Below are 144,179 nucleotides of genomic sequence, written 5' to 3'. Positions count from 1 at the left end.
ATATTGGTTATAAGCCATAATATTAATGAAAAGGATTATTTCTAAACACTTTCCAATTATGTCTTAGAGAAATGCCTCTTTCTTATCAAATGTACGATTATGTGGGATATTATGTCTTTTAGCACTTGGACCGCTGTGGATTTGTGAAACAGATTTGCCTTCTGATTTCAGACTGGCATATGTGGACAAACATGCGTGACCAGGTGTGTAACTTATCTTATGAGTTGTTCAGACAAAGTCACAAGACAGCACCAGACGTTGTCATCAGTGCGCTGAAAATACTTCTACACTGTATATTTTTAGGCATTTCATCCCTGGAAACATGACAGTAAAGAATTAGAGTGGGAATACTGTGTAATAGAGGGTGGGGCATAACATGAAGCACAGGTCCTCATAGTGGATATACTGGGACTGTTTAACCCTGAGCCACTCTGTGTTTTGTCTGATTACTCATAGATGGGAAAAATGTGACCCATCCATGAGAAATGTGACCTGAACCTGACAAGTACTGACAACGGGTGGAGTGCAGGACATTTGTTGGTTTAAATCTTCAGGTGTCAGCTGGATTCAGATTTGGGGTAATTAAAGTGTTGCATGTGACAGTGTGACAGCCACATTTGCAGCCATGCAGTTACAAAGTGTATAATCTCCTGCACCAGCATTTATCAACAGCACTTAATTTTTTTTTTTTTGTACACACATTGCATGCAAACACATAAAAAGCAATGCACAGTCTTTTATTTCACAGAACGTGTTAATGTTTGGCATTTGTTTAAGATGCATTAGCTCTATTTGCAGTGCGCACATTGAATCACTCTTTGTATATTCAATACTGCTAAATTACTTTATAATTGCATTCATTTCCCAAGATGGGTCTTGGAATTCAGCACTCCTAAATACAGGAAGTCCAAATTAAAATGTACCAAATGTTGCCAAATCATGGAAGAAGGACTTGTTTTAAATGCACTGTATAATCATTTGACATTTGGTAAGATATTTAGTTAGAATGGATTTATAGTTTTGGTAACTTAACCTAATTATTGTTATTTTTTCCTTTTTGTTAGTTAATTTGTTAGTTTGTTTGTCCTGTATGTCTATGTTGATCTGACTGGTCAGTATTTAAATTCCCCTTTAAGCTCTGTTCAGTTTAGTTTATGCTGTTAGTTTGCTGTGTTACTTTTGGTGTTAACTTATGATCAAGCCTCATGTGATTTACCTCTTTTATGAACACAGAACTTAATGTATACTTTTTAGTAAATTGCAAATACAAACATTGTTTACCTGTAATCCCCATGCCTTGTTGGTCAATGGGAAACTGGAGAGTCCGAGTGTAATCACTGCAGTGCATTAGCCTGGCATTTTAATGGACAGAAATGGAAGAAATAAACTCAACTTTTTATCAGTGGACGCTCTTAAATCCTGAGTGTATACTGAAAGCATTGCTTGCGAGAGTTGATAAACCTAACTAACCATGTAGACACTACAATGCTAATCTGACGAACTGTACAGCACAAATCTTTTCATCAGAGACACAGTCAAACTGTTGTACTGCTATAACCTGATATTTGGAAAAGGGTTACATACCAACACTTTTTTACACTTTTGAGAGCTGAAGCTAGCTTCTTTTTTTAAAGTAATATCTTTTAACAATGCCAAGTTTTCACTGAAGTCATTTCTTGTTTGCTGTGACCTAAAATGTAGGTCCCTCATCCTTTATTAGAGAACAAACCACTGATCCCCATCATGCGACAATTAAAACTGAATAATAACTGCAATTAGGAGCCGGTTGACAATTCTGGCCTCCTGGAGCGTCGCGTCAGCAGCTCATGAGTCATTGCCCCAAACCATAATCTTCCACAACACTTCATGATTTGCCTTTCTTTGTATTTGCCAGTGAGTAAGAGCTTAGTCAGAAAGATGAACAAAAAGGGTTTATCGTGGTATTAGTCAGTATCCTTTAGTGGGAAATAATTAGACATTTTTGGCAGACTCTTGCGTTAACTTTCTATACAGAAAAAATGTGTAATCTCCCATTTAGGTTGTTTTTTTTGATAAACGAGTTTTGTTTTTGTTTTTCTTTTACTTAGTTTAGGAAGTTACAGTAAAGCACTGCCATCAATCAGTTTGTGTAGAAAGTATTTGTGTGCCTAGGTCCATTTTTCTGATGCTTACACTTCCCTTGTAAAGTGACAGGCTTATTAAGAATAAGTTTATCCTACATCTCCCAATAAGCCATTTGTAAGGCTTGAGGTGGATTTTATCAAGGGCCTGTAATAAGAGGCATGTAGCCTAGGTCCACTGTGGCTTTGTCTTCATTTACCTGCCTGTACATGTGTTGTATTCAGGATTAATTTGCTGCTTTGATGTATTAAAAAGAGCCAGAGGATTTCCAGTGGCATGCTCCCCAAGGTGGACGCCTTTAAAAGGAGCTTTTTCTTCATTCCAGCACTTAGGTTTATTACAGATCCCCGGACTGTCCAATTTTAAAGAAATATGCCTCCAAAATAGCAGGATAATTGTTTTTACTTTTTCCTGCAAAGCAAAATCAAACAAGGCAACCCAGTTATTTTATGAAACCTGAACAGTGGTGGTGCATGACAGAGAGGTTAGAGTTTTGCGGGGTTTTTTGTTTTTTAGTTGACCGATGGAAGCTGTTTTTAGAAGAGAACATAATCACACTTTACTGCTCCATCTCCACAAACATCATTGTCTAACATTGCATGCAAGCCTGTCAAATATTGTGGTTTGCGAAGCCCTATCATGAAAATTATATTTGCAATTATTGTCTGTCATTGCAATAACAGATGCTAGGATGACTAAACAAGCAGCAATCCAAACATTCACTTATCTGTGTACATCTCTCGCAAAAAAGTTTACACAATTTCAAAACAAAAACAAGAGCAGTAACATCCATAAACCCAAATGTGATGACACATCAAACCATACACCAAACAGAACTATTCTGTCATACACTTCCTGTTGTTTTATTTGTCCAGTTTCTGTGTTTATAAGAAGCAGACACAAAGACGAGAGGAGCTGTAGAGTTTCAGACAATATGTGGACACATCGGAACCGAAAGTAAGCATCCATAAGTTTGTCTGTTCTTTGTACCTCTTTTCCCCCTCCAGAACTGTGTAATATTAAGCGACAAATCCATTAACAAGAAATCCATGCTTTCAAAGCACCATCTGTCTTCATATTAGTCTTGCACCTTATATTCTCACCCTCCCCAATAAAGGTGAAACAGTCCAATTTGCTAATGCAGTTCTTTTTCCTTCCTCCAGGAGCTGAAAATTGTGCATGACTTCTTTTAATGCTTCTGTGTGAACATACTGTATGTTCACTTAAACACATATTGTATACACTTTGATATGCAGCTCCTACCAATACTGACTTAGCCTTAAAAGGAAAACAAATCTCCCTGAGCAGGTTACATCTTGTAATATGTTATAATTTACTTTAATGATAGCATGTTTCTTCACCCTGCTGTGCTAACAAGTTGCACTGAGCCGTGGGTTTCACATGTGGGTGCAGTGAGCAATAGTGCTGATGATAGTGGAACAACAGTTTTTGGTCTTTTTCCCCATCTTGTTTTCTGACACTAAATGCACATCACATGTACAGGGCGTTCCAGTCAACTATAGTTAAAGGACAATTTCTGTGTAGTTGACTGATCTGTAATAAACTCTTTGCTTTAATTCCAGGAGTATGAGCTAAGATGGCTAAGATGTCTATATGCTAAAAAAAATAAAAAAAATAGGATAGTACACACAAAAAATTTAAAGACATTTTATTTTCTATTAAGAAGACCAAAGGCACTACCATTTGTTATATTATAATTTTAGTTTTACTTTAGCGTGTTTATTTTGAAGTATCTTAAAGTTCTCATTACCATGCTTGAATATTGGGCAATCGGTAGTAAGCAGCGTACTCCGTGTCAGGCTGTAGCAATGAAATGCCAAAGAATTGAAGGAGTCAAAAGAAACACATGAAGCCTAAACAAAAATGTAGCGATAGCTGCTAACAGATGCTCTCAGACATGTGAAGGTAAGTTAGCTTAAAATAGAAGCAGAGCTCAAGAAGTAAGAGAAAGTAGCTTGATTCATGTTGTGTTTATAGTGTAAACATAGTGCAGTTCATGATTGTTACATTTTTCTGTGAACATGAAACTGCAACTAGCAAATGTTAGCTTGCAGGCTTCGCTTACTTACTCCATAGCTAAATTAGCCAGAGCTGTTAGCATTGTGACATATCTGCTTTGCCTTACTTTGCTGACAGTGTTCATTGTTGTTGTTAAATTCTATAAAAGTGGCTCCACTTGAGATTTTTGTATCTTAATAATGTGATTTCATGTCTGTGGATGGCTGTGCGTTTGTCCTTTTCATCTTAGTACGGGTATGCTGAAGAAGGTAGAAATATTTTAATATTTAGTAACCAGATATTTGCAACAGACATAAACATGTCACACTGTCCTTTTAGTTATAAGTTTCACCTAGATGTGGTTCACCTAGAACACACTGATTATCTTATTGTATATTTTTATTCTATTTTATTCTACTGTATATAGTATATTATTTTATTCTATTCTGTACAGCTGTGTACTGTATTTATTCTTATTGTATTCTAATTTTTGCGTCATAACTTTTGCACTGTCCACTTCCTGCTGTGACAAAACAAATTTCCCACGTGTGGGACTAATAAAGGTTATCTTATCTTATCTTATCTTATAATGTTCAGCCGTATACAGTCTTTCATCTGTTTTTGTCACATTATCACAATTTGTCTAACTTTAAAAAAAAATAAATAAATCTAATGATTACTTGAAAGAGCAGTTTGACAGACATCCTTATTACTTTTATCTGAGTGGATTTTTACCTGAGTATTATTTCACCTTGTACCTTTATCTGAGAGGTAAGGTGTAAAGGTAAGTTAAATAGTAAGTCTTATAAGCATAGAGTGCTATTTTTCCCCTGAATCTTGGCACTCTATACTTCTATTATAAACCACTGATGATGCTGTTAATAATAATCCCCACAAGTGAAATGGAAACTTTGATCAAAAACCAAAATATAAGTTTGTATAAACGTTCCACCTGGTCACCTATAACTTTTATAGATTTTGTTTTAACAACTGTTTAGTTCGTCTGCCGCAGCAGTCAGTGTCAAACCTCCTAGCATGATCTCACCGAACAGATGTTATGTGTTGACATGCGTGTCCACGTGCCTTGCGTTATGCTTTACGCACAACTGAATGCACAAGCGCATTGCTATGGTAACTTCATTCATCTGCAAATCTCACTGGAAACGTATTTGCCTCCACCCTTCACCCACCACCACCACCACCGCCACCAATACCATCCCAATCAAACCTAATTATACCATATTGCTTTTCTTGTTCAACAATAAGGAAGGTTGCTGGGGGTGTGTGAGAGGGAGAGATTTAATGTAATTATTGAGACACTTCTTTCTGTGCTCGCCGTGGCAAGAGTGAGATGCGCCGTGATGGACGCTGCTTGTCAAAATGCCTATTGATGAAGCGCAAAAACCCAATTTGCAGTCATAAGGCAACTACCTTCCAATTATGTTAGTGCCAGAGCATTCCTCAAGCCCAGCAACTCCAATCCTTCTCTCTTTTCTGAGTGGCTAGACCATTGCCCTTGGCAGACAGGTACCAAATGGGCTGCTCTCTGCATGCTGCCTTTAATGTTTTATTGATTTGCTTAGCATACGCCCCGATTCAACTCACATACTCCAACACTATTGCCCTTTGTACTCACAGCCTGACCTGCCCCACATGAAAATTACGTTATTGAAATATGTTAAATGTGTCACCCCCCTCTTGGTGAGAAAATATCTCACCTATTGATGGATCTTTCAGGGGCTAGCAGATTGGTAATATTAGATCCCCACCTCCTTAATGACTTCTATTACTACGATTCCATCACCCTCTCAACCAATCAATCATATGAACTAGGTAGCATATCAAAGCCATGAATAAAATCAAAAGGGGTTTAGAAGATATATTTTCCAATTTTTATGTTAGATACAGCAAGAAGTATGAATAGCTGTGGAGATGGCGCGCTCAGGAGTTAATCTGCTGAAAGAAAGAATAAAACATTTGAAGTGGGAATTGTGAAATCACTTACCAAAGAAAAATGTCAGCTTGCACAACAGCAAAACACGCTACCACAATAAGTATTCAATCGTTCCATCCTACTTAATAAGAGAGCTTAAAATAATCGTTCATATGACCACTGGGCATCCAGTTACCTTGATCTAAAGATTGTATCAGTGAGCATCACAGATGTTTCTTTCAAGATCCCATTTTAAGTAGGAAAAATTATTAAATCTAACTTTTCTTTTGACCTGTGAGTCAAAAGGCATACAATAAGGCTACGACTTTACACCCGATAGCAGAAGATGCTTGCATGCATGGGAAAGTGTGCATGTCTGTGTGCCTGTATGCATCCAGGCTCACTCAGTAATGATGAATATGTGTCTGCCATGTCCTCAGACTCCCCAAGCAGAGGAAGGGACCCTCAGACAGAATACACAACAGGGACAGAGACAGCTTATTCCCAGACAATGTCAATAGCTCAAGGGTAAAATCATTTGTCACAGCAGCGAAATCCCTCTAAATGTATACATTTATTATTGTCGTGCTTTAATTGATCGCAGGGCGCCAAGAGAAATACCAAGGGTCTGTAATACTCGCCTATCTCATTTACAAATCACACTTTGCAAGGCTTCAAGGACATGTGCGGCTCCTCTAAGACAAAGAGGGAAGAAGTATGTGGTTCTAACCCCAGCTATAGTCAGGTTACACGTTAATTTGGCTGTACCTTACAAAGCGGAGCACACGGGCAGAAGGTTATGAAAATATTTGTAGTCCTTCATACTTGTGCAAATTTTTGTCCATTTTTGTAAACAGTTAAATTAAAATTAACCCAGTCTTCTTCCTGTTACTTTCCTGTGAAGAGATTTTACTTCATACCAAAGATGCAAAGTTGCTGAGTAGAGAAAATTCACATTTAAATGGTGAAATTGGTTCTGGGTTAAGTAGTTTTAAGAATTACTTGAATTACTCTCTAAGTTAGAATGAATTTAAAAAAATACTTAAATTACAAAAAACAGTGTTTTTCCCGAAATGTGTAGAGAAAAAACAGACAACAGAAGCGCCTGCAGCTCAGGAGGTAGGTGGTTTGAAAAGCTGGTGGTTTGATTTCTGACTGCTCCAGTCTATGTAGGCTCCAGTCTAAGTATCCTCGGACAAGATACTGAAACCCCAACTGCACCCAGTCCAATAGGCTGATGAAAAGAGAATTTCCCAATGCTATAAAATTGCACTTAATTCCTTTCAATATGTGTAAGACATCTATATTGATGTATTTTTATTGGGGTGCGGGGGGGGGGAATTGTGATTGCCCAATCACTAATCAGCTGGTGTGTTGTTACTTCTCATCCCAGGTTCCCACAGTTATTAGGGCGACTTCCTGGCAAGCATAAGGGCCCATTGTAAGACTCTTCCATCAATCCTTCCAGCGCTGCAGGGGTTAACAGTGCTAATTTTATATGATCAATTATCACCACTGTGCTGTTTCTATATTTGTCCATGTAGTCAGATGCATATGGATTTATATGCACACGTGCACATATCATGTACTCTGTTTCCCCCCTGGGACCACCCAGGTACAAGAAATAATTACTTCAACAACTCTGGGTTACATCAACATCCTCAACCTGTGTGTTTCATACTGTAACCCCCAGCAAATATTATGTCATCCACTTTTCTGCATGTCCTGATTTATGACTGGGGACTCTATCCTCGCAACAGCAGCTCAGCAGCAAACGTGGCCGTGTGTTTGGAGTCATTTCAGCTCACAGCTTTTCAGCTTCTTTCACTCCTCTTGCGGTCGAAGAAATTATTGTCATATCTAAACATGGGTGCAATTATCTCTCCCATTTGGCTGCGTTGGTAATGTCAGCATAAAGCAATAATGTGTCTGACATTCAATGCGTATAACAACATCTGTTCATGAGCCATGTAGCATCCCCTCTGATATTCCTATTGTGATCATTTTCAATTGATTCTTTATGAGTCATTTCAGAGCTAATGACTTGTAAGCAGCATGTTGAAGAGAGGACCTTTGGGAGAAGGTACGCAGACTGACACGAGATAAGTCTCATCCATAGCGAGACCAAGGGGGCAAAGGCAGAACAAAGTGATCAACAATCTGCTGAAATTTGTGTATAAAAGACCGCAATCACACAGCTCTCGTCCGTGATTATATTCTAAAGTGCCAATTATGTCGCATCAGAAAACTACAGCGAGAGGTTGACACTCTACAATAAAGCAAATAATTTCCAGTTGAAGGAACAGAAAAAACGTTAATATGAGGGGTGGAAGATAGGGTGAGGAGGATCTCAGTTAAAGGAAGTAGCTAATAAGGTTTAATGGTGCGTGTCAGGAAGCCACAGTATGCAAGGGAAACACAGCTGGCTTCATTTTGTAAACTATTTGATATACACATCTATCCCGCTCACAATTATCAGCTGCTCTCAGGCCACTAGGGACAGTTTAGCAACTCCAATCAGGAACATTTTCTCACTGCTGTTCAACTGTAAAGAAAATCATCGCTGCACTAATATAAGGTGCATCGCTGCTGTACCAGTGGCCTGTTTGGGCTGCACTCAGTGGTCCTATAGATATAATGTCCAAAACCAGTAAGAAAACATAGTCAAAGATTACTAGATGAGCGAAATTATGGATGTGCAAAAAAAGGGGCCAACGTGAAAAACAGGATTATGGGAAGGACTGTTTTTAGGCAGATGAGGTTAGATGGAATTTCACAGTCCAGATGTTTGACATCACCACAAATGAAGTCGTACAACAAGCAGCTAATGCATTTTAATAACCATTAGAAAAACAAATCAGTGGCCTTTACGTGAGTACGAGTATTAACACTCTGTGGCAAATTAAAAATCCTGCAGTGAATACGTTACCTAATTAAAAGTATGAGGTTAATACAATGTTTGGCAGTCATATTCTAACATTTAAGAAGTTACAGTCGTGACGCTGTCAGTTACAAATAGTGCAGTGAAAAGTATAATATTTGACCACGAAATGTAAAGTGGCATGGAAATACAGTACAGCACTGATGTTAACATACGTAGTTACAGTCCACCACTGCCAATAAGTAACTGATTGTCAGTGCTCACTTTAGCCAGTCAGGCAGACAGACTCCTAACAAAATTTGTTTAACAACAGATAAATGCAGTCTAGGCTCCTTGACAAACAGAGAAAAGTATTGGTGTTTGTTGGCTGTACTGCTAGAATGAGCAGCAAAGCTCATCAAAGAGATTTCAAATGCAAGCCAAGCGTGACCACAAGAAATCCCCTCCCTGAGCTTCAAATCTTACACTGGGTTGGAAAAAAATGATTACAAAAAAACCAAAGTTACAAAGTAAAGTGCAACTTTAATAAACTCCTGTTTTTAACTTTCAGGGAAAAAAACATAAGCATTATTGTTGATATTCTTCAGAAGTATTTTCCATATACACACATTCTGTAAATAAACACAACGGAAATTAACCACTTAGCTTTAAATTCAACTAAATCGAACGTTAACGTCATTACAGCTAAATTACACAATTACAGCTAAATGGAAAATGTGAAGATGATAAAAAAATACATTTCATTATAGTTCAAAAGTAGAACGTGATACTCCTGTCATGCAAAATTACAAAATAGCAATGTGTGAACGCCTAAAACGTCTTTAAACACTTTTTTTGGTTGTTGCTTTTCTTTATGACTGTCTGGACATGTGCTTCAAACTCATAACTGCTTTGTCTCCAAACTCCAGAATCTTTGAGGTTTTAGTTGTTCCTTCGCTGCTTCCTCACAAGGGTCAAAATAATTGTCAATGTCACTATCAGATTTAGTAACTGAATCACTGGAGGATAAACCACTAGAGGGGACACAGCTATATTCTCTGGCTGGGAGGATTTACACTGTACTGCAAGCAAGGATAAGCCCATCATTAAATCATTATGATTGCAACCCTTGACTGCTAGGGTTCGTTTCCTCCCCCCCCCCCCTTTTTTATGTAACCCACCACAGCATGTGAAAAGAGTATACTGAACTTTAAAAATTGGATGTTGTCTAACAAGCCTCTTTCATTTGATGGGTTTAATTTAAACTATTATCTTGTGGTTTCCTGATCCTATTATAAATATTTGAAGGGAAGTATTTATCATTGAGATACTGTATATCAGCACAAATGGATTTCCTGTGCAAGCAAAGGTCAGTGATTTAGATGCATAAACATGGAAATGGGAAACCTTCAGTGCCTTGACCTGTGAATCAAAGCAGTAATAACAAAGTGGTGATGTGGCAATATTAGTGGTAAACCCCCCCCATCTTGTTAGATATACTTGCCCGTATGTTGTACAAATACGCTCTCAGCTGTACTCTTGACAGCAGCTGAGAGTATACAGGTATACACTCAGGTGCTGTTCTTGGAGATTTGTGAAAAGGCACATCATACTTCAGTCAAGCCCTTGCATGTTGCCTTGCCTTTTTTTCTTTCTTTCCTTTTCTGCCAGCTCTCTACCCCACCAGCTCTGGGGAGGCCTAAACAGGCGTTGTGGTCTGGAGCTGTTCAATGGTAACACCAAGTGTTTATCGCCCCGTGCAATGTGCAGGTGACAGTAATTATCAGCAGATGACAGTGGCAGTCCCCAATGTGGACCAGATGGTGATACAAGGGTCACGCAAGTATAGCCACAGGGGTGAGGGCGGGCAAGAAAAAAGGATAGAAAAGGCCAAGATAAAGGTGGAAGAATGCAAAAGCAAAGGCACATTAGGCAACATGCTCCCTGTGTGTCAGGATAATACCACGAAATGGAAGCCTGATTTTGAAGCAGCTTGAAAGCAAAAGAACCTACAGGTGACTTTTGGATCAGTGTGATGTTACATTATAAAATAGCCAGCTTCCTGTTGAGGACATTTGCCCTGCATGCCACGTTAGCTTTCAAAGCCTGTGCATGCAGTGTGTAAACTTTATTCTTTGGGTAAACGCTGGCATATACAAACATATATCAAAGCCCAGTGCAGCCATAATCATAGACACTTAGGCAGATGTGTGATCAAAACTACACAAAGCAGCGGTTGCTGTTTGAAGTCGGTGAGGGGTGCATGTAAAATGGAAGGAACAACAACAACAGATGCTGATAATATACTACTGCAGGTAGCTGGATGCGGACTGACCCTGCTTTTTGTGTGGAGATTGTCTGTTTGCTCTTGGCTGCGGGTTGACACTTAATCTTCATAAATATAAACTTGAATGTTTGGTACATATTTGTTGGGTCGGTGAACAACACTGTATTTTACTAAGCTAAAAGGTGCTGAAGCATGTTAAAGAATATTTGCACCCATACAGAGAAATAAAAAAAATCATATTTCTTTTAGTGGAGATGCATCGATTGACTGGCCAGGGATTGGATTTTCCAGCATTCTTGACCCTGAGTGGTGACCGGTGACTTATGTAGGTGAGTCTTATTGTCCTATTACATTAATTACATTACTATTACGGTTCTTTAATGTCCAGTTACAAGCCAGTTCACTTTATGCATGTACCCTAACATACAGGCAAACAGACACGCTACCTTGTTACTATCAATGGAATGCTTCACTATAAGTAAAAACAAAAAGTTTGTCAAAGTAAAACTATAGGCGGGACTACCACAAAGAAATGTGCATAACGACAAACCCAGTCAGACACTTGGGTCACACCTCCGTCCAGCTGGATGCTTTAAAGAAGCTAACAAATACAAAATGGCTAAAGCTAGCCATAGCCACAAGCTAGCCACCTAAATATGAGCAAAGGATCAAAGCAGATACGAAGAAAGTTACAGAGATTGCTGAAAAAGAGAAAATGTTTGATGTTAACTGTTTAATTTCTAACCATAATAGAAAATGATGTAAGCACTTCACATTTGCTTTGTTCTATAAATCTGCAAATGCTTGTGTTTGGTAAGCTAACATACATTAGGTAAAGGTTGGATTGCAGCAACTCATTTTCAGTTATATATTTGATTTCATTCCAGTAGTAGAGCACTTTATTTTAAGTTGTATCAATAAGGGAAAACGTACTGCACTTTGTGAGAAATTGTGACGTATCAGAATTCATTTTATTATGTAAAATTTTGCATTAAATACAATTATTACTCAACATGATTATTGTTAGAAAGAAAAATCAGAATTCAGTTTTATCATGATTCCAACACTCAAGATGAGTCATCTGATATAAGATGATGTAATATCAAATATCACAACACCAGTACTATAGTTGTGCTTGTTGGTGTCCTTCCCCACATAAGTTAGATAAACAACTAGCAACCATGTAAATTAGAGCACCTGTTGATAGAGTGGAAGTTGTCACGTGTCTTAAGTGAAAAATGGTTATTCAACCAAGGCAATCAGGGCATTTTCCAAGCCCTAACCGAATGCCTAAACCCAACCAAACAGTGAAGCAAAGTGAAAGCCTTGTATGATGACTTGATAAAATAATAAAAAAATAACAATTTTGTTAGAGGGCTTGTTCACATATCATGTTCTACTTTTCAAGAGTGTCAGTTTACCAAGGATAGGAGACAGAGCAACACTCTGACCAAGTCTCACTTTGAACTAACCACACTGCTCACACCTTAACTTTGTGTCACACAGTGAAACTGATCAGATGGTACAACCTAGGCACTAATGACCAAGATATAATCTAGTGCCCGTTCTATACCATGAGTCTAACCTAGGACACAATAGAGCTATTGTTATAACACTGAAGTGTTAATATTATTATACTGCCTAAAATTTTATCATTGCAAATGTCCAACACCTGCATGTCTGCCATCACTGTGCATGAGAACTGTACACCAAATAAAAAATGTGATACTGTCCCTGTTCTTTCCAAGAGATTAGGTGTCTCGTTAAATGCCACTCGAAAACCGCCATTAGTTCATTTCCCTCTTGGTTAATTAACATCTACTCCTGACCTTTCCAATGGATAGGTGCAACTTTATCTTGAAAGTCAAGGTTACAAAACTATATATCAAAGCAGATTGATTACTGATCACCAGTCTGAAGGGGAGAGACTTTGGCTAACTGCTCAGGCTCCAGTGACCCAGCCGGGGGTCAGATGTATATGACATAACTAATCAGGAAGATACAAGACGGAAATAACTATACTTGTTGCGTTGTATGTCCATTTGAAAATGCAGTTTTTAAAAACCAAAAGACAAAATATTCTAAATCAAACTGCTAAAAATGTCTGTGTTAGTCTCAATCTGAATTATATGCAGTTTTATTCACAGTATACAGAGGTATAATCATTAAAAACAAAATAGGCACATCATGAGGCAACACTGGTTGCACCCTAGGGTACTCTTGGTCCTGTAGAATGGACTTCTACTTTTGTGCCATTATACAACCATTACGATGTAGAAGGACACTCATCAGACTTAATGAACACCAGCACATTACATTACATATCCATTTCCATGCTGAACGCTGACCAACATTTGGTTGCTCAAAGACGCACTCTACTGATTTTAGACACAGAGATCAGATTACTTGTTATGACAAGTGCCAGTGACATAATGCCTGCTGTAGCACTCCAAGAGCCTTTTTTCTCAAGTCTGCGAGGTTACCTCGGATTAGACGTGAAGCTTCATAGTTTTCGATAAAATCAGTGACATAGATAGGTGTTCTAAGACAACATTAGTTATCCACGCCCCACATTAGTTTTGTGATCACAGATTTGGAGCAACTCCTTTAAATGTAAACAGTAAGGGAGGCCTCGCAGACATTTTATTAACATTCTGACAATATTTCAAGTAGTTCTTTTCACAAAGTGGAAAAAAGTCAGAGCATGGATGACTCTCATGCTTGTAATTATAGTGTCATTCATTTAATGGGAATATGGTCAGCTAAAACATCCAATCAAATTGGAATAATAGAAAGTGTAGCATGGGAGAGCCATGGCCCATTCTGGGGATTAAGTTACAATATCTTTGCTTTCACTGGACAAGTTTTTGTTTACTTATTTCCAGCCATCATTTCTAGGAATTTCTAGAGTAACCCATTATTGTTGTTTCGGAAACTTACTTACTTTAAAAAGGACTCACTTATGTTGATTTAAATCTATCTATCTATCTATCTATCTATCTATCTATCTATCTATCTATCTATCTATCTATCTATCTATCTATCTATCTATCTATCTATCTATCTATCTATCTATCTATCTATCTATATACATATATTATATATATCTACATCTATATTTTACCTCAGTAACAGGTTTTCTACCAGATGCCATGGTTCTCAGCAGTGTCGGAAATTTGCCCGTTCTATTTATTGTTTTGCCATGTTTCCCCCTTTAAAATTATGTTAATTATATTTCATTTCACTGCTATAACAGTCAGCAAAACAGCTTCCTACATCTTTCTCTGTCCTGGACTAGCCCTCCCCACCGCACCCTCGACATGAGAATAACCAGTGATGTATGAAGCATGCCGTGTCTCCATCATCCACACAAGTCGTCCTTAAACCAAGACTCTGATCCCTATTCATTACGTCAAAGTGTGGAAGAGACATTTCTATTACCACACCAGATGTCCAAATCAACCATGTTGTTTCAGCGCTTACTGTGCTCAGCCTCCCTCGTCCCACCGTTTATTTACGTAGGGGAGCTCTGGCCGCCGGGGGGGAGTCCTGGCTAATTGTGAGCAGCTGTAATATCACAGGGCCATCATTAAGAGGGCAACGGCTTTGCACATGCATTCATAATCCACACTGAAATGCAATAGCAGCAGCGTTCGCCGACCGCTACTGAATTACCAGATTGTTCATGTGGTCCAATTTTTACGCTGTGTTTACGAAGACTAAACCACTGGACATGATTAGCACCCACAACCGTGTGATATTTCTCTGGAGAGTCAGTCGTGGGCAGGTTAGAGGCCCGATCTGCAACATACGAGGGATGTGCGAGCCATTTGTGTGCGGAGTGGAGAAGGGTTTGCAGCACTCAAACTGTGTAGAGACTGAATGTAATCGCTCGGTAGTGTTGATGGAGGTTTCAACAGGTGGATCTAAAAACAAACTTAATTATTATTTAATCTTCTTCCAAAATCCTGAAATCATGCTTGCTCAATCCTAAAATGTCCATGTCGTAGAAAAGTAGAAATGTGATTCTGCTGCTGTTGGTGGTGTACTGTGCAGGATCAAGAAGAGACTAGAATAACCCGAAATCCCCCACCTAGACTCACTCCCTGGAATTCCAGCTGTTTATAGAGCAAACCTGAAAATAGAATGATGAAATATAGACAGAAAGTGTCACAATAACCTTCAATTAATTTACTAATGCTGTTTACACGAACATTGGCAGAGTGCTTTTGGGTGCCCTTTTTTGTCATATCTCCTTGTTGATGTTTGAATTTGTCAGTGCATGTCAGGACTCCAAAATGTTTTCATAATCTGGTTTTATTATAAGCAACACTGGCCAATGTTGAAAAATGAAGTCAAAAAGACAACAACGCGGCCACCGTGGCCATCCGCTCGGCAGATCGGACCGAAGTGGACCACACACAGTGCTTCAGTAAAGCTTTGCATAAAAGAGTTATTAGAATGCAAGAAAACTGCAAACAAGTCCCGTCCCACCACTCTGTGCACTCTCTGTGCACGTTTTGATTTTTCTAAACAACGGCGTCATTGCAATAGCATGATTGCAAATGCTTCTTCTGAATTTTTTTTTTTTTTTTTACTTTTTGGTATTGCATGTAGACAAAAACAAACTTTGGCTATTGGAACATCAGAAGATTCACATCCTGTATTTCAAAGTGTGTTTTGTGAGTGCTGTCTGTTTGCTGCGTCTATGTGTATGCATGAGACACAGAGGGAAAGAGACAGTGAAGCAGGGACATAAAGGGGTTCAAATTCATACGATAAATATTTACAGACAGCTATTTAAATTTGTTTGATACCTGGTAAATATTATATCAGTACAGTTAATTCACTCTGATATTTTACTTTTAAATACATGTGAAAATCTGGGATGTTTTTTTGTGTCCATATTTCGAGCAATGCCAAATCACCCCTGAGTCGGTGCGATACTGAAGAATCAACTCACCAGTGACATTTAAGATATCAGCCTGTTTTCTGTTCAAGCGACCAGACATACAGGGTTATTTCAAGTGGGCCCTTCTCTATTTTCACGAGAGAGCGTATGCAGATTATCGTCTCTATCAGCATCCTGATCTCAAATCAGCCCTTTCATTACCCGAGCTTAGCTAAGAAGAGACAGCATCAATATTAGATGTCAATGATGGGAAGAGGTGGCAGGCAACTCATAAGGTTATAGGCACGTTGTTCACGACAGGGCCAAGATCCCCGCAACATGAGAACGTATGAGTCATGGTGGATGACCTGTCATGGCAATACAGGGACCATAGATACTTCAATCACCAACAGTGTTTTATACTCCGGATGTGTGTTCATTTCCCTTAATAATACGTTCAACCATGTCTCCTAACAACATAATGAGGCAACATTTATATTGAAGGTATTTGATAATATTCACTGGCACACAAAACATTTATAATCAAGTTCTTGGCAAAATATCTCCAAGACAGTACACAGAACACAACAGTAACAGTTTGTTTGTATCTCATGTACCTATCATTCATTTAACTAAGTGTAAATCAAGTTATGTTCAGTTTACCTGTGTCTTTTAAAACTTTCTTCAGTAAGAAATCATCGAGGTTTTCCTCATATTTGCAATCATTTACCTTCTTTTATTTCCACTGAGCATCAGAGTGTTTTTTGTTCCTCCTATAGCCATCTACAGAATACATCATACAGGCATGTTTATGACTTTGACATCAATTTGTCCCCCTTCTTACTCTCATTTCATGAGAGTTGTTACGCTTCAGTCCGTGTGCTCGGAATGCAACTGCAAAGTGTTCCAGCTGGGCTCTCCAGAGGCAAAGCAAGGTCACGACAGGAGTTGCAGGGGCAGTGGGACAGGGCTATGTGTGTGTTTGTGTGTGCGCGAGTCGGGGCTGGGGGAGGTAGACGGTGAGAGGGATGCCTCAGGACCCTGACGGCTCCGGTTGCCTGAGCCATGACCGCCGGGGTGGGGGAGGCCAGCCGCAGATCGATTGTCGCGGAGCTGGATTCCTGCAATAGGGGGGCGATTGGATGCAGCGCGCTGGGACTGAATGACATAAACCCAGACGTCTAAGTGTCCCATTAGCAAGACAGCCGCCCATGTCATGGTCCCTCCCGCCCTCATGCTGCTGGCATCATATGGAAAACAGCTCAGGTGTTCCCCTCAATTGCTTGAGGACAACTGCAACACAGAGGACAGCGGTTGACACGGGTCTCTGCATGGGGCACTTCTGATCCTCCATATGTAACCATAGCAATTATATCTTTATGGCTTAAAACGAAAAAAAAAAAATCAGCAGAGGAAGCGGCAAACCACAGTGCATGTGTGTGTGTGTGTGTGTTTACATACATGTGTATCTTTGTATTTGTGTGTTTGCATATGTTCAAATCTAAATGGAGCAGGAGGAACCTGGGTCACAAGTGTACTTTCTCCACATTCAGCTCACAAGATGACACACTGTGGTCAGATTGTTGTGGACAATTCCTAAACACATAAGAAATGATGACAAAACAAGGAGGCCACACACAGAGATGCTGCTGCGACACACCGCCTGCCGGGCCCAAACACAGAGGCACAGCCAAGCTTAATGAGGCTCTGGTGAAGGAACAGCCCGCATGTCTTTCACTCTCGACAAATGAGCATATTTAGATGTCCTCAAAATGAGCTTCAGCTCTGGGATCGCCTACCCACAGTGTCCATCAAACTCTTTGGCAGACACTGATTATAACATAGTCACCAATATTGCGTCAAGTAAGGGATTTGTAAGTAGTAATATTCTCTGTCATAAACATAAAAAGCTGTGTAGTTTCATGAAAATAGAAGGATTTTAGCTGAGGAGCCCATGAAAAAATAAGTTGCATGAAATGACCCTGGGCAGACCAAGTAGGTGCTAAAATATAATCCTTTCTTGTGTGTAAATTTTCACAGAATTGTTAGAAAATTATTTTGCTACTTTGATCACTTTTACAATTAATTTCATCTAGTTTTAAAACGCTTTACTTACAAGTACACATTATGAGTTCATCCCCCACACACAAACAGACACACACACACACCCTCAAATAGGAGACCACACATTCAAAGTGTGGTCTAAAGTTCAACTTGTGCTGAATATTGAAAAATACTTCCAAACACAGTGAGATTTATAAATGGGTGCTATCTGATTTCACTGTAAACTAAGATAAGCTAAATGACTCAAATCTACATTTTGACGCAGGGCTCTTTTACAAGACGGAGGCCCAGCGTGATTTAGGTGATACTGTTGTTATGGGTATGTGTCACTGCTGCTCTTTGTGTACTGGTTTACAGGTTCATGATGATGCAAAGGTCTGCCTTAAGTTTTTTTTTTTATCATATGAGGGTGAATGTGAGGTTTTATGTAGACCATTCACATGCTTCTGTTTCCTTTGACTACAATAATATTAACTTTGTTGGGAATAATTCCACAGACAAAAATGCTGACAAGCCAAACATTATGCTAGGGATACAGTGCATCTGGAAAGTATACACAGCGCGTCACTTGTTCCCCTTTTTGTCATGTTACTTCTTTGTTCTAAAATGGATTCAATTCATTTTCCACCACAATACCCCAAAAATGGCAAAGTTAAAAAAGGTTGTTTAAAATGTTTTGTAAATGCATGAAAAATTTAAATACAAGAACACAATATTGTATACTGCAGCTCATGTGGAGTTGAGTGTGGACCCAAATGCAAATGACACGGAAACACAGGAACGAGTTAACATAAAATGATTTAGGCTGAACATGAGAGTACAAAAAGAAATACCAAAATGCAACAGTTAACCTAAACTGGGAAACATGGAACTAGCGAGCCATAAGGACAGATGAGAAGAGACTCTGACAAAGGACAAGGAGAGACTGTGACAATATACACTAAGGGGTGATTAGGGAACTGGAAACGCATGGGAACACAGCAGGAACAGACATAATGAGACAAAAACTAAACACAATGCACACGAGACAAGGCCTAACAAAGTAAAACAGGAAGTAGCATGGACACAACATATAGAGGGAAAGAGACAAACGGGGGAACGTTAAGGAACAGAAGACTACAACTGGCGGAACATGACAACGAGACTGACTTAGTAAGAAAGATAATAAAACAAAGAAAGGACTGAGGGACAAGAGGAAAACAGAAGAGTAAACTAAACAACCTGAAGTAATCAGAATTACCCAAGAGGCAAATAATAAGAGAAAATTCACAAACACAAGGAAATTATTATCCCAACAGTGATAAGTAAACAAGGATTCAAAAGTCCAAAAACAAAACACTGGGTGAAAGACAAAGAATGATGACAAACATGTACAAACACACAGTCTTTGCTCAATAGTTTGTTGAAGCACCTCTAGCAGCAATTACAGCCTCAAGTCTGTGCTCTGGCACAAGGATATTCACAGAGTGGTCCTGAAGCCACTCTCTTGGCTGTGTGCTTAGGATTGTTGGCTTGTTGGATGACGAACCTCCAGTTTGAAATCCAGAGCACTCAGGAGCAAGTTATCATCCAGAATGTCTCTGGGCATTCATCTTCATTCATTCATTCATTCATTCATCTTTCCCTCTACTCTGACTAGTCTTCCAGTTACTGCGCCCAAAAAACATCCCCAAAGCATGATGATGCCACCACCATGCTTTACTGTAGAGATAGTATTGGCCAGGTGATGAGCGCTTCCTGATTTCTGACCATGGAGTTGAAACTTTGTTCCATCAGATTTTATTTCTCATGCTCTGAAAGATCTTCACGTGACTTTTGGTAAACTCCAGGTGCCCTTTACTGAGGAGTGGCTTTCCTCTGGCCACTCTACCATACATACCTGATTAGTGGAGTGCTGGAGAAATGGTTGTCTTTCTGGAAGATTGTCATCTCTCTACAGAGCAACGCTGGAGCTCTGTCACATTGACCATCCAGTTCTCAGTGAGGTCACCTCCTTGACTGATGCCCTTCTACGCCAATCGCTTAGTGACTAGGTGGCCAGCTCTAGGAAGAGTCCTGGTGGTTCCAAAGTCTTCCATGTATGGGAGCTCACTGAGCTCATTGGGACATTCAGTGCTCTAGAATTTTTTGCTATACCCTTTCCCAGATCTGTACTTTAATACAATCCTGTCTTTGAGGTCTTTGACTTTATGCCTTGCCTTGAAATCTGACATGTATCATCAAATATGGAACCTTATATATATATACAGCTGTCTGCCTTTCTAAATCACATCCAATCAAATTAATTTACCACAAGTGGACTTTAATCAAGTCGTAGAAACAACTGCTTTATGATCAGTGGAAACAGGATATACCTGAGCTCAGTTGTGAGTCTCATTGCAAAAGCTGTGAATACCAATGTACATGTTATATATTAGTTTGTTTTTTATTTAATCAATTTGCAAGAATTTCAGACTTTTTTCACTTTATCATTGTGGAATATTGTGAGTATTTTGATGAGAAAAATTTATCTAGGTAATCCATTTTGGAATACAGCTGTAAAACGTTGAACAAGTGAACCACTCTGTGAATACTTTCCAGATGCACTGTATTTCAAATTTCTATCGATTGCTTGTTTTGAACAATTTCAAGGCACAGCTACTGAACGATAAATAGAGGAATGCGGTGAACTCTTTAAACTTCACTCGACACCACTTTAAAACCCCTGGGAAAACCAGTGCGTTACCATGGCTACACATTGGTGTTGACTTTAAGCTCTCTAGTGATCGAATTCTCTCCCCCACAGAGGCAGTGTCAGCCTTCAGGTGGAAACAAATTGTAACAGGTTGACAATACCGTCTAATATCAGGATACTTGGGGACAGGACCAGGTTTACTTTTCAGAAAGTGTTCCGTGCTGCTTGGTACTCGTGATTAATACAGTAACTGGTGTGACTACATTAATGTGGGAACATGAGAATGCCAGTAAAAAATAATGGAAGCATGCAGCCACAGGCGTATTTGATTTCTTTTGTTAACAGAGATGTGACTTACACAAATGATGGAGTGGAGAATGAATCAGTACAGGAAATGCTCTCTTGCTAAGCCCTGCGTGTGGCCAAGAGAGACGACCATAAACAAAGTTCCTCTTTGTTTCTCCCCTCCACTCGCTCACTCTCTACTGCTCTCTCTCTCTCTCTCTTTCAAACACACGGACACTTACATGCACATCTGACATCTGTCCGGTCTTAGAAGTTCCCCCACGTATCCTAACCATTTTATATCACTAAAATTTATAATAAATTGCATTAAAATAACTTGGGCAAAAAGTCCCCAAAAAGCCACTTATATCAAGCAGTCACATTGAAGGGAACCACGTGCCTGCATAGATATGTGGGACATTTGAGAAAGCAAAGTGAAAATAAATACTGTCTGTATCTGAATTATGTAAATAATAAATACACCAAGGAGCATGAACTCCAAAATCTCTGAGCAACTGCAAACACCAAAATAGTCTGAGAGAGCTCTGATCTTGGGAGCAGATGTTCAGGAAGTTACTCTTTTAGCCTTTTGGAAATTACCTATTACTATACAGACAAATCGTTTTTGCAAAGCTGCATACAGTAGGCCCGACTGTATGAAGGCAGATGAGCATCAAATGCATTTTAAAGTAAAATAAGAGACGTGCAAAGCAGCAATTCTGAAAGTAAAGCTGCAATAATTTGCTTGAAGAAAAATAATTTTAATAAAAGTGAATGTAATCGTAAGATCACAACGAATAGTACTAAGTATATACTGAGGTTATGCTGTCATCCCATTATGAAACTGGGTTATAGGTAAAGTCATGTTTGAGCATCAGTTTAATTTCAGTCTTGTAAAGGTGGCTGTCAGATAAATGCATCAGAATATATATTAGTTAGTGAGGTGGTTATGATATACAGCTCTACAGTATTTTTAGAAAACTTTAATAGACTGATATTTTGCATATATATTTACTTATTTGAAATTAGGACGTCTTGTTTGGCCCTACCATTTGCTTTCTTTCTAGTTTAATTTTGCATCTCAAGGAACTGCAGTGATCTTATCATTTTTTCTGCCCTTAATTGACTGATAAAAGGCTATGGAGCGTTGAGTCAGTGCAGGTATTCCTAAAAATCAAGGGCACAAGGAGAGAAAAAACAGTAAGTTGAGAGCCAAATAGATAATATTGACTTGATCCTCTTCCTCTAACACTGGCATAATGCATTCTCACCCTCACTCACTGTAATTGCAATACAATGATGTCAGCATGACAGGTGAGACTGAACGCGAGACAGCGTTGAATAAGCTGCCACCACAGTATCAAGAGCACAAAACGTATCTGAGACACTCTATGGGGTGTCAATTTAATCATGCTTAAACCAGGTATCACCTTCCTCCATGAATCTGCCATTGACAAAGAATCCAGCATACTGCGTTGCACTGAGCAGAACTAGGGCCTCAAGCTTGATAAGGTATCTGTGACTGACACTCCCACGTACACACAACACTTCCCAGCAAGCAATTGACAGATTGTGACATGGTGGATGCAGCCAAGCTCTATGTCAGCAAAATCATCCCATGAAAATACCAGAATAATTCTTCCCAAAAAGTTGATTCTGTTACGTCCAGGTCAAGAGTATCAAGTTTTTGGATTTTCCTTACTTAGATGGTTGAGCATGCATAATTACAAGAATAATTCATGTTAAAACCGCTCTAAATTGTTAATCAGATGCAACTAAACAAATGAATTAATTAATAAAAACAACCAATACAGCTTTTAAATAATTCAGTGATGAGTGTAAAGTCACCAATGTGACTCATAAAAGTAATCTTAGCTATGCTTTGCACTCCGCTGGCTCTATAATACCTGTAAAGTCACCTGAGTCATAGTCATAGCACCACCAAGTTACCTTCGACCCATCCCTAGCCCCCATAGACAGTAGTCCAGGCAAACAAGAAATAATTCATACAGCTTCCCACACAAGAGTGGGTGTCCTGTATCTGCCTGTTCGCTCCACTGCCTGTCTGTTATCACCTGCAATTGAAGTAATCCACAGGACTATTATACTCCAGCTTATTGTACAGGGGAATATAGCTGCTGCACTACCTCCAGTGTCACCACCTCCCAAGTCACAGCTGAATCATACCTGTGGAAAGCTGACACCTACATGACCAATACACTGTTGGCATGCATTGGCTCCAGGCTATTGCACATGTATTGTGTGCTTTATGCATATACAGATATATTTATAAGTATTAAAGTACCCATCGCATAGCAGTGTGATTATTATTATTATTTCAGAGTCAGTCCTCTATTATTTCACATGTGCAAATAGGCACATGAAAAAGGAATATACTATTAATAATTATAATTGTGATTAATTATGACATAAATATTATATGTATTATTATTATTTATTATATTTACAATTATTATCAAACCTGGAAGTATTTTGGTATAAGGTGTCAAAAAACAACAACATACAGAACTTTTGTCCTCGCAAAACTTTGGTGTTGTAGAGAGCCGTAAAAATGGTGAAAAATGACAAACTAAAGTCTTCCCATGAGTTATGCTTCGTGAACCACAGTTTTAACATTTGAGATTCAATACAGCACAAATTTACACCGTTTTTATTGCACTAGTACTTTTGCCCATCCTACAGTATTATTTTGTCTGTGATTTTAGTCCATCCTTAGGTGGTTGCTAGGCAACACGATGTTAGATTATATTATGCATGACAAAAGTTTGGTGGATATAATTTACATGTTATTGCTGGGACGTTAAAATATTTTTTATAACGTGTTACAGGTGAATAAACACAACAAATGGGTCATTTGCTAGGCAACATGATAACGTCACAATATCTGATATAGATAGGAAACTTCAGGTGATGTATCAGAGTAAAAACAAACAAACATTTATAAGATATTATATAGCCCATAAACTACAGACCTGACTGTAAAAAATATATTGTTTTCTTATGATCTCGATAAGTTTTGTAGCTTTATGTAAAGTGTTAAAAATCACAAGGTTTTCATTTGAAATATAACCAGTACAGACAACAAGGTCCTAGAATATGTAGCACAGCTACATGTGACTTTGATTGACTATTTAAAGTATGAAAATGTACAGATGTTTCAATTCTATGTGTAAACAGTAGTCTAGTTAGGATGCATTTCTCTGTTAGATGAACTAGAACTAGATAACTATTTTCCCAATAGTTTCCTATATCTTTAAAAATCCCTTTAGCCTGGACGCACAAAAAAATGACATGTTCTCACTCTCCAATAAAACAGCATTTAAGGGGTTTAATTATTCAACACACTAAGTTGCAAACTCACACATATCCATGCTCACACAGCCTCTCATGTTGCCACAGGGCCAGAAATGCATTGTACTGGGAATTGTCAACATTCCCATGATGAGCCTGTAGGCCCTGTGGTCCGGGGAGGTGTCGAGATGAGGTGGGGCCAGAATTGATTGTAAATGCTGAATTATTCAACCGAGCCCTTCGCCATTTGAGGGAGTTTCTTCGGTTACGTTCAGAAGAGCTTTCATAGCAAAACAGGAGAATATTATCTTCCCCAGGCCTCCGTGGAGGCCCTGAACGCCGCTCATTAATGAGACAAAGCATTTAGAGCCCAGACACTGACACAAATTTACAAACGCACACAGGGAGAAATTCTGACACACGCATGCTAACATGCATGCCGAAAGTGCTGCTGACACTGATATCTCACGGCTGTACTTCTATATTGGCCAACTTCCAAAGTATGCAAACCCACTGCATAGGATTATAAAGAAGAGGGGGAAATAAATGAGCGTGAAACTGCTAAATTATCCAATTTTTTGAGCTGTTTATGAGCATTACAAGTCTCTCTACACTAATCCCTTGAAATACATAAAAAGCTCATCAAAGTGTCGCTACTTTGATATGCTCCATTCATTCAAGTGTAACTGAGAAGCCTCTTGCTCACTTGAACAGCAGATAAATTTTCAAAGAACAAAAAAAAAAGAAGAAAAAAAAGGAAAAGCAGAGATGCCAGCTAATCCTTGGCCTTAAGCTGTTAAAATATCCTCAAAAGCATTGCTGTAATGTCTGTATTTACATATTTACAAGACTCCCGCCATCTCTTTTAATACAAAGACGTGAAACAGAGATATCACAAACCCAATCTGTCGGTTCAAGGACAGCTTTTGTGGTTTTTATTTGAATACCATTATAATCTGCACTCAGTGACGGGAGTGTTTTATTACAAGTAAAATGAAGAGGGGCTCAATAAAAGTAATTAAATGTAAATGTTTCTGCTTTACACTGTTGTAGGACCTGACTCCAGTTACAGAAAATCCCGATGACCTCATGGCCCATAATAAATCTATCTGATCACATTCAATAGTGAAACTTGCGAAGCATTCACGGGCGCTGTAATGTACTCGGCGAACAAAATGAGAGGGCTTTGGGTGCCAGAGATATGACTGCAGAACAGGAAACTCTAGCTTGGCTTTGCTTGCCTTTGGCCTGGGCTGTCATTAAACGACTCGCTGAAATTTTAATTCTCTGATCACATTAAGTGCTTGGGGAAGACAACAAACTCTGCGACACAGATCTTGGTGGTGTCATCTGTTCGCAAAGTGGAATATAAAGGTCCTTTGGTATAAGGGCAGTCATTCTGGGTTTTTTTCTTTTCTTTTTTTAGTGCTGGTGTACTATGAAGGTTTTGGTTACACCTTTGCATAAGATGACAGCTTATTTCACCACCCAGACATCCTCACTGTCCTTGCCATCTTTCAGCAGCATGAAATCAAACAGACGACAGGTTGCACACACACACACACACACACACACACACACACACACACACACACACACACACACACACACACACACACACACACACACCCTTTTAGACACACGTTATATATAATAAATGTAAGTAATCTGTAGACTAATTCAAAGACATCTTCATGTTTGCATTGTAATTATAGGCTCTATTGTGCCACGTCATAAAACTTTGATGCTAACTCAGCTCTCCTGATGCAGCAATTTGTGATTGTAATAAACATATAAGCACAAAAAATATGAAGATCTTTCCCAAATGTAAGATTTATGAAGCACTTCAGTGATTTCTTTTTTGTTTGTTTGTTTGTTTTTGCTTAGTGTTTTAGTTTTACAACCCTCAACCGTCTCACCTTTCCCATCAAATCAGCTTGCAGCTGCTTCAGGTACCAACAAGTGCTTTTAAACCCACTTCAGTGAACTAGAAAAAACTGGATCCACACTCACCAGGTGGCTAGAAACCAGAAGCTGTTAGTGAGCGGCAGTGTTGTTGTAACTGGCTTTTATTTGCTTACATATTTGGCATACAACTTTAGGAAATTATGTTAAGAGGTGTTGTTTTTTTTAATAGCTTGTCCGAGTGTCCCCAAAAAGTCAAACACATTAGTTCACATTGTTGTTATTCTTTGCGATACACTGAATTACTGGTCAGGCCACACTTTCCTTTTGCCATCTGCACTGACCTCATCAGTAATTACAGGTCAAGCATTATTGAAACTGGCTTTGTGTGTTTTAAAAAAGGTCAATTTATCTGTCCATATTTTCTACGTTTTATCATTCAAGGTCTTTCAGTAGCTCTCCATCCTCATTCCAGCAAACTAGTTTAATAAATAGGGAAGATAACTTGTCATTGTCCCCATATTCTCCTCACAACAAATGATGTTTGGCAACTGCTGCCAATTCAAACATAAACAAAGCAGAGACCTCTGCACCCTCTGGCAACCTGATGAAAGCGAGACCCACTGAGGTCTCAAGGTTTTTGGATACATCGCTTGTAGGGGGAGTTTTTTTTTCTTGACCTAATTGATACTAGTTTTATCCTGTTTCAGCCCACTGGGAAGCCAAAGGTGATGTTTCCATAAGAAGATCATGTAAATAAAGCCTACACAAGGAGAGGACCCCTACCAGCAGAGCATCATGGGAAGGGGCTACAAGCAGAGCCCACACAAGATGCTGATCGTGCCACTAAAAGGTTAAATATGGACATTGTGTTTCTGCTTGACTTCCCCCTGACCATCTTACTATTTGTTAATTATGGAAAGCATGGTGCTCTAATCTCTTCTGACAAGCAATCAAATGAGTTTGATATTACAGTATAAATGTTCTATATGCAATATTTTTGAATTTTCTTTGGTTACTCTTGTATAGTGAGATAAAGATGATTACGTATCTTCAAAGCAGATGGAGAAAGGCAGTCAGATGCAGGAATGGCATCGAGAATCCAATCAGTTTCCAATAAAAGACCTATTTCTGAAATAATCCAATTGTGATCTGAAGCTGTGTAATGGACAAAACAAAACTGCATCAGAGACACATGTGCAGTATTCCTGGGGTTACACACAACAGTGATTTAGGCTATAGGTTGTGTTCACCAAATTGAGTTTGCCAGTAGGTAACGTATTACAAATTAATAGATAAATAAATAAAAACAGGCTGATGGGAGTGTGAAATCGGTGAAATACAAATGATATCCATTCATCCTTTCCAGCTGTCGTGATTCCTTAGAGAAGTCAACATCACGAGCAAACTAACTGAGAAAAACAGCCTTTCTGTCCAATCATCAATGCTTGTATTTAGAAGAAGAGATAATAATAAGAAAAAGCATCTTCCAAGATTATAACACTCTATAAATATGTGACTATGCGCAATTTAAAACAAACGTTCTATTTTCAAAGTTGGAAAAGAAAATTTCAAAGTACACTTATGACTCTTGTGGTTGTTTTTTTGTAAAAGGTGACAGAAATCTGAAGCTAAAGCTTGCAGTGCTTTTGACCTCTCAGTGGTATTATCTGATTACATTGCTGGCAGCCGAACAATACTACACCACAGAGGAGCCAGGACAGAAGCTAGACATACTGTACACACATTCACTAAGTTCAGCTGGCGAATGCCTCTCAGCTCAGTGGAAAACAGTATGGGTGGTAGAATACAAACTGGAAAACCCTGTGTGCAGAAACTGGTATAGAAGTACTGTATGAAGAAACAATATGTGCTCTTAATTTATAATTACTTTCAAGGAGTGCAGTACATGACACTCTAAATACATTTGCATGTTTACTTTGCTAGTTATTTCATCAGTTCTTGGCAAGTCTGGCAGGTCTCATTGATTTGGAATGCAATGGCCCTCAGCACCTGGCTTCTGTTGTTTGAACTGTGACAAAATAGATTTGTTCATATATGAGGACATAATTAGCTTTTTTTTTTTTCACAATTAATTTATTTCCTTCCAGGTCAAGTTTACTTTCAAGTTTATTCATTTATGTAGCACTTTTAAAAACAACAGTTGTTGACCAAAGTACTTTACAATAACACAGTCAAAGCAGAGGACATACCAATTCAAATAGAATATAGATTAAGAGAAAATAGAATCATGGAAAGAACAATCGAAACAGACTCATCTCGATTTAAAAGCTGAGTCAGAGCTGAGTCATCTTCAAATGGGACTCGGTTAATGAGCAACATAGAAAACTGAGCTTTAATCTCTTAGGCTGTAGTCGTTTGACTTCTACCACATTATTGCCTCCTGATGTAGACCGTGTTGGTCTTTCAAAGTGAAAGCATTACAATTTGTGTCCATATAACTAAGCAAAAATATAAAGTTTTGTAACCGTTTCATGACCTGCTGTCAGATGCTTACTGCTTCTTTTGTATGGCTGTACTAACCAATAGTACAAAAATGAATGTCCATGAACTGAGACATGGACATTCAACTACATAAAAGCGGTGGCTTTGGTTAACTTGACAAATATATAAACTACTATCAGATGTTTTCTGAAATAACAAATTTCTGATGACTAAACGATGCACTCATAAATTTGATATGTGGGATTAGCTCAGCTTTTTTTCTAATTTATTTGCACACTGGACTGTACACACACGTAACTTTGTAGAAACAACTGAGTAATAGTTTTGAACTTTTTAACATGCAGTTACATTTGTGCAGTCACATGACTGATTCTCTTTTCAGTCATTAATAATTTAAATATACCTTATAGGACAAAAAAAAATGTATTTCCCTCCATGTATTTCACTTTTTTTCCCAAATCCCCCTTCATTCAAACATATAGTTTGGCTGGAATATTTGGTCACTTGAAAATAAGTAAATTTACATGCAAAACGCATATTCTTCTTCAGTCTTAACAACTCTGTATTACATTATTCTTAGAGATTTTAGCACAGTCCCTGAACTGTGCTTGTTCAGTATTACCAAAGCAACATATGATATTTAATGAACAATAAAAAACTGTTTTTGGAAATATAATTACTCATGTCTCCTAGATTATTTTTGATTTATAGTTGTTGTTGAGTGTCAACCTCAGTATGATATGTGCCTGCATCACCTGTCATAACTGTAATAATGACATGCCCCTGAAAAGAATACTGCTTTTGTCTCTCCTTTTCATCTTGCGAATAAGCTAATTATCTCTGTTGGCAGCTGAATAACATTGCTGAGTTCAATCGGACCACAGCGAGATGTTAGATTTGTCAGAACTCCGCTGGGTGGGGGATAGCCTTCTCTTGTGGCATTGGAGAACAAACATAAATCTTCTTCAACAATCTATTTTCCATCATACTTATTCACAGGGGACATCTCAAAGTGGTCTTTACCCTTTCTGTCAATTGCTGCCCTCATCCATCAATTTCATAGAGAATTATACCTCAGATCGATGTAGTTCATGACCGCTGAGCATTTGTCGAGGGGTAGTGGGGGCGGCTGGGGCGGGGGGTGGCCGTGTGCAGAGGGCCGGGCGTTTGCGCTGCAGCTTGCTCTCAGAGCTCTGATGGCTACTTCATGTCGGACGCACGCTCATGCCCAGATAATTCACATGGCGGAGTGCGAACAAAACAGTGTTTAAGCGCCTATTTTTCTCACAATTGAGAATTAGAAGTGATGCAAAGAGACTAAGCAAACGCAGAAACACTCTCAAATAAATGGAAATGACTGACTGAATGAATAGAGCCATTCTAGCAAAAATGTTTTAATTTTCGTCACAAGGAATTATGTGCAGGAGTTTATTTTTAATTAGATTAAAAACACTTTGGCTGCCATTATTCCATTATGTGCAAATTAAAACTCTATGTGAAATGGATGCATTCGCACTACAGCTCATACACCAGCAAACAGAAGCCACATCAAACAAGGCTTTTAGTTTGGCAAATGGCTTTTTTTTTTCTTAATATGAAACAACAGATCAGAAAAAAATACAAATTCAAGCTTTAAAAAAAACACCCCAGCTTTGGAGTGGAGACTAACCCCTGAAACTTTAGTCGTGTCCATGTTATCTGCTATTGTCACAAGCTATTATTCAAAAAAGCAGTTAAATTTAGGGAGAAGGACACACTAATAATAGGTGTGAGGGACAAGGCCCCGTCTAGCCATTATGGAATATTTAGCAATACCATTACACACCCTCTGACAAAGATATTGAGGCTGGATAATGGAGCTATGAAGAGCTGTAGCACAATGCATAATTGCTCCTTCTGAAACATTGATGAATGAAATTAGAGGGTGGGTGGGATCAAATTCATAAATCAAATTACACTACCTTTGCTTCTGCATGCTTAAACAGTTGAGGACTCTTCAGAACTCACTTTCAAATTTCAGGGGGGGGGGCTAAAGTAAATCAAGTAGATGTAATTATGTCCATCTTCTCACTCCGGCATTGTCTTCAATTAATTTTTTACAAAGGCAACCATTAGCTACAAACTAATACCAGTTAAGCCTGAACAAAGCTGAATTATTAAATCTGTCAGCCTATATCCTGTTACGGCCTACTTATGAATAGTTGATTTAATTGACAAGGCTTATCGTACAGTGAGGCCTTCTGTGGCAGCTTGGGTTTTGAGATGCAGCGATATGTATAGTCCTGCGGTACAAAAGACCTGCTCACATCAGGTTCATTTAATGCGGGTCGCTGATTTGCTTAAATGAGGGATCTTATGACTGTCATAACTGCTTTATGGAACAGTAGAATATCAGCCATCATGGGGGCATACTCTGCTGCTGACCACGATTGAATGCCGAAAAGAAGAAATTAATCAAAATTCTTATGTGGAAAATATAAAATCAAAGAGAACACAAATGTAGCAGAGCTGGAATATCAAAAACATTTAACTTCAGTTGTTTATGCAGTTTTGGCAGATACAAACTACAAGCTTAGCTAAACGCAATAAAGTAAATAAGTTCACACAAATATGTAGCTCTATTTTAATTCCTTACATTCCTTTCCATTATGCAAATTCCTCTCTCTCTTACACACACACGCACACACACACGCACACACACACTTAAGACATTAAGTCCTCAACCTGGACCAGGCTTGTGAAGGATATTGGCATGTACACGAGATTGATGAAAATTACTTCCAGAGCATTTATTTCTTCTAATACCACTGAAAGAAGAGTGTGCACTCAGGAGATATTTGATCTGAATTAGGGAAACTGATGAAGCAATTGATTAATTGGAATTTAAGCCATCAGTCACTGGAGCCATCAGCAGCATCATTTACATTCCAAACAATCAGCTGATGGCCCAATAGGACACTAAGTATTAATACACAGCAGTCAATGTGATACTGCCACGCTGCCACCGGCCCTTATTGACAAGCACAATGACACTTTTAATCCCCACTTGATCAAGTTGCATACATTTTGGGATTTTCGCTCCAATTCAATATATTGTATAAATTTTTAATCTGGTAGGAGGAGAAGGGGTTTTAGGCAATCTTATCCATTCTCTGTGGCCAAAACCACTGAGACAGGGGAAGAGAGGAAGCATCTGTCTTCCTTTTACTTGATGTCAGATATTTTGCATCATTAACTGTTTTGACTTGCTTATGAAATGCAGCCAGGCCACATGAAGCACAAGTACAGCTTCAGACATTCTGACTTGAACTGAGCTGAAATGCACTAAAGCGACAATATTTAGTCAGTTTGTACATGGCAGTTAAATTCTTTTTCACTACAATACATACAATATATCTGTAATGGCAGAAACTGGACATTTGAACCACATACTGTGTCTTTAGCTACGTGAAATCACTACCATTTTCCATCACCTCTCTAACGGTTCACCTAAACAATTTTACTGTTTTGTGTGTTTCTATTTCAAATATTATCTGTTACTTTTGGTCACAACTCCAACTGGTTAGTATGGCTGGCTATTTATGCTATTGCTAATCTCAAGAGTTTCACTTCCTGGTTAAATAAATGCTGTACCCCTGAGAGGTCAAACGCACTGCAAAACACCAGCAAATAGGAAAATACTCCAAAAGCAGGTGAAACAATAAGGTGACGGAGCAGCTGCAAAAGTGACAAGCTAACAGTAAACAGCTATAACAAGCATGTATCTACAGTATTATGTGGACCATGTGATTTAAAGCGCACACCTGCATCTTTCTCTGCCTTATAACACTGATGAATCCTCCGCTTCCTTTAAGCGTGCAATCCTTTGCATGTTTTTGTTTCTGTCACTTCCGCAGCTGTTCTGTCAGATTAGCATCTCATTAAAATGCTTCCGTTGTGTTTTGTGATATTTGTGTTTTATTCAGTTTCCCTTGTGTTTTGCATTCCTTTGCAGCATTTTCCTATTTGCTGGCGTTTTCTTAAGTTGCATTGCAATTGACCTCTCAGGGCGACCATAAAGAAAGGATTAAAAGAAATAAATCAATCAATAAACACCTACAATCTACCAACAGCTGAAGCAGTTTTGTTGTTTATTTCCAAAATATGAACTTTTACCACAGAAAGAGTAAGATTAACACTTCTATTGTTAGATCAGCACTGACCTATCATTATTTCCAGGCAAGCCTACAGGTAGTGGTTATTTTTAATAGCCACCAGGACAGGCTCATAATGTTCCCAATATAATATATTACATTACTGTAAATACACATGAAGTGCTTCACAGGGTGGGCCTGCAACAACATATTTGACAGTAAAACAACAAAGTCATGTAACAGGAAATTCTTTGCATAAAAATAGAGAGTCTGAAAGGAAGCCAAAAAAAATGAAACATTAGTACCACAATACATGGAGATCTGCCGTGAGTCATGCTATGAGCCACGATGCTGCGGCTCATAAAAGGACGTGCATAACCTTTAGCTTAGTTTCCTCAGACTACAAATAGTTTTTGTTCTCATGCTTTGGCACAAATTCACAGACGCAAACATGAATTACATGCCGGGCTATATGATTCACAGAAGGCACTGATTGTTCTTTCAAAGTGCCCATTACAGAGGCCTATCATTGCAACATCAAGCCCTCCTTCCCATTGACAGTGCTGACGTTTTCCCACTTGGCCTGAGCCCCCTACTGACAGCAACACCAGCAATGCTCCCTCCCTCCCTCCCTCCCTCCCTCCCTCACTTCTTTCTCCTTCCCTCTCTCCTTCCCTCTCTCTGCTGCTTCCACATCGTTAGATTTTGCTGAAGAAGTTAGTCATTAGTTGAAACAGCAGAGTGTTGTAATGAAATCTACCGGCCACATCAATAGTGTTTACTGTTGCCAGTTTGCTTTGCTCCATGCTTTTTTTTTAAATTAATGTATTTGTTTGCTGTGCAGCAGTACAGCATCACTGTAATGACATCTACCCCCGTGGACGTGTGGAGCTGAGCGCGCTGCAATATCTGGCTGCACGTGGATCACATGTAGGTAATATTTAATAAGGTACTTATCATCTACCCTTTTGGTTAATCATTTATCATCACTTCATCAGATCTCACTGATAGATTGTTTTCAATAAAAGCACCTCTCTGTGGTTGGTTAGCCACATGGCTGACTGACTAGCTGAAACACTCTTCTCTGACTGGATACTCTTTTTTTTTTCTCCCCCTAACCTAAAGCGCTAATTAAGTAGCCAGGGTGCTAAGTTACAGGGAAACAGCCAGCGGGAACCACAGTAGACAGACTGCACTGCTACAGCAGCGGCAGCAGCAGGCCCACTCACTGCAATCGTTTCCTCAGACGGGTGTCAAAACACCCCCAGTCTGCCTCCCGTCAAGTCCCCTGCGCAGAAATAGGAAGTGAGCTTCTGAAAGGAGAGATTAAAGTTTTCTGGAAGCACTGCTGGCAGCTGCACATGCCCTAAAGATAAACTTTATCCGACCACATGTGCAAAACTTTGCCGGAGCCATTTGTCATCTTCCAAAGTAATACATTTCCAAGTGGCTTGGATTTTAGACAAGAACATGAGACTGGCCACCGCAAAGTGGTCTGCTAGTGGTCCACTGTTTTGATGCGGAGGGGAGAAATCTAAATTCTACCACATGTTTTCAAGAAATGAAATTGCCCTCGTGCACCTTGTTATGCTTTTCTGATTTTTAAGCTTTCTATCCCATCATTTCATTTTTAAATCGTAAACACGTCTTTTAATAAGAATCTTGTCAATAAGAGTGCTCCACGATGGATTTATGAAACACGTTTTCACTCAGTAAACACCACAGGCACATAAGTTGGTATGTGTTATAGCAAGTAGCTATTTAATGTTTCTCAATGTAAAAAAAAAAAAGAGTAAAAAGACTTTAACTGCCATTTTGGTCAGTGTATGTAGTTGTATTAGTGAAGCTGAAATAACTGCCTTAATAAATATTAAGGCAATGAAAATAATGACTGTAAGAGAGCATCAGTATTCAGCATGTCCATAACAACTTTAATGAAAATGTAAAAAAAATATACTGATGACAATTTTTTAATTTTTTTAAGTAAATAAAAAGTAAACTTTACATAACAATCTATCTAGAACTGATAGCTTGATTTGAGAACATAAATTGGGCCTGTTGTACCACTGCATAGCAGAGATCTATGGTTGTTCTCCGAAATGACAACTGCCATCTGAAAATGCTTAGGAGACAGAGAAATAAAAAACTCACAAAAGTTCACTAATTCACTAATGAAATGCAGACTTACAGTTTGAAGTTTGCAAAAGAAATAGCTTATTTTATTGAACTATAATAAAGTTTTATTTTCAAGTATTTTCTGTACACGAATGACAGATGCTGGTCCTGATTTTGGTTCCAGTAAATCTGCATTAGCAGAGAAATAAGCCTTGTTGATCCACCAGCTGTGGAAATCTGTCCAGTTTTAAAAGAGTGGCAGTGCCTACATTAGAGGCTGGATGGGTGACACTAGCATCACTCACAAGTTTTCAGCCAGGACATCGTGACAGTGTCCTCTTTAGAAGCTTTGTGTTTGTATATTCACTTGATTCTTTTTTTCATTTCAATTATTTTCCTTTTTCGCTCCCTTTTTATTTTTACTTGCCAGATGGGCTTGGGCACCAAAAACTACTTGGTTAAGAGAAAGAAAAATTGTGGCTTGGGATAAAATGTACTGCTGCAAACATTAAACCCGCATGTTAAAAAATGATGCCTACAGCACCCTACTGTGTTTACTTATACACCAAGAGGTCCTTAAGAAGTGCCCATATGTGTTGAGTTGGAGGTTTTACTAATTTCATAAACTGGTACTCTACAGCATTAATGCCAAAGGACAGTCTGTCAGATTTCTTGCGTCAAATACTGACAGTGTGGCAGCTTTTGACGCAAAAACAGGCCGGTTCAGACTGAAAACTAAATTCTAGCTCAGAAAAACTGATGTAGTCGCCAGAAACTAAGAATCTGTTTGTAGGTGTTGCTTAAAAAAAAAAAAAAAATCTTCATCCGACCTACTCTTGTGAGGCCTTGTGTGTGTGGCTTTATATAAGTAAAATTTAAAGATATGTATCAAAATGAGCAAATGCAATGATTTGCTGTTTTCACCCACTAAACCTTCCCTGGCACACACACACAAATGAACGTACATATACACATCCTTCCAGTCTAAGCCCTTGTGCCAGCTAGCCATCTGGTCAGAACATGATCATCATATGCAATCTGCCCACCCAGGCTGGCACTGATTCACCAGACCAACACTCCAATTACCCTCATCATGCCAACAGTACAGCAGAAAACCAAACAGCACACACATGCCACAATGGGACCCACCTGTGCAGGGGTGGAGCGGTTGCCAGATAGACTTGTAAAGGAAGGTCAGTGTCAGAGAAATCGAAACGCTAAACTCTACAATTATATAGTGTAATATATTATATGGTACATGGCGCAATTAGCATTTGTATTGTGAAACTGAAAACTCAAATTATACTGTATGTCTTAAAGATGGATTCACCTTGCTTTAAATCATTTGTCTGTATCATCACAATGAATTAGGGCTGTAAGGTCATGACCTTTGAGCGATCAATAGCAAAACATAGCCTGTGCCCACCCATGATGCATATGTGGTTGCTGATGCAAACATAAATGAAGAGAAAGCTCATTCATGCATCCAAGCATAAGAAGCTGAGGAAGCTTTTAGTGCGAAATTGAGAGCAGAAGTTTCTAAACGATGGATTTTGCCTCATCGGTGAAGCCTGACCATTACCTCTGTGGCCGACATCAGCTGATAAGCCCAGTGGCTCAACAGTGATCCATCTCTCGGAGCGTCTCCCTTTTCTTAATTTTAATTTTCCCATTTCTAACCAATGCTAATTCACCCCCTCTGCTGTATGATCCATAGACCAGGGGCCTCAGCAGTGCAGAGTGCCAGGAAGGGTCACTGTCAATTATATCCATTTAATACCCACTTATGTCTCCAACGACGTCTTCTTCCCGAGGTCATGCAGACTTCACCCTGCACTTTATCCAATAATCTCACAGAATATAGGCTTGGATATTCCAAAAGATCAATGTCATTAACAAGGAGCCACAGCACGCATTTGATTATGGATGTAATTAGTACAGGCTTGAGGGGGCTTGCTCCCATGCACAAAGAGGCAAAATCCATTTAGTATCAAAATTGCCTTAAAAATGGACACCACTCTGAGATCATTTTTGCAACTGATGACCACTATGATGCAATTAGTATCACTAATGACAGGGAATTAGGGCTCATATACATAATACTGAAATCTAACTTTGACAGATAGAAAAGAGTATTAAGAGTGGCTGGGCGCAAGTCGTGTTCCTAGTTGCAGTGAGAGGCTTCAGTTTACAATCACTAGTCTCTGCCGGTAATGCTGAATTGGGTGCTTGTTTATTCAGTGCCATTTTACATGTGGGGAAAAAAAGGGCAGTCCTGTTGTGCAAGTGTCTCAGACCTGTGAAAGGTGACACTGTGGATGCTGCATTAAGAGGATGAGCTTTTAATAATTCTGTCACAGGGCCGGGAAATATCAGACCTGGATCACTTTACAGCCCTGCTGAAGAGAACATGTAGCCTTTTCTCCATTGAGAGGCAGGCTTCATTAAAACTCTGTGCCCTGCTGACTTTATCTCTGCACATCAGATCACTCTCCACTCCTTTTCTTTTTTTCTTTCTTTTTTTTTTGGCTCCAGCACGATCTCAGTCAGCTTTTTGACATCACAGACACACCTAGAGGTGTTGCTGTCCATCGGTAATGCACTGGTGTCAAGCAACTAGGTCAGCTGCAAACAAACCATCACTTATTGGTACCATGTCATTTATAAAACATCCTTATTCTGTTTTTGAATTAACTGCAATACACGGGTTTCCCTTTAAAATACATGTCAAGTTTACTATTTGAGTTCCTTTCAGTAACAATAATGGCTGCAGCTTTCTGCTAATGTAGGTAAAGCAGCAACACATACCTCTTTACTGAGAGCAGTCTTGGCCTTCGGTGGAAACCTGTTGCAAGGGATGTGAAAGGGAACAGACAAAATGACAGCACTGAGGAGAGTTACCGTGGCATGTATAGGATTGCATTGCCCTGAAACTCAAGCCTGTGTGGTAACAGGGTCAGCCACTTAAGATGGCAAGATAACCATGATGATGGACAGTTTAATTTTTTATATAATATCATCAACGGGTCATACTTCTCAGAGGCAGAGAGGGGAGCGAGAGGAGAGACAGAGTTTGCGCTCTTATGTGTCAAACAGTCTATAAAATGGAAAATAAATATACTCGCGGAACGATGTATTTTCTTTTTCTAGTTGAATTTAATGTCAGTCGCTAGGTAACTAACGATCTCTCCAGCACGCCGGGTATAAATGATGTAGTAACACACTGTAAAATGTTAATTATAGGCATTAACAACCGATAACATGTGTAAATGCCATGCACACGTGTGCTTTGTATGTTAACAAAACCTCCCATACTTCATCAAACATTTCATGATGCTCAATTATAGGTCTGTATATTTCTTTCTGGATTAGAGGACCTCTTCAAACAATGGTAAAAGCAGGAGGAAGACAGCTGTATAATGTCTAGCTGAATTTTCTTTATAGCCGACTACCGAACCACCGTAAACGCACACATGCTAAAACCCTTCTCTGTTTTCCATCAAGTTACTGTGTAGTGGTTATGTTAAATGTAGGTGGTAAGCTCATATATCTAATTATACAATAGCCAAACATTTTTTGTTAATGAAATGGAAGGAGTGTAATTGAAAACTTCAGCATAATTATTGCTTGGCAAGTGGCTGGCTTCGGAAAATTGCACGTGTAGGAAGAGGTCTCAGCAGGGGTACTTATGAATCAAGCCATTTCAAAAATCCTTACAGAAGGCCACATGCACACTCGCATGCACACAGCCTCACACTTTATTATCATTATTATAACTGTAAAAATTGCAGCCAAAAACAGCAACGTTACTTACAGAGTACAAGAAAGAAAGAGACTATACAAACATTCATGCTTTCTGTTCTTTATAATATGTTAGTTGCACCTTACTTCCTTAAAAAGACAAAGCAAATTCTCACAATTATATTTAAATGGTCCTTAAAACTGTAACTATTGCGGGTTAAAGAGTGTAAGGATGTGAGCAGCTCAGGACATCACCTCATAGGTCCAGAGGAGCCAAGACATATATAGCCAGGTCTGGATGGTTTGGCAGTCGTGCTAACAATGTTTGTCACAACTGCCCTCTTTCCAGCTCAACCTCAAATGAGAGAAGTCAGAGAAATATGGGATTACCATGAGTTATTTATGATGCTGAAACCCAAGAGCCCTCTTTATGAAATCATCTCCGTTGATTGGGCTGCTCTGTCGGAGGGCAGCATCTGATATGATTTCAAATGGTTTAACATCAAAGTGGCTTGTGTAAAGTATGAGTAGTTTTGCACACGTTCAATCAAAATACAGATCTTTATCGGCATCACGCTGATTGACACGAGCGGACTGTTGTGAAACAGATACCGCGGCTGTCATAGTCATTATGGATTTTTCTGTCTAAAGATACAGCTAGTGGGGAAAAAAAGCATGCGGCCTCCAAACTAAAACGCTCGTCAGCCAGCCAACATGCGCTGGACTCAGAAACCTCAAACTTTTGTGAAGTCGTATCCTAGATCAAGGTCTAACTGCTGCAGTTTAATTTCAAGAAGGTATTTTAAATTTACATGTTATAGTAAAGTTAAAATTTGACATTATATATATATATATATATATATATATATATATATATGTGTGTGTGTGTGTGTGTGTGTGTGTGTGTGTGTGTGTGTTAGAAGTAACCCATATGGAAAAGAAATAGTAAAAACTTATATGTGATTACTCATGAAAGTGGCCACTTTCTCATTACTTTCATACATTGTTTTAGTAAGTATCCAAAACATACAAGTTTCATTATATAATTTTTCAAGGGATCTTATATCTGTTTTCACTCTTATATGCTTTTCATACAAGTTTCACACAAGACAGATACAAACTTTATAAGATTTATATTTATCTTTTCCATATGGGAACAGGCTATAGATGAGGAGAGTGGAAGTCTGTCCTTAAGTTGTGCCTACTCAATGAAGGGGATAGAAAACCAAGAAGAGAAACACACAATGATACAATCAATGGCAGTCCATAGTTAATGAACTTTGTGACCTTTAGGAAAATGTACACTGCTCAACCAGATTCTGAGTATTTAATAATTCAGTTAGAGAGTAAGAGAGCCAAACAGAGGAGCATCTCTCACCCCATATAGTCAAGAATATCACTTTGTCCTGAGACAAAGCTTGACGTTTTATTGCTCTGACCAAGAAAACAAAAAGAAAAAAAAATCATTATGGAGACATTTGTGGTGGTTTTAATAAAAAGGCAGAATGAATGGACTAATGGGATAATCTATGCTAAAAACTAAACCCCCAAATGAGAGTCTATGACATTTGAAGCCATTAGTGTGGAGATTGTGGTCAGCGGCATGAATTTACATGTATGGGCATTAAAGAAAGTATGTGCTAGAAGTGGAGAGTGAGGAGGAGGAGATACAAGAGTAGCTTGATCTGCCATTGAGATCTTCTGAATGGGAGATCATAGGTGCATTATTGATGAGTCTCAGTTTGAGTTTCAGCTCCAGAGGAAATGATAAGATGTAATGCAATGGTCTACTGTGATCATGGACGCCATTGTCCTGCAGACTCCATTGCAGGCTGCTAAGTTTCCATCCTGCTGCCAAAGCATATCTCGTTTTACTCAACACAGCCTAGCTTTATTTATATAGCTTTTATCATGCACATGCGCTGCTCAAAGTGCTCCACGGGGGAAAAAAAGAAGATATTCATGCATGTAATTTTGCAAAACATACCTCTTTTAAATTACTTTTAAAGTACTTACTTAGGCCGCTATATCTTTTACTACCTGGGTCTCGGCTGTGTGGATCTTTCACAAAAAGAGAAGAGTTGTCTCTTCACTTAATTTGAGATACAGTAAACTAAAGGGGAACGTAAAGGATTAAAATTGCTATTTAGTCTACTAATCCTCTTCTCCAGGAGTTAAAAGTTTCTAAATAACTCTGGTCAATGGTTTACATTCAACACATAGGCTAACTTTTAGAATTAAATTGTCAGAACTACATGATTTTTGGAGACAATGAACTCATGTTAATTTGACATCAAATTTTCATTTAGTTTTAGTCACAGTCTTTTGACTAAAAAGTCATTTAGTTATCATTTAGGCATCTAAATTCTTTTATTTTAAGTTGACTAACTATCAAAAGGTTTTACTAGACTAAATCTATAGGTTGACTAAAATATAAAGTGTATAAGTTTGATGTGATTTTATTGATGAGAGTTGCTCCACATGGTTTACTAAGAGTCTTATTTTAGTTGACATCAAATGTGAAATGTGTCCATATGTCTGCTCCACTCTTCCTCCCAAGCGTTGACATTTTGTTGTGTTTTCATGAGTAACACGGAGCTAGTTGTACCGTTTCCTGGTGCAGATCAAAAGTGTGTGTCTAATGTTACAGCACAAGGAGATTACTTCTAATTGGATAATCTGTTGGAAAATCAAGTTTCATCATACTTTTTGTCCGTGGGTGTTAGTTTTTATTTAGTTATTGTCATGTTTTTGTCAGAAAAAAATGTTGTTGACAAAAACTATGATAAAAAAATTATTGGTCAACTAATTTAACACTGCATTGAACACCATCTGTAAACACGGTAACACATAAGTACTTATTTAAAATAATCTTGGATGCAAGCAAAAAGCTATGAAAATATTATAGCCTGAACCTGATTTATTGAAAACATGAAGGGCATCTATGTAACACAGATTTTTTTTAATGATAACACATGGTTAGCACTGTCACCTCACACCAAGTATGTCCTGAGTTCGTATCCACTGGCCACCTGGGGTCTTTCTGTGTGGTGTTTGCAAGTTTTCCCATGCATGCATGGAAAAACATGCAACCTATGCATGCAAGGGCTTTCACCAAGTGTTTTGGCTTCCTCCCACAATCCAAAGACAGGTATGCTGGCCACTTGCAGATTGCTACAGTTTGCATAGTAAACACTGACTTGCCTGCAAACACCCTCCAACTACTCTGGTTTTTCACTTACAAGTTTTGCATCTTCCATTAAAGAGTACAACCTGCTAGCAACCAAAATAATCTCACCAATGTTACCGAGCCACTGTCAGCAATCTCCTGGAATACTACCAATAATAATACCAACTGGTTGCCGCACACATTTTTTCCTTCAACACCTGTGGCTGTGTGATGGAGAACTAAAATAGTGTGAATGTGAGGGTGAATAGGTATCTGTTTCTATTCTTTAGCCCTTTGATAGACCTACAACCTGTGAGAGCTGAGACTGTGTTCAACCTCCCATTGACCTTGAAATGGATAAGTGTGAGAAAAGTGTGAGAAAATAGATGGACGGATTGCTATAAAAATAGAAAATGAACTATGTTTTTGAGCAGAGCTTAGGTTTTTCTTATACTTCTTAGTGCACCATCGATTTCTTTTGCAACTGTCCTTACAATAACGCTAGATTACATTTTTTTCAAATTCCACTACAACTTACTGCTATGGTTTCATAAGGTTGGAAAGTTCTTCAAATTTAAAAGCATTCTGGATTCTAAAGTGGTACCAATTTGGTCAAGTGACTAACTAACTATGGAGTGTAAATGCAATGGAAATTTAAAACAAATACCAAAGACAAAAACAAGGGGAAGAAATCTGACCCCTCAGCTAACTTGATTATTATTGCAGTGCTTACAGTGTTTTCTGTGCCTGCACATATAATCAATACCACTAGGCAATTTTAAGCGTGATCAGTTTGGATGGATTATTGCTTGGCAGGAAGGCTTTAACATTGATCCTCTCATCATGTCAATCACCAACAGAGACAACTCTGAAATCTTCAAGTTCCATACATCAGCAAGAACTGTTCACGATCAGGACACATCAAAAACATTCTGAGTCATGACAGTTTTAAAGGATCTGCTGAGGCCGGGGTTTTTATTACCCATATTGTAAGGTTTTTTTAGGGACTTGTGCAGTTTCTATGCTCTGCATCTATTTGTTTTCAGTATAGATCCGCTATCACTCTTTTAGGAGACAATTTCCAGCAACGGTGTGAAAAGACAGACTATGCAGCAATGTACTACCAAGAGAAAATACAGTTAAATTGTAATAATAATAATAATAATAAATTTTATTTATGAGCGCCTTTCAAGTCACCCAAGGACACTTTACAATAGGATAAAACACTTAGTAAAACAATGGCAGAATAAGAACAATAAAATAAAGCACAAGATAAAATGAACAAACAGTGGATTCACAGTGAATATGCAGATTTGAACAGATGAGTTTTGAGTTGGGATTTAAACTGGGGGAGAGAACCAATATTTCTTATTTCAGGGGGCAGAGAGTTCCACAGCCTGGGAGCAGAGCAGCTGAAAGCTCTGCTTCCCATGGTGGTGAGGCGGAAGGAAGGTACAGTAAGCTGGACAGAAGAAGAAGAACGAAGTGAACGGGCAGAACAAGTGGTGGTTAACAGGTCAGAAAGGTAAGAAGGAGCGAGGTTATGAATGGCCTTGAAGGTGAGCAGAAGAAGTTTGAAAATTATCCGGAATTTCACATATGTAAATGGTCGAGAAACCTGTAAAGAGAATGTTCTGTAATTCTGTGAAGTCAGAATTTGTTTATTGTATTCTTAAAGGGTTAGCAGTGTCATGAGCTGTTAAACTAACATGCATGTCCCCCTTTTGGTAGTGAGAGTAATTACACAAAGGATGTTGACTGGTACTTAGTATAGCCTTGCAATGAAAACAAGTGCTATCATTTATTTATTTTTATCTCTATTCTCAATATGTCCCAGAAACATGTTTTGGCTACATTGTTGTTGCTGTTGCTTCCTTAGTCTGAGCAGATTTAGCTTTCGGTTGCTCTCTTTAGCTCTAGCCAACCAACTGAGCCTGGTTGACCTAGAACACATCACTACAGGTGGGCCGGCCTGGAAATGTTGGAACAGACATCAGATTTATAACAGAGATTTACCCAGCGCTGATAGTTGTAAGGGCTAGAATGTGATTGTTGTTTGATTTCAGTTGGAATCAAACAAGTGCCCTCTCTGCTATATTTGTCCAACTGCTGGAGCTAGTTCCTTCATTCATTCCTGCTGCTACGGGGGCTGAAATCCCATCTAATGAACAGCAGATAGCAGAGACTGGCTCAAATCAGTGTTGGGAAACTGGGACTGGCTGGTGAAACGCAGAGTGAGTTGTAATATCCTACTTTTCTCCCAGCTGGAGCAGGCTTGAAGCATGTAACTGATCGTGTCCGCATGCATATTTTACACTACAGCTCAGGTGTAGTGTTTCAGCACTTGCAAAGAACTGAACAGATTTGATAAATATAGACTACAAGACCCATAAGAAAATAAACATATATGGACCAAGCTTGCTACTGTTTTTGCTTCATCATTTAAGGAAACAGTATGATCGCATTACACTGTACTTGCTAGTTATTCTTTCAATGGATCATACTTTTACCATTCATAACCCTAATGCTACATGTCCTGCAGGTATCACAGGTCGCCCTATAAAAGCCCTTATTTCCACAAATTTACTTTTTCTTACTTTCTGTTTGATTCCCTTTTACATCTTTAGTGGGTTTTTTGCAGGTAAAACGCTGAAACACTCAGTACTACACTTTTGCAAGTGGGATTGTCAGCTGTGTATATACTGCATAACAGGCAATAAACATAAGATGTCAACTCTATATACACACTACATCAAAATCTTACCCAACATTTTCTGTCTTAAAAAGCAATAATTCATAAGTCAAACATTACATCAGAGTATGTATATGCCTCATTTGGCTTCACAAAAGAATGAGAGATTAGGTCGGAGGAGTGGATCACGATGCACATACTAACAACACTACTGTGGCGGGGTGTGGCTTGTGGCTCAGCTGCGGGGGAGGTGAGAAGCAGTGGGTTCAGGATGTGGTGTCAGGGGAGGCTGACCCACTCAGCTGTTCTCCATCACCTGGTCATGCCTTCCCTGTTTCAGCAGGATGAGCGGGAGAGCGGTGTTCTGTAAGGGGACAAGGCAACTGGAAAGCTGCACAAGAAAAGAAAATATTGTAAATGGAAGCATCCACATGCCTACAGCGCTGTGGGTCCTTCATACCACAACTACAATTACTGGCAACTCTACAGGCCCCATACACCAATCACACAGTTAAACCAGCCGATTAAAACCGAAATAAGTCAATATTTATCATTGCATAACTCAATTGCAAAACTCCATTTTCTCATAATGGCCTCTGATAATGAGGAAGCTCTTCTTTGTCATGTGACTGAAATGGAGCCGAATCATTGGATTGTTACAGTAAGTCATGACAGTTTATTGGCATGGAATTCCATAATGGCACAAATCAATAGGAACCCTGGAGGCTTTCCCCTCAGCCGGATTTGACACATTTGAATAAGTGCCGCTGAGGGGGCGCAGGCTTGTATTGAGAGGATTCAATCGCTCAGCAAACAGTGTCATGTTAACCAGAGTGATCTTCATCTTCCAAGGAATAATCCCCAGATGAGGCAAACTGCGGCAGCAGGTACAAAAACAAAAACCATCAAAACTTTCCTGCTGGAGGACAAAGCTGGTCATCAAAAGCCATGAAAATCGTTTGAACAAATAATGCTTATGCGTTCTGAGAATAAAAGATACAATCAGGCCCGTGCCCTTCTCACCCCTCCTCCTCCTTTGAGATCTCTGTGTTGGGAATAATATAAGGCTTGAGGGAGCGGGTTGTGAGATAAAAGGCCACATCACGATGATGATCTCTATCGATCGGCAACCTTGGGCACACAGAGGAGGTCCGGCATTTGTCACGTCGAAGCTGAACCCAATAGCTGATCCACACCGCTCTCTGATGAATTGGCCCTGTTCACCAAGTTTGTTTAATTGATGACGTGTTCACTTTCAGGTGCACCACCACTATGTTCCACGCACTCATTGATTTTCCAAAAAACACCCCCACCGTTCCTCGTACTTCTTTTCCTTGTTTTCTGTAGGCACCTTACTGCACACTATAATCGCACCTTGGCTAGCCCTCAGTAGCATTACAAGGGGGATATCCTTTAGCCTGCATTTCACCGCTCACGTAGTTTTTAAGAAATGGATATGTAAAAGTGAAGGCGAGTTTGCCCACTCTGGAGGCGTTTTGCAAAATTACACCCACACAAAAATCCACAAAACCGTTTTTTTTTTTTTTGTTTTTTTTTGTTTGTTTTTTTTTGTTAACACACTTGACCGTGAATGTCGAGCCTATTAGTGCAATAATTCCCATTAAAAGTCATTTTTTAAAACTGAAATTAATTGTGATGTTTCTCACTTTTCTGAAACTTTCTGTTGCACTCTGTGGTAGGTGGTGCTAAATGGAGGGTATAATAACCACTGACTACAGTCAGTAGAGTGCATTAAAAATAATTCTGATGTTAATTTAGGACTACAAGCATCTATGTTGGTGAAATAGCCAATTCTTCATTGCAGCAAACTGTTAATGCCCACCAGGCTAAAGTGCACCATGCTTCATCAGCTCTTAACAATCCATACAGGAAAGAATTTGAGGTAACCACACAGTCCTATTCCAGGGGATCTGGGCTGCGTAACTTTGTCATCTTGAGAGCCTGCATGAAAACTAACACTTGCTGGAGCAGCCAAGCAACCAGTCAAGCGCTAGGTAGGCAGCTTTTGGCCATCACAGGGAAATTCCAGCCTAATGGGGGTTTCTGAGTTTCCAGTGTGTCCCTCTGCCATCCACAGAAAACACTGATTACCTGAGGTGTGCTATCACACACACACACACTCACACAGGCACGCACACACACACACACACAGCTTTCACACTCTCTTAACTTTGGAGTTTTTACTTCAGGTGGATGCACATGCTTTAGACGAGCAAAAACAGGAGAAGTGTGGGCGTGAATTTGACACTGAAATGAGCACAAAGCTAAATTTGTGGCATCATTATAGGACTTGGAATTTAAGCAAATATAAAGGATAGGAGATGAAGCACCTCAGCAGGTCACCGACCGACTCTCGAGCTGAGATATGGAAGTTTTAAAAAACCCCCACAAAAGACACAGCATCAACACAGGCAGAGAAATTGTGCAAAAAGGCACACTTTTGGATTTAAAGCACCTATCTCAGATCCCAGAGCCTTGAGAATGGGATTGGATTACTGTCGGCTAGATTTACTCCTGTGGCTCTTCGCCACTACATCATCGTAGGGCCCCCTGCCTCTGGATCAATGGGGATATTTACTGCGCCTGTTTCAGGGAGACTTTCACAGTAGGCAGGGCATTAAACAAACAGCCGACAGCCCCGTCCCAATGATGGCCTGTCTGTTCACACTGTGCCATGCCCAAATGTCACACATTTTCACTTCAAACAGGTAGCACACAAACATGAGTCAAGTGTAGATGAAACAAAAGGGGGCAGGCAATTTGCTCTGTGTGCTGAACAAAGAGGGGAAAGTGCCACATTTCACAAAAAGAAAACAAACTAAAGAAACAGAAAGGCAAGTCATGTTTACTTAGATAATTAGCCTTGTAACCCGCTCTAAGATTATACTTGTTAAAAATCTCTTAAATGGACACACCTCAAATAATGCCTTGTCTGCATTCCCCTGGTTTCTCATAAATGTTCTCTTTTTAACAGTAAAATAAAATTGCACTTCACATGTTGAGCATTCCATTGTATTGTATTGCTTAATGGAAAAAAAAAAAGGACAGAACTGCAACAAAATATCTAATTCTCAGAGGGGGTGGGAAAGCAACCCTACAGTGTGGTAATTTATAACCTCATATAACCCTCTAACTGCCCTCCTTTACAGCGCATCACTGTGAGCAGCAGCAGCCTGTTGAGCTATACACTTGAGAAGAAGAATCCCCGTTCAGGGCCTGAAACAAGCGTCTTTACATGCATCTATTCTGGTTCTTTGCAAAACGCGAGCGCATGATTGCAGGCACGAGCGGAATGTCATTCGTTTTCCTTCAAATATGGGCGAAATGAGCGCGTTCACAGAGGGAAACAGTCAGTATGAAATTTCTTCATTACTCCACAATTCCACTGACTAAGCCTGTGCGATCAGCTGACAGTGAAATGTCAAACAATGGGCTCGCAAACGGCAGTACGCATTACTGAAACGAAGAGAGAGAGCCCCCGAGGTCAGCCTCGGCTCACGTCCGTCAACGTGAAAAGTAATATGCGTGTAAAAGTCAAGGAGGAAAAAATAACAGAAAAATAAACATCTATGGCTCAGCGGTGAAAGCTCACCAGATGAGTTGTCACTTAGATGCATTGGATAACGTGTTGGCTCCCTTACTGATTTCGCTAAAGAACCAAAATAATACATTTCTCCGCATATCTATTATTAAATATTAACTGTTTTGAGTTTCCAGGCATAATAATTATATCTATGAGATCTATGGTTGTAACTTAAATGTATTTGCTGCTCATTTGATAGAAACTTTTCATGTAGCCTTTTAGTCTAAATGAATGTGTCCACACAGCAAATTGTAAAGTTACATCTTTAGATTTGCTGATTTTGAGTGACTTCATTTGTTTTTTGTTTTGTTTTTTTCCCTTAGAGAATGATTTATTGTCCAGCTCTCCAAACCGATATGAGAGTGCCTTTAAAGCTATGGTTATCTTACTTTATATAGGGAGGAATTCAAGATCAAGGTTATAGTCACATCTGCCAGCCAAGTTGCCAAAGATAAGCATTAAGAAAAAAGTCTTTTGTTCCAAGTGATTAAAGTTAGCCTTAACTTTCATCTTGCACCTGATGCGGCTTAATGTTGTTCACAGCAGGAATATTTTCTTTTCTCCCCCATCGCTAAGAATATTTGGTGTAATTCAGTCTTGTCTTTTTTATGTTGGAGAAAGTGAGAACACAGGTTTTTATGTGGGAGTGTGAAGCTGTGTGAAGCGTATGTGTGTGTGTGTTCGCACACATGTGGACCATGTGTCAAATGTCCTGCAGCAAGAAGGCTGCCATCGTTTTACGGCTCTCACACAAACACACACGCACGCACACACACACATAATAAGTTCGCTGATTCCCTCTCAGATGCAGCGCTGTCTCCTGGCAGACTGCAGCAGGAAGAGAAGAGGCTTTTAGGTATAAAGTGAACATTGTTTTACACATTAACACGTGATTCTTTCATTTAAATTACACAACAGTTATGGTTTGTTTATTTCTGTTATGTTATTATGTTATGGTTCATCATGGGTTTTGCATGTGCTTAGCTAAAGTCTTGACCCGCAGTCACAAATTATTTGTAGTGTTCTGATATAACAATTCAAACTGAGATGATCTAAAATATACAAATACAAGGACATTTGCTTAACTGTGTGTGCGTGTGTGTGCGTGTGTGTGTGTGTGTGTGCGTGTGTGTGTGTGTGTGTGTGTGTACGTGTGCATGTTTACCTTCAAATGACAAAGGAAAACAAGGATTGCAGCTTTAACAACCTTCTCTTTGCATTACAGACAATGAGATCATTTTAAAATTGTGTGCATTATTACAAATTGCTGCATCTTTTTTCCTTTTTTTATTTATAAATAATTATAAATGTGCCTTTTTCTGCACGTGCAGAATAGTGGATCTCCAGCAGCCGCATGCGTGTGTGTGGACAGAAGAGCACACACATACACACACATAAGTAAAATAAGTAAAAATATGCAGACAATTCAGTAATATTTTTTCTTGTAAATTGAAAAGCTCATTGCTAAGTAAAAACATAAACAAAATATTAATGAATGAATTTTTTTCTTGAAGAGCCTCTTTGAAGAAAATGCTTCCCAGACCATTATAAAGCATCTGGAAATGATTCCTTGTTTCCACCCATTTTTTATGACCCAAAAGAGGAAACATATCTTTGCTGAAAATCATTTTAGGCTCATCCAAAAAGCACCAGTTTGTTTTGGCAGATAAGATAATAAGCAATTTCTTACTAACATATCTGCTATATGTGTGGTGGAATTTCAAAAGCAAAGTTGTTGTTTTTGCAGATGTTTAAATAGCAATGGATTTAAAAGCTGTTTTCCACACTCACATGGTGGCTCACACTGCAAGACCAAATTTCAATGGTAATAATTAGGATGACTAAAAAACAAAAAAAAAAACAAAGAGAAGGAGAAAGCGTATTAAAGATAAGGAGACCACTGCAACACACACACCTGTTTTCGTTTTATTTTATTTAAGAAGGTTGATTGAGTGATGAGTTTGTACTCTGACGAGTAGCACAGATGCAATGACAGAGAACTGACTCTGCCAATTGTAGGAGTGGTATGCTGAAAACAATGAAAACAGCACGTGATAGATAGCTCAGTCAAAAGGTTAACGGTAACTCACAGACAAAACGTCTTGTTTTTAAAAAGTGCATTCACAAACATGACAAATACTCTCAACTCATGATGTCTATTTTTTTAAGTGATACAAAATATGCATACCTGTTTCAGATTTGTCTTTATTTCTATACATAGATATTTATTCAAAAGGGTCACTTTTTTTTCTTTTTTACAAAGGTTAAAAGCAGGGTTGTGGTCATAGCAGCTTCGGATATCTCTAGCTTCTTCACTGTGTTATGAGATAATCATAGTCTCAACCGATATCCAAATAAAACCTACTGTTTTTCTCTGTTGTTCAACTCAAATGACATATTGTCTTCATTGAAAGAGATTTTCATGAGTGAAGCCTGCAGTTTAGAAAAAAAGATCAATAAAATGCTTGGGCCATTAAATATATTTTTGTATACCCGCTTTTTTTTGTCAATATCATAAATACTAAAGACACACGACAATAATATAAGACAATGCTGGGAGACTAAATGTAAAGATTAAAATAGTTCAAACATTATTTTTTTCAAGTTTTCTAGATCATGAAAAAAAAAAATCAGGCGAACACAGAACGTTATACTTCAGTCTTTTCTTCAGTCTATCCATGGCCCTTTATATTTAAAATAGCAACCATAAACGAGGTTGGCAGACATTGTTCAGACTGACTTTGAGCTAAAACTCTGTCCTTTTTGTGTTTTAGTCCTGTCCAGATAAGATGCTTGCTAATCATAACTGAGGCAGGATCCTGGTTTTCAAAGGAATTCATAAAAGCAGTCAAACGTACTGATAAAAACCAATAAGTACCATGCAAATCTTGCAAGACGACATATTCTCAAACAAGAGACAAAGTATTCTTCGTATAGGCGAAATATCAAGTGAGCAGGGAATGGGTGAAAGGCAAAAACCTCTAATCAATACTAAATACTATGTTTCCAAAAACAAACAAAAAATATTTAATCTGTACATAATATAGTACGCATGAGTTCAGACTGGATCAGCAGTTTCTTTCCTCATAAACAGCCTTGTAGTCTTTGCCTACCTGGAATTATACAGAAAAGTCTCTTTAATTGATCCCAATTTCTTTGTTCTCCTCCATAAATCTGGAGAAGGGACGGTTAGCTGTGACATCCAGACCAGTCTTTTCCATACCCGTCATGGGAGGGCTGCTGCCTGTGTGAACGCGGTCCATCCCTCCAGGCATTGCTCCCAATGAAGTGATTCCTGCGCCACCAAGGCTGACGGGCAGCTGGGGGATGCCTCCATTCTGGATCACAGAGATTTCATTGTTCTTCATGGCCAGGCCATTGGTGATGGCGGCTGCGTACTGGTTCCAAAAGCCCGGGTCAACGTTCATGGCCCGAGCAGCAAGATCTTTCTGAAACATCTCGCTGAACTTCATGGCGTCCCCACCCAGCAGGGCCATGGGATTCTCCACAGACAGTCGTCGACCCCTTCGGGCTGGGGCATTGTTCCACATGTGCGTTCCCATGTGAACCTAAAATTATCGACAAAATGACAAACAAATGAAAAAAATAATGATTCTGTAATTGTAAATGGAAAATACTTGAAATAGAAATTGTGTGGGATGTGCTGGAAAGGAAAACTAAATGTAAAAACATATAAGGCCACATTTTTGGAAGGCTCTCTGTTTTGTGCTTCTTTTTTCTTTTTTTTAATTGATACATAATTTTAAGCAAATAAAATGTATTAATGTAGTACTTTTCAAGAGCAAAAAACTGTTTGTTGGCAAAATCTGTAAATATTACAGAGCTTTGAACCTATGTAAAACTCAACTGATGCAATGTACTTTAAGCTGGGTCATACCTTGAGATTGCCCTTTGTGGTGAAAGCCCTTCCACAAATAGAGCAGGCGAAAGGTTTCTCCCCAGTGTGTGTACGCTCATGGATTTGCAGAGCACTGGCTGAGGAAAAGTTTTTCCCACACGACTGGCAGTTGTGCTGCTTAGGAGTGCGTCGTGGAGGCGGGGGAGCCAACATGGGGTTGATGCTAGGGCTCATGGTGGTTGGGGGCGCTGCAGCTGGAACCTGAATGCCCACGGGCAGGTGAGGGTTGTCGCTCAGAGACATTGACTTCCCATGGCCGTTCATTTCCATTTTAATCATGTTTGATGCAGTGCTGGCCAAATTGGGAGTGCTCAGCCCTGAACAAACAAAAGTAAAAAAACAGAACAATTCGATTTATATTCTATTAGTAAAACACCAAAAGCTTTTGAACAGTCAGAATTTGACTTGAAAATCTAAAAAGTCCCTGCTGAAATCTTATAGTTATTTGGTCAAGGTCCCTATTATTCATAAACAACTCTTTTCTATTTTTTCATTCTCTTACTGTCAACAATTTTTCATCTTTAAATTATTATGCTATTGAGATGTTGTTATTAATTCATTATTATGAACTCCCAAATGTGCCCAGATAATGAATTCACTTTAGATTTGTGTTTTTGCACATACACACCTCGATCTCTGTTTAGAAACAGCACGTTGAAGTGGCTCTCCTCTTTGATAAAGTGCCTGCCTGGCTGAGTGGCAGTCAGGTCAAGGGCCCCAGTGCCTTCAGTTGCAGGAAGCGGAGATGGCGTCTCGGATTTTTCCGACTTTACTGTTGCCAGGCCAGCTGTATTGTTGTCTTGGACCTCCTCTGCTGTCATGGCACTGCTGATGTTATTATTGTTGAGTGCAGCAGGGGATTTGGATCGCTGGCTCTCAGAATGACTGTGGGCTGGGGACAAATGCTGGATAGAGCCAGAGGACTCAGACAAAGCGGGGCTCCCCAAGCTTTGACCCTCAGCATCCCCAACTGCAGACAGAGAATCAGTGGTAAAGCAGTCAGTCTCCCCTCCAAAGCTACTGCCATTCTGCAAAGGCTTCAGACCAAATGTACGAGTCATGTTGACGGTAGAGTCAATCATCTTCATCTGGTTCTCCATTGCAGCAATGCTGGAGATTACAGAAGTTGGTGGAGAGCTCCCAGGTGAAAAAGGTTTGGATGAGTCCATATCTCCCTCTTTTAAATCAGCTTCATCATCTATGGCCTGCTCCATTTCATCCAGAAGGTCATCATCATAATTGCTCATGGCATCTAAGCTCTTCTCATCAAAGGAGGGGTCAGTATCCATTTCTTGCAGGCTTTCGGGGATGGGTGTGTTGGGAATTTGCCCGCCCATGTGCATACGGATGTGCTGCTGTAGTACAACTGCATTGGTGAATTTCTTTTGACATATAGGACAAGAGTGCTGAACCCGAAGTGGAGGTTTGGACCTGTGGACACCAAAGTGTGTTTTCAGATTTCCCTTGGTTGTAAATGCCCGCCCACATATCTTACATTTAAAAGGCCTTTCACCAGTGTGGATGCGATAGTGCATCTTCAGAGCACTCTGGCAACTCAGAACACGGTGACAGATAACACACTGGTTGGGGTCAGTCATCTTCTTGTCAATATTCTCAACAAGCTGCTGCAACTTGGATGTCTCTGATGTTTGCATAGAGTCTAAGAGGCCTCCAAAGGGAAACTTGGCCTTAAAATGGTCTGAGAGCATGGGAAGGACAGGATGGGAGACAGAATTAGAGGCCGAGTTGGGGCTACAGATGGGTTCAGAGACCTGTCCACTGCTGGACGATGATGTGGAGGTGACAGTAGTGGAAAGAAGCACTTGAGTTATGGTCGTTGTGCTAGTCGTGTTCTCTCCCGGTCTAGTAGAGCAGCTTGCGGGCAAAAGAATGCCTTCGGGTTTCAGTAAAGGAGGTGCCTCACACCCTAGGCTTGGTTTTGGGGATGGTGAAGTAGTGGTCATGCATGAGTCAGTGATGATATTTGGGGACAAAGATGCACAGTCACTTGAGGGTGGGGATGGCCTCTGAGGAGACCTGTTGAGCGGAGTGAGGCTTGGAGACTCACCAAATCCTCCCATCATACTCGGTAATGTTGGAGGCAGCTGGAGTCCGACAGAGGTGGGAACTGTGGGAAGAACTGGCTTACTGTCTAGCCATGTGGTAACAGGTTTTTCTGGGGGCAATGACATGCCATATGGGATGCCTGAGCTTGTGGGAACATTGTCCAGGTACTCTGGCACAGGGTAGGGGTTCATCTGTATATGTGGGTATTTCTCTTTGTGCCTCTGGAAGTGGACTTTCAGATTCCCCTTGGTGGAGAAGCGGTTGCCACATATGTTGCATTTGTAGGGCCTTTCTCCAGTGTGGGAACGCAGGTGGATCTGTAGGGCACTGTCACTGCCAAACACCTTGGCACAGAACCGACACTTATGCTTGAAGAAGGGGTCCTCAGAGCTGGGCTTAGTGTCAAATACAGACACATTTGGGGGCTTCCCCTTGCGGTGCTTCATTAGAGCAGAGAGAGGATCGAGTGCATTGGCTGTGGCTGCTATACTGGCCAGTGGATTAGGGAAGATAACACTGCTCGAAGAGCTGTGAGGTATCAGCGGTAGACTGGAAGAAGAGCTCAGGAGGGTGCTGTGAGTGAGGGAAGGAGGGGTGCTAGAGTTCCTGGAAAGAGTTGAGCTGCTGCTAATGCCACTGCCTCCTGTTATACTACTACTAGTGCTAATGCTGTTGTTTGTGACAGAGGATGAGCAGGGGGGAAGTAGAGATGACAATCCAGTACCACTTGGTGGAGGAAAAGCTGAGTTAGTTGAGGATGTGATCGGAGCTGAAGAGTTAGATTGCTGACTGCTGCTTTGTGGTGTTTGAGAGAGAGGCCCTTCTATTGTTGAGGTCAGAGGTGAAGGTCCTTGACCATTGAGAGTGGCCGGCAGTCTAACAGGCAGCTGATGGACTGGGGGAGTGATAAAATTATGTAGCTGAAGCTGACTTGCAACAGGAGGGACACAGGAGGAGACGGGCCCCTGGCTTCCAGTAGCGTTGCTGTGATGGTGGTTAAGAGCAGGCTGTGGGGCAGACTGTCTGTTCATGAGAGCCACTTGACTGCGAATTTGTTCTATTAGCTGCAGCTGATGAATTTGCTGCTGTTGGAGGGCCATCAGCTGGTCCAAGATCATGGGAATAGCCATGGTGGAAACCCCACTGCCCGCTGCTGCCCTTACACTCTGTGAAAACTGGGCAACTGCAACACGGGTGCCATGAAGAGTCTCTAAGGTAACATTGGTGCTTGGCATGGCGTAACTGGTAACAGCAGAGGGAACGACATCATTGAGCTGAGGTAGGGAGCCATCTGGCTCAGGGGATGTCACATCTCTTTCTTCAGGATCCACATTTTTTTCGGGAGAAAGCTCCAGCTCCATCTGCTCGTCCTCCTTTTCCAGGACACTGACCCCATTTAAGGTTGCTGTCTCTGGGATGTCATCCCCCTCACCAGCAGGGCTGTGGCTCCCCTCCCTGGGGTCCTCACTGTCAGCCTGCTCACTAGGGCAGCTGGGTACAGGGGAGGGCTCTGTAGGGTACTCCTGTGAGGGGTTAGGTGTGTCCTCATTGTCATTCACTATAAGCACCAGGGGGTTCTTAGTGCAGCTCTTTAAATGTTCACAGAAGTCTGACCATTTGAAGAACTCAGCACAACACTTCTCACATACATGGGTCTCCTCACTGCCACTGCGGCTCTCATTCCCGCTGTCGGCATCATCCAGCACATCACCTCGGGCTACAAAAAGCAATGGGAGGGGGGTCAGAGGAGTGAAAAGGGACAAAAAGAAACCAAAGGGAGGAGGGAGGGAAGAAAGAAGAATTAATGAATAAATAATCAATAAAGAATCCACACATATTTTCCAGTGCAGTGCTGCAAAGATTTAACCTTTGATTTTTTTTCTCTCTTTTAACATAACCAAAATCAATATTCTTTTTTTTCACTCTGAACAAATTGCCCTAGTTCACCAATTCTCAAGACCCAGATTTGTGCATTCACACACTCTCCATAGGGCCAGGTAATAATTTTCTTTGTGCAATCCATCAAATTATGAGGGCCTATCAGTTGTGGATACTGCCACTTAATGAAATTCCATAGAACATATTGATTTCCAATATTTCATACAATTCACAGCTGCCTCATCTGTTGGGTACAAATCAGGACCTTTGATGGCCCTATTAGGATTCCCCTCTGCTATCAAGCTCAGTCATTTCCACTTGAATTTCAAATGCCTGGCTTTCCATTTAGCATCGCAAAGGTAATGCTAGAGCCCTGAATCTAAGCAAATAACTATACTGAACTTTTGCCACATTGTCACAAAAATGCATTATCATATGTAAGTAATGATATCTGTTGACTTTCAACTTTTTTTTGTACACTATCTACAAATAGAAAAAACCCATAAATCTTGACCTTTTAAAATGTGCGCTTTAAATCACTATAATTTAAAAGTTTTCACAATTTCATTCTTTTTCAAAATGTTCCCAATAGAAAACATTCCCTTTAAGTTAGGCAACACTCAGTGTGTTACTCCTCTCTCTCCACTGGCCATGCTCTCTGACATAAGACTCAACAAATTACATGCTAGTGCCATGGCAGCAAAGTCACTGATTAGTTACACATGTTTAATCACAGTTGTAGGAAGCCACTTCCTCTTTGACATGCAACCATCAAGAGTCAAACAGACCCGTGCGAGCTCCGAGCGTGGACCAAATTCACACCTGATATAAACCATGTAAAAATGGCCTCCTCTTATTAACCCCCCCCCCCCCCCCCCCTTAGTTATAGCGTGCGGGTCTCTCTGTCGGGGATGTCTGCATAAATAAAAATGTCTGAGTAGGAAGCACACTCAGTCACCACAAGACATCTAGCACGTACTTTATTTCGTAGTCGTCTCCTGTTCAGTTTACATTTGACGACCAGCGAATACCTGGTAAACTATTTATCCACAAATTAAACCACTGTGTATACACATTTAAAATGTTAAGACAATTTCATGGGCAATTGCTGGAAATAGAAAAAGATTTACTTCATGCAAAGGCTGCTATAAAACAAGGTTATGTTCTTCAGTGATCCTATATTGTTTAAAAGTAGTTAATAACTAAGAAAAAAGTTAAATTCGGGTTAATTATTACTGTATGTGTATGACAAAAAAATCCCAAAGCATAAAAGTTGCATGTCTGAATTTAGCTGCTTTCACTTGTGTATATTTTCCTTTTTCCTCTAAGCAGCTCACCCAGTGGGCTAAACCAGCTTGTTCACTAAATTTTAAAAAAAGAAATCAGAATCAGAAAATTCCTTGGAACATATAGTGCACATTTCCTTATCATTAAAAGACCCGTTATGCTTTTCAAGTGAGCAATCGAGATTCATACATTGCTTGTGCTAACTTCAAAGGTTAAAGTGGAGTAAACCATAGCAAAGCAGAAATGAAGCATTTTTGCCAATTACAGTGACTCATTAGGAAAGAAATTCATCACTCCTCCTGTAATTTGTGGCCAAAGGGGCCATGCGCCATCGTGGTCTGGTGTCTGTGACTTAATTAATTATCAGCAGAACAGTTTTGGACAGACTCCGTGCTCTCATCCTCATTGGGGTTAGAGCTGACAAAGTAAGATATTATTTTACTAAATCGTGGGTGCTGCCAGTTAAAAAGAAAATCAATTAAGGAATTAAAGGAAAAGAAAATGTAAAATTCTTATGGTTTTATCCCAAGACATACATTGTACGTTGAGACCTCGGTATTAAAAAAAAATCCATTGAAAAACAAATTAGTCATTTAAGCTCAAATACAAAACAGAAATTGACAAGTGAAAAGGAGCAAGTGACTGGAAACGTCAGCGACACGTGACGGCAGGCTAAAAAGCTCCTTAGCCCAGCAGCGGACAGCAGAACTCATTTCCATAATTGAGGGTTGAAAGGTCAACACAAATGAGTAGGCATTGTGTTGAGCTGATTAGTTATTAGAATGGTATTACTGTCAATCTCTTTTATTCATTCATACAATTACAAGTGGGGGTCTTTGTATGCCTCTGACCTCTCGCTCTCGCGCACACACACACACACACACACACACACACTGACACGTTTCCTAAGACGGACAAAGAGAATTCACAGATTATGTGCATATGTACGAGGACAAACACCTAAAAAATTACGACACGTAGACCTGCAAAAGCATGCTTTTTTGCCGTTAGTAGAGTGTACCAGTCACCTCTACACATACACAGGCCTCTGCTCCTAAATTGACTTATTTTCAAAAAAACAAAAACAAAAAAGGAAAGAAAAGACTCTTATAAATTACATTTTGTCCATTAAAAAAAATCCTTCCTGTCTGATAACTTTAGTAACTTTAGAGCGCTAATTATTATTATAAAATAAAAAAAATCTTATGTCCGATGCTTTTTTTAAAATTCAAATCTGAACGCTGTGTAGTTGTATGAAATACACTGCCTCTTTAAAAATGTGCACGCCGCTAAAAAACAAGGAAAACACACGAAATTGCCGTTTTCAGGTTTACTTTGACTAATGCTACAGTTAGTCAGCATTAATCATAGAAACACAAATTACAGCTGCGTGCATTGCAGATTATTGTCATACTTCCCGAGGAAAAAACAAACAAACAAACAAACAAACGAGCATTAGGAAAGCTCATAATCTTAAAACAACTGTGTTGCTTTAACCTGTACAGTGCTTTTGTGCTGTGGAGCTAAGAGGCGACATTTTGTGGTTGCTTTGGGTTTGCAATGCAACACAGTGGAAAGGGATGCATGCATACGTGTGTGTGTTTCTATATGATTTTATATGTGTTTGTGTTGGGGAAGGGGCTAATATTGATTTTCCTATAGTATGAAAAAGAAGGGGACGGAAAAAAAATCCCATCCATTTTTCATTGCTTTAAGAGTCTTCATTTACGAATATTAAGTTGAAGGTAGTCAATAGGGGGATTGTAGACATTGAATCTGTGTGTCCGCTATCTTGCTCAGCAATCTCTGGCATGCCAACTGAAACTGCTAATCTGACATATTATATCAGATGAGGTATTCATGCTTACCACAGATTCTGTGAAAGTCACAGAGCCGGGCATTGAGAGAAGCACCGAAGCCTTGGCCAATTACAAATTTTCCCATTCTTAACAATTTCCAGATTCACATAATGAAAACAAACAGCAATGACAGTGGGAGCATTTACCCTACGTCGAGGTATTTCAATCTCAGTAAGTGCAGGGTATTGTAATTTAAATGCGCAATTAAAAAGTCTTCATCATACCCCGAGAACTTACATGTCATTTACACCAACAGCAGTCTGTGAGAGCAGTATATCGTGACCAGCCTCTGTGATTGCGCTCTTCCTAAAAAAGGGCCCCTCCTTCTGCCCCCTTAAAATGCATTCTTCTCAAGAATGTGAGGATAGCTTAGGACCCTTAAAGAGAGATGCATCCCTGTTGGTCCTGCTCAAGCTGGAAGTTGAGGGGGGAAAAAAAGAAAAAAAAGAGGCCTGCTGCGTCCAACAATGTTGGAATTTGTGGCCTGATTAAATTTTTCCATTACACTTTTTGACACACTTCCGCAACTCTAATCGTGAGTACAAAAAAATAAATAAATAAATAAAAAATAAAGACGTTTCAAGTTATTTTAAGTTGTTTGATGAGACATTTTAACTGAGACACAGCGTGCACTCTGCTTCGTTCTAACTGGGACATAATCTGCACCGGAAGAAGACAAATGTCACTTAAATTCTGAACATTTGTAGTTAGTTCATTTTTGTTTAAAAGAATGACTCTTTAGCATACTGGTTAAGCGTCCTAGCAAAGTTAAGATTAACTGCATGTTTGCATGATTTAAAAAATAATAATAATCAAGATTCAATAAAAAAAGGAAATCTAAATAATTATGCTGTCCTGCTGTACCCATGAAGCATATCCACGAATGACCCAGTGCATCCTCGGACTTGCAGAGGCTCAGTCGTCCTCAGCACAGCGCTGTGAGTGTGTGTCATCGGCCTGGTCAGCCCTACTGCAGAGTGGTACAGTCATATCTGCCCCAACAGAGAGGCCTTTGTCATGGCCTGCAGATGTGGAGCAGCCAAAACATTAACGATTTGTTTGTGTAAGCATTTGCAATACAGTATTCAATGACGACACTCTGTCCAGATGATACTCGCCAAGATGCCTCTCTGCCTCTCTGCCTCCGGATTTACAAAAAGAGTCCGAGACGAGGCGCTCTCGTTCTCTAACGTCAAAGGAGATTTTTTATTAATCTTTGCTTGGGGTTTGTTTAAATCAAATTGAACTCAAAGCTATATGTTTCCTGTTTTACACAGAAGGCAGAGCTGCACATCTTCGCTCACACGTTGCTCCTCCGCGTCCCCACTTTCTGGACAAACTGGTGTTTAAAATCATCTGAATAAGCCAAAACCAAACCATCGAAACCAAACCATTTAAAGGAGAAATTTACCCCTTCTGCTGACTACATGTTAGCTTTTTACCTAAATCCTCCAAATCTGCTGTCTTGTCTAACATTAAATAGTTCTTCCCTTCCCTGTCTAGTCCTTCCTCTCAATCAGGATCTCACTTGTTCGTGTGCTGAGTGGTAATTAAGACACAGCCATATTTGAGTGCCTTCTTGAAGACATCTTTGGCACAACTATGTGGGTGGTCCACAGGCCTGCACCCAATGGTGAGAGTGGATTAAAACAAAAGGCAAACAAAGCCCCGCTGCAGGGGAAGTGGTAACAACCATGTTGTCACTACCAGCAGGGATTTTCTCACTTTATTACATTTTTTTGGATTCATAACCATACACGCCCGTGCCTCTGCTGCTATGACGAAAAGAAAGGAAAAGGGCTCAGCCCAGAATGAACTCTGAGAAGATTTTGACTTCAAACAATTGCGACTGTGACCTGAGCCTTGTTGTTACCTGTTCCTCAAGTGTCTCATGTTTTTCCAGAGTAATAATTTTAGAAAAAGAAATCTGCCTTTCTTGCTTGAACGATGCTGTGCATGTCCACTGACAACTGAGGAAATTTACCTTTGAAAATTCTTCTAAATCTTCGTGTGACAGCGCAGAGTTTGGCCACCATTGCTCCCCTGCACATTCACACCTTGAACGACACTGGATGCCGAGAAAGCGGTGGCGTGGTGAAAAGCCTGCTGCTGCTAACGCTTTCTAGGACACGAGGAAACTGCGCTGCCAAGGTCAACGGCACACATGTTCTAATTGTACAAGGAGCTTGACATCTAGCGGCAGGATCTGGCTGCCCGGGGCTACACAAAGGTTAAGACAGCAAGCTTTATAAAAGCACTTCCAAGCAGACCACCCCCTCCTCTTCCCTTTCCCCATCCTAGCACACACACACACACACACAAACACACACTCACGCACACACACAAAAACCCTCCCATGCCCCCAGGAGGAAAGTGTCCGGAAAGCCTGAGGGGACATGATATGCCAGACAAGGGCTTGTTGGCACTTGATTTTAGTTTTTCATGTTTTCATGGATGCGGCACATTAAAGAGTACTCAGTAAGCTGCAGAGGGACAGCAGTCATAAATGCCACATACAAAGGAGACAAAATAATATTGGGAATATTTAGGGAAAATGAAGGTGTAAGCTGAAGCTTTGCAGGCACAGGGTTCGATTTGGCTGATTCTTTCCTTGTTTTCTTATTTGTAAGAAATGGTGAAGATCCCTGAGCACAATTTGAACACCACATTCTTCTTGACGTTCTCTTCAGCACTAAACTGAGCAAAAATGGATTTTAAGTCTCAGTCGAGCAGCGGCTGATGACTGGAACTTTTGAATCCCATCGACGTTAATACGCGGTGGTTATGTCAAGGCCAACAATCGATAGTGTTCGTCGCAAGCTGCACCACACAGCAACAGAGAGCGGAGAATCCGATCATGCTGCAACGACACACTGACAGGGTGACATTCGTAGCTCATCATGTAAGGTAGTGTTGGTTGAGGCATGGTATTATTAGGTTTATTTAAGTATGTATGGGCTCACTGTGCTCTGCCAAAGGCTTGAGATTGTTTCACTGCTACGTCTTTCCTGAAAACAAGCGAGCCAGTATAGTTGCTTCAGCAAGGAAAGAACATTCCACGGACACTTCCAGTCTCGAGCACAATGGCACTGACAGCATACAGTATGTTACCGATAACGCTGTCTGAGTCTGTGTGTATTTTAATTATGCCAGGAGGTGTGTGTTAATCTGTGGAATAAAATTCAGAATAAGTGTGTAGAGATTTTTTTCTTTTTAAATTCCTCTCTTTTTTTTTCCCTCTCTCTGTGGATCTGACTGTTTTCTGTTTTATAAATTGCAATCAACATTTCAAATCAAATATTTGTAACCTAAACTCGAAATCATCCAAACGTGAGATTTGACAGGAGCAAAAACAAGTTTGATTTTCAATCCACAATCCTACAGGAGTGCAACCTGATGGATGATTATCTCTGTACAGAATCTGAGCAGGGTCATCTGAAACACCGAATCAGGAAAAGTGTCTGTGTTTGTCAATTAGTCAGAAATTATATTTAAAAAAAAAGGAGAGATCCAAAGAGTAAACTGAACAAAAGAGTCGGGAATCATCAGTGTGATCCCCCACCCACCCACCCCTCACACCAGCATTTCCCCATGCAAAGAGAGCTTCTCCCCAGAGATTACATCACACATTTCTATTCTAAAGAAACCCTGGAAAATGTGTGTGTGCGTGTTCGCGTGTAAGTGTGTGTGTGTGCATGTGTGGGTGTCTGCGTCTGGGTGTGAGTGTTGACCAACATGGGCCAAGATAGAAAGGTATAAATAATAGCAGTGATTTGTTGAGAGCTCTGAGCTTCACTGATACCCAAAACACACACAAACATAAACACGCACACACACAGCTTTCTAAGTTTAAATAAGAGAAATGAAATTGACAAATTGTGATTTTTTTTTTAGTTTTCAAGTAAATTACAGTATTGTTGTTAAGATATGCTGCAGTAAATTGACATATTTTGTCTTATCCTCATATTTCCAATACATAAAATGATTTTTTTAAATGTTAGGTTTGCCACAATTTCAATAATAATCTGCCAAATAATGTGGGACTTGTGCTCTGTACGTTTTTTTGTTTTATAGAAATCCAGTCATATTATTCCTGCAGCACTTCATCTGCCTTCGGACCTGACTTTAGCCCTATAATGATAGTGTTTCTGCGCAAAAGCGCAGTATAAAGGACAAATAATCCTTTTTTCCCCCCACATGGCGAAGACGAGCTTTGTCAACCGATCTTGTCGATACTGTGCGCAAAAAGGAACAAATCAAGTGTGCTAAATTTATGTGGGGTGGGGAGGTGGGGGTAAACAAAAAGCATTTCCATAACAAAACAAGTCTTCGACCTGCAACAGATTCCGCAGGCGCTCAGGGACAAGAGACACACATGCAAAAAAAAAAAAAAACTAAACAAAAAAAAAAAAAAAAACAAGATAAAAAATAAAAAAATAGAAACGTATAAATTAAACGGCTTTTTAAATGAAGTGTTTTTTAAAAAAAAAAAACTATTACGACCCATTGCTTTCACATCTGCGGAATAAATAATTCTAAACCTCTGGGAGAAAAAAAAGCCAAATAATTTTCCAACTTCTTTCGTGTGTTTGTTACAGTTGTGCTTGCATTTCGGCGCGTGCGCGTGCACGTCCGAAACCAACTGCAAAAGTGTTGAAATACACTATTTTGCAGTGTACAGAGCTCCGAGATTTTTGTTTTTTAGACAGGCCTTTAAAATGGGCCTCCGGCACCTAATGTAGACGCTGTAACCAAAATGTAAACTCTTAACTATTATTAAAATTAACCTGCCTGACAAAAGACGATCATATGATGCAGGTTTAACAGTTTTTTGGGGGAGGGAGGGAGGGGGGACAAAACAGACACAAAACTTCTAAATCGTCAGACTTCTTCTTCGACTAAGGTGACACTTTTGACTTAATATTCGCATCGTTTTTTGATTTATTGCAAATGATTCCGCCTATGCCTATGAAATAAATCCAGTATCCCCACTACAAAAAAAACAAAATAATAATAATAATGATGATAATAATCCAAATGAATGTGTTAAAACGTTTGTCAAACAAAGTAAAGAAACAAACGTAAATTGAAGAGCAGAGCTGCGAGGGGAAGCTCTGAAAGCAGATCAGGCTAAAGGAACTTCAGCTGATCAAATCCACTCACCGTGCTCGGAAATCACCCCGGCTAGTGCGGGATCCTCGTCCGACTTGAGGTGCTGCGGTTTGGCTTGCTTGCGTCGGGACATGCTGCTGGCTTTAGTGGTGGCGATGCTGCTGCGTTTGCGCTCCGAGATGTGTCTGCGTTTTGCAGATACATCAGCGAAGAGCGAATCAACACACAAAAAGTTCGCAAACAGTCTGGTGGCGGAGAGAGAGAGGAGGAGAGAAAAAATATAAATCTGAAATTAGCCGGTGTTGCTGCTGCCGCTGCTGTTGCTGTGCGTTGGATTGCGCATGTCGGTATAATAATTATGATAGTGAATAATGCCTCGCGATTAATGGCAGTGTGTGAAGGTGGGGAGGATTGGCTGGAGGCCAATGAACGCGCATTGGATATGGTAATGAGGGACGGACTAAGCAATTAGCCGCTTCACTCTCAGACTTTATCCGTCTCTTTTGTCTTTACTATCCAACCTCCACCTCCCCAACAACACAAAACAACACAACACACCAAAATCTCTTGTTATACCCAGTTCACATGGGGTCTCCAACGAGGGGAACGCCGGGCTCCTTTGCCCCCTACTCCTTTGAGTAAGCGCACTGACTCACAAGTGCTAAGGATTCACCAGCGCTTTCTTCTTTTTTCTTTCTTTTCTTTGACGAAGTGTCTCTCCCTGGCCTCAACGATCCATCGTTTACCGCAAAACTTCAGAAAACGTTTTCTCGTTAAGTCTGTCCCGAGATACTGGCTCAGTTCTCGCAGCGCCTCTCTCTCTAACTTCTTTTATTTATTTATTTTTCTTGTTCTGTGCGTGTGGCGAGGTGAACACGCAACTCCTTGAATCGGACTCAAAGGAAGCGACGTCTAAAGTCGAGATGTGTCAGATTTCTGTCGGTGGACATCTTCCCAGTGAAGCAGCCGCTGTTTGAGTTGCTACACGGGCACCGGCAGCAAGGAGAAGTGGACGGGACGAGTTAAGTTCTTTGCAATAGAGCGATAAACTGCCACCAGCTTTTGCTTTTCTAAAGGCGCAGCTCCGCTCTCCAAACTTTGACGCGCGTCTTCCGAGAGAGCGGCGCCAAGATTAGCAACAGTGCTCCTCTCAGTAACAACAAGAACGTCTGTGTGATCAAACACTCGTGTGTCCGACAAAGAGAAGTCGCTTCGGTGCGTGTCTGACCGCGACGAAGTTCCTCCCGTGTACCTCCTCTCGCCGTGTATGCGCCCTCGGCTCGGTGCGCTCTCCAAAAGCGTCTTTTCTGGATATTTGCTGATCAAAAAAGCCCTAAGCACCACTTGATTTCCGAAAAAATCCAAACCAAAACAAACAAACAAAAAGAAAAAAAACTAAAGCTTTACTCGATGTCTTTCCTTCGCTCGGCTCTCGGGCTCATATCGAAACCAACTTTGAAGTTATCTTCTGGCAGCCCTCTAGCAGCGTCGGTCGGTCTGTCGCTGTTGGGCATGGCTCTGTGTGTGGGGGACTGCGCTGTGTGTGAGAGTCAACCCCCAAGCAGGGGTTCAGCCCATTGCTTTCAGCCACCACTAGGATGTACCACCACGTTACTGTTCAATGGATCGTCCTCAGACTTCTGTGTGAACACCCAGATTTGACCTCCCATCATATAATATCTCACCCGTCACCGCCCGTATCCGCCAGAAGGCTGGGTCATCATATTAATGCGGCAGAGTATTTTTATTTCGTGACATCGGCGATTTTCTGATTACACGGTAGGCTTTCAATCACAACACCCCGGCTTTATTCTAACTTTGATTCTGGAATGTGGACATTTTACGCACGGTGGCGGTTTTTGAACATGTGGGCTGCTTTTTGATTTATGTACCGACACTAATATTGGGGAATTATTGCAAAACAACACAATAATAATAATAATAATATGAATAAGTAAAGTGTGTCAGAGTACACATCATACAGCATATAATTAAAACCTCTTTCCCTCAACACACAGTTAAAATAAATACAGAAATTAATTATAATTTTGCACTAAAATGTACGCATGCACGGTGGGGAGAAAGGAACCAAATAAGCTCGTGCTTGAGTGCCATGCGAACACTGCGTTTTATTTATTTAACAGAAGTAACGGTTTCATGTTTATTTCCGTATTGCTAACTTAAGGAAAATGCATTTTCATATTGCATCGTTAAAAGTGGATGTGGAAAATGGGCACATCATAATCGCGCTTGTTTCCGACTTCAGGCGCACAAATGCTGCCAATTCCTGACTAAATTAGAAACCTTTTTACTGTAATGATAGATCTTCAGCTTTTTTCAGTTCATGGGTGAGCTCAGTTAGAGCTTCCCCGCTCTCCCCCCTCCCTCGCCCTCCCTCTTGTCTGTTTGACTTGTCTATTCCCCCGCGTCCACCTCATATGAGAGACAAATCTGTTGACAACAAGGTCGTCCTGTGAGCAAACTTTCGGTGCCCCCCCCCCCCCCCCTTTTCTTCTTCCTCTCCATCTCTTTCCATCATCCCCTTTGAAGTTATGTCCAAAAGGCTGTTATTATCTGGTATTAATAGATGCAGCCCCAGGAAGACAAAATCAGCTATTGATAATTGCAAGGAGTATACGGCAGCTACTGTATCGATCGGCGTGTCCTCCACTCCCCTGGTACTGAGAGATAAGGAGACACACTCTTTAGAGCAATATAATTTCTTTTGACCTATCTGCTTGCTACAGACTTATGATGAATAGCCAGAGTGGCTGAAGTCCTTTATCACCAAAGTTACCCCCTTGATATAATATTGATTCTTTATAACTAGCTCGCCACACAAAAATCAAACTGTCCACTTGGCCATCATCATCATCAATATCATCACAAAGGCGGAGGAATGAAGATCCCCCGCGCGTCTAAAGGCGAGCCGTTACAATCTCCTCTGTAGGCCTAATCTTTATTTTGCTGATGATGAAAGGAGAGGGGAAACGAGGCAAGGTGCCATTTAAGACGCGGTGGCATTTAATCCGGTATAGACTACACATACACACACGGCACACACTTATAGAGAGAGAGGGAAAGAGAGGGGGTGTCCAGACCGGGCTGCCGAACAGCTTTGGAATTCACGTCGCTTGAAAAGTTTGATTTCCACTAAGCTTTACGTAACCCTAAGAGCCCCTGTGATTTTATATAGTTTGATCTGACTTCAAAAATAAATAAATTACCAAGTCAAATATTACTGTTCTCCAATTTACTGCGTTGGACGAGCAAATAAATACATAAATACTTTTTTTTTTTAAAAAGCACTTTTTTGTTTCATGGCACTGCGGATGCCGGATGCGCCTCAGAGGTATCCTTTAACCTTAGAGGCTGCTTCGCTGCAGAGCTGGAGCCCCACCGAGGCTATTACAACGGGGGCCACTCTCTCTATTCTCCGAGAGAGGAGTGAGAGTGCTGCTGGTGCTGCTGGTGGAAGAGGAGGAGGAGGAGGAGGAGGGGGGCATGGTGGCGGAGGAGGGTGGGAGAGGAGGGAGAGCAGAAACGTGTAATCACCCAAACAACCGTTTTTACCCGTTTCACCCCCTCTGGATCTGTGTCGCAAGGTGAGAAAAGGGCTGCTTGGGCTTCCACGCTGGCCCTCGCTGCATCACAAAGTGCACAGGCAGACTTCGGTAACAACTCCTCTCCTCTATTCTTACACCCCGCAGTCCGCTGTGAGCCTGTCTGCCTTTCACTGCGGATATCGTGGAGGGAGGCCGGAGCGTGAAGAAGACACCAGAGAGGTAAAAAAAAAAAAAAAAAAAAAAAAAGAAGACTCCCAGAGTTTGAATTTACTGCTTCGCTTTGGCCGCTGTGCATCACTGTATAATAATAGCTTTACAGTTATCCGTTACATATCTTTAAATAGAAGGATCTAAGAAATTGAATTTTTATATGTGTGGCTCAGGTTGTAAAGCATGTGATTAGACCGCTAAAGTGGCGCAGTATGAAAAAAAAAAATGCGTGCGTTGCGTCGGTGTCCAATCAGACGTCTTTGCGCCGCCGCAACTGGTGCCAAGACGCATTTACACACACCGCAGGCTACTGTAGCAGCCTATAGCAGCCTATGGCATAATCCCAGGGCTTCATCTGCACCAATCAGAGATGAGATGGAACTTTTTCTGCCACTGAATGAGCCCAATTACAGCGTCTCTGAAGGCAAACCCAAACAATATTTATGTTGTTTCATTGTCTGCGTACGCTTTTGAAGCAATCTATACTTACATTCTGTCTGTTGCTAAACTTGTACTTTATTCCTTGTAATTAGTCCACGAATAATTTACAATTTAGCAATGATTTTTTTCCCAGTCTTAGAGCTAATAAATACAATTATTACGTTTTGGCAAATGCATTATTAATAGTAGAATTTAGCGTATTTGAAGTATAATAATACTACACATATACAGAATCATTATGATGATTGTAATTATTGGAGCATGGTCACTATAGAGGTTTTAATAATCTTGTGTCCTAGAGCTAATTTCTGCATGTATACTTGTAAATGTATAAAGTAAACACATTGTTATCCCCCACCAGCCTTTATCCTTATACTACTGTATGTCTTAATACTTCGAAATTTGCATTTAAAATTTAATTATTTTAAAATGAAAAAAATAGGAGCACAAGTTGTGTTCTAAAGTTTATTGCGGCATGCAGAACTGTTTGTATGTTCTTTTTTAATTAAGTTTTGTTGAGGGGGGGTTCAGAGAAAGTCACTTCATGTGCAGCTTTAGCAGACACTGCATAGTTTTTGCTATGTGCTACACATCTTTTAGTTGGATATCTAAACGCACACATACTTGCACACGATTTGATACATAATTGTGGACATCATGCATAAGTAATGGCTGTTGTAGCTGGGACTCTAACTAAGTGGTAACTGTCTGTGATCCTGCTCTGAAAATTGAGTGTTGTGCTCTCACACTGATCGCACAATCAGAGATCAGGCGGCACATGAGTCTGCTTGATAGAACCCAACCATATATTTCCAGTTATCATCAGGACCTGCTCATCGTGCTTCATTTGAGCCAAGCTGAGATAAAATGTGACAGGCAGCTTGTACCTGAGATGAGTAAAATTTGATTTGACTGGTCCCATCAGGTTTAATTGAAATGAATTGAATCAGCCCATTTCTTCTGCTACTGTAATTAAATTAGTAGCTGGGCCGCAATTGGACGTCGAGTTGGCACTTGAGAGGAGATGACAAAATGCTCATTGCTGCCGCCAAAGGACTATGTGTCAAATTTGATGTGAAAATGCTGTTTGACACACTGGCATAAGCTGTCGCTTTGCTCGAAGTGTGTACAAACAAACACGCTGGGATTATCTCCTGGACTGAGCCACTTCCTCATGTGAATGAAAAAGTGTGGAGATATGCATGCAAGTCATCAGAACAAATTAAGTGTGAAAGCACATTTGCTGCATATAGAGTGCAGCAACATTTCTGTTATTGCTTTATAGCCCCCAAAACACCTAAATGAATGCCAAAAACACTGACGCTGGCTTGCCACTGCAGCTCTTACAAGGTCTGAAATAAAAAGGAGTCACAGACTCAGAGTCTGTAACCTATGGATCTTTTGAAAATTCAAAATTAAGAATTAACATGAGAAAAAGTTGAATAAAATTCTGCAGCATGCAGAAATAATAACACTGTCGACGTGTGATAAAACTGCAGTGCTCGTAGATTGGTTTATATTGGTGTAAGCTTCCTCGATAAAGATACACGTGAGAACATTATTGCACTTTGATGTTTGAATTGGAGGCCTTGTGTCAAATATCTCCTGTATCAACCAGGCCCACCACTCAGGAAGGGAAGAGGTTTTACTGCTCCAAGGCCTTGGTCATCTGTGGCTCTAATGCCATTTCCAAGAACGATGAGCAGAAAAGGGCTAAAGCCGCACTGATGACACTTAATCTCATTGGAATTCCTTGTCAGGTTTGACCTTGGAAAGATATTAGCCACTCGACAAGTGACTGTGGGCGAGGGGAGGGGCTGTGTGTCTGTCTGCAGTTACTGTGCAATTGTAAGTTTCTATTTAAGTATACAAATATGCTTCCCTGTGCTTTATCGCATATCATAGTGGCAAAATGATTTTCACTGAACTTGAAAGCCATTTCAGGTTTACAAGTGCAGCGTGAGCTTTTCTACCGAGTGTGTCTGCGCAGCGGTGTAGCAGTCGTGATGCGACTGTGGGGTTGTTTAGAAAGAGATTATCCATATGCATGTGAGCAGCCAGAAACCAGACCATTGGGCTGCAGGGATCTGTGGTCCAGTGATGTGTGTGCCACATTGTCTGTTCAATACAGGCATCTAAATTTTTAAACAGCATCAGTTACTTCATACTGCCATTGTTTTGGCACCATTTGCCTTGCTTAATCCTGTCACATATCTGTGCTATCTTACAGTGCAGAGGTGTGTGTCGGTGTGGGACGCTGAGAGATTTTGTGTCATTATGAGTAGTTTGCGATTAGAAGTTTGTGTGTGTGTGTGTCAATATCTTTACAAATTTGTGGAGAGAGATAAAACTTAAACGCACTCATTTTTACACTGTGCCTCTGATTTTCGACATTCTCACAAGTGTGTTTCTGTATTTTACTCCCAAAGTGACTGCCTTCATTCAGTCCACAGTGTTGCATCAGTTTGTTTCAGCTGTTCCCACTACAAAAATGCATACAAGGTGACATTGCTTGCAAACAGCCTGCAAGCATTAAAAGCAGCATTTAGAATCAAAACGATATCCATCCAAGTAAAGCTGAAGAGATCCCGTGTTGCCACTTTTTGCAAAAAAAACCAAGAATTCCTGACTTTTTCCTTTTAAGTACTGGTATCTAAATAGATGCGCATTTGTGCACGAATGTGTTTCACAGACTGTTTTCAACTTAAGAAGTAGAATAAATTGGAAGTAAATATGACGCAGCGTTTGTCTCAGTGATATCAGACTTCAACACCCGCACGTCCCAGAGACATAAAAAAAAAGCAAAGTGCTGTTAGAACATTACTGCTGTAAAGGAGTTGCATCTTGTGGGGAAGATTCCTCAGTTTACCATTCTGGATGCACCGTTATGTCAACAAACCCTCAGTCTTTCTCTTTCTGTCTCCAGGGAGAAATATTTGCACAGGGAACCCTTCTCTGTATAGTTTCTATAGTATTCACTTATTTGTCCCCAACGCTGACTTATTTATGGCAACCCGCTAATGAGCTATACGGTCTTTTGTAGTGACAGAGAGCATGTGTAAACATTTAGATTTTTTTTCTCCCTCTTCAAGTACAAGGCGAGATCCACCAAATTAAAAGGCACAAAGTGAAATGAAATCGCGCAGCAACCTAACACCTGATCAAATACAAGGTTACCCATGCAGTGTTTTGTGTTTTGCCGTGTTAATGCCCTATGTTGCTATCAGTCTGGCGTGTATTTTGGAGGACTGCCAGCCAGAGGAGGAAGAGCACCTATTTTGTGGAGAGGTAATTGCTACACAGTAGCCTCTGATTGCCAGGAACTTTCACTGGGAACGGCCCCGGCTCCCTTTTCACTCGCACCGACAGCCTGATTACAAATCATCTTATTGATTTGATGAGTGCAAGATGTTTGCTAATAACTGTTCTCATACCATCTGTTAATCTTTGTTGTGATTAAAGAGGTAATCCCAATACCCATTATTCCCAATGACAAGAGCGGGGGGATCGTTCTCTTACACAAGCTTTAGTCTCTCGCAGGCCAGGCTGGGCTGAAAGGGAAGCTCGGGAGAGGGGGATGGGGGTGCAGTACCTAGGATATCAGCGATCTCCGAATGCAACTGAGAAGTCTGCGCCACCTTCCACATAACAAACGCGATACGAAAATAAAAGGGGGGGAGAATTACATCCTTGCTAAAAATCCATTACCTCGTGTAATCACGCAAAATGATTTTTCTTAAATATGATAATAAATCACAGGCTGGATCAATAGCCTGCGGACCAACTGCTATGCCCTGATAACGTATCAATCAATATTTAGTATTTAGTATTTAGATTTTAATTAATACCTTGGCGGGGCTCGGAGCCCGTTAGCACACGAAAGAAATATAATCTGTGATAAAAATAGACCAGAATAAATACATTTTTAAAAGCAAATGAGCTCCTGTTAGCATTTGCACAGTAGCCCCTCGTATCTGTCATTGATCAGTCAGTTTCTCGGTTGTGATTAAGGACCCTTCAAAATCAAGCTTTGTGTGTGTGGAGGTGTGCGTGTGTGCATGCATTGCATAGAGGAGGGATGGACGTGTGCGTCGGTTCACGTGGAAACATTTTCATCGATCATTCTCGGTAAGGCTGAGCTTCTGAAGCACCTGATCCAAACTGTTCATACACAGAAGATCAAGTGTGAAGGATGTGTTGTATTTCAAGTGAAAACATAAGCAAAAATATGAATATGAATATGCTACCAGAAGATTTCTGGTTTATCAGTAGTCTGAGATATATTATATATTGACAAATCATGTTTCTGTATGCTATGTTTACATTGTTTGGATTTGCTAACATGCATATCTCAAAGAGTTTGGTATTGCTTGATGATTCAAAAATATATATATTTGTTTGCTTTCTCCTCTTTTAAAAAAAAATCACAAAAAATGACTAGCAGACAGAGAAGTAGGTATACAGCTAATTGGTTAAGGCCAAATACTTGCGTTAAAAAAAAAGTTATCGTTGTTGGAAAAGACTCCAAAGATAATTGCAATTTCATTGGGAGCCTGAGCTGTTAAAATGTGTCTGTGTGGGAACGAAGTCTGCAAAGTTCCTCAAAAACTTCTGCTAGAAAAACAGCGGTTAGTATGTGTAACTCACAATCTATTAGTATGTGTGAAGTTCCCGTTAGAGTTCACGAGTGTTGTTGTGGGGTGCAGTGATGAACAAACTTTCGTTTGTGATGGCTATGGGTTTGCTTACCCATACCCTGGCTCTGTCCATTCCCAAACTGTGATCTTTTCCTGAACTCTACAAAGGAATTTTGTTGCATAAAGCGAACACAACAGCCAATGATTAGGAAAGAAGTTAACAATAAGAAAGAAACACTGATTTAAAACAAAGCAGCGCTAAGAGAGACAGAAAAAAACTCACATTTCCCACAGAACATGAGACACAAACTAATTTATTCTACTTCCACTCAACCGGCCTCCTTGTGTGGCCTTTGGCACTCTTTAGGGAGATCTTTGTTTCTCTTTTAGCAGAGTTTGCACTGGATGTTTAGTGTCGCCATGCTAGTGAATCACAGCACCTAAAGACACTTTGGTGTGTACAGCACTGACACACCAGCAGCTTCAGCAGAATGGCAGAATTTAAATAGGAATAAGAACAGGTGGAAATACCATGCAGACTATTTGTTTTCCCAGCACTAAAACTAGTAATCCTAATCTTAATACTCCTGCATGCTTACAGATATCCTGCATGCAGTAGCTTTAAACAATTTAAGTGATGCTTCCTTGAATTACTCTGGAGCATACAGTAAGGAAGTGCAATTAATCAAACGATGTCCTGTTCTTACAGAAACACTTAAGCAAATAGTTTCAAACTGATGCATTTAAGTCATTGCTTCTTGAATTTACACGCAGGGGCCCTTTTATAATCTTTCCTTAAGGTTTTAAGTGTTGAACACAGGACTGCCAACCGCTTTTCAATTGGATTGAGTCCTGTGGCATTTGTAATTGGAATCCTTTTGCTTTATAAAGAGATTAAAATAGTTAAATATAGAAGCAGAAGGGCAGAGTTTGACCATCAGGATGTGCATGGCTAACACAAGATTAATAAGACATAGTTAAACAGGATTCAGCGCTAATCCTCCTTCGAACTAGTGCATCTGACTTGACTGGTTTGACTTGTAATCTGATGACACGTGTCTTTCCTTACTATGTATTTTCTTAGTTAAAAATGCACGAATTATGATTCATGTATCAGGTATGTATTTACAACTAACTAACTATATGATGTCAAGTTGAGTTTATCAACACGACATTTTGTCTTATTCTGTTTGAAGATCAGCATTTAGTTGTACCTTACAGAGCATATGAAGAGGAGACTGAAGGGCTCTACAGATTTTTGGCTGGAGGCTGTGGTAGTTCTAAGGTTCCTGGAAAGTCAGTCGGTGAGCTAACAGGACATGTGCGTGTTGCTCTGGGCTACGGCTGGATTTAAGTGTCTCACGGCTGTCTGATGTCTAACCCAGGTTAACAGGATATTAGGCCACAGCAAGTGGCTGGTCTCTCATTTAAGCTGATCCCTGACACACACGTCCAGTGTCACTTTGGCACATACTGTAGGACACGCGCATAAGTCAAGGTCACACCTTTGCCTGAATCTTTTTCATGTTTTAATATCTATTCAATGATCATTTCTTATCAAAGTGATGAACCCTCAGACACAGACAAGTTCCTCTGACGTGATAAGTCTGATTCAATATTTTCCCACATCCACAGCCATCAAACTGCAGTTATCACTGTTGAGCTTGAATATCAGATTAGCTCCGTGTTAAAGCTCACACACCATGAGACTGGACTGCATGGGCCAATCCCCATTAATCCCGTCTTACTGTTAGGTGGACAAGGTGCCAAGGAGGCCCTGTGTGGGCTGGCAGTGGGTGTATGTTAGCAGAGTGAGTCAGCTGCTGCCGGAATTACTGTAATTGAATTAGTGTATGTGTGGTAGTACACAGCAGTTAAAGTGATATCATGTAAAAACAATGTAAAATTCACAAGTTACACACTGTGTATCATCAAACTATATATTTAAGACTTTCTCAGCATCACCAGCATGAGGATTTACACGGACCAATCATTAGTAATACTGTGAGAGTTTGTTGACTCATTATGACGACTGTAAGAATATAGTTTCCCTTCTTTACATGCAGCCTGATTAAAGATGAGGTTATTAATGTTTACTTAAAAATAAATGAAGAAGTATTAGTATAAATATTTTTACCCTTATACATAAAAAATCGTAGGTTTACCATAAACTCTGCATAGTGATATTATTTTTTTTTTCTTTTTGAATTTTAAGCTGGCTGTGACTTTACAGTTTACTGAAGGGTCACTGCTATCATCAGCCCCATTTTCAACCATTTAAACAAATAAATATATGCTTAATCACCCAGTAAAGTAAGTTAGAGTCTAGTCCTAAAAAATAAGATTTAGCTGTTCACGAACTTCATATCCGTGTTGTTGCAGACCAAAGAAAAATATACTGAATTTATACAAAGTGGAAAATAAAATGTGTCGTAACTTTTTGTTTGTGTGGAAACCTGTATATCATTAGGATGTATTTGTGCAAATGTAAATACACAGATTCACTGCTACACAAATGAAAGTTTAGAGTCCTGGTCTGCAGGATTTGTCTTGATCAGGTGCCTCTGGCATCACATTTCGGCACTGGATATGCTTATGGGTTTGCTTTTTCAGCATGCAGGATTAATGTTGGGAAAAAAAAATATTTCAACTCAAACCCAAAAGGAAAAGCGACTCCCAGAGTAGCTTTGTTTAAGTCTTGTGTATGGGAATCTAGGATAGCATTAGCGCACGTTAGCAGATGCCTTCAGCTGATGGGAAAAAAAATTGTTTAAGGAGAGTTTTGCTTGAGCTTAGTACTTTTGCAAAGACATCATGGCAATAGAAAATATATACAGAAAATTGCGAGAACAGTATTTTGCTTCTGATTGTTGAGTCGGTGTTTTGTTCGAGAATAGCTCACAAGCCTAAGCAGAAAGGTCCTAGTTTAATTCAAACTCATTTCTCTCTTCCCCATTTGCTTTTTTTTTTTTTTTTTACATATTTATTAGAAAACAAGAATAAAAAATTATGTTTCATTGATTCACATGTGGAATTTCTGAAAAAAAAAAAAGGTCTACAGCTGAAAACTAAATTAAGAGAAAAGAAAAGCAGAGCAAACCAGAGAAACTGAAAAATTGAAATAATGCTGAAGCAGAGGATGAAGATGGTGGAGGGGGATGACGGACAGTTGTGGAGACAGGGTTGTTAGTTTATGTAGGCTGCGGGCTGACTCGACTGGAAAATTTTGATCACTTTAATTTACTATATCCAGGGTTGCCTCTCTCCCTGTCCAGCACTTTTATCAAGCCCTGTGAGCCCGTATTGATTTTTTTATTTTCTGCCCAGGATAAGAAGACAGAGAGTTAGGGAGCTCTGGTGAATGGAGAACTTTCCTCAGATTGCTGCTATTCTCCAGCTTATTGCATCCTGTCGTTTGTAGTTTCAGATGATGTCCAGTACGCCACGGCTGCTCCAGCCAATAAACAAGGTGACTAACAATGGAAGAGGGCCAGGAATGAAGAGAGGGAGACAAGCTAACCACCACACCACACACAGCTAGAATGCAAGGGCGGAAGAGGACATTTTATAGCTAGAATTTGCCTTTTTTTTTCTTTGTTTTTACGGCTATGTTGAGAGGCTGTTTTTAAAACGTATCATTATGACTATACTGCAGTATAGAAAGCTCATGTCATGTGTTTTATTTTTATTTCAGTCTTTTTAAAATCATTTTTTTGGGCATAAAATTTTGTCATCATATTAAGCGAAGCTCTGTGAGGCAGGGGCATGATTTCTTAGGGATTTCTTAGCTAGGACTACAGCTGTAAAACATTCAGCTTAAATGTAGTTTCTCTAAATCGTGGTCATTTAGGATCTAAAATAGCAAACCTTTTTTTCCTTGGACAGCAGAGTATTATAATCCTCCCCGACCCCTGAAGACAAGATACAATTTAACATTTTTTAATATATTTGTATATATCTGTATTCTTGTTACTGTGTTTCTCCCAGAGCCAAATTAATTATCACCTTTGCCCCAAAGAAAAGGCAATTAAACAGGAGCGCTAATGGTTTTTCCTCTAAAAATGAAACGGGACAAAGGTTTTGTTCCCATTTTATTTTTTTAATAACGTGTGTATCAGACAAATTGTTGCATAAAATCTTCTGATTTTCTTTTACATTTTTTTGCTTCTTTCTTTCTAGTGGCTCTATTTTTGCATTTTCATATGTTAGCCTGTGTGTGTGTGTGTGTGTGTGTGTGTGTGTGTGTGTGTGTGTGTGTGTGTGTGTGTGTGTGTGTGTGTGTGTGTCTGAGAGAAGAGAAAGTGGGTGGGAGAGAGAGTAAGAGAGAGAGAGAGATTAGTGACAGTCTGATAAAAGATGTCTCCAAAACCCTAATTAAAATTGAATACCCCTGCGAATGCAAAGCAACATGCAATCTGCAGGTATTTCATTTAGAGCAACTATCTCAGCGTAAAGCTGCTTTTTTATGTCTTTCTTCATTGCACACAAATAGCTATACCCAGTTCATTTTATTTTTCACACTTCCACATCTGCCGCCGTCTTTGTCAGACCACACAAGCTTGCCCTTCTGTCCCTCTCTTGATGTAAGACAACACTGATAAAACAAAATCAAGCTGAGGAACCTGCAGTTTGTCTCCCCCCCCCGAAAAGGCTTTCAAGGTTCAGCTCATTAAGATACTTAAAAAACAGAGAGCTCTCTAATGAAACTGTGAGCAGTGATATTTTGATAACGCAGGCAGCCCTTATAAAAAGGATCTTCCTCGCCTTTATTTCTTAACAAATAGCTACGCTGATAATACTTTGATAGCTATGGCGCATCTATTTGTCAGCAGCAGTTTTTAGAAACGGATTGGAAAGAAAGTCAAAGCAGTAACTCATTAAACTTTGATCCGACTCGTTTTGGAAATAAAAAATATGTAGACAGTTACAGTGAGTTTGATTGGTTGGTGGAGATGTGCACTTATGGTAACCGTGTGAAATAACGAGCGAGACTGATTTAATTTACAGATCATATCTGGTCATTTCTCCTGTTCTGTCTTCAATAAAAAGTGCGTGTTCACAGTTCCTAAATCTTCACATTGCCTGCTTGTTGCATCATTTAAACTGAGCCTCTTCCTCTGTCTTTTTTGTGTAAGTTTTGTGTGTAAAACGAGAAGACCTATTGCACTGTACAACTGAAAACCGTCTTTGAGATATGACCTGTGTTGTGGCTGCAGTAGCACTTTCACTTCCTACTGTCTGGACTCAGACTGCCGGCCATGTGATCTCAGTTTAGAGGAATCCACACACACTTGCCAGTGTCATCAGCAACTGGTGGCATATGGTTTACCCAGCGGTCAGACTCTTCAACTAGTTATTAGCTAGTTATTCATATTATTATTATTATTATCCGTTAGCTATTTCATTTGTTTGTTTTGGTTTTTTGACAGGACATTTTTTATTTTGGGGTTTATTTGTATGTTTTCTCCAGGTTCTTGGGAAACCACCTTCACATATGAAATAATTCTAATGTTATAGTAGCAAAAAAGAAAGAACTAATCAAAAAGAGAGTTCAGTCTCAATAACTAGAAGCAACGCAAATATAGGTTATAAAAAAGTAAATATTTGCCTGAAAATAGGGGAAAACGTTGAATGGGAAATGAAAAATGATCTTTAAAGAGTAAAGGAGAGGCTGACTGAATATTAACCAGGCCACATTTTGTATGTTTTGTCGTGAAAAAGCATGAGCTGCACAAACAAACTAGGCTGCAACAGCCTTAGTGCAAAAATATACCAGTATCCAGGACCTCTGGTTTTGAAAAACCAGGAGTGCTTAAACATTGCTCAAAGCTCGCACCTATAATCATTTTTACTTGGCCGTCTGCCCATAATGCAGAGGAAATTGCTCTGGCTTGAGCCGCCGTTTAGTCACAAGGATATGGTCAATTTGGTACTCTGCCAAAGCCATACCCCTGAGTCATTTTACTGTATGTATTTTTTGTTATCCATTCCCAGAACAGCAGTTGAATCATACAGCACATAAATAATCCCCAGCACAGAGCTGAAAGTGGTGAACAATAAATGTGTCTTCAACAAGTGCTTGTTTTCCCCTAACCCCACAGAGCAGGCTTTTTTAACCTCCTCATTTTCCATGTAGACAGTTATTAACTTCTCAGATGATATCTTGTCATTGTTAACTATCGATTCCCTTCATCATTAGAGCGTCTAATAACGAGGCTCTTGCCTTGACAATTTTTGTATATCTGCCAGGAGTGACAGTCCCGCGTGTTAAAGACATGTTTACTTCACTCCGGGATCAATAAATGCTGTGAGCCAGCATGAGACAGTATAGGCCCTTACCAGTGTTATCGATGCACAGTGTATCACATTATGAAATATACGTAGGTGGAAGCTGCCCACAAGATTAAGGAGTCCTCATAGATCAATGAAGAGTATGAGCATTAATATGTGCTGCTACTTCCATCCCCTGGACACCATAGGTTATTTTTGCTCTCAGGCTGAACACCGATGCACGTGCTTTTGCGTGAACTGGGAGAATTAGATTTGCTTACCGGTGTTACAATCCAATATCTATCATTGAAAGGATTCTTTTCACACACGGCCAAAGGTCTCTCATTTTAGGCCCGGGCAGCGGCGCTGCAACTGAGTTCTTATGTAAGATTTTAAACTTATTAAGATGGGAGAAAATCTACTTTTGCAATGTGTTTGCATGACCGTGTGTGCGTGTCTGTGTGCGTGTGAGACAGCAGTGCTGAACTTGAGAATGAGGGTGGGAAAGCTTCACGATGTCAGGAAATGCTCTTTCTTCAAGCGATTTCACTGTTTAATTCCATGCTGAAATTTCGTCACCTTATATTAACCCTTTCATGATCTCGCTTTATTTTTTTCCCTTTAATCTGTGAAAGAAACCTCTTTGTTATTTGCATGTACCCTGAAAATGACTATATTACCCAGCACCATAAATATGACGTTTTCCCCTAGTAATCATCTTGACCACAACCAGTTGTCCTCATATAGAAAATGAACTCATAAAACTCACTTCCTATGATGCACGTCAGCCCTAAGAGCTTCTCATCTGAATATATCCCCACTGTGGAGGACAACAGAGGCGTGTTGTCATCCAGCTGACCCTTGAAGTGGCTAGATGAAGGGCATTGAGGAGGAGGGGTGAAGGGTGGAAGGGAAACTTGGGCCAAGGTCAAGAAAGCTAATTTGTTTCCTGTGTCCCCCTGCCGTCCCTGAGAGGCAGACCACACACTGCCCATTCAAAGGGGGGGGGCTTTAATGTGGTCAAGGGTGCATAACATGGGGTTGAGCTCATCAGCTGCTGGGTCCTGTATCATGTAAGAAAGAAATCATTTGTATTTTTTTTCTTATTAAGAAAACTATTGTATAAAAGATATAATATTAGTGCTGTACAAGACTATATTTTGGGGCATTGGATAGAATGACAACTTGTGCACAAAAAAGTACACAGACACGGTTAACATGGTTATTCTATGTTGGGGTTGAATGAGATTTCACTAAATGTGGCCAAATATTTTACTAATTATCTTCAAATGACACTAATTAGTGATTATATCACCTTTCTCTAACTGTGTCAGCTGGTCAGGGGAGCATAAGGAATGTGAAATAACAGAAACTACAATTGACAATCACTACAGTCATCAGCTGTGTCACCACGAAAATATATTTCACACACACACACACACACACACACACACACACACACACACACACACACACACACACATGATTATCATTAATTTATCATTATCTGCTTCTCAAGTAAAGTTTTGTGTTAGTTATTACTCTTTGTTAAAGAAAAAAAGTATCAAACAAAGAATTTACAAGTACTTTAGGAACTAGTGACTCCTCTGGCATCATTAATATGTTATTAACAGTAGAATCCTGAGTTGCCTTATAAGTAGCTGCTATTTGCACCACCTTAAAAACTGTGATATCCATCAGTAAGCACTGTAAACTGCAGTGGAACTACAGGTTAACAGCACTGCTCGTTATAGGAATTTGAAAACAAACTTTTCTTTTTAACTGATAAAGCTGCGGTGGGATTTGGTGAGTGTAGTCATGTATGAAGCTTCTCCTTTATAAACTGAAAGGTAGCTGTGGTGTGTGTAGACTCACAGAGAGCTTTGATGTAAAGCTGTAAATATTAATTATAATTTTTACGTTTGCTCTTGCTATTTTAGTTATAATAAAGCTGGCACCCTCCGAGTGGTCCGTTGAACACAAACGGGTTGTCTAAGCGGAGCAGCCCAGCGTTGTGTTATTTTAACAGACAAAGTCAAAGAGGAAGCGAATACATTTGCCACCTCGGGGGCACACATGGTACCTCTGTCGATCCTGTAAAGCAGTATTTAATCAGTGCCTGCATAAGGATGCAGCCTTCAGTAGGGGGAAAGCCGTCAGCCATACAGAGAAAAGGCTTCAATTACTCAGCTACCGCATTTGACAAAGGCCAGACCCTGTAATTCACGGCGCATAGGTGTGTATATGTTTGAGGAACAAACGCTGATTCATTTACTGTACAAATACTGGGATATAATAACAGTGAACATCTAATCGCAGATAAGTTGGCTAAGTTTTTAATGGATGAACATATAGATTGATGGACTCAAAGTTACCAAAGAGATCAGTATTTTTTTTCTTTTTAATTAGCACCTGTGAGCTGTTTCCCATTAACACTGTGCACATTAAAAATCCCTCTGCTTTTTCTAATTAAGTAAAGTGGAAACAGATTAGATGGCTTCTTTGAACAAAGGTCAGTGATTGCACTTTGTCTCGCCCCACTGTTTGTTTGTTTGGCCGGCACCAAGAGAGAGTCTGCCACTTCTTCGCAGAACGTCACTTCACAATCACTGTTTGTTTTAGGGAACAGCCTTTTCTTACCCTTTCTGTTCATCTCCTCGCAGTGTTTTTTTGTGTCTTCTTCAAAATGTGATCAATAGATAAAGACGTGCCTCTCGCTCCTTTTTTTTTTTCCCTTGGTTCCATAGAGGCGAACGTATATTCTGCTCTACAGGTGGGAAAGAACGGCTGATGCGATATAGATTTTTTTGCTGATATGATTATGAAGCACGTGGAATGTCAGATTAAAGCCAAACTGATGAAAGATAGGCATCAATCGGGGACATCTCCGGAGAGGCTGCGAGGCATGACGTGCTTGTCAAGAAGGAGGAATATAGTGACTCATCCCTCCCTAATCTCCCCTTTCCTGGACAATTGATCTGCCTTTCATATCCATTAGCGTGTCTTTCATAGTCGCTGTAATGAATGGCCAGACAACAGACATACTTCAAGATCAAACTCGTCTCTTAGACGGAGAGGAAAAAAATAGCTGAAAAAACCCACAGATAGCAGCTGTGATTCACACAGGTATCTCAAACTTCTCCAAGTAGGACCTTCATCTTAGTGTTACTAAGAATAATGGTGTAACTTACAACCGTGGTGTTATTCAGTTGTTAGTACTTAGAGCTGTGTTTCCCATTCATAATGTACTTTTTCTGGTAAAAGATGGAAAGAAGAAACAAAGTAGTAGTGTTGTACTGGTATAAAGTTATTCCATCTGTTATTTTAGGGATTTTTCTAATAAACTAGTGGTTAATGTCACATCAATAACTAGTACTTTTTAGGCTGGCAGCTGACAGCGGATGTCACTTTAATTTGCAAATGTTTAAAATGCACTGCAGTCAATGTCTGAATTCACTGCGATTATGATGACGCAATAAAAATGATTTAGGCTTTAAGCAATCTCTTGTAAACTATGAGCAGCTACTCACAACCACCCAGTGAGCACAGCCCCAATCAGACCACTGAAAAAGTGATTAGGTGGACATTTTCTCTCGCAATAAGCGGTCAGCACGCATTCCAGACGTTTTGATTCATCTCGGTGTGATTTTTTTAGGTGGTGCTATGATTACCACCATCACATTCTTTCAGTCTGAATGTCCTCAACAACACTTCTGCGAAAAGTAAAAAAAATAAATAAATAAAAGGAAAAAAAAAATCCGAGTTACGCATGAGAGGAAGCTGACAATGGGAGTCAGACAGGAAGGAGAGAATGACAGAATTTAATAAAGTTCAACAAGGCAGAAAGGATTGCAGAAGCTTTCTTTTTTCCCCCCACCTCCTTCTTTACAACTTCTGGCTACTTAAACACTTTTACACCCTGTCCTTTTATCTGTGTCTGCATTCGCTGACAGAGGAATAGCCGGACACAGAGGGAGACGCTCATTCCATTTTTATTTGAATGTTGACCGAGGATGGCCACCATCTGTGCAAACTGTCTGACTCTATGACTCTCCTGCATTTCCAGCCATAAATATCAGACGGGGCTTCGCTCCTCAGATAATCCGCACATGGCAATTTGTCCTCCCCGCTCTGATTTGCCACTATTTAGGCTTCGATCACTATTCTCTTAAGTTGACACAAACAGAAGCACTATATCATTTTCAGCAAACAGCAATTTCTGTCTAACATCATCTCACACCCTTTTGTCAAATTTACTGTGGCATCTGGTGCCTTTGTTTTTCTTATTCCTCATCATAAAGAAACCTCTTCAGTCTTCCCAGAAACCCAGCCTACACTTATGTCTTGCTGGGTGCGTTTTTTTTTCTTTTCCCCCCAGTCACCGAGAAGCCTTCCACTAAGCTCAAACACACAAGGGGGAGTGGTGAAAATGGGGTAGATGACATTGTTTTCAGTGATATGGATGCACGGCTTAAAGACAAAAGTGTTGGTTGAATGTTGTCATGTCAATAAGCCATCAGTCGCGCCGCTAACAATAAGTTAATGATTCCCCAGCAGTAATACATTTATGAATAGAGAAGTGTCTTCTTCAGCCCAGCGGGTGTGCCCATTAAAACAGAGCATGAACAAAATAATTGTGATTTGCAGATAAAATCCACTTTAGAATGGGATTCCGACTGAGGAATTGTTGAAAGAGCTGTAATTTTCCACTAAAACGTGACACACACTCACAGGAGCCCTGCTAATCAACTGTGTGTGTTTGTGTGTGTACATGTATGTGTGTGCCTGTTTTGAAGTTTGCATCTTTGCACTATATTCAAATTAAATGACAAATGCATTTAGTGGGAAAAGGTTTCCTTATTTTTTCCCAATCTAAATGTTTTTTTGCACGTCCTTCGCAGTAACTCGTTTGATTTAGCTCATAGGTAGTAAAATATGTTTCCCTGCTGTAAGTACTGGTGGAAAAAAAGAAAAAGAATCTATTCTCAAAGTGTGAAATCCATGTAAATGGAAACACATTAGACTAAGAGTACTCTTAAATAACAAAGGAATAGAAAGTTATAAAGTAATGATACTTTTTGAATAACGAATTAAAATAATCTTGATCTATACAATTTCCTTTCACTTCAAAAGCAATTTGGAGATGGACTTTTTGAATTAATTGTGGTTTGCAAAATGAATCTAAGATCACAATTTAAGCACTGGGAAAAATGCAATTTATAAACCTGCTGTATGGAAATATGTTGAGGTTTTATCCCTTTTGCTCTCTGAAAACAAACATCTCTCTTTCTCTTTTTAGGGTTTAAAATTGCCGTTCTTTAACTGAATTGATTGCGAGTCATGTAAAATGTGTGGCAATTATTTTTACATTAATGAAAATTAGAAAAGAAGAAAAACAAAAGATTCATGCACATTTATTTTGCGTTTAAGAAATCTGAAAATGTTTCAAAAAGTGTTCCAATTCTTTTGGCTCTGGTGGAAAAAGTGAAATGTAAAATTTGACATTTAATAAAATAAAACAATAGATAGTAAATATTCCCGGGCGTGCTCAAGATTACGATTCACTCACAAGATTAAAGCTTGCAGCTGATGAAAATATCATAGGTGTGTGTGTGTTTATGGAGACTGTATGTTTCTGTTAAATATTCTGTTTCTGCCCCGTGCCCTCTTCTTCAGCAGCGCTTTAACGCCACCTGACTGGAGAATTACTTCCTCTATTTCCCATTTATTTCACGTTTTAATACTCGGATAAAAGTGGTAAAAACATGAGAAATAAACACCAGTTTGTTTGTTAATTAACAACAAATTCACAACTAAGGAACAGTTTTTGTCATAAAACTTAAAAAATGCTAATAAATACTGTGTAGTGTATCTATAATCATTATTTTGAAGGTGAATACAACGTTGCAACTGATTTTTAAAGCACACAATAAGCAGGTTGGGTTGTGTGACAGTTGTGTGACTAACAGGAGTGTGAACTTGGAGCACGCAGGTTGTCTTGTGTTTAACAGTCACTGCTTAGTTTTGTCTTCATTTTTTTCAAAATATTTGGTTATGATTGGCCAGCAAACCTGCTTATTTAGATTTAAGCAAATGAGGTTTGGATTTAGATGCAGTGCGTTCGGAGTGAGATTGCTCTTATGATCGCAGCGCTTCAATGGGAGTCACATGGCTACAGCCAAAGGGCTTGTGGGGTACCTCTGAGACCCCAGCAGCTTTTACTAAACAGCGGTGCTTAAAGCCCTCAGTTTTAGGATGAATAATAATACTTAGCAAGTATATATGTGTGTGTGTGTGTGTGTGTGTGTGTGTGTGTGTGTGTGTGTGTGTGTGTGTGTGTGTGTGTGTGTGTGTGTGTGTAATTGAAATGTGCTGCAGCATTTTCCAAAATTTTGGCTAAACCCTGACCTGTGTCACTCTGATGTAAGCGACTGACTGTTTTTGACTGGTTTAATATTTGCTTAGTGTAGTGTTAGATATTTTGGTGGCAGCCCCCTTTTTTCCGCCCTGCTTTTCTCTTTGATTTTTTGAGTTTGTGTAATGACACACTCAAAAAAGTGAGAAAGGTTGACTGAGAAATGTGACTGCTGTTGGTGTTGTTGGCTTTGTAGCAGACTCAAAGAATTGCCCTCAGCTTTAGCTCAGACAAGTTCACTGTGCAAAGTCACAAACTGAGCGATCGGAAGGTAAGTCCACAGGCCGGCTTGTTAGCTAATAATTAATGTACAGTAGCATTAATTATAGCATGCTGTTAACAAATACCTGTGATTATCAATAAACTAATAAACTGAACTTCACATCTTGAAGTGTCACTGAAAATGATGTGTTTACGTGAACTTTTTTGCTCATAAACATGCTTAGTTGAGTCTTGAAAATGAGAAGCTAGCTGTCCTTTGGTGCCCTGGTCAAGTAATAAAACGTCTAGACACCAACTAACATGAATTTCCCTTAAGAATTAGTGTCATCGGTGTGAGAGACCTGCCCTGCACTCTGGGGTGCAGTTTGAAATACTGTCTTTAAATCAATGCTCACCTCTCCACTCTCCCTTTAATTGAACTTTGTTGCCTCTTGTTAAGGTCTTTAGTCTAAGAAAACAGTCCTTAACTGTAATGAAAGCAAATCAAACTTTCTTCAAACAAGTGTTTGGCTACATGTTGCTATGTTACTACAAGAAAAACAAAGAAAGAAATACGGCTCGTCTATAGCTTCTCCACCAAAATTCACTAAGCAAGGAAACTTAGAAGATTAAACAGTTAAGTAGGTAAAGCGGAAACTAAACAGCGTTTACATCCACTGGTGACTAGGGGACATTAAAGAAGGGAAAAAAAGGCAGTAGCTACAAAGAGCAAAGGCGTGTGCGAGGTGGTTTAGATAATGGCACTTTTCCTTTTTATTTTATACTGTCAACAATTGGCACTTTGGAGGGAAGTCCACGCAAACCGTCTCCATGTATCATGCTGCTCATGTTTCCAGAGCAGTGTTATTGACACAGTAAATTAGAGGAGGCACACATCAGGTAGCTGACAGATCCGAGGCATCAACAGCAAACTTATAATCGCAGCTCTATCACAGTGGGTGAGTTTCTCTCCCTTTCTCCTCTTCTTTAATGTTCACACTTCGCATTTGCCCGTGCCTCTATAAGTCCATTCAGCATTTTATTTTATGGACATCTAAAAAAGAATGCTCTGCTTTATTGCGAGCATATAAAAGCTCCTCTTACCTGAAAGCATGTTTTTTCTCCTATTTATTATTTTGTGCAGTTTGTACACAAGACAACAATGTAACTCTTCTTAATCTTTTTAAAATTAAATGTGTTTATTTATGCTTTTTATAGCGTGAAAATCAATTATAAGGTATTTTACACAATTGTTGTTCCTTTATAGTTACCAGAAAAATGACTGATCATGTTCGGGAATTTCCTTCAGCTGTTTTTTTAACACAAGCTTGTATGTATTTATTATTGAGTCCTGTGGTTGGAAAACAAACAAACAAAAAAAACAAAAACTGTCCTTCTTTATGACTAGTTGACTTTCCCAGGTCTTACAATAGCATTTTCCTACAGTGAAAAGCCTCTTTAGTCTTTCCACTTCTATAAATTCCCCTGAAAACCTCAGCTTGGGAACGCCACGTGAAGACATCTGTTTCGGTCGTGTCTGTTTCCGTACGTGATTATTAAGTGAAATTACTGCTGTTTAATCCAATATCCCTGTACTTCTCTTATGATTTACGTGTCGTGACTGTAGCATGACACGAGGGCCTTTCATCTCACATATTCTATATAACATTTTCAAAAGCATCTGAGGGAAGAGAGACAAGTAAAGTGGAATCACTGTAAGCATGTTTGCTGTTTATTGTGTTAGCATGTTATGTAACAACATTTAGCAGAAGCAGAATATTCTGTGAGGTTTTTTTTTCCAGTTTCAAAAATCTAGTATGTAAAGTGTTTGGCGATGAGGAGATACCAGTGAGAGACTTGGGGGAAAAAACACAACTTTTACTCTCTAAACGGCGTGGCATACTGCCCTGGTTACCATGGCTATGAGAAGGGTTTGAGAGCACATTAATCATGAGGATGTAGGTTTGGTTCTCTTATTCATAATAGAAGCACAGAAACTCCAGCCGTTCTTTCTGAAGCTAATTTATGATGTTTAGGACATTGGTTTGTAGATCATGTGGGATAACTCTGAGAAGTAGGAGAAGAAGGAGAGATTCCAGCAATTAGTCTATAGCAACAGACTTTTTTGTAAGGAAAAAGTGTTAAGATAAAGACACTTCTAAATGTTTTCCTATCAAGTTAACTTCTGACCAATTTTTTTTCATATTTAAAAGTTGTGTTGAGTTATTAGCGGATGTCAATGTGTTCCTGTGCTGGAGGTTTTATAGCTTAATGAAGATTAAACGTCTTGAAAAAGTTTGGCATGAGAAGACGTGTTCATTTGCCACAAAGGCACATTTGGCACTCAACCAGCCAGTTCTTAATTGCTCAATCTGGAAATAGTAGATGATGCCTCATGTCATTGCACCTATACATGTCTTGATTAAATGGAGCTCTTTGTGCCCACGCATTTTACCTAGGACGGAGAGGGAGCTGATAAAAATTAGATAATGCATAAAGAAGTATCGCTCACGCTGTTGTGCCACTTTTCTGAGCTGCTATTTTTTCCTGCTTTGTCTTTGGTCAGAGACAGCAGATTGATGACGGCGTGACAGAGTGACATTGCATTCTGGGAACTCAGGACTATGGCCATAAATCCATGGCGATTCAGCTTTACAATGGCCCACTGTCTAGCCATCAGAGGGGTAGGAGGTTGTTACTGCAACACCCTAGTGAGCTGCTAGGGGACGACTATTGTGCTTCCTCGAGGAGGAAAAAAGGGGTAAAATGAAGACACCAGGGGGAAATAGGCAGGATGGTAATGAATTATGAAAAACTAATAGAATTGAAAAAAGAGGAAGGGGAGACAGAAAAACCTCTATGGTGAGTGGAAATTTCCCACACTCTTTAGACACTGTGATTCTTTTCAAGTAGATCTTTCAAATCTGAACCTCTGCTGTATTAGAAAGCAAATAAAACACATGGACAAATAAACACTCCGAGTTCTTTATTGACCTTGGACAACCAGCTGTGTTGTGAGTGCAGCTCAACTTGGCTCTCTACACCCTCCCTCAATTGTGTGTGTGCGAGCAGAACACAACTCTTGAGTATGAGTGCGTGTTTTGTTCAAACTGCATAAATGTGGTACCGTGTTCATTGAACAGCTGCCATTTTACAGTTTGTTTGGTTTTTAAAAAGTTGGAATCCTACTAATTATACCTATTAAAAAATATTTCATGCATGCTATAGTTGCAGTAACACATTCTATTAATTGGCCTTGTAATATTGAGGACTTCACACAATTATATTTACACACAGTGGAGAGGATATGATTTAAATACTAAAGTTTACCTGTGGCAATCCTACGTAACAGTATTTTAAGGCTACAACCCATAAACAGCGTCCCAGCAAGAGTGACAAAAGACTGAAGCAGATCCAATAAAAGCTGGAAGGGAGTGTGTTGCATTATCCAAAGTAGGTGGGACACATCTGTGACTACAGCCAGAAAACATCTGAACTGCGTCTGTATCTGTCTGCTGCTGTGATCCGGGTTAACCCCCTCCCTCAAATAACACAACTGAAACTAACGCACTGTAAAGCAGTGAATTCCAAGCAAGCTGATAGCTAACCAACATCTTTTTTTCTCTTCCTGAATAAATGGGCACAATCACTGAGTGGAAAATATTTCACTCCTCTATTTGATCACCACAAAGACTCTTGGTGATTTTGGCTCAGTAATGGGAGCCATACCTCAGCTACTAGCATTCCTGGAGCGCTTTCCTTCTTCTTCAGCGGCTTTACTGTATGTCCTTCCTCCTTCTGCGTGATCGGGCCTGCACCACTTGTCATCTCCCTGGTGGCAGCTTAGATTCTCCAATTTTTAGGTTAATTAATCAAAAATGATTTCTTTTCTCATTAGCCATGCAGTTGGTTTGCAATCTGCAAAATCGATGTTTTACAGATGTTTCCCTGGGTTTTGTTTTTCGAGACGGTGCTGATTTTTATTGGGTATAGATTTAAGAGGGTGCTGAGGGATTGTGAGTTAACTGAGCTGCACACAATCACACACACACACGCAGCCACAGACTCACTAAATGCATATTATAAACAGTCACAAGCCCAAACAAACACCTGCATGAATACAGGACAAAAAAACAATCGCATTCAAACTCAGCTCGGCTCGCGCTTACTTCCTTTTAGTTGCCCCAAATCTTAAGAAAATACAGTGTTGAATGTAATCTGCTCATCTAACTGATAGAAAAACAGCAGCTCTCTCTTTCTCCATTTTGGTTCGCCTGTATTGAGTCGATTGTTGCCAAACCCAGGGGGTTGAGCCACACACACTCTCTCGCTGGGAAGCACTCTTTAATCACGTAACAGCTTCTGGTTCTAGTTCCTGTTGGTTGTAAACAAATGTAATGTTGCATTTCCTGCAGTCTAGACATAACAACAAACCTGGCAAAACCAGAGAGAGGACTGATGGCGGTTGCTAAGGAGTGGCTGGCACAAGTCGCCAATCCAGGGTCTGTGGTCTGATGGAAGGAACACAGGGGTGAAGACAGCTGAGGTGTTGGGCATCGTCTTTGGTGTTATTTTGAGCTGTGCATCTCTGAGGAATGTCACAAGTCTTGGGTGAAAGCTTGTTCAGCGTGCTATTTGGTTTAACATGATTTTTTCCAGGTTTTAAAGACGTGTACAGTACTGTACTTTGTAAACATTTACCCTTTTTTTTTTACCATGTTTCCACTTATATATTTCTGCGTATAGTAGTTATAGAAACTTTCTGAGTCTTCTGTGTGCCCATTGTGCCATCTGCTATGCAGTTGTTCTGCCGTGCCTGTGTGTGTGTGTTTGTGCCTACATTTGTACTTGTGTACACCAGTCCCCACCCACCGTTCCACTCAACTACACAGGAAAAAGAAGATGAAGCAGAGGAGCAAAGGAGCCCAAAGAGAAATTATTATTGATTTAATCACATAATCAGCCGCAAACACTTCAGGCCAAGATAGCAAATCCATAATAGCCTCCCCACATAACCACCTTTACAAATTTACCATCAAAGCCCTCCACGCACACACCGCAAACACAGGAACCAGGGGTCACCTTCAGTCGCTGGCAAAATATTGACTTTCCTAATGCTTCTATATGTTTTTGAGTTAAGCGTTATCAATCACCGATAAGGGCTTGATGTCTCTGAAACATAACTCCTGGTTGAGGGATTACAGCATCGCTTCTCTCGTCATAATCTAAGCATATCTTTTCAGACAAAAGGCGAGGACGGTAAAATCAATTTCGTCAGAAGCAGACATTTCCCACTGTGCCTGGTCTGGCCTGTCTTTAGATAAAGTACACCAACTCTGCGGTAACCTTTGAGACATCATGAGTTGTTTTTGTAAAAGCTTTGCTGTTAGCGCCTCAAGGAAAAAGAGTTTTAATTAACACTGGGGGGAAAAAACACGTATTTTCTTTTATTTCTAATCTGATTTCCCGGTTTTACTGAAATTATCTTAAAACTCTAATGATGCATATCCTTTAAAGTACTGTAATAAATTATAAATTAGTTTTGTTGAATGAATGAATTTCACTCCTAAAGTCAAAAACAAAAGCACAAATACAAAAGCTGTTGTGTCTTTTTTGTTTCTATTAATTGTGCATAAGGCAAAAAAAAGTTCTTCTAAAAAAAGTTTTGTTTGAGTGAATAAAGACCCAACAAATGATAATTTGACGTCAATAGGCTGAGCTCTGTCTTCATGAAATAAACATAAAAACACTTCCAAATTCTCTCCCTGTTTTCAGTTTGTTGCCAAAAAGTAATTTAAAGCACCCAATGAGAGTGGGTTTTGTTACCTTGAGAGCAGCTGCAAGGCTGCTGTGAGGAGCTCGGGAAATCTCTCGCAGTCTTTCGACAGTCTGTGCTTATGGCGAAATTTGTTTTCCAGAGTATGTTTTTCAGAGCATGTACAATAGATGGACAGCCTTGCATTGATATGGTCCAGGTCCAGGGCTGTTTATGAAACTACCTCTGAAGGTTTTGGTGCTTAATATTTCAATGAAATCTCACTGTCATTTGAAATCATGCTGCCTGCTTTAGGACACAATCGAGGTACAGGAGTCAAAAAGTAGATGTAAGATACAGTAGACAAGTATTTGCTCGGATTATCGACAGTTCTACATTTATAATAACTGCGGTCTGCCTTTTTATTATTAGTATTAGTATTATTATAGTAACCAAATAGCTGGATTTGAACTAAAAGCAGGAAGAAAAAGTTTAACTCCAACTGCTAATACTTTACTTCTGTATGACTTAGAAAGCTATTACAGTCTATACAATAGTTTAGACTGTTTGAAATCTATTGTTAATTTCACCCATAGCAGCTGCTCACTGTTCAGCAATCTAACTGTTTAATAATAAGACCCAAACGCTAAATTTTCCACAATTACACATATGAAGGGAGGGGAGAAAAATAATCTAAACCGCAATCTTAACGTGTATTATGTATATATGTGTTACTTCAGATGGAAATGAACATTTAAAACCCTGAAATATCTGCCCCACTCTGTTGTTCGGTACACTAAGGCACACAATTTGTCTGATTTTGTTTGGAAAGCTAACAATGAATCTGATTCAGATTTCAACACTCCATCAACATCCATCTCTCCAGTGATCTATCCATTCAGTCGCCTATCCCTGTCCATCTAGCCCAGGGCTATGGAAGCCTAATTGTTTACCAAAGGGTTGCGGCTCATTTGCTCCTGGAGATTGGGCCTAATTAACACTAACTTATCTGAACACCGAGGAGCGCTGTCCACTCCACTTTAATCTAATCTGTACTCTTTCAAAAAATAATGAGATCATTTACACCTCATTAACGAGCAATGTAATGTCTGGGCATTAATCATAATGATTGCTTATCATTTCACTTTGCAATATTATCTCCTCTAATGAAACTGTTCACACAACTGCCAAGAGGGCCTTAATTGGTCGTGTGAAATCACAGAGCACCCAGCAGCTTGCCGCACCGTGTGTGAAGTTCTAATTTGCATGGGTGGGTGGGGTGTGGGGATTTGAGGGGTGGGCACGAGGGGATGGCATCACTTAAGAACACACAGAGAAATGCACACACAGGCACGGACGTGATGGAGTAAATGGAAACGTGGTGGGATCGTTTAATAAAGTGTTATTATTGCGTGGTGCTGTATGCAGACAACAATGCAAGGAAATTTGCAAACAGTCCGATGAGGTCAAATAAAAACCTTAAACTTGATATTGTTTAGACTTTTTCCTATTTTTTAATGTTAGGTCTCAAAACTAAATATATGCTTCTGATGTTTGCTGTTCCTCTCTCTGGCATAAGATCCATGCCAGTGGTGGGTGTGATTATCCAGGCGACATGGCATCCTGACTGATCCCAGCTTTGTGCCACCACCATGAAGCCCAAACAAGAAAAACACCCATCCAATATCCCCGTTTTTGCATTGTAGCCTCTTACTGTATATCCACCCAGCTGGCCATCCCCGGCAGCCCGGCCTCCTGGAGGATATTTTAATACCAGTTAGAATATATCATCCTCCAGTGTGTGTGCGGACCACCTAAAGAGGCCACGCTTGACTGGAAGGAGGAGAGCACTGAGGCTCCTCGGTGCCCCGGCTCCCTAGGCTTAGGAGGGCTTAGGTGCAGATGTCATTAACTCTTTCTCCCTGGTCAGAATGGCTAGCTGCTAATTGTGGCCCCTGGTCTGTGAGCTGAGCTTGTGTAGCTAAGGAGAAAAGGCTTGCCGTAAATTGAAATCTGAGCAGCGTGTCTGAGAATTGGGGTGACTTCCATCCCGTGCAGTTTTAAGACACAGTCATAATTCCTTCTGGGCTAATTTTATCATCCATAGAAACATTATTTTTTCTGTTCACTGCACCAAAATCTGTCACCCTTTTCATATTTTATTACACCGGATCACAATTCCAAGTAGCCAGTGACCACAGTCATTGAGTTCAAGTCTGCCAGTCTTACTAAAAAGCCTAGACTTGAGTCAGGTTGGACATTTCTTATGTTAGATTTGGTAACTAAAACTTTTTTCTTACTTTAAAAAGCAGCTTTACTTTTTTTTAAAAAACCAGTAGGCATTTTTATTTTAACTTTGTTAGAACTGGTACTTGTTGATACATGCAGCATTCATGGTTTGCACTATCATGACAGGCTGACTCTCCTCAGTAAATCCAGCCACAATTTCTGATTGTTAGGATAGAACTGTGCACGCTGTGTGTCTGCTGTTCACTGAGCTTTACAGAAACTAGCTTAAATGACAACTTTACCACGAGCAAATTAACACAACAAAACACCTTTAAGCACAATTCACTGGGCTACACACTGAACTTAGAAGATAGTATCAAAGTATCGATCCTATTGTGATAGTATTTTGATAGTATTAGCATTTGTATCGGTACTATCAATATCTGGATCAATCCACCCACCTCTACTGGGCAGGTGAGAGTACTCTTTTTCAGATGCCAAGTGATGAATCCAGATGAAGCTTCAGTAGTTTGTTTAGTCATTTGCTCGTCTTTGATAAAAACACTAATGCTAATTCTGTCTTTTTAAATATATATAAATGGTACCTTTTGTTTCATTTCACTTATATTTTTTGTAATGAAATAAGGCCTCTGGTATCTTAGTCCCAACATGTAATTGGTAATCATGCAGAACTTTAAGGTTCATTGTAAGATTAATTGTAATGCTGAGGACATAATGGACCCAGTTAACATGCAGCTGGCATGCAGATTCAAAAGTGTCCAGGATGAAGTCAGGTCCAAACACTCAGGAGGCCAGCACAAGTGTAAGGTGTCAGAAAAGTGGTCCAGAGATTAGGTTCATGTACCACAGTTCTGCCTCTCAGTGTACTTCCCTCCTACTATCAATCCTCCCTATCGTTGCCCCTCGTCTCCTCCGCTGTTCATCAGTCTGAAGCTAACTGTCAGCTCTTCTCCAGCTTATTAAAGGCTCTGGTTAACATCCGCTGTATGGCGGAGTCAAACGCCTGGGCTGGTATAACCACGTGCTGATATGATTTATTCTCTCCCCGAGGAGCCTTCTAATGAACAGAGATGTATGCTCAGCAGCCCCGTACATGTAACCTCCGTGTGCTCAGAGGACGGCTGCGCTGTAATATGATAAGTACCATGTCGATAGCCTGTATGATATGCTAATCATACTAAAACACGGTGCCTCGGGCTCTCCCCGTGTTTATTTATGAAGGCTTGACCTGAGGGAGAGCAATAATCGGCTTTTCTCTGAACTCTCTAACCCTGGGAGCCAAGGGAACCGCCAATCACACACATCTGAGTCCTATAATTCCCTCACCTCTCTCTCGCGCGCTCTCTCGCTTTCTCTCACTCTCTCCTGTCCTTCTGTTTCCCCCTCAGCTCGAGCTGAAACGGTAGATTTATGCAAACGGCACAGAGTGTGCATTTTCCTGCCCACATTTGTCGAGGGCCACATGTCAAGGGCTCAAATCATTAAACTAATTATTAATTGGGACTGACGTAAACATGCTGTCAGCAGCCTCACCGACTTGACCGTGTTCTCAGCTCAAATATAACCCATTGATTTGATGTGGCAAACATTTAGTCAAGACATCGCCACTCCTCTGATGCAGAATACATTGCAAGTATTGCACAAATATACAATTTCTTTTTGTAAACAACATTTGGTGAAAGTAGAAGAAATACAGCCAAACTGATATTTTACGATGACATGTGATATAAGTGTTTGCACGGCCTTATTACATTTGCTTTAGTAAAACCCAAACATGAATATTCACATCGAATCAGTGTCAAACTTTTCAACACTTCGGTACCCCTTCGCTTCAGCTTTCCGTGCCTTTGACTTTGACTGCCTGCGTCTCGCTATGGATTGTCTTCTCATGAGTACAGCTCTCCCGTCACTGCAAACATGAGGCTGTGCAAATATTTTGAGGGAGAAGACAGGCTGGTTTGAATGGCTAGTGGATACACAGCGTGGAGTGGATATTGCTAACAGTGTGATTTCCTCATGCATTACCATTTTATTTATTTATTTATTTATTTTTTGAGGGGTGACCACAAATGACGTTGAGTGTTCAATAAGCCTATTTTTCATAAAGTCTTAGTCACAACGTATTAAAAATAAGTAGAAATGTGTCTTGGGGTAGGGTGTAAATCAGAGCTCGGGCCTTGCATCTGTGAGCTAGGAAACAAAGGTTTGTTTGTGTGCCTCAATCACTCTTGCTCATGAAAGCAGACACTTACTTGAAAAAAAAAATCCTTCTCCTTTTCTTTTTTTCAGGGAAACACTCTAAACCAACATCCTGGGTATAAATTTGCAAAACGCAATACAGGCCTGATTGTGTGTTGAGTGGATGTGGGGTGCATACGAATAGACCCTGTACCCCTGCCTCTCTCCTCCTCCAAACAGTCCCCCCACCACCACCACCACCTTCCCCCTCACCTCTTTCTGTTCTCATGCAGCCAAGTAATGTACAACAAAAAAAGCACAGCTGAAAGTTTTTTTTAAATTTCCCCTTTGTTTTCTCGTAACAGTTTTGAATTCAGAGTTCTTGTTTGTGTTTTAACCAATCGGCATAAACCAGAAGCAGCAGGTGTTTGCAAAAGTAAAATAATAATGATGATTTTCAAAGGTTCATAAGCAAAAATGTAGTTAATATATAGTTGTACGACAGATCGCGGCACTGAAAACACTACTTCAGAAATAAAAGAAATTCTCAGCTGCTGCGTGGCAATATTGGATAATTCCACTTTAAGAGTTTCCAACTTTTTGAGCTCACACTGTTCACGCCTCCAACTTCAAATGTAGCAGCCATCATCGCGCCATGTCTTTGGCATTTATAAGACAGGAGAATAACTTTAAATGTGCACTCTACAGTATCATAGCGATGACCGAGTCTGGGAGAATCTGAATGCAAACTCTGGGAACAAGTGAAGCTTTGGCACTGTCACCAGGTCAGCTCAAAACCCCCTCCAAGCCCAGCCCCTCAGCACCAGGTGTTCCCTTGCATTCAAATGATACTCTTATTCATAGACTGTCCCAACTGGAGTATTAAAAACTAAAAATTTGCAACTGAATGCTGATATAATCCTGGAAATATATGTCTCCATTAAAAAGTAGCCCATTTGAAGGAACAAGGCGGTCTTTGTGTGGGGCTTTATGTATATTTATCAAGGCGCTAAAAGGGAACCAGAGGTGGGGGTTAAGGAGAAGGGGATAAGGAGTAGCAGGGCAGACTTTCCAACTGTTTACATGTTAATTTCAAACTTAACAGCCCTTGTCCTGGAACTATTTATACACTGAATGCAAATTAATTTCGTCTCCCTCTGTTATCGTCCTTTTTCCCCCTTTTTTTTTTAGCAAACACTTGACTGTTGATGGAAAAATGCTAATTAATGGGTGCTTGGAAAGTTGGACTAACTGTGCCCCTGGATTTGAACGACAGGTTGCATTTTGTTAATATGAATGCGACTCAGTTCCATTTTCGGGTTTAGCTACATCAGGTGTCAATAATGACCTTCGTCCTGAAGGATTTTTGCATAGTGTTACGCTTTTATTGGTGGCACTTTTTTTGATTCAGGATGTTGACTCACCAAAATATGCAAATGTTGAGAAAGAAAGCTGCCTGCCTGGATGTTGTGTTAAAGCAAAGTTTAATAGAAAAGTGCTACCTACAAGATATTTTTTCAAACCACTTGTTTCATTTTCAGTATTATTTTTCACTGTAATGTAACATAAAGCTGTCTTTATTATTACTTTCTTATTATTAAATTGTGAATATTATGCTCCAAAATAAAGTTTCCATTTTGCTTTACCCCACAGGTGTGTGGCATGTGGAAAAGTGTGCAGACACGATCAACATGTGATTTATCCTATAAACGCTCTTGAACAATTGCCTTGCTAATCACATTATGGATACAGTAAGCTCAACAAATTGGTAAGTACACTTGCCTACATCTTTGGGGTGCTCTCAAGCAGATGAAGCTACAGCAGATTTGAAACTGCTGAATCAGTGTAGCACCATTGTCATAGCAGTTTACTGGTTCTGCTGTTCATTTTTGGTTGATTCTTTGAAAGTAGCTGCCGAATAACCGAGAGTGTCATCTCTCTGCCGATGACGCTTAACTATAGGTAACTAAAGGTTTTCACCTACCTGTAAGCAGAATGTCATAATATATCATTTTGGCTGTTTGCTGAATACTGGAGATATAAATATTCCCACAGATCTGCGAATCTTATTTGAATTTAAGCAGAACCACAAATATTTCAGGCGTTCATCTTGAATCAAAATGGCTTAGTCCCTAGAGTAGAAACCGACAAGCAACCTCCTGGCAAGCTCAGTTCACTGACTGGTTGGCAAATGGTGTCTGGACTTTGCTAGCCTTTACTGGACTTTGCTAGCTCTTACAAGGTGAAATTGGTCACAAAGAGCGTAGCTACCCCAAAAAACCTCCAAAAATCTATGATTTATTTGGTTGCAGATTGGCATGATCATTCGCAATTTGCATGTAAGACAGTGAATTTCCTCTAAACCTTAACCATCTAATCTCCAAGCTGTACAGAAATTTGAAGAAGGGTAATGCCAAGTGGAAGTGGAGAACATTCACTTTCAAAGTAAAAGTTGTGCCTTATTGATGCAATATTTTATCGCAACGGTAAGGTGCAACATTTATTTTTAAAGCAAATATTCTCCATTTCCTCTCTGCCTAGCACTTTTCACTACCCCTTGGCAAATCGTTTATTAGTGTTTGCAGACAAGTTGGCCTCCTCCATGCAAACTGGTGGCAACCACAGCAACCTGCTAGTGACCAAAACAATCCCAAGGAGGTTTTAATGCTGCACCATTTATCTCTTTGCAACCAATTTCAATTCACACTGGCAACTGCCAGCCACCTCCAGCAACCACTCATCAACTAGTTGTAAAACTCTTTTCCTTCAAGACCAGTAACCCATCTGGTAACTACAGGTCACCTGAATGGGGCTTTAGCAATTGATTTCATAGCGACTGCCAACAACCTCCAGCAGCCACCCACACCTGGTTGGGGAAGACATATTTTCCCCCCACAAACAGTGTTTGCCACATTTGCTGACTGGACTCTAGGCCTGTGTGACTGGCCCTTAACGACTTAACGAGTCAAACCTTATTGGCATTTTAATATTTATTGAATTGAAGTTTTTCTAGATGCTAGTTACAACCCGTTATGCCTCAAAAACAAAGTTTTAAAAGCTTTTTCGATTTCATGGAAGTTATATTTCTACCATTATCTTTGCTGTTGCAATGGAGTCTTGAGTGCCAAATCTATCTCTTATAATGTCTTGAATATACTATTGTATTGAAGAGAGCAGTGTCATTAAAATCACTTGGTTTAAAACCGAAATAAAACAAAGAACAAAGGAAGAAAGACTTAGAGACCGAGAGAAAGAGAAGTTGATATGAAATGTGGTCAGCTGAACTGCCATGGCAACTGGTCAAGAGTCCACAGAGAAGGAATGTGTCTAATGAAATGTAACAATACCATCCCCCCCGCTCCCCCTCCTCGCTGCCCTCCCTCTCTCACTTTGAGTGAATGACTGAGTATGTTTTATGGTTGGAGTGCACAGGCTCGACTGCCGCTTTGTTTAGACGGGTTTCAGATGTTTGGCTCATTGTGTTTAGGTTGTGCTGATTGTTTTTTAGGCACATTTGAGTGGATAAACAAATGTCATCACTTCAGCGCCATCCTTCAAGAGCTTTTTATGTCAGTGTCAGTAACTGATAAAACATCTTTTCACGAGCGCATATTTTCGTCCTTCGTCCTCACTTGATATATTTTTTTTGTTTGCTTGATACGAGGGAAATGGTCTCTTAGAGTGAATAGGATATCAATTAATTATACAGTCGTCAGAGTCACAAACCAAAGTGCAATACTTTAAGGGTATAGAAATTTGGATGAAGTGAAAAAGTTGTAAGAGCAGTTTGAGTGCTTCTTGTAATTACAATATAAACAGTAAAAAAAAGGCCTATTACTGAAAGCACCCAAGTTTGAAAATAAACCAATGAAAAGAGATCAGTTACTAAAGTACTATATGTTGAAATCACTCAGTTATAACATGAATGTCTAAACCTAAACATGTTGGAAAATTCATAGCAGATGCTGACTGGTTTAGCTGGTCTCTCCTCATAAACCATGCATAAATCAACCATCACTGCCGCCTCTTTCTTTCTGTCTGATTATGATGCTAATATCACCACTCTAAACAAAGAAACAAGCCCAGTGACAGAAATGAGAGACATAACGCTTTTGTTTACAAAAGAGGGAAAGTATAGAGGTATTATGCGGACTACAAGACTGTGGGGCAGAGGGTGATGTCTACAGAGAGGTTGGATCGGCCTGCTAACGTGATCACCTGAATTATGCACAAACCATTGTGTCCAAATATCATAAACCGAAGCACGAACATCCCACCCCTCCCTCAAACATGGGTCGAAATTATTATTTATGTGGCTTCAGAGCTGCAGAGAGACAATTAGTCATATTCGTATGCTGAAATTAATTGAGAGAGATGCGGGAGATAAAGACAGAGAACAAAGACAGCTTTTTGTCACTTCTTTCTATCTGACAGGGATAATTAGATATATGAAATTGAAATTCCTCACTGGGGGGTCCTATTGACAACACTGTTTTCTGTTTCGCTCTTATCCCCTGTTTCTTTTGTGCTCCTGTTTATGCTAATTTGGACCCAGTGTTTTTCCCTGACCGCTAAAAGCTGCATCCTCCCCAGCCTTCAGATTCAATTCATGTAGAGCAGAGAGTAGCCTGTCAGCTATTCACAGCCCTTTACCTGTAACACAAGGACTCGGGGAATCAGTTTCTAATCAGCAGAATTTAAATAGCTGATATATACATGTGTATGTGTCACACTGTGTGGAGCTGCAACAGTATTAATTAAATGAATTAAATATAAAAAAAAAAAGATTTTATTTTATTGGATATGTGTTATTATAATATTTCAATTCATCTTTTTTAAATTCAACTTTAATTTTATGTCTCATTTTATTTTATATTATTGTTTCCTTGGTTTGGAGATGTCACCACCCGATAAATTACAAGTCGCAGGCTTTGTGACACCAGAGATATTTAACTCCAAGTTCTATAACTTCCAGTTTTCTAGGGGGCGCCCATGAGATATAAGTGAATGGAGCTTGTTTTGTTGTAATTAGGGGTGGGGGTCTCAAAACTATATTACAAAGTTTCAATAAAATTTGCAATAATATTATTTCTGGTGAAACAGGAAAAAAAAATACTGAATAAGGTTTTATTGATGCGTGTGGGCAGCAGCATTTATAAGGGTGAGTAAATGCAGGGCATTTCCATCCTTCTTTTCCAATGAGCTGCTGTCAGTGATGACACACAACCTAATTCAAAGTGTGATTCTATTGCAACAAGGTGCCAACAGCAGAAGCAGCAGCATTATAATGCAATTGTAGTGACACAGCAATATATCCAGTGACACCGCTTAAGTCAGATGTAAGCACAAACGTAGCCTAGGTAATCTTTTTGGGGGGTTTTTTAAATAAAAGTAGATGATAACACTTTAAATTTGTAGTTTCACGGTATAAAGTAGCTTAACCTTGTGAGGAGCCTGCACAGCATGTTTTGTCTGGGATGTTGCATCTTGGGTCAAGCCCCTGCTTGTCTCTACCTTGTCTGATAACCAGCTGCTTCTTTTACACTGATGTAAGCTACTGCCCTGTTATAACAAGGCTTCTCATATTTTTTGTAGTTATCTTTTGATAATGGATGCCATTTGAGGGAGGCTGTCCTTTCGTGTATACGTAAATGGATATTCAGTATAAAAGTGCTAGCACAATGTTAGCATTTATGAGACTAAATAGATTAAATCAGTTTTACTGTAAGATAACAGATAACACAATGATTTAAAAATGACACTAACACACTTACATTCACTCCTTTTGTAAAAAAATAGTGTAATATAAAATATTTTTGTTTAGAGGGAGCTAAACAAGTTACCTTTGACTGCTAGCTGTGTCAGTAGCTAGCCATTGTTAGCAGGCACCAGTGTGTGCTTTTGAACTTCAGCATTATCTTTTATTCTGTTAAACCATTTGCAAAAAAAACCCAGATAAATCTAATATAACAAATTAACTGCTGCCTTTACACAGTAAGTTAATAATTCACACTCACAAACTGTATTAGTTACACTGGCCAACCACTTAAAGATTGAGAAGTAGAGCGAACAAGCTTCTTGAATAACTTGCTTAAAATTTTATAATTTCATCTATATTATACTTTACCTGCTACGTTGCCTATTTTCTAATGCCCCACATAATGACTTGAACATAAGTACCTTTGTGCATTTTCTGAAGTTCAGTCCTTTGGTTAGCATCATGTGAACCACCCTCACAGTATCAGAGAGGAACATCTGATAAAAGAACATTGTGGTTTTAGTGGAATTATGGGTTATGTCACCTTTCACCGCAAAACTAGAAGGGGCCTCTCAATAGTTTTCCTCTCACATGAGAAACAACCACTGTCATGTTTCTCACAAGTGAAGGAAACTGCTAAATGCCACAAAAAAGACCCACATAAAAATGGATTAAGCTGACAGCGTGAATTAAAAGTGTTCTTGAAATGAAAGAAATTGTATGATGTACTGTATGTATGTATCTACCCTTTTTTAAAATTTGTTGTCTGGTTTTGTGCTTATTTACTTATTTATTCTTTTATTGAGAATGTTTTTTTTTGAGAAGGTTGGTACTTCAGCTACACTTCTGCTTTTATTATTGCACATGTCTGCCCTGGTTTCATTTTTAAGCATAAAGATCTCATTCCCAGAAAGGACCTAAGAAGCGCACAGACACTTAAGATTTTTCATGATAGATTCTCCATGTAATTCAAATATTTTGTAGTGTTTAAGCAATTAAAACTCAAAATTCAAGTGACGTTAGACTATTGCTTTTAATTTCCCCACTGCCCCACATGTCCCTTTCTTTTCAAAATGATTGTCTTAGAGATTTATATAAAAATTATATACTTACCTGACACTGATCACTTGCTGACCTCTTGCTGATCTTTTTTTCCTGCTCTAACATACATTAAAATACTGGCCTGCCATTATGGATTGTGTAAGACCGGAAAAAGAAAAAAAAAAAGAGGATGGTGCATGGTTGTTAGAAGGGAAAGGAAGGCAGGATGGAGATATGAATTGAACCGGAAAGAGCCTTGTGTCTAATGCTTGCCACATTCGCTCTCGAATGAAGGTCTAATTACCCATCGGTATTTGGTGCCAGCGTTCCCAGGTCCCAGCAGCCCCTGGCCCTATGCAGGCACTGAGTGTCCAAAGCCAGCTGCCTTCCAAACACTTGCAGGTAAACAGGCCGGGCTAATAGTCCTACCACAAGGGAGCCAGATGAAAGAGCAGGAAACTGCTGCCAGAAGCCCTGAAAGGATTTATGTAAAGACGTAAAGACAGGAGATGCAGGGATGTAGTAGCAGCTAACCCTATCTAAACTTACCTATCTGTTTGCTTAGATGATTCTTTATGACTCAAATCGCAGGCCTAGCGTAGAGGTAAAATTATTATAAAGATAACATAAACATTATAAAGGCGTGTTCAGACAAACATATGTAAATGCTTTGTGTATACAGTGTATCTATCATGCTGGCAGTTATTGCTTTGTGAAGGTCACAGTGTAGACTTGCTGTAGTGTGGAAAGAGAGTGCAATTTTGATGAGCTTTACTGAAAGAGGATTTTTGAAGGGGTGAAGGTAAAGAATTACTTGAGGATGTGGAATTATAGATCTGTAGAAGAAAGTAAAAGGCAAAAGCAGCAGAGACTTTTGCTGACTCTAAGTCTTGCTGGTTCACTTGCATGCAAAGCTACGACAGTCTGATGTGTCACATATGTTCACTCTGAATAACCGCATGTGCAGATGTGAATGTGTTTGTCAGGGATCATATCCATTTTCTTTTGTAGTGTAAACTCAGTAGCAATATCTCCTGCTGCCAGTTTAAAAGTGTAATATCTGTGAGCTGAGGAAAAGTGAGCAGTCTTCTGTGTTGGATACGGTTTTCATGAAAGGGCCAGCCAGGGTGGGACGGGAACATCGCCAATCATGACTACTCCAGATCCATCCTGAGGAACAGGAATTCCCACAAGCTGGATAAACATGCACTTTGGTCGAGAGAGCTGGGTGCTTGATAGTCGCTCTCTCATCTTTGAACACGGACATTCTCTAGATATTGATTTATTTTCAGAGCCAAAATAAAATACGGTGAGTTTTTCTGGGTTTTTTTTTTGTTGTTTTTTCAAGTGAGAGAGGAAAAGAGATGATTAATGGAGTCCAAAATTTTACAGCCTTTAGCATTACTTGAGGTTTTGTTTCCTAGATGGCATGTGCCACTATCTGATGGCTTGGGAAGGACAGAAGTAATATGGCTGCCACATGTGAGAGGACAACATGCTACTGCGGTTGTCCAGAGAATGTAAACTGTGTTTATCCTAATGGATTCCGACAGAAGCAATAATGGACACCGGGGCTAACTCGACTGACCACACATTTGAATTTTGTTTCCCTTCTGGGAATTTGTGTGTTTTTGTTCGACTTGAGGGTGTAATTTTTTGTGTCTGGCACAAATGGCGCTGACTATATTTCTCTCAGTATTTGAATATATCGTGTGTGTACTTTTGCGGTTGTCGCTTACATACACACACGGGCATTTGTGTTTTCATAAGTGATTACTGTGAATCAACTCTTTGTGCGTGGCTCAAGTCATAAAACAAGAGAGAAAGAACATCGTTATGGTAGTGGGGCACCTCACTAAAACGCTCCAGTGACAGAAAATGAAAAGCTGTAATTCCTCCTGTGAAGTGAAGTCTGACTTGTCAGAGTAAAGCACTTCCTATCCTTTTGTTCAGATCTCAAAGGGAATTATAGAGGAGAGCGTTAGATATGGCTGTTAATAAGACCAGCGAGCCCTGACCAGATGAATGTCTGAGTGATTTAGACCATGACAGTTGTATTAAACTAATGAAACTAGATTAGTTTAACCTGGAGACTCATATGTTCACAGAAAACATGAGAGAAAATAACATATATTGAACCTTTTATGGACAAGTCAATCAATTAAGCACTTACAGAGAGTAAGTACAATCACCAAAAAAAAAAACCTCACACAAATCTACATATTTGTTTCCGTCATCATCATGATGAAGGAAGCACTTTTTTTTCCCAGAAGTGATGCAATCAGCTCTCATATTGATAAGTAAAGAAGAAGCAGAGGGTTGGGGCTGGGTTAGGTGGGGAGGAGGTGCTTGGAGATCAATGGGCTAATAAAACAAATCGATGGAATGAAACCACAGAAAAAAGTGAAGTCATTAATTTGCAGAGACAGGATGATCCCACCAACCACATGCATTGATTAGAAATGAGGTCTGTGGAGAACCTTCAGGGGGTATCATATTAGGGAAGGGAAACAATGGCCCAGGTGGAGTGGTGGTGGTGGAGGTGGTGGCAAGGGGGGGGGATGCTTTCCTCCTAGGTTTTGCTGCTGAACTACTGCAGGAGAATAGGTTAACTGGCAGATCAATGGCGTCTTCAGGGTAACTCCAAGAAAACAGTGGTTCTGTATATGCTCTCCAATGTACTGTCAACACATTATCGTGACACCTCCTTTTTTAAAAGCAAAGTGTACTCAAGCATGATTTTGAAATTCAATACATCATATAGTACAAAGAGGTCCGCAAATAAGGTCAGAGGTGAGAGCTAATGTACCATTTTTATCAATATTGTTATTGTTAATCATGATTTGTCATCAATAATATTGGACTGAGTTATATACACTGCAGCCTCTTCCACGGCACTGTGAGAGCAGTGGAGCTTGCATGATCTGCAGTGTAGAAAAGGACTGCTTCAATACTGGGAGTGGTACTCTCTCCATATTGTGACTGTGTGAGTGCATAGGTTGCAACAAATGTTACAGTCAGCCCAGTCTCTTTGCGAACTATTAAGTTTGTCCAAATTTTGGCCTCACCACCAGTCCTTTTTTGGGTTGTTTTTTTTGTTGGTTTTTTTTTTGAAATTCAAAGAAACCCTTGACGCTTTCCATTGGTCAGGGTTCATGCAGACACAGCATAGCTTTTCTGAAGCCGTTTGGCTGAACGAGAGAAAAGAAAAGCAGGTGATGTGAGATTGACGACTTAAATACTTCATCAATCAATGCTGCAGCCAATGTGTTGTTTGGTGATTGGTGGAGAATTCAGGCAATCCATCTTTCCTACCAGCAACTGACATTCAAGATTCTCCTCAGGTTCTCCATGTATTGCCTTTATTTCTTTATTTCCAGGGTTAACCTAGGCTGCAGAATATGTGTGTTTGTGCGTGTTGAGGTGGAGGGGGTCCACGCTCTCCTTTCATCTGTTATTAGAGTCTGTTAGACATGTATGCTGCAGCAAAATCTGGCACCCACACACACGCAGGAGTACAACACTCAAGTCAGCTCATGAGCAGCCCTCCCATGCTAACGAGATCGTTTCACAGAAATTTGAAGGCATTAGTGTAATTACTGTAATTATATTTAAATGAGATTATACGCAAGACGACGGGCAACATCATCTTTGAAAATGTGTTTTAAATCGCGTGTCGTCTGGTCGATTTTTTCTTGCAGGAAATTAGCTGAATCGCTTCATATTTGAGTTTTGAACAGTTCACAAAATTCAGAGCGCAAATGCTAATCTGGTGCAAAAAACGGCACCGGAATGTTCACGTGTGGAAAAGAAAGAGAAGATATACTGTCTCACAAAAATTGCAGGTTTATATTTTTTTATAAACCATTTTCTAAAACGAGTGTTTTAGACTCAAAACGTGTCAAATCAAAGCTGATAATGTAAGAATTCCTCCTGCCACCCACCCCCTGGATTTCTGCACCTTTAAACCTTGCAGTTTATTTCCTGACACATTATTCTTTCTTTTTTTCATCTCACTGTCTTCCCCCAGTGTGGCCAGAGTAATACTGAAGCCCCTGGGTTTTGCTTAATTAAAATACATCCTTTTTCTTTTCCCCTCGGAGTCCAGGGATAGAATAACTATGCAACAGGGTTAGCTGTATTTAGCTCCTTGAGGAGTTACCCAGTGTTGTGTCAGGCAGCCACTCACAGCTAAATCAACAACAGAGAGCAAGGGAAAGAGAGAGAGAGGGTATAGTATAGGAGGAAAAAACAGGGGGGTACTGGAGGGCTCCCACATCGTGTAAACGCCTAGCTTTTCACACTGAGCGGAATTTTCATGCTAAGCTCCCAGCTTGAACTGAAATCCTCTCACTTATCCTCAAATCCGAGATGAAATACTGTCAGATGTACTGTGATCCAGGGAATTTAGTAGGAGACTGACAGGCCGGGTGGAGAGACATATGAGTGACTGATACCGAGAGGCACAAGTGCGCTTGTCCGTGTGGAGGAGGAGCAGGGAGAGAGGGGCGACGACTGTGAGGGGAGGAGATTTTTATCCGATGATTTGTCAGAGGCACAAAGAGTGACTCGTCTCAGTTAGGTGATGAGTAACAAAAAAAGTAGCACATTGTCACATGATCCAATCATTTTGTGCTACATACTTTGTTAATGTATAATGTATTATTTTATACTGAAATTTAAATGATTTCTTTTCTTTTTTTTCTCCCAAAAAATGTCTGTATTTGATTTGTGAAAGTGTGCTGTACACGGAAACACTTTCCTCACGCTAGTATTGCTCTCATTCGTCAGTCGGATGCTTTATGTGGGGTACTGGGGCTGATATTTGGAGGGTGTGTACATCCCTCATCTCTGAATAGCTCTAAGGCACAAGCAGGAAATGGAGTCCTGGCATTTTGTTTTGCATCAGTGCTCCTCTTTATTAGAGAGGAACAGAATCGACATAGAATTATAATTGGAAAATTGTAAGCTTGCTTTCATTACAATTAGCCAGATCACAGGATGCAATAAACCAATTATTTTACTTAAAAGCAAGTTTCCTCATCACTCTGCAGTGCGTCGCAGGATGTGTAACCTCATCCCACATGGACGTGCCAGTGAAACAGCAAACTCTCTGTCTCCTACTCTGTCGCTCCCCGCTTACATGTAAACACCAGCATGCTTGAGTGTGTTCAGACAGCTGAACATACACTGACATATGAACGCCATTTAGCGGCACCACACGGGCGCGCAAACACACACACACACCTCAACAACATACAAATAATTGAGTAAGATTTGCTGGTACATTAAGTTTAATGTGTTTGACATTTGGCGGGAGGAAATGGTGGGCCCAAAGTGGAGTAGCCGGGTCTTTCTTCAATCAGGGCACTGCAGGGCTTCATTTTACAACCCCGACGCAAACCCAGACCCGTCAAAGCTAATTAGCGCCGTTGCAAATGGATACAGGTCATGGCTCTCAGCGGATTGGTCCACAGAAGGGTCGCCAAAGGTCAAACCTCCAGTATGGAATGATATAAACAATCATCTATAGACCACAAACCAATCAATTCCTTTTAACACTATCCACTTCCTGGTCGGCTGCTCTCAGATGTCAGAGGTCAGTGTACAAAAAGACAACTGAGCCAGTGGGTTTGGGAGTGGGAAGCATATCCAACTTATTATCTATTTATTTGTATTTTACCAGCAAAATATCAAATGCATTTAAATCTGTTCTCTGATAGCTTCTGTTATGTTTGTATATGTACATGCCCATTCATTTATTATTTTCCAGAGGTGTGGACTCGAGTCACATGACTTGGACTCGAGTCAGACTCGAGTCATTAATTTTATGACTTTAGACTTGACTTGAAAAAATGTTGTAAGACTTGTGACTTGACTTGGACTTTTACACCAATGACTTGGGACTTGAATTGGACTTGAACCGGTTTACTTGAAAAGACTTGATATTTTACCCCAAATATAAAATTTAACATGCATATTATATAGAGATTGAAAATGTGACGTCATTCACGGGTAGAACCGCAAAGGATTCTGGGAACTTGTGGCAAGCGGTACTAGCGCACGCAGGCTTTCAATTAAAATCAGTTACACAGCGATAAAAAGAAACACAAAAATGGCAAGAAGCTGTTGTATCATTAACTGCAATAGCCGGTCGCATGACAGCCACGGGAAGCCGACGGGTAAAGAGATCGGTTGTTATTGGATTACGTCGTTGAAGAGAAATTGTTCAGCCATGTTTCCGAAGTAACAAAGAGGCGACGGATGGCCTGGATTGCAGCCATTCTAAGACCAAATATAACGTCCCAGAACACTCCAGCTCACAGGTTAGTCTGCTCCAAGCATTTACACGAAGGTCAGTGTTTTTTGGTAGTTAATACGTCATTTTCATAACATAATTAGTGATATAGGTTACAAGCAAGTCTGGCGCTGAACAGAAATTGTCGCGCTATGCTCCTTTATTTATTGTGCATAAATAGTGAATTGTCCTGACACAATATTGCGTTTCGCTTCTGTTATTATGGTACATTGACAAAAACATATACTTTTATTCACAGGATAAAACAGGTTTTCTGTATCACTAATTGCCCAGTACGATTACAGCATACAATATTGTTGTCACTGCTACATTTCTGTGATTGGACTTTTACACCAATGACTTTTACACCAGAAATTATTTCCACTGCTAATTAATTACCGTTGAGCTCAAAGGTCCTATTAATAAACGGTTAAGGAATGTGTATTTATGACGACAATTTGTGAGACTGGTAAACTTATGATACGTACGATGGTCTTTCGTTCTACACGGTGCATTTCAAGGTCCTGCACCCATCCGTCGGTAAACTGTACCTGGACTTGTTGCAGTGACCTGAAGTTACTAAACTTCATGAGTGTATGCACTCACTCCAAGAACCGTATGATTATAAATATGCATATAAATACGCTAAGATGAGATAGCTGACTTCATCTAACTAGCAAATGTTGTCCAGGCTACGTTGGTGATGCAGTTTTTTTTAAATGTGTATGATATTTTTGTCATGCGATTTTAAAGCCGGTCCTACAACCGCATCCAAGAATAACATGCAGCTTATCTCAGAAATGTCGGTGAAAATTATTCTTGGAGCTAGGTTTAATTGAGCTGCATTTTAAAGAGGTGCAATTTCACAATTTGTGTATATTTTCTAAGTTCACTATTTTGTATGTGTTGAGAAAAACACAGATTTTAAAATTACATGGTCTAATATTTACATTTAGCATAACTGCAACATTATTTTTTCGTTGTTTTTTTTTTAAAGACTCGAAAGGACTTGAAATTCAAAGTTTCAGACTTGTGACTTGACTCGGACTTTTACACCAGTGACTTGAGACTCGACTCTGACTTGCCTGACATTACTTGAGACTTGACTTGAGACTTGAGGATAAAGACTTGAGACTTACTTGAGACTTGCAAAACAATGACTTGGTCCCACCTCTGTTATTTTCCACTGTTTGCATGACAAAGCTTTAGATCTTGGAGAGGCAAATCCTGTATATTTAGTTAGTCTTTCATGAACTCTATACTACATAAAAATCAATAAGAGTGGAGTGAATAAAAAAATGATCTAAAACCATCTTCTTTCTTTGCAGCTAAAGCACACTGTGTGCGTGTTTTCATGCACACTGAATAAAGCCACTTCAACATCAACATGAAGTTCCGCAATTAGCCGGGCAGAGAAAAAAAGGACAGAAAGACAGCGAGAAAGGAAGAGAGGAGGGGTGGGGGAGGAAAAAGGATGGAAACCAACGCTTGAGGAATTGAATTACCAGAGCCTTTTCTCATTATCATTTAGCCGTCTTTTATGGCCCACCAGTAAGAGATGATGTTCCCATGACCCCGCACAATACACAGACATATTATTCAATCCTGCCTCGATGAAATTCCTGCAAATAAAACCTTTGTGCCGGGCAACAGCTAATTATTTGACAGATTGGCCCCCTTCTGGCTCAGGTTACAGTGTGGAGTGGCCATGTTTTAGCCCCCCACTCCCCACCTCCCACCCAAGCAAGAACACCACCAGCACTCCCTCCCCGCTCTCTTCCAATCCTGGTGCAGAGAGGGGCCACTTTGACAAAATCCCAGAGGGCCTCATTCTTTTCAGGAGATTATATATTTCTGCCCCCCCTCCCTTCCCAACCATCTATCCATCCAAAATCAGGGGAGCGTGATGTGTGTGTGTGTGTACAGATGGGGGTTCTGTGTGTCAGTGACAGCAGTCATTTCATAGTTTAAAGGGTTTTCTCAAGCAGAAATATTTAATCTTCCCACGAAAACAAAGTTTGGTGGTGAACGACCATGATGGAAAGACAGAAAGAGAGATGTAAAAAAAACGAAGAAAAAAAAACACCAAACCATGTCAAATATGTGTTTTGTTACACTCTATTTATACTTACTTTGAAGAAATGCTGTACCTATGAATTGAGCATAATTTTTTGTAATACCAAATTAGAGAGTGGGGAACATTAAGGGATTAAAGTTTTGGGTGGGCATGCCTTTGGCTTTGATTCAGTCCACTAATAACAAGAGTTTGTCATTAGTGTTCGGACATGGACCACCAAGATAAATGCCAACACATGTTTAAATTATCTGGAGAGTAATGGCATTTTCCTTCAGCCCTTTCCCTTCCCATAAAGGTCCCTTGTTGACTCAACTATGCCGACATTTTGAGTTATCAGCTCAGGTTTAATCTGTTGCTTACTTTGCACCCATGCAGATGGAATAATTCAAGAGGTTGTACGTGTTAAAGAGGTTAAAACGAAGCAATGCGTAGAAATGATGTAAGGGAAGGCCACTGGGGAACAATGACATTTAATTACTGTGGATTTTAAGCATACATGAAATGTATAAACATGTTATATATAGAAGGATGACAAACTGTGATAAACACTTTTTCAGTTACACATATAATAATAAATAAATATATATATTGTTCTGACATTTGTTATTAAAATCAATTGAACTAGATACAGTCATTTAAAAACTGCCATTTAATTGTAATAGTGAAAATGCCGCGACTGAAAGAAAAAGTCACAGATTATTTTTAGAATCTTGACGCAGTGCTTGTAAAACCACAACACTTTTGCCTGTCACCCAAGAGAACTAAAACAGGGAACTACTGCTACTGTGTGAGGCATTTCTGCCACAGCGTTTCTGGAAATTGCCAGAGCTGAATATTTCTAAACGGGGAATTGATATCAAATAATGAAACAACCTGAAAAATGGAAGTTGGAGTTGGACTTAGAGGAAATCAAAAGGATTGTTGAAATGCCAAATTCTGAGGCCATGCCAAGCAAATGCTGCACTATGACCAGTTTGTCTGCAGTTTCCGTGCTAAGATTGGTGTTGTGACATATCAGGACAGGATGTCCTCTGAATTTGGTAAAGTCTTAACAATCCAACCCTTTATATATGAACTAACTATATGCAAACATCTTTAAAAAGACAAAACAATTTAGCCTTTTTTAAATGTACATCACCCCGTAAACACCACTTTGAGCTTCTGCTCCTAACAGTTCCCAACAGTTACACCCTTTTGTTTTTCCACCTCTTGTACGGTGAAATTCTTGCTGGGATCCAGTTGCATGTCTGGGATGCTCGACTACTGTGTTCACCTGGCATGAACCCAAGTGAGCAGAGCCTAGAGTATTCATTGCTCAACCTGGATGAAGGTCATACAGTCCAGCTCTTCCCCACTTCGCTCCCCAGTGAGCAAACATATGGCCATGGAGCACCTTGAACATGTTTGGGTGACCAGAGCTACTTGGCCTGGGTTGCCACGGCAAAGAGAAAAAGTGGCACTAAGGGAGGTTTAGGCCTAACTTGCTAAAGCAGATCAAGGATAAGGAGGGAATCGGAGGCTGCCAACAACTGAGATCATCAATAACTAGTTGCTTGCAAACACTGAAAGCCATGTAAAGTCACCCAGCCGTGCATGCACATGGAAATCTACAGAGTTTCTCGCCTGTCTTGTTTCTCCTCCCCTGTTTCTGTTGATATAAATGCTTGTAATCATAAAGTACAATATCATCACCCCATTGTTCAAACAGCCAAGCCTCATCTAATCGCTTCCACGTTTCCTCAGTGTTAAGCTCATTAGTGGGTGACCTAAAGGCATGTAGGGAAAAAAAAGAAAAGACAAGCAAGAGAGACAAAAAAAAATCTTTGGATAATGGATGCTTGCTGTTTTGAGACAGTAAAAATAAACAGGTCTGCAGCCTTGATAATGAATATGCTGCAAATGCTGGCCTACAGTGTGAGTTTATCACAAAAGTCCAACTAATAAGCCTGACTAGTGCGTATGTGCATGCATTTTTTAATATATAGTTGGAGCAGTGTGTATGAGCATGCCAAAATTGAGTCCTTCATTCTATGTGTTGCTGCATGTGCGTGTATTTACCTTCCGGCTGGCTGAGGGTTGGGGGTAGGGGTGGAGAGGGTGTCGGAGATGACGATTCGCCGCTAGACTTTGTGAATGGGGATGTGAAACTGTCTCTAGTGTCTGAACGTCCGGCCCAGGTGGCGACTGGAAGGCTGACTTCATTAGCCTTAAAGAGGAAACAAAGGAAGATGCATCGTAAAAAAGTGCCATCCCTCATCTGCAAGGCCACCGCCTGACACATTAGGAATCTGTATGCTCAATTAACCACTGGCAGGCTCATTTTTCCTCTCTCTCTCTCGCTCTCTATACCACTTTCTCTCTTCCCCCTGCTCTTGATCAAACAGCGAGCGGGAGCAATCACACTAGATAGAAGCGAAACTCAGTACGTAGCGTGTTTGTGAAGTTTGATGTATTTTACTTGCACGCTAACTGCAGTAGGTTAAAGGGAAAAAAAATACTTTTTTGTCAAAGTTTTAAAAAAAGAGTCAATTTTTTGTAAGCTTAATGATTGCAGTTGAACACATTCAAAACCCCTCCCTATGAATTCTACAGCTGTGTAATTTTATTCTTATTATCATTTATTTATGTATTTTTTGTTACAGGAGAAGAAATGTGATCCCTCGGAATAGAAGAAATCAGCTTTAAGTGGTATGTAGTTTATTTGGGACTTTTTTTTACTTGAAAAGTGCACAAAAATATGATCCCCACTTATATATTCTTATATGTTCTATCAGAACTCATAAGCATAATTATACGCACAGGTGACAAATGAAAGGGAAAGACGACATCAAGTGTCGAACATTCTGTTGAACAATGGGTTGTAATGAAGTTGTAATGAAGGGTTTTCTAAATCGATATATTAACGTCACACAAGAATGTAAAAGAGCTATGTCCATCAATATTGAAATAATGTTTTTATTAAGCCTTTTCAACTTCTTAACTTTTTTGTTCAAACCCATGTTACTTGGTGTTCTTCATGTGTTCTGCATATCATATAACCTTGAGCCGCCAGCCTTAAGAGATGAGAAATGGGCCACAGAGTTTTCAGTTTGTTCTAACTATGCACCTCCTAGATTTTCTGATCCATGCACACTTGCAGCCCCAACCAGTGCTCACACAAGTGAGGAAATTTATCAGACTTTGTACAGCTCCCTCTGGAGGGAGTAGTATATGTAGTAATAAACAGAGTTTAATGTGTCCAATCATATAAGATAAACACAGGGGCGGCAAAGGTTCCTCCTCATGTTTTGTTGATGGAAACGCATACATGATCACGCAAACACACACACACACACACACACACACAAATCAGACTTAAATCATATCAACAGTTCTCTTGAGCTGGGTGTCAACCTGAGGATCTTTATCTCACTGAGTTTGAAAAATGACACCTGGCTAAGGTGGGGCTTTGCTGTGTGTGTGTGTGGAGGAGGTCACCCTGATACGCATCAACCTTTGATTAACGCTCTTTAAAAAGCACAGGCATCATAGCTCAGGAGGCCTCCATCAAACCCTTCGCTGCACTTCACAAGCCCAACTTCTTTTTATGATCTGACCCGCCCATTTTCTTTCTCCCGCTCTCATGCCACCTCACTCCCACCCACGTCCCCTTCGCTATCACCTTTCTTTTGAGGCCTATCCAGAGAGATGAATAATAGCAAGCAGCTGGCCGAGCACTTCCTTCCCCGTGTCAGGGTCAACAGTTCAGCATGCTGATAGAGACCCTTACACCTTTTTTTTTTTTTAATAAGAGCTCCCCTACACTCACACAGGTCACTTTGCTGCATCGCTGGACAGCCGTACTCCTGCCATCGTCTGCGCTCCCTTTCATTATATTTCTTTTTTCATCGCTTTGTGAGTCGCTGATTGATTGATAGCTGCTGCTTTTAGGTTAGTAAAACACCCCAAATGTACTTCGATTGATACAAAATAAATATTTACATATTAATAATTAATGCAAGCTATCTATTGACTGGGGTTTGGGTATAAAGAACAGCCTCAGCCTGTCAGAATTTGGCTTCTCTGTGTGAGTAATATTTACATTGATATATCATGAGGCTAAGCTAATAAACTTTTTGATGCTTGCTGCAGTTCCAATGTAGCTCCGTGTGGATTGACAGCAGAGGCCACCCTGGTCAGATTTTGAGTGGGCTCAGAAAGAAGTGCTAATCATAATGCTGAGCTAGCCTTGTTGAGCAGCTAATTACCTCCATTATGAAGATGCAGAGGCCTGATCAGAGGCGCCTCTGTGTGTACATGTGTGTGTTTTATATATGTGTATGTGCGTACTTTCCTGTGCCGATTAAAAAGGAGGATTAGCCGTCCGTCCAAGACAGAGGAAGCCGGGGTGGGGGGGGGGGGGGGGGGGGGCTGGTGGTGATGATGGTGGGAGGAGGGTGTCCCCCCCTCCTGGAGACGAGCCCTGACCTTCTCATTTCATCCTCATTAGTATCTCATGTCAACAGAGCAGCCACTCCTTAATCATCTGCTATCATCCCAGGCCTACACACACACACACACACACACACACACACACACACACACACACACACACACACACACACACACACACACACACACACACACACACACAAATAAAGACACAGAAAAACACAAATGGGCAAACAGGGCTACTGTTACAGACAGGGACCAGCACATCCTGAATACCCATTTATACTGAATATGAATGTATAAAGATCATTTTACAAGAAGAGTATGTATTGCATGTATGTATGTATGTAATGCATAATTTGTTACTTCAGTTTTCTGTGAAAAGTATTCAAACTTCTGGGAACTCTGATTACAGTAACACTGCATTCTCAGGGTAGAGTGTTAAATATTATTTGTGATCATGTAAAATGCCCTCTCAGCCACAATTAGGGAAGTAGCACCAAATGTCAAACTGTTTTTACTTTTTTCCCCTTATTCATCTGCTTCTATTTTCTTTTTTTCAACAAATCCAAATTGTATTTGTTGGATTCGGTGTATGGGATGTGTTGTTGGACAGCAGCATAGCTGTGTGGTACAGGGTGGGCTCGTCTGTCTGTGTCGGCCTCGGTGCCACGGAGGCCCCAGCAGGGTCGAGGGGAGCTGGGGCTCAGGGTGCCAGCACAAATGAGCTCCATTCATTTCCCCACTTCGGCATATGGTGGCCCATTGTCCTCGGCCACAGAGGCAGAAGTGATGCAATTTGTTGGCATGTCCTGTCATTTTCACAAACTGTCCATCCCACTGAGGCCCCGACCAGCAGAAGACAAGCAAGGGCAGCTTGTTGTTTTACCAGATAACATGTGTAGTTGTGCGTATGTGTTTACTGTATTCAATCCAGAGCTGATGGCGACACTCCAAAACAGAATAGAGACATATGTTGTCATCTGAGCAAATATTTTGATGAAGCACAAGGCAGAAACAACAGGATCAATCAGAGGAAATTACTCAGATTAAATCTCCCTGAAGATTATGATATGCAGTATGTATGTCAATCCCTGTATTGTTGTTTTCCAATACTGTTGTCTTACAATACTTTATCCTTATTTAGAGAATAAGATCTAATCTGATCTGGGCTTTAAGACATGAAGCTTCCTTATTTGCTTAATGGTAGATTTAAAAAAAAAAAAAAAAACAACCCAGCAGCATTAAAAGGAAATCAAAACCAACGTAAAAAGAATACACACTGAAACCTCAGATTCATGAGTGAGAGTGAACTGAGCAGCTCACCCTTGCCTGTTCCTGGTTTCACTATGCCAACCATGAAGTTGCTGTCTGCGAGGAGAGGGGAAGGAGTCTTGTTTAACTTCCTGAAAAAGCAAACTTTTGACATGAGGTGCACAATATTAGCAATGCAGCAGCAGAAAGAAAGAAGTGTCTAGACATAACTACATTTAGGTCAGACAGAGGAAAACATATGATCGCACAGTCATGCACAAAACGATGGGAGTACATGGTGTTGACAGGCAATTGAATGACCAGGGTCAAATGTCACTGAACCCATTCCATGCTAACATTTGTGAGTGTGCATGTGTGTGCACCACATCCCTGCTTCATGCTGTGGTGTCACTCGCCCTTGGCTGCGATTTGGTCAGAGGTTTTCTTGGGTGCAACCGCACCCGACTCTCCCACGCATGCACACTCTCACATGTAATGGGAACGTGGGCTTTCCACTGAGCTCACGTGAAGAAATCAGCGGGAGCACCTTCAGACAGAAGTTGACTTCACTTTAGCCTCTTTGAAGATTGATGACATTGGTGCTTGTTTCACTGGATGTAAGGAACAAGTGGCCCCTCAGAGACTCATTACACCTCAGCAAGGTTTGGAGAATAGAGTGACACTGCTCCCGATTACCAGATTCATCATTTGTATTGGACTGAGTTCCTGCTTCACAAATGCTGGATGGCGAACTAAACCAAAACTACTGACGTGGTTTTATGCCCTTTGCTGCAAAAGAGCTAAAGAAAGAAAAAATAGTGGCAAATGTGATGTGAGCTGCGTTTGTTTATTTTCCCTCACATGAGACATGCATAAACAGTCAGATAATCCATCTTTGTCCCCCCACGCAAACATTTAACCAGGCTCATCTTATACCCCAATCATACATCCCTGACCTCAATCCTGGCCACACTTCTCTCCATTTGCTCCCCCCGTTCTTCCAGCCACCATGCTTTGGTAGCACGGATCCTTCTCCGGCCCTATCCTTAACCCCATTTTCACCCTCCACCCCCACCTATCCTCCAAACCTGTCAGGGACTGGCTTCACATGTCCATCAGCGAGTGATGGATGAGGTGGAAGGTCGTCACCCCACTCTCCAGAGTTCACTGATCCTATCAGCCATGCAGACACCTCCAAATCAAAGCGGGAGAGACGTTACTGAAATCATGCAATTAGGGTAACAAACTTGGCTTTGCAGAATTTGCTTTTAGACAGATGTGCAATTGGCCATGAGTCATAACTCGTATATTCAGTGTCATTTTTGATGCTTTGTGGAAAGAAAACTGCAACAAGGAAAATTAAAAGTATCAGTTCAACCGTGTTTTATGTGTTTACTTTTAAAGCGCGCTCAATCTGTTGCATTGCATCTTGCTTCCACGGGGGAAGATTGAGTGGAAGAAGAGAGTATATATAGTGTTATTTCAACAGGCTACACAAGAAAAAGATTGCTTGTTGTGTTAGGCAAAGTGCGAAGATTTATTGGATTTTCTTACAATAACAAGACTGCTTCTCATTAAATAGATATCCAACATTCCCTTGAAAAATAGGAATTATTTGCCCAAAGTGATTTCCCATAAAATGCAACGAAATTTGATTGCACCCTGGTATAAACTAGAGAAGAGTATCACCCCTGACTGACCTTAAATTGCCTCTTGATGCCTATGGCGCTGTAGGAAAAACAGTAGCCCTATTGGTTCATTTCACATATGTCGTGGTAAACAAAGCTACAGGATATGATTGGTGATTCAATTGCTGAGGAAATCAAAGAAGGCAACCTCAGAACCTGGATAAGTCTGCCCCCAGTTTTCCAGCAGCAGAGAACAAGGCGGCCAAAGGATGCAGGATATTCTCTCACTGATATCATTCTGTCGGAGGGAGATTGATAAACTATAAACACACGGGAAGAATAGACAATGCACAATGGTGTCAAGCGTCTTTGCTGACAGGAGCGTAGATCAATGTTATTTCCCGCTTTTGCAAAAATACCTAATTCCCCTTATTTAATCAAGCGTCTCCTTTCTCTGGCCCTCCTGGCTGATTTATTACACCCACTGCCTTTATGAGTACCTGTTTCATTTTCTTGTCTCTGCTCTGACATCTAAAGTGATAGGAATTTTATGCTTTTGATAACAATATGAGTTTCACTTTGCCCCAGAATTCATAGGCTTGTCAGCAGCCAATAAATAACAACTGCGTGGCACAAAAAAAAATCGCTTCCACGACAAAACATCCACCTAATGGGATTTACCTTGGGATGAAGAGGATGAAGCTTTGAATAGAAGAAACAGAGAAACAGAGGGCTGCACAGGGGGGATGTTGATGGGAAAAACGCACGATCTCGGTAAAAAGGTCATGTCAGCAAGAGCGCGAGTGCAAGATGTCTTCTCGTCGGGATTCATAATTGGTGGGCTGTCATATGAGCATTTTGATAATGTCACATGAACATAAATGCCACGTTGTGACACACTGTTCTTCAGTTTGTACAGCAGGGGAGCTCGAACAGTGTCACGGCATAGATCTTCAATAAAAGACATTAGAGGTCACAGACATCTGTCTGACTTTATCCCAAAGCCCAAGAAGTGTGAAGATGTTGACAGTTATGCTTCTTATGTCACAACTTGTTTCAAGATATAATCTTCACCATTATTGTCAAAAGTGTGTATGTGTATAACATAAAATTAATGCACTCTGTTACTTAAAGACTCCCTAGAGAATTAAATTTGTCGCACTACCGCTATTCATTACAGTACTTTTGTGTTACTGTGTCACATGGCCTGAGAGCCACTCTTATATATAAACTTTAGGCTACAGTTTCACACACTGACACAAATCCTAACCCTTATGAGGACACAGGATCTTTCTTTTAGTGTTTAAGTATAAACACAAAGCTGACAGCAACATTGAAAACCAGCCAAGCACTACAGACCAATCGCCGCAGAAAGAAACGGGTACAGGTAAAACTGGAGGTTGTACTGACTTCTCTTCTCAGTTTTTGTTACCTGTTGAAGATCAGATTCTATCTTCTTGGCTGGTGTCAGGAAGCAACCGGCTTTAACATGGCTCTGGGTTCTTTGCTGCTAGTTTAGTGTTTGCACGGTGCCCTTATTGTCCTTTTGTTTGTCCTTGCATGCAATGAAAATAAAATTTAATTCCAAATATCCACATCTCAAAAGGTCTATACCACTCCATCATTTTCTCCTCCCCGCACATGAATTGAAGGCAGCTGATGGTACTCGAGGGGCACAAGACAAAAAAAAAGAAAAATAAAGACATGTTAGTTGAGCTATTGTAGAGATAACTGAGGGTGCCGTATAACACAATGTCAGTATTGAATTTAATAGTAACACTATGAGTAACAGTACTGCGTAACAGAGAAATGCAATTTGATTACAGTAACACGCAATGCTAAAAATGAGACAAGCATGACTCAAATCCTTCATCAACAGTAATATATTTGACAAGAGCAGTGTCAGCATTGTTTAGCGGGAACAAAGTCTGCAAAGGGAGGAGGTTGGGGTGCATGGATAGGTCAACAAAACACGAACTATATATATATATATATATATATATATATATATATATATATATAAAAACCTGAAACATACGTAATATTGCTGAATTAGCTCTAAATAATGACTAGCAGTCAATCATAGCTGCATTAAGTTACTGCCTGTCTGATTTTCTTTGACTGTGTTAGTACATTTCACCACAGTCCACATTAAAAGTTCACTAAAGTTCAGTTGATGTTTAACAGTGAAAGTCAGAATTATTTTCTGAAAGGTCTAATCAGCACCCTACACTCTACTGTAAATATGTATGCTGTGAATGAAGAACTGCGGTCTCCATTAAAAAAGCTCTCTGCCCTCACTTCTTTATTCTTCTCCCCCTCTGTTGGACCAATCACTTCCATCTGCGGTCAGCTGTAAAAAACAAGAAAGAAGTGTGTAATACAAAAAATATTCTCATATGCATATGAAAAATCATGTCCTGGATGTAGCCCTGAGAGATTAAATAGATTTATATTGACACTTCCTCACATTCCACTGACAAATTGGCCGTTTCTGCGTCGTTGCCAAAAACCTGCTGGTTACCTAGGCAATGACATTAAACGGCTCTTTACGTGTGATAAAGTCAAACAAAGATGACGCACTGTATCCAGCAACTATAGCTAAGGAATAGGAAGTAAAATGTCAAGCATTTCAAAAGGAAGCTGCTGTAAACTGTGGTTATGGAGACTATAACAAATCATTGCCCAGACCTAAAAGTCTCTTTGTTCCAGCCAGTCCTGCTCCTCGCTAAGTGAATATTATGGCTCTGAGTGAAGGAGGGAGGAGAGTTCGATGTTTTTTGTATATCCCTACTTGAGCCTTGTGTGTGCTTGGCACAGGGGCCTCGAAAGAGCGCAAAGAATAGAAGAGGCAGGGTCACAACAAGTATTCGGCGCTATAAGGGCTTGAACTGGCACAGGCTCTTGGCATGTGCACAATGCATGTTGGGATGGCAGTGTCCAAGAGCCTCCTGACAGAGACACAAGCAGCTTGGGGTGGAACCAGCATCTCAGTGGGGACACAGAAAACGAAGGGAGGGAGACAAGATCAGAAGCAGAGGGGGAAATTGAGACAGATTTTCTTGCAGGTGTTGAGATAATAGACGAACAAATGATCTAATTGTTGGAGCACGAATCAAGGATTGGAGTCCCTCAGATGGTTCGGGGGGGGGGGGGGGGGGGGGGGTCAGAGATCACAGAGAAAGCAGGATTTGAATTACAAAGACAGTCTAGATGACATATGCTAACCTAAAAACCATGACTCAGATGTTCTTTCATATTCACAACTGTGAAATAGTTTAAAGCGCACATATTTCACATCAACAGGCCAAAGTTTTCATTTATCCAGCTTTTTTCTGCATTTATGGTTTATGGACAACCGGTCCCACTCACTTCATCAGGTTGACATTTATTCTCTGAATAAATTACTGTAATGTCAGCAAAGAAATGTATGCACTTATCAATTAATTTCCTTAGTAGGATACAGTTAGTAGTACTGTAACTTGCCATCATTTGTCCAAAATTTGTTATTTTCCCAGCTTTTTGATTTTTTGTGAGCATGTTAGCCCAGTGACGTCAAAGCATCATTGCGCTCTTTTTATGTGGTCAGGCTGGGAATATTAGGGGAACTATCTGAGGGACTTTTATGGTTAGATGACTGAGCGCCACAGCTGGCCTTCTTGAGTGTTCAGTGCTTATTACCTACCCAAACTGGTCCAGGGAAGGAGAACCAATAAAGCAGGATCCAAGAGGCTCAATGATGCACATGCAAAACCAAGTCTGCGCAATGTGGTGTTACACCACAGAAGAGCTACTGTAGCACAATGCTTGATATAGGAAAGGTATCAGGATACATTTCATTGTTGCTTGGTGTGCACAGGGCAGTGCTGACCTGTGTCCACAATGCAACAATCAAAAAGGGTCCACTACCTCGTTTAGTCATGATCTTTTTTAAATTCACATGCACACTTGAACTTTTGATGATGCCAAGGTTTGCAGTCCTGTTTTTCTACTGTAATTCTTTCTTTATTGTGTTTTATTAATTTCTCATCCTGTCAGATGGTTTCTCTGTCCCCTCCTGGAGGTTGAGCCGTACCACTACATCACTGACTATTTACAAAATGCTTGTTCGGTGCAGCATATTAGCACGTACGGTTTTACATTAAAGTTACAGTCCCAAAACATAGAAACACATTTATGCACAATCTAATCAACAAGCTCCTGCTTTAAATTATTCAGAAACACCCCTCACCTCTATCCATATTCTCCGGTGAGAGAAGCAACGATATATTTGGAACATCACACTTTTAAGAGCGTGAGCTTCAACTCCCCTGGGTCATTTTCTGCTCTGGTCTTAATTGAGAGTGTTCTGGAAAAATCATTACTATATTAATGATTTAACACAAAGTAACTACCTGCTTTTTTCCAGGAGGAAAGGGAGATTTGCTTCGAATCAATACCCATGCACGCTCATTATAAGGGGGGTAAAGTTATAGTAATTAGGCAGACACCAATAACTTTTTAATGATCTTTGTTTTTAATTGCATATTATCGGGTTGCACAGTCTGTGTGTTTATACCCAAATATAAGATAATGGTGAAAGGAGAAGTAGATTAAAGAGAGGAGGCACCTGCAATTTTTTTTCTTTTTTTTTCTTTTTACTTCAGCAGCAAGAACAGATAGTCTGCAGAAAAAAAAGGAGGATAAATGTGACCATCCCTTTGTGTCTTTTCTTTTGTGCATCAGTTAACAAGTAATGTGCCCATACTGGCAGTCTGGGGTTTTGAAATATTTGTGAAATAACACTTCCCTTTCTGCTGTCTATTAGGCTGAGGAAGTGAAAGGACTGTAGATAAAAAAAAAAAAAAGGGGCACAAGGACCTTTAAGAGAAATCATTAATATTGCACTTATATCATAGAGTGTTTCAATTAAACACTTACTGGTTAAGTAAAAAAATATTAATACAGTAACTGTTTATTCAGTCTGTTTTCAGCTGACTGCAGGCAGTCGTGTGTCCCGCCGTTGATTAAAGGTATCATTTCGCCACTACAAAATAAAAGGCAATGAAAATATAAATTAAAATGAGGATAAAATGCAACTGCAATGGGCAGCCATCTGTTAGCTCTTAAAGGGGAAGTGGTATACTCGAAGCAGCGGAGGGCTGTGTGTCTCAGGAAGAATAAGAGAGGGAGTGGGATAAATGTGGTGATAGAAAGAGCCCAGGAATGCCAGGCCGGCAATCCAGGACTGCTCTGAATAAGCGAGCAAGCCAAGAGACGTTTTTCTTCTTCTTCTTTTTCCGCCTTTTGCCCCACTCTGCCTCCCTTCTCCCTCCCTTCCTTGGCCTGTTCGCTCTGGCCGGTTCCCCCGAAACACCGCAGCAGATTGTCGATCCAACGACTCCCTTGTCAAGTGATTATCTAGGAGCTTTAATGTAATCTTCCGCTCTCACGTACCATATTTCAATTACGAGTGCCATTGCGAAACAAGCTGCATATTCACTTCACCAATCGCCCCGCTGCTGCCTCAACAATGTCAACTGTAAAAGAACGCCAGCTGAAGGCAATTACGCATGTTTTCAGAGCCAATTATGATCGCTCTCACGGCGGCGGTTATGCCACAAGCAAGGGAGTGTTAGGAAATTTTTAATTTAATGACAATATGCTCATGGTAGGATTCAGCATGCGGCCCCCACTCCCAGGCCTGCCATTTCAGAATCCACAGAGGGAACCATTAGGCAGATAGGAAAAGATTATGGCCTCTCTCAAGGGCCACACTGGGAGCACAGGGATGGCCTCAGTAGTGCCGGGTAGATGGCATCCACTCATCCTCTCTGCAAGATCACAGCTGGCAGGGCCGAGTCCAAAGCGGAGAGGCAGGCTGGTTAGCTCGTCATCCAGTTTGGACTATGCCTGCAGAGGGAGCATAAACTCACACATTCTCACAGCAGATCGGAGGCTGAGAGATGCTGCGGAGAGAGATCAAAGTCTGCTCTGCGGGGCTTCCTTCTTCGACATTGCTGAGACACGGGCTTGACACCATTGAGTCTGAAAGCTTCTGGTAAATGGTCTTGAATTTGACATGCGAGGTTTTGGGGTTGTTTTTTTTTCCAAAATTGTGGAAACAAGTTTTCAGCTTTGTTCCAGAAAAAGAGCTTGGAGGAGGAAAAAGTTGTAAAATGACACATGTCACAGTAAAATATATATTTTTTAAAATGAATCTGTCAGTTACTGGTTATGAAGTAAATGACAATGTCATAATACATGTTTTAAAAGATCTATATTTTACGAAAGCTGTTTTACGTGCATGATCGCATGACCACTACAAGCAAGAGGTTACAGAACAGTCAGGTTTGTATTCACCGTCACAGCAGCAAAATAGGTTTTACAGAAAGAAAGCATATTGTTCGTAAATTTGGGTTTTAACGGTTTTAAAGGCTCAATTGTTCAAAAAACAAAATGCAGGTTAGAGCTGAGCCTCCCCTCCCTCTCCCAGTGGGATGTTTGTATAAAACCCAGTCAGTTCTCGGGGGTAGGGGTTGACAGGAGAAGACATCGCCCCAGTCCCTGGGAGATTGGTGAACACAACACATATATTAATGCATTAAATGTGTTGACTGTGTTCAGCCCAGAGATGCAGGAGTGAGAGAGAGCAAGAGAAAGGTTTGGGGGAAGAGGAGAAAAAAAAGCTGTTGTTATGTATGGTGTTGTCTTGTATACCGCACCTGGCAGTGTGTGTAAGTGTGTGTGTGTGAGGTGGGGGTGTTGGAGAAGTGTTGGCCAGATTATAAGGCCTGTGTTGAGAGATGAGGGATGGCCAACTTGTAAACAAGTGACAAGCGTCCTGGATGACAATTCCTAATCCATCATAGTGCTGTCAGCGGTGACCGGCGAGGTGACGGACAGCACCCAGGAGAGGGGGCAGCTGGTGCACGTCAGTCCACATCATAATTCGATTTTGCACATGAGCCGAAACAGAAGAAGAGTCAGAAAGAAGAAAGAACTTTCTGTCAGTTGCCTTCTTCTCAGTCAGTCGTCTCCATTTTCTCACCTCTGTCTCATTCTTCATCGTTTTAAGGCTCTGAAATGATGTAATGTTCAATTATGGGGAGGAAAAAAGGGATGCCATCAATTTTGTAAAAGTTCCTTGTGAGTTCAGTTGAAAATGTAATCTTCTTACATATTTGTCAGCATTTACTAAGTGGCAAAAAACATTACTAAACTGACAATAAAGAATACATAAGTTTATATAAGAATATAATATGCGTGAGGTTTTTTTTTAAGTCAATAGAGACTGAAATGTTATCCTACTTTGTGACATTATCTTGCAATGCAACTCCAGTGAACTGTTTTGTTTGTTTGTTTTTCAGTGATAACAGGAATCTGTATAAAGAGGTTGGCTTTACTCCCAACTCATGACATGATAACACAGAGCCAGCCTAGCAAGTGGACTAGGCATCTGCCCCTACCCTCCACACACACACACACACACGCACGCACGCACACACACACACACACAAACCAGCAGGGGGACCCAAGAGTGTTCAAACATCTCAAAATAAAGACTGATTAAAAAAAAATCTGCAGTAATCACACATAACAAAATCAAAACATCTTGATGAATCTGTTCAGCTTGCATCAGAGCTGGTGTCATGTAACTACTTACAAGTAGATTACAACAAATATGTCCCCATAAAGTGTTTATTCATCTGAGGTTGCAAAGTGAAAGATATGATGAAGCTATGTTTCCACAACTAATTACAGCATTACATTAAGTGTCAAATGAGCCCTGAGTTCAGTCAAGGTTTGGTGAACTAATGTCAGCTGGCAGGTAGTTAGCGTTAATTTAATGTTAGCTAGCATTAATATGAAAATAGCTACATTTCGCCCCTTTAAGATAGACAACTCTATTAGTTTTACAGAGCTACACAGATTTAAGTTTTTAACAATATACAAACTTTCCTGCATGTTAGCTAGATTATGTTGTATGTAAACCATAGCAACCAAGTATAATGGCAAAGTATAGCAGCAAAATTTTATTTATGTCATTTTCTCTTGTCAACTACTTTATTGGTAAATATGGTAAATGGCCTGTATTTATATAGCGCTTTACTAGTCCCTAAGGACCCCAAAGCGCTTTACATATCCAGTCATCCACCCATTCACACACACATTCACACACTGGTGATGGCAAGCTACATTGTAGCCACAGCCACCCTGGGGCACACTGACAGAGGCGAGGCTGCCGGACACTGGCGCCACCGGGCCCCTTATTCAGAACAAAAACAATATTAGGAATCTATGTGTAATAAAATTACCAACCAACTTATAAAAAGAGGCACATGGTAAGATCTTAAATAGACTGTAAGTGTTAAAAAATAAATCTGCACATCATACTCATTTTAAAATAATCCATAAATGAATTTATAGCTGAACATAGGACAGTATGTTCCCCAACTTTTTTTTTGGAATTCTCATGTCTTTTAAGAGAAAATTAGAGTTTTATTTTTTACATTTTGAAAACTTGTAAAGATCAGGTGTAAACCAAACCTAGACTAAATATGAGAGATATTTGGGCACAGGTGTAAAGAGGCCTATGAGTATTAATCTTTCTTTTTGGCTGCTGGTGCGTTGATTTAGTTGCCCATGTTATGTCAAGGCCGTCATTCTTTTCTTAAAGACCTTGCTTCCCTGCCAAACCAGGATTTCCGATTGAGGGGTCTCAATAACAACTTTGATGTGGACGGCGTTCTGGAGGGTGAAGTGAAAGGCGCTAGGGAGGGGGGCCACACAATGGCCTGACCTTCCTACTGCATCTGCACAAATCGCACTCTAAATGGTCACATTGATGCTGCTTCTTAGGCCTTTTCTGGGAGCCCTGATGGAGCCAACACTGGTGGACTGGGACACAGCAAAGCCTGGGCACCTGCCAAAAGACAGGGACAAATTGATTGAGACCAAGCTAGCTCCTCCTGCATTTAACCCCTGCTCCAGCACCAGTTGGTCCTTCTAAATCACCACATAAGAAAACAGAAAAAAATAAAGCCTAAATGGAGCTGTTGCTGCTAAAACATATCTCTCTATTTACTTTTCATTATTTTCCATTTCATTTTTTCTTTGTTATTATTGTTGCCTGCTGATTGTATTCACTTCTGTTTTTACTCTATTTGTTAATTTCTATTTGGTTACATTTTCACTCAATTACTGAAAAAGTTGGCCTTCAGTCTTTTTGGCTCAGTTTGCAGGGGCACTTGTGAATAAATACAAAGTTGGAAGAGACTGCTTGCATTGTGCCAGAGGCATTGTCACTCGTAATGATGAAGGTGAAATTAAAAATCCCTATAAACCATGCTGTCTTTTACTTGAAAAACCAATTAAAACAACTGAGTTGATTTGCCATCCACTAAAACTACAAAAGCCTCCATCCTGTTAGTGTAGTGGGGTAATGCAACAAAGTCTGCTGCATGCTTTACCGCTATTTTCAGTAATGCTACACTGGAGAACAAAAGGGGGCGGTTATGTGTTTAAATTCTTAAATGCAAGCAAAGTTCTAGTTATATCCTTTTGTTTTATATCAGTATCAATAAATGCACTGCTTTCTTTCCACAGAGGGACACAGTTTTCCACCCTCAGATGTCTTGCGAGTACACATAAGGTCACCACAGAACAAGAGTGGGAAGAATCTGGGAGCAAAAGGCAAAATGGTTTGTGTCGATTTAAGCAAGAGGGTAATAGGAGGAGTGGGAAAAAAATCAATAACAACATAAAATTGATTTAGTGCGTGTCATAAAACATAAGTAAGTGCTCTGAGATGGAGAAAACTGGAGTCTCAATTTAATCTGTGCAAAAGCTGCACTGTACAGATGAAGCGATGTCAAGAGGGAGAAAGATAGGAAGCGGCTAAAGGAGAGTGGGTGGGAAGAAAGAAGAAAAGCAGGAGGGAGGACAGAGTAGCTCACAAGATAGAGAGAGGAAGATACAATAAAATCTAAAAGACAGACACTTAATTGTCATATTAAAGACTCTTTCCAGTGCTCGGCAGAGTGGAAGGTTAGCTCCCATTCATCATCTCGCTAACAGCCGCCTGAATGAAATCACAATTAAAATCTGCTCAGTATTGTCCCTGGGACGTTTCGCGAGCATTAATTTTTTCCCATTGATTCTCTACCCCCCATAAATCAGAAATGTTGCAGCGCATGCAATGGTTTATGGAGAAGGGATTATGGTGTTATGAAGCTAATGTAGCAGAACCGTCTCATTTACACACAGCCTCCCTGGCCAGCTTACAGGGGACCGAGTTATTACACTATTACACAGCCTATCACAAACACAACACACTGACACTGTTTAAACGATACGTTTAATTGGACAGTACTGTAGATTTATGATCATAACAGCATTGTGTTTTGAGGATTCTGTTCATTTGCAGCACAAAAGTGCAGTAGGAGAAGATTACAGCATTTGTCGCAGAAACCAGTGATTCTCTAAACATCTCAGAAGGATTATCCAAAGCCCTGATCAGTTCCTATATATAATTTTCCAGTATATGGTTCTAAGGTGTAGACTTTTACATCCTTAAAAGACAAATCCAAGCACTGAAGTTTAGTTTAGTCTGAAAAAGTTTTGCTCTGCCATTCCTAAGTTGCTATTAAAAAAATAATAAAGTAAAGGAGAATATTAAATGCCGTAATATAAAATAAAAGGTAGAAGAGGACACAATAAAATAAACAGATAGTTTTAAAGTAAGTAAATAATAATAATTAAGAGCCAGTGAGGCTGCTAGCTAGCTAGCTGCCCGCTAGGCGTTATCTCAGCTTCTTTTAAACATTCAGCATGACCTTGCTACCTTGTTTGCAGTGGGTTTTTGTTTTAAACTTCAATAATGTGATTTGTAATTAAACTGTCTCCATTCTTGGTTAGTGGTACTCTGGTATTGTTTTTATGAACATGTTAGACAGTGCTTTTGCACTCCCTGCTAACCATGCTTGTTGGTTAGCTAATAACATAGCACACCGCCTTCTGTGTAAATGCAATCAATTCAGCCTAAATGCTAAAATAAAGGCTTCAACACAAGGTGACAAGATGACTGGTGAAAGCACAGTGGCTACATCCATCTTTTAGATATAGTTTAAGACAGAGCGCAGTCGTTAGTGGGAATAATGCACAGCATTATTATTATTTGCAAGCATCTGGTCTTTGTCTGAAATCATTTTCTTGTCCAGTCATTTGCTGCCTTACCTATTTTGCATAATAATTTAATCTGCTGTGAGCAGCAAACTGTCATTATGAAGGTGTATGTGATTTTTTTGTCATTACTGACAGGTGTCATGTCATGCAAAGCTAATTTGGTTCTACAAATTACACAGCATTGTATCGTAGAACTTTTAGTTTGTGTTAATTGCATGCATAAATTTCCCACTCATTTTGGACACTCAATAAATACTATACCATCTTTATTGTTTACAGCTGTGTCTTCCTAAGTAATATGAGCCTTGTAAAAGAACATGGGTAAATGCAACAGATTTGTCACTGTGTTCTCATAGCACATTGTTATATTGTTGTTTTTTTAATGGCTTGAGCCCATCAGCAATCCAAAATCCATAACTATCATAGTTCATTCTGAGGGAGTTAGATCAGAATGAACTACCCAAACATCACATCATCGTCACATAAACTGGTCCTGACACCAGCTAAAAAGGGAGATGGATCATGTGCTGTAGCTTTTTGATGCTGGAAAAGTTTTTATTTTGATGAAGCCCTTAACTCATAGCTAGAACACCATCACCACCAGACATCTCTATACAATGAACACACATATACACACACACGCACACATAGAAACACACGCACTGCTTTTCCAACAGTGATAATTGTATCTTCAGCGTCAACGGCTTAACAGGACCAAATCATAGAAAGTACCTCTTGGCTAAAGCAAACCACTTCTACTAGATGAAGTGCATATGTCTGCCTTTGTGCAAAGATGGCCTAACTGCAGTTTAACTTTATCCTATAACAATAGAAATGATATATACAAGCAGAAGTACAATGACCTTTGGAATTTCAATATGAAGATGAAAAGCAGCAAGTCTCTTTGACAGGTTGCCTCACAGCCAGTGTCTACATGTAAAAATGATGTATGTAAAGAGAAATATCCATAAGTGCCATGGCCTGCAGTCTTTCCCATACATGGCTTTTACTGAGCCTGGCGACATGTTGAAGGCACTGTATGCAACAACATGAATGACAGCTTTACAGTGTGCATAAAACTTCTCTGTAGACAGAGGCACACGGTTATACTGCCTGGTGTCTCCAGCTCTTAAGAAAACAGCATCAGGAAGCTTCTGGTATTAATGTGCAGACTGGAGTTGGACACTTAAACAGGGAATCAGTGCCATCTCTGCACAGCTCACGCATTCGTTCATTTACAAATTAGTGCTTTTACCGAGGTTTTTAATGACTGAAATGATGTTTATTTTACTTGTTTTTTCACTTATTAATGTAAACAGCCCTTAGTATAACACGATTTCCTCAGTATTTATGTAATCACAAGAACGATAGATCTTCATCCGGAATTTAGCACTCTTAAACTTGTGCAGAGTTAGTTGAACCGGCCAGAAAGTCCAGCAGGTGGGGAACTAGTTCCTGCACCAACATGGTAAGTTCTGCAAGGCTGTAGAGAAGAACGGGGACTACTGTTGCATTTAGGCTACAGTTCTTGGACTCACTGGAGAAGCAACTGTAAGACGAGGTCTGCCACAGGATATGATAACACAAATTCAACAAAAGAATAGAGCACAAAATTCCAAACCATACAAAAATTTTTTATAAGATGGCACAAAACACAATATGTGTAGTCGTAGTGCTTCTTTCATCACTGCAATTAAGTTAAAGGACTTTTTCTACACAGAATGAATGTTGTTTAGATTGAAACATCAGCTCTAACAATATCTAATGTAATGATGTAAATGATTAAAAAAATCTTGCTTGGTAAATGTAAAAGGGAAATGGTAAGTGGAATATAATTAAAGCCCTCAAATTAACTCAATCACATATGGTGACTTTTAAGTCTGTCGGATTTATAAAAAGATGATTGAATTGCCTTCTAAAGAGGGGAAATAAAGATGTCACACTTTGAAAGACACTACGTGCGTAATTACTAATCAAAGCTGTCGATCAAAGGAACAGAGAATTCGATTGCCTCGAACTTTAACGGAATCAAACTGGTTCAAAATCATAAGCCTATAATTCTTCACATCTAACAAGGTATTCATTTCATAAATGGCACTGAAAAGTAACATGTTGTGCCCGAATAGACCCGTCAAACATCCACATTTTCACTTTGTACTGACTGATCCCAGGACTACAGAATAATGAGGAGCCTAGAGAAATCTCAGGAGTAATGTAGAACTTGTACAGCAGATAAACAAATCATTTGCTCTAATGCGTACGTTATCTAAGTAATGATACAGCCGTGAATAATGTTATTTGACAACAATAAATGGCTACTTGATAAGAGGAAGGGGGATTTACAGTGTCTGTGGGGACAAACATGATAGCAGTGAAATAAATGCATTCTAAAGCGCAACGCTGTAATTCAATCTTTAGTGAAGATCTTTACGGTGCAGCCGGGGCTTCCACCGTCAGCTGCAGTCTGCCATAGAGCATCACATCTCCTAGATAAATTCTCAAGACAGTCTGTGAAATGCTCCCATAACCAGTGACACGAGATGATTTCCCGCCTCTGACAAGCCCCAGTATTGAGTATGATAACACTTACTTTGTCTTCATCCTTGGCTGGAGTATAATATCAATCCGTTTGATGATCCAGCAAACCGAGTCGAGCACTTGTGTATCAATCTTCATACATCGCTGCCTAGTGTCTAACAAAGAGGCCAGAATGGGATCATTCAATCACTCCTGGGTTGCGCTCTGTTTGGTACACTTGGCCTTCTTTACAGCTCAAGTTTTTCACTCTCTGTGAGCATCTGTCCTATTTTTCTATTTCAGTTTCCCTCAATTTCCCTTTCCTTGTCGGGGATAAAGACACTTATATGTCTGCACACTTGTCATAACTAAGCACACTGTTCTTCCTATCGTCCAGTTGTTGCCATGCCTTCCAATAAACTGTTTGTCTTACCTTTGATTTCAACAACCGTAAAGCATCACTCCATAATCTTAACCACTTACCCCTACAGCAGGTTGAATCCATCCTCATTACCCTTCTCTTTCGATATCAAAAGGAATCCGTGTACGATGTTTTTTTTAGATTTTGACTTTACTTTTGTATTTGACTTTTTATTTTTAGTTGCTCTTTATGCACCAACACGACTTGGTTAGGTTTAACATACACCCGTCCAGGTTTTCCACATTAAGAGAAACATTGATGAGTCCTGCAATAGTCTAAAACCCATTTTTCCTGTCTTACTGAGTCTCTTTTAGACATTGTTGGAGTTTGACAGAAGTCTGTCAAACCATTCATCCACTGATCCATCCATACATCTATATATTTGCTTGACCAAAACAAAACTGGGTTCAATTCAGGATTGCAGAGACGCTGAAGCCTATCGAAGCTGTCAAAGGGCGAAAGACGGGGTACATCGTGTCTCAACACGTGCAGGGGCCTTTGAGGGACAGCAATTTTGGGTCCAAAGACAAATTTTCATGGAATCTTAAAGGTTTACTTCTGACAATTGTGGATGCCATACGATGCCAACAATTCTCTGTATCCCCCCAAAAAAGAAATAAAAAATGTTATAGCTGCAAATAATATTTAACAGCTACAGCATACTGACTATTTCCTATTCTCTGGTCAATAAAGGGGGTTTTGCAGCCAATGTTTGGTAGCAGGATTTGGTTCATTGTGAAGACAACCACGAGGCTTCCACTGAAATATAGCTCAATCAATAGACACGCAGCAATCAACTTTTACTTGTCAGTTTTGATATATCCAGTCATAGCTTAGGGTTGTTTTGCGATGTCTAATGTTCTGTGAAGATGGGCTTTTCATATTCTTTATCGTTTCTCACTCCTTTTTTCACCCCATCAACAAAAAAATGTGTTCACACTTTTGTGAAATAAAACCTCTAAGGGAGAGAAGGAGGGGAGAAATGAGGAGAAGAGAGGGGGGGGGGGGACAATGAAATTTAACCCGTTTAAAACTGTATCATTTTCCGACCGTACCTCAGGGCTCTGGGTGTTTATCGGTGGGACTGGAGAAGCAGAGATCACCGGACTGGTAATTGTTTCCTCTAAATCTGCTGAGCTCTGAGGAACACCAAGTGCAGTTTTTCATCAGACAGAGAATGAGAGGGTAAAAGGACAATACTAGGAAAAGCAAAAATGCTTTAGTCCATCATGTTGGTTTTTATCACTTCATCTAGCAAGTTAGGAAGGCCACTAGCCTTCCACACAAAATAATTATGAACACAGCTTTTGCCACTGACGTTGGCGTTGCTTTCTGCAGTCAGTAGAGCACATACAGTGTTTTCTTAGAATAAAGTTATTAAAAAGAAATAAATTACTTCTGTTTTAATTGATAAAAAAAAGAGAATATTTTCAAATATTACTTAATGCTAACTCAATTTGACATTTTGCTACAGAGTCAAAGCTCAGCAATAGGCCTGATATCTCATTTAGCTGTAAAGTGATGTGCTCTGCACGCAGCCACAAAAAGACATCAGAAAAGCAAAGTACTGCCACACTCCACTCGGACCAATTTGTCTCCATCACTCCATTTATATAAACACTGAATGATTTAGCTAAAATTGTGCCGAGAATCTTATGGGGATTTTTTTTTTCCCTTCTGCTTTATTTTCATTATACTTTGAGTATGTTAGAGGTTTCGATTCTGCGTGTGCATTTGGCTTTGAAAGTCTCAGATTTAGAGCGGTGGTATTGGCTCATTTTTCATATCCATTGTTGGCTTGTCAGGGTGTCATAGCTGTTCCACAGAGCTGTTAGATCAGTCCAAATGTATAAATCATCCAGGATCTGACACACTCATTTAATTTGGGGGGCCCTGGTGCAACAGCGGGACTATTAATGAAAAATCCCTGCCCTGTTTGCTGAGTGGGAACATTCAGTCTATTTTATTTTATTTTTTACATGGATATTCCGCATTATTTCGCCGAGTAGGCTGTTGGCGACCAACCTGGCACTTTGTCATTTATCATCATATGCTGTGTTTGTCAATCTGCTGAATTCTTTTGGTCGGCAGTCCCATGCAAAGATCACTCTGCATATTAAGAAAACGGGGACACCTCCGAGGGCGCTAGGTGAGCCAAACCTCTCACATTCCACAGTGGTTCCAACCCTAGAGCCTGTGTTATTGTTTTCCATCTGTGAAATAAAGTAACAGGTACTTAATGTACCAAAAACAATTTGTACAGCAGTTCTTTTTCCCCATTGAAGGCGTGCATGGCTCGCTGAGGGCTCCCCTTATCTCAGCGAGGCTAATCCATTTTCACACTGCGCTCCGGCGCTCTCATTTTACAGCTGAGGAGCTCTCCGGCTCCACGCTGGGCCTGAAATGGGACCCCAGTCACTGTGGCCCCTTGGAGTTTGCGTAGGTAAGTGTGCAGAACAAATGCTGAAAAGTCTTTAGAAAGTTAAAGGGACTAGTTTGGCTTTTCTCTCTCCCTCGCTCTCTCCCTCCCTGGGCTCCAGCACCTGCATTTTTTTGTGCATTTCACAGTGTGAGCTGCCGTGCTTGAGCGCTGTCGAAGGAGAGTTTTTAATTGGAGAAGCATTAAAAAAAGTGAGAAATGGTGTATTCTGCGCTGGCGTGTACCTGTTCAAACTGTTTTATTTTGTTTTATTTTGTTTATGCTATTCTATCTGATGAAAATGCTTTTGACAGGTGAGTATGAGCCATCAAACATTTATGTCACAGCATAAAACTAATGGAGCAGGTCATTGTCAAGGTGCCTCACTGGTGTAGACTCACACAAAGGCCCTGTTTACAAAGCATGTATTGATACCACATGTGCAAGCTGCAGTACGAGCTGAATAGTAGCAAGTGGGACTGATTGTGGTTTAAAATGATTACCGCAAAACTTGATGGATCACTGTTACACATCAAAAAAGCCATGATTAGGATGTTAGGGATCAGGAAAATAAATTACTCCTAAAATTGCTTAAGCTGGTTGGTTTAGTGTGTGTGTGTGTGTGTGTTTTCTTTTTCATCTTTTATACACTGCAACCATATTTAATGTTAGTGGGATATTTCACTGTTTTTGAACTTATAGAATGAAAAACACGTTTATCTTTTCCTCAAAGTGGAAGTATGTGCATTAAAGCAGGCTGTGGCACAGGAAAAAGCTGGCAGCTCTGTTACTTGATAATGATATTTGGGTCCCACAGCTTCCACATGAATTACTATCTAATGGCGGCCCTTCTGTCGGTCTCGTGTCACGAGTGTTTTAAGTGCAGGTTGGAAGGAAAGGGTTGTCTTTGTTTGGGACAGTCAGCCAAGATTAACTGGGATCATCCTGGTTCACAGATACAAGGTAAGAAAGTCCCCCAGAATAAAATAACAACAATCCAAATGCTTAAATTAAAGGAGGAAACAAAGCAAAGTTACAAATGTAACAAAAGTCAATACGTGTGACTTTGACAAATTGTCTGTGTTTATATGATTGTTTCTTTTTTTCTATTGTTTTTCTAGATCCTGACAACGTTCAGACTTTCGCTCACATATCACTGAAAAACTGTTTTGTTTCACTTGCAAGTCGTGCTCCTAACCCTTCGCCATCCCATCATGCCAAGTCATTTAAGGCATCTGTGGCCTCTCTGGCCCAGCCTCTGCAGCCCCATCAACCCCCTGCCGCGGCTCATAACAGCGCATGCCCACTTGGCTGGGCCAGCCGGGAGGGCAGCCGGGCCAGGACTCCCAGGACTCCCAAGCATCCAGAGCAGCTGGAAGCCCCATCTTCCCATCCTGCTTCTCAGCAAAACAATCAAAACAGAAAATCTATAATAAATCAGTCTCAGGCTCTATATGGGAAAAGGAAAAAAAAGAGGAGGAATTCAGTCAAGGAAATCGCTGTTTGAAAACTGAAAGCAATGAATTTTCTTCAGCTATCTAAAAAAAAAAAGTTGCCAGGTCCAACCTGGAGTGTGTGAATGTAATAGAGTGCCGCGACTCCATTAGCAGGAGCTGTCATGTTTCCCTTTTCGACCAATAAGATATAATGATGACAATTATTTAAAAGAAGAAGAAAAAAACACACAAAAACAAAAGGTGTAAGGAATCTTCTAATGTGACTAACTCTGGGTTGTGCGTTAGCAGTTACACTATATACATATAAGTGTATGTACAAGCCTGATGATTTCAAACTAACTTAGACTCATTGAGTTAATACCTCTAACCTAAACAACTGTAATGGAGAGCATGAAAAATCTTCCCTCCCCCTTACTTCTCACACCCTCCAAGAGGACACAAATACACACACACAGAGTCTGACCACCCCAAAGCTAATGCAGTTGACTCAGAGGGTCATCTGTAGTTCACCACAGGGCGATTAAAAAAAACAAATCAAACATATCCCCTTTTAGGTTGTATCTTCATGGGATGATATGAGGGAAAATAAAAGTAGGAGAGGAAAAATAAGGTGTTGTCATTTTTTATGTATATATATATATATATATATATATATATATATATATATATATATATATATATATATATATATATATATATATATATATATATATATATATATATATGTATGTATGTATGTATGTGTGTGTGTGTGTGTGTGTATGTATACAATTAATATTTAAAAAAAATTGATGCTTTAATTTATGTTGTATGGGCATCTACAGGTAAAATCAGATGACAAGATTTTTCCAATGAAAAAAGAAACAGCGGCTTCTATCTTGGTGGGCTCGCCACTCGGCCCGATTGTTTACATTAAGATGAGCTGGATTCTTTTCTCTCTCCCTTGAGTGGAGTGATTTGAAGTTTGCTCTCTCATCCATGTAACTAATGCTGAGCGAGGCTAAGCTAGAATGCATCTGAATGGGCCTCCGAGCTGCAGGAGGAAGAGATTCATAATCACAAGCGAGATGACAGGTGGATCAAATTTCTAAACTTTTTTTGTGCGCGCGGTGACAGGCTATCAGTCAGCAGGCAAAGACGATGTTTTCTTAACCTTAGAGTTGCATTAAGTTGACATCCTGCTGTAGCGGAACTAGGTGACATATTGATGTGGAGGAAATATAACAGGCGGGAAGCTTTAAGGCTTTAGGACAGAGAGGAGGGAAAAATTACAAGCAAGAGAGGTTTGGGGAGGGGGTTTATGGGTAACAGTCAAACAAAGTGACCATCTTTATGACCTGTCTGTGAATATGCCTGCTTCAGCTCTGCAGAAGCAATGATTTAAAAAAAAAAAAAAAAAAAGAGGTTTAATACACTAGAGTAAAAGAGCAACACAATAACAGAAGGATTAGTTAAAAAAAAAAAAAGATCAGCAACAGCCGTTTAGTTATACGGGTTTTAAAATAAATACATAACTAAATAAACATCACTTTTATTGATTAATACACAGCAAACAGCAAAATGGACACCCTACAGCAATTTTTCAATTTAGGACTCGAATGGCGATGCCCCCTTCGCCATTACCCGAGAGAGCGTATTGGTGAGGCGGACTAAAGCCCGTGCATCAAATCAAAAGTGCAGAGTGTTACCATAAGCATGAAGACAAACTGCTCTCACGTTTCTAAGTACAGAAGTCTATGTTCAGTTACTTTGTCACAAATCACTGCAAGGCTTCCCTCCCAATCCGTCATTTCGGGATTACCGGGAGTTCGCGTAGGCGCTGCCATCGTCACACAAGCCTGTCACCTGCTCAGTGGGGGTAATAATTGGTATGAAATAGCGTTATGGACAGCTGAAAAGTAAGTGCTCTGATTGACTGGGAAGCCACTCTGAGGATTCCTGTTTTACACTTTGTTAAGGTTCTCAGTTCTCCTTAACTCTTTGCTCTTTTTATTCCTTCTCTTTCCCTCTCCTTTCATTTTAGCCTCATGGATTTGTTATCACAGAGGTTTAACAATTTTGCTGGCACCTCTGTCAGAAAATAATTTTTTTAAATTTAATGACATTTTTTTCAACCAGATCTTGACTGACTCCATTTGTGGGGGTGTAACTCTATCAGAAAGCGCCTACCTGCTCTTTCGGTCATCCTTTTTCTGACTAGTCGAGCGGAGAAACAGAGGGACTAGACAGAGATGGGAAAGGCGAGATGGGAAAAACGACAAGGCTCACAGGTGGATGTGGTTTTAGCCTCCATATTCATCTTTATAACTTTCTGACAAGTACCCTTTTTGTAATTTATGCCAAGAATTATCTGCGGTGACAAGTGGACAGTCATGTCAGAGGCAGAGATTGAGCAGCGGTGCAGCGCAGAGACTTGCTGCACGCCTGTACAGAACAAACAGCCGTGGAAATCTGTACAAGGTAGTTGGGGGGGGTGTATAGCAAATCACACATTACACGACATACACTTGACAGTGAACAAGAAGAATTTGTTTCGCTCTAACACTTGAGACAAGGTGGGAAAGAAATGGGAGGAGATCAAAAGACTGTCACTTACAACAAATAAAACACATCTAAAAGAAAAATGACTCTGCCTTTACTGTGAGATGTCTATGCAGGTTGACTTGGAAATGAGTAAAGTAATAAAAGAATTAATGCTCTTTTAGAAACCTTCTAGTGAGAATGTATGGGCAGAGCTCCAAAAGCCACCATTTGAATTTGTCAAACTGTGAGAGGCAAAAACGAAGGAAAAAAAACCATCACAACCCTTCTTCAGATCACCCAGTTGTTATTTGTGCCTTAATTCAGCTGCTGGTATTAGTCTCTGAAAAGGCAGAAGCGGCTGCTGTGATGCTCCAAGCCTCACATATTCTTTTCTATGGCTTATCAGTCGGAAAGCCAGAGGAGCTGTCCGGTCTCATTCTCTCATTGGAGAGCACATGTCAGGACCTATTTGCCACTGGTTACTTTGAGAGTGACATCAGTGATGACCCCTTGACCCGCGCTGACGGAGAAATGCTTCTGCAATAGTTTTCCATTACAGAGGCGAGAGAGCGCGGACACCAGACAGATATGTTGAAATGGGAAAATAGGAAAACTGGAAAAGGCATTTAGACCTGTATTTGACCTATCATGTTTCAGTTTTCTGCAGGAGCCTTTTATGAAATGACTATTTGACCCGTGAACAAAGCCCTTGTCATCACCCGCTTGTTTTCTATGCACTAACTGGCCACCAAAGAATATTACAGCTGAGGAAACAGGGTCTTTACACCAACACACGAGCTTCTTTTCTTTTCCTTTCAGTTTTTCCTCATTCTTTTCGTGTTGCTCTGTGTCTCCTTGTCAGTCTCATTATGTGTGAATCAACCTGGAATGTATCTGTAGATTTCTGAAATAGAGTACAAATTGCTATCACGGAGCTTTTGACATGCTTCTCAACAGGTTGGAAGCCAGTGTTTCATAAAGATTTGAGCCGTGCTTTGTTCACCCGAAAGCACTCTGGTTGAGACTGCGCTTGGATTTCTTCCAACACGATAAAAAAGAAGAACAATTAAAAACAATTGCTTTAATGTTGGTTATTATAATGCACAAGTTAAATTTCATTGAAAGGAAATTTGAATTGACATTTTAACTAAGAAAGCGTAAAAAAACCTAATATTAATATGTAATACATATGTTTTTTTTATATTTAGTTACATCAGATGTCAAATGAACAGTGTTGTTTTTCTTCAAATGTGACGAGACATGTTGAGTTTCACCTGCTAAATTTAGTGTGAAATTTTGGAATATGCATATATTTGTTCTCTTTACAAAACTTTGATGTGAAGATTTAAATGCTCTAGCTACACTGAGCACCTACTGGCAGACTTTTCCTTCAACTGTGAAAGGATCAACAGCTGGCTTGGCTCAGTCCACGGAAGAAGAAAAAAGTACAAAGAGTAGAACCTCTAAAGCACACTACTTTAATTACTTCATTGTAGTACATGTTGCCATATACTGCAATTGCCAGGCAGCCAGCTGAGACTTCAGAAAGTTACTGAGCTTAATTGAGATAACCATAGAAGCAAAGCAAAACAACGGAAAGTATTCATTAGTGTATTTGAGTACAGTAATGGACTTATGTATGTTTTCTAGGCATCTAATATTAAGTGGTTATTTCTATTTTATTTCATTTGACTTTTTCCACATCAATAAATTTCAAAGGCAAATGTCAAGATTTGTCTGAAAAATTTGGTTAAATTAAATTTAAGGAAATATACTTCTGACAAGTTTGTTAAATACTTGGAAAAGTTTGAGTGAGCCTTTCACATTTATTTTGTTGACTTAAAAAAAACAAAAAATCAATGAGGAGTTTAAACTAGGGATGCGTGCGACTAAATGATACTTGGTGCTTATATAATGTTTTTCTACTCATAAACAAGTATACCATAAGCCTCATTTACTCACATAGCACTTTTTTGTTATTTACAGACCAATAGATGCTTGAAACTTAAGAGCAACTACCTTGTCCAAAGGCATTTTGATATGTTGACTGGAGGAGCCAAGGACTGATTCACTGACTTTCTGATTGGTAGACAACCTGCTCTTCCACCTGTGCCACAGCCACCCCAGTCAACTAGCTTTGTAAAAGTTGCTGGTCTTGCTAGTCGACCCCAGAAATACTAGCTGGTTAAACTTATATTAATTTTTTTAAAGTACCAGTTTAAAGATGACAAAGAGCTGCATTTCCCAGGGGGGTGAACAGACGACAGTCATGCTAATAGGTGTGTTTCTGTATCATCCCAATGTAAAATATATATAAATAAATAATGTTTGCTGTTTGCTGGCTCTTTTACAACAAACTTGAATATGATCACGTAAATGAAACCAGGGTGAGCACCTTCTGCAGCAGAAGTTAACACTAGCATGACAGAAAACAATGGTCGTGTCCAAATTCATGGGCTGCATCCTCCTGAGGTCGCATTTGTCACAGCGACGCGCCGAAGGCTGTCCAAATTCGTAGACTCCTCCGAATGCAGCCGACAAATGCGTCCTCCTTTTCCCCGAATTTGAAGGATGGGTCGGGTGTGTCCTTCGTGGCCCACCATATCCCAGAATTCATATGGCCCAGCCAAACTCCAGTTTCTAATAATGGCGGCCGCTACTAAGTTTTAAAATTACTCTTACTAATCTTTCTGGGTCACAAAATAAACTTTTAACATATTTTCAGGCGAGAAAGTAGCTGTGTAAACATCAAATATCTGCTCGGTTTATCAAGATATTGCATATTTGCAAAAGTGCTTCGACGTTTTCGGAGCATCTGCTACCCACCAGCTCGATAGCAAGCCGGGAGCTCGAGGGTCACTGAAACCGCCGAGAACGGCACAACTCCCGGCACATCATTTTCAGATCACCGCGGAGTTTCGCTACTCAGGTTAAACGTAATATATAAGTCACTTAGACAACCTAAAAATGTTATATGTTCGTGAGTAAATCAGTTTGGCTGAGATTAAAGTTATTAGATTAGATTAGATAAAATAAAACTTTATTAATCCCCCAAGTGGGTTCCTCTGGGATTTTCACACAGCTGAATAAACGTCAAACAGAAAACTGATTAAACAGAAGTGTGAGACGGTCGAGAATTTACGCCAGTGTCCTGTTATATTTTAGATAGCAAGGAGCAGACGGCCGAGTTTATTAAACTCCACCGAGACAGCGGTGACGCTAATCAGAAGGCTAGACCGTCCAATTTCCCCAACCGTTTACTTCCGGCCTACCCGACCTTCTGAGGACCCGGCCCACATAGACCGCAAAGGCCGGGTCCTCAGGAGGATGCAGCCCATGAATTTGGACACGACCAATGTTACTGAAGCTAGCGCTGTTAAGGCTAGCTAAACCAGCAAGCTAATCTGACACATTTGTTTGCAAGGTCAACGATTTTAAAACATGACTTGATTAAAAAGAAATGCAACTTATGGTTTCATATATCTTCTAAAATATGCAGAAACTCTGGCTAACTTTTAACTACATCCATTTGATTATGCTATATATATATATTCGATTAGATTACAATTACGTTTTAAATGGTTTTAGTGTTTAGTGTTCTGTTATCTATACTCTACTGGTCTAATTTTTTTTCAGTAGTTCAGTATTTAAGAGTTCAGTATTTAAAATACTGCTTAAATAACAACAATGACAATATCAAAATATCACAAATCCATATTAGCAGAACAAATACTTTTGGTGGTGTTTCATATGACCAGATCCTTTAACAAAATCTGTTGCTCATTCAAACACTTTAACCTCAGTTACATTTTATATAACAAACCAACTCATCCATCAGAGTCCCATTTGTGACACTACAATATGGTCTTTGACTCTTGTAAATCTGTTATGTGAATATCATTAACAGAGATGGGCAGTAACGCTTTACTTGTAATGCGTTACTGTAATCTGATTACTTTTTCAAGTAAGGGATTACTATTGCAAAAACGGTAATTAGATTACCGTTACTTTCCCGTAGGAACGCTGCGTTACTGCGTTACTAAAACCGTGATTTTTTTGCGAGAATGTCTCACGACAGTGACGTAAGCGAGTGCACCGTTAGTGACAACAGCTGTGTGCAGATCAACAATGGATCACATATCTATTGTGGGAGAGAGTATGAGCGTGCAGCGTTTAAAGCGTGGAAGTACTGACCTTACTTTGAGTTTGATTCCATAAAAAGTGACAAAAACATTAGCGTCCATTGTGCGTGGGAAGAAAACTTCTTTTTACAGCGAAAAAAACCCCTAAACTTCCGAGCAAGCACCGAGTGTGCAACGACGTAATGGGAAACTCACAGAGAAACTCGCGGATTCTTCAACTGACCGCGCCACACCTGCACCAGGGTAAACCTCCGCCTACCCCACTCCTGCTTTACAGGTGAAAATAGAGCAACAGGACTGCTGAGTCTTTGACTTTATTTATTTTCTGCTGCGTTTTACTTGCATCTATTTGAAAGAGTGAGTGTAAACACAAAAAGTATTTTATTTTATGTGCTGGAATGTGTAGAAAATAGGTTTAAATGTTAAACTAATTTATTCAAGTCAGAGAATGTTGCATATAATTAAAATTTTGCTTGATGCATAAAGTTAAAAGATTAAAACTGATAAAACAAGTTAAAAAAAAGAGACTTTTCCATTTGATTACATTTTGTATGATGGATTATGTAGAAAAAGTAGAATTGGGCTGAAAGATCTATCGCTTTATCACCTCTTCAGGTTGTAAATCGTGTTTTTAAAAAGTAACTAAGTAATTAATTACTTTTGAAAACAAGTAATCAGTAAAGTAACGGGATTACTTTTTTGGGGAAGTAATCAGTAATTAGTTACTGATT

At 40.0% G+C, this 144,179-nt stretch overlaps 1 protein-coding gene and 1 long non-coding RNA gene across 5 annotated transcripts; one reads left to right on the top strand and one right to left on the bottom strand.

Moving 5' to 3' along the window:
• Positions 1 to 50,185: 50,185 nt before the first annotated feature.
• On the bottom strand, positions 50,186 to 65,933 carry sall3a (spalt-like transcription factor 3a). Of its 3 annotated transcripts, XM_085473365.1 has the most exons (5): positions 64,970 to 65,933; positions 64,445 to 64,638; positions 52,819 to 55,974; positions 52,170 to 52,507; positions 50,186 to 51,840 (listed from the first exon to the last, which is right to left on the bottom strand). In XM_085473365.1, exons 2-5 carry the CDS (start codon positions 64,524 to 64,526, stop codon positions 51,409 to 51,411), a joined length of 4,008 nt encoding a protein of 1,335 aa, XP_085329491.1. In that variant the 5' UTR covers positions 64,527 to 64,638; positions 64,970 to 65,933; the 3' UTR covers positions 50,186 to 51,408. The 3 variants fall into 3 exon arrangements, with proteins under 3 accessions (XP_085329491.1, XP_085329490.1, XP_085329492.1); XM_085473364.1 differs by having other exon boundaries at positions 64,445 to 65,933; XM_085473366.1 differs by lacking the exons at positions 64,445 to 64,638; positions 64,970 to 65,933 and adding an exon at positions 56,032 to 56,216 and having other exon boundaries at positions 52,819 to 55,997.
• Positions 65,934 to 65,960: 27 nt separating this feature from the next.
• Positions 65,961 to 130,234, top strand: LOC146698299 (uncharacterized). 2 transcript variants are annotated; one of them, XR_014923013.1, is made up of 5 exons: positions 65,961 to 66,172; positions 68,104 to 68,178; positions 97,970 to 98,084; positions 114,133 to 114,178; positions 128,392 to 130,234. It is a non-coding gene; the product is annotated as an uncharacterized LOC146698299 (long non-coding RNA). The 2 variants fall into 2 exon arrangements; XR_014923012.1 differs by lacking the exon at positions 65,961 to 66,172 and adding an exon at positions 67,937 to 67,998.
• The last annotated feature ends 13,945 nt before the right edge of the window (positions 130,235 to 144,179 follow it).

The sequence above is a fragment of the Copadichromis virginalis genome, linkage group LG11 (genome assembly GCF_057382275.1).
Source record: "Copadichromis virginalis isolate Kocher_CV1m ecotype Utaka linkage group LG11, C_Virginalis_male_GT1.1, whole genome shotgun sequence".
Lineage (NCBI taxonomy): Eukaryota > Metazoa > Chordata > Actinopteri > Cichliformes > Cichlidae > Copadichromis > Copadichromis virginalis.
This window is presented reverse-complemented; position numbering and strand designations above follow the sequence as displayed.

Coding starts and splice junctions, on each gene's coding strand:
- sall3a (XM_085473366.1), bottom strand. CDS start 56,093: ATGTGTGGATTCTTTATTGATTATTTATTCATTAATTCTTCTTTCTTC. Junction 52,508..52,818: donor GTTTCTAAACAGAGATCGAG/GTGTGTATGTGC, acceptor TTGTTTGTTCAG/GGCTGAGCACTCCCAATTTG. Junction 51,841..52,169: donor CCACAAAGGGCAATCTCAAG/GTATGACCCAGC, acceptor CGATAATTTTAG/GTTCACATGGGAACGCACAT.